This window comes from Manis pentadactyla, chromosome 6, assembly GCF_030020395.1.
Source record: "Manis pentadactyla isolate mManPen7 chromosome 6, mManPen7.hap1, whole genome shotgun sequence".
NCBI classification, from domain to species: domain Eukaryota; kingdom Metazoa; phylum Chordata; class Mammalia; order Pholidota; family Manidae; genus Manis; species Manis pentadactyla.
Genome location: NC_080024.1, coordinates 109529194 through 109639957, shown reverse-complemented (window position 1 = coordinate 109639957; position 110764 = coordinate 109529194). Strand labels below are relative to the sequence as shown.

The 110764-nt window shown below is 37.5% G+C and overlaps 1 protein-coding gene and 1 long non-coding RNA gene across 10 annotated transcripts; one reads left to right on the top strand and one right to left on the bottom strand.

The window, feature by feature from the left end:
- Positions 1-9808: 9808 nt before the first annotated feature.
- PPP4R1 (protein phosphatase 4 regulatory subunit 1) lies at positions 9809-95950 on the bottom strand. 7 transcript variants are annotated; one of them, XM_057504036.1, is made up of 21 exons: positions 95634-95950; positions 94850-94894; positions 86089-86111; positions 76125-76260; positions 75189-75295; positions 71428-71570; positions 70792-70938; positions 65789-65896; positions 65588-65653; positions 64747-64905; positions 46688-46815; positions 28543-29066; positions 23079-23251; positions 21703-21798; positions 19943-20128; positions 18024-18185; positions 15522-15622; positions 12740-12860; positions 12509-12643; positions 11931-12072; positions 9809-10973 (listed from the first exon to the last, which is right to left on the bottom strand). In XM_057504036.1, the coding sequence occupies exons 1-21, from the start codon at positions 95933-95935 to the stop codon at positions 10810-10812; spliced, it is 3168 nt and encodes a 1055-aa protein (XP_057360019.1). In that variant the 5' UTR covers positions 95936-95950; the 3' UTR covers positions 9809-10809. The 7 variants fall into 7 exon arrangements, with proteins under 7 accessions (XP_057360019.1, XP_057360020.1, XP_036736584.2 ...); XM_057504037.1 differs by lacking the exon at positions 70792-70938; XM_036880689.2 differs by lacking the exon at positions 86089-86111 and having other exon boundaries at positions 76125-76209; positions 95634-95698.
- LOC118909913 (uncharacterized) lies at positions 86119-102513 on the top strand. Of its 3 annotated transcripts, XR_005023770.2 has the most exons (5): positions 95834-95943; positions 96719-96878; positions 98019-98035; positions 98400-98569; positions 98773-102513. It is a non-coding gene; the product is annotated as an uncharacterized LOC118909913 (long non-coding RNA). The 3 variants fall into 3 exon arrangements; XR_008998299.1 differs by lacking the exon at positions 95834-95943 and adding an exon at positions 86119-94923 and having other exon boundaries at positions 98400-102513; XR_008998298.1 differs by having other exon boundaries at positions 98400-102513.
- Positions 102514-110764: the final 8251 nt, after the last annotated feature.

Sequence of the window (110764 nt, the reverse complement as noted above, 5' to 3'; positions counted from 1 at the left end):
TTCTCCCTATTAGTTGTATGAAATATCTTTTTCCATCCCTTCACTTTTAGTCTGTGTATGTCTTTGGGTTTGAAGTGATTCTCTTGTAGGTAGCATATAGATGTGTCTTGTTTTTTTAATCTATTCAGTAACTCATGTCTTTTGATAGGTGCATCCAGACCATTTACATTTAGGGTGATTATCAATAGGTATGTACTTATTGCTGTTGCAGGCTTTTGATTCGTGGTTACGAAACGTTCAAGGGCAAGTTCCCTTAGTATCTAACAGTCTAATTTAACTCACTTTGTATGCTGTTACAAACACAACCTGAAGGTTATTTTTTTCTTCCTTTTTCTTCTTCCTCCATTCTTTATATGTTAGTTAGGTATATTCTGTACTTTGTCTATGCCTGGATTGACTTTGGGAGTAGTTTATTTAATTTTGCTTCTGCTTAGTAATTAATTGTTCTACTTTGCTGTGGTTTTATTTCCCCTGGTGACATCTATTTAGCCTTAGGAATACTTCCATCTATAGCAGTCCCTCCAAAATGCACTGTATAGGTGGTTTGTGGGGTGTAAATTCTCTCAGCTTTGGCTTACTGAAAATTGTTTAATCCCTCCTTCAAATTTAAATGATAACCATGCCAGGTAGAGTATTCTTGGTTCAAGGCCCTTCTGCTTCATTGCATTGAATGTATCATGCCACTCCCTTCTGGCCTGTAAGGTTTGTGTTGAGAAATCTGATGATAGCTTGATGGGTTTTCCTTTGTATGTGATCTTTTTTCTCTCTCTAGCTGCTTTTAAAAGTCTGTCTTCATGCTTGATCTTTGCCATTTTAATAATTATATGTCTTGATGTTGTCTTCCTTGGGTCCCTTGTCTTGGGAGATCTGTGCATCTCCATGGCTTGAGACTATCTCCTTCCGCAGATTGGATAAATATTCAGCAATTACTTCCTCAATGCCACTTTCTGTCCCTTTTTCTCTCTCCTTCTTCTGGTACCCTTATAATGTGGATATTGTTCTGTTTGGATTGGTCACACAGTTCTCTCAATATTCTTTCATTCTCAGAGATCCTTTTTTCTCTCTGTGCCTCAGCTTCTTTTTATTCCTCTTCTCTAATTTCAATCCCATTTACTGTCTCTTCTACTACATCTAATTTGCTTTTAAATCCCTCCATTGTATGTTTCATTTCAGATATGGAATTTCTTAATGATTGAATCTCCATTTTAAATTTGTCCCTGAGTTCTTGAATATTTTTCTGTACCTCCATGAGCATGTTTATGATTTTTATTTTAAACTCTCTTTGAGGAAGATTGGTAAGTTCAGTTTCATTTGGCACTTTTTCTGAGGTTTGTGAGATTTTGGTCTGAACCAGGTTCCTTTGACATTTCATAATTCTATGTGGTGCCCTATAGTGCCCAGAAACTCTAGTCTCTAGAGCTGCACAGCCCCCAGAGTGAGGTTGGGGTCATAGGGGAGCGGCGCTGGTGCCTGGGGTGAAGAAAGAGCTGTTTCCTGATTCCTGGCTGCAGCGCCTGTCTGCAGTATCAGAGCCAGTGGGCTGAGCACAAAGGTGTAAGCCTCTGTGCTTGGCGTCTCTAGCTTTTGTAGGCAGGGACCCCCTCTGGCTGGCCTGATGCCAGCGCAGTGACTGCTGGTTTGCGAGCAGGTGCCTGCCGGCCAAGAGGAAGGTGCAGCAGGCTGCATGTCACAGTGGGGGGCCTCGGAGCTGAGTAGGCAGCCAGGGATTGGAGTGCCTGAAGCTCCTTGAAGTTCCCAACCTGCTGGGCAGAGTGTGCCCAGACAACCTTGCCCACCTATCCCTTCTCCCGTGTAGGAAGCTCTGTGCAAACCCTGCCCATTTAGCAGCCCTCTCGCTGCTAGGAAGCCTCTTTGATTGCCGCCTTTCCTTTGTCCCAGAGTGGCTGGATGTGGATCCCCGTCCTCCACAAACGGCCAGAATCTGTGTTTCAAGCACTCTGCCTGTCCCAGCTCCCCAACCCCAGCAACCTCCTCAGCCCCCAGAGAATGTAGGTCTGTAGTGCAAAGCAGACCTCCAGGGCTCAGTGTTTAGCAGTTCTAGGCCTCCACTCCCTCCCTGCTCCGTTTCTCTTCCTCCAGCCGGTGAGCTGGGGTGAGGGAAGGGCTCAGGTCCTGTCGGACCAAGGCTTTGGTACGTTACCCTGTTTCATGAGGTCTGCTCTGTTTGTGAAGTCTGCATGCAGTCCAGTGTAGCCTTCTTTCCTGTTGCTGTTTTCGGGCTAGTTGTATTAACTATATTTTCACACTAAATGTGGGTTGGGGAGGAATTCTCTGTCTCACCTCTCATACCACCATCTTGTGGAGTCAGGATGGTCATTTTGACAATATTAATTCTTCCTATCCATGAGCATGGGATAGATTTCCATTTATTTGTATCTTTACCTTCTCTCACAAGTGTCTTATAGTTTTCAGGGTACAGGTCTTTCACTTCCTTGGGTGGGTTTATTCCTCAGTATTTTATTCTTTCTGATGCAATTATAAATGGAGTTGTTTTCCTGATTTCTCTTTGTTAGTTCATTGTTAGCATACAGGAATGCAACTATATTTTTTGTCCTGCAACTTTGCTGAATTCAGTTATTCAAATAGTTTTTTGGTGGATTCTTTAGGGTTTTCTATATATAATACCATGTCATCTGCAAATAGTGACAGTTTAACTTCTTCCTTACCAATTTGGATGCCTTTTATCTCTTTGTGTTATCTGACTGCCCTGTCTAGGACCTGCAGTACTAAGTTGAATAAAAGTCTTGAGAATGGATGTTCTTGTCTTGTTCCTGATCTTAAAGGAAAAGCTTTCAGCTTTTTCCTATTAAGTACATTTGTTTTTAATTCCCTAAAGAATTGGATTGTAACATGAATGATATCAAGGTACTGACTCACCCATCCAACTAAATTATCTTCAATTTGCTTCTTTATTTTGAGAGTGAAGATCTTCAACTAAGATAGAGACCAAAAGATTCATATGTTCTAGGGCCTTGTGTCAATGTGTGTTTTAGTCTTTCCACAAAGGCTTCAGAATGTTTTTCTTTTCTTCTGGGTAAAGTTTCATTTTAACTGATTTCATTGAAGAGAAGGCCTAAAAAAAAGTTCCTATAAGGCTGTGATATCAATTTCCAATCTGGCCAACTTCTGACAATAGAGCTACTTAAAAAAAGAAGTCCTTGGAAATATCTTGTCAGGTTTCATTCAGGACAAACAGTAAATATTACTGGAAGTATTTCAACAACCCCTTGAGGGTGCAAAAGCTATTACCATCCCAAGATCCAGAACCACTCCTACAGATAACCAAAAGAAAGATTCTGACAAGTACAAGTGCTGGAAACAATTTTTGGGGCCTTAGCTGCAACTGGCGAATGCAACCTGTATTTCTATGCAGCCATATCTTTGGGGCTCTCCACCTGACAGTTCCAAGCCAAGTTTTCAGGACACAAAACAAGGTAAACTCAAGGCAACATAGCTGTCCCTGGGAGAGAGGATATACAATGAACAGGGACTTGAAAGCAAATTCATGAGTTACAATTCAAAGATCCAATTCTTACAAATACTTTTTGATAATCTAAATTTGTATGGGGGGAGGAAATGTAAAATTTTACCTTCTTATCTCAACCAGGCCTCACACTGATCTGGGAGGGTTGACAACGTTAAGAATTCTTACTGTTTGACAGCTTCTGCCAGCTTTCCCAGGAACCTGACTGCAGGCTGTGGAGCAAGTAGGGTATCCCAGTGGGCCTTATCCTGACCTTGAGATACAGATTGTAGAGGAGGAAAAATAATTTTCCCTCTACTCCTTATGCCCAGTGCTTGGTTGAGATTCCTTTCTCTCTAGCGCACCTCATAAATGGATAAGCTTATCTAGGTTAAAATTTCTCCTCTCTGGCCACCATAATTAAAGATTATCCTTGGTCAGATTAACATGCTTGTTCAGCCTTTAGTAAAATTCTCTTTTCCTGAGGCCTCACATTCGACCAAGCCCAGGCTAAGTGGGCCTAGTACAACTTTGGATCTAGTCTGGTTTCCAAGTCAGATCTGAGTACAGCCAGAAAAGAAACGCTCAAATAATGTCTGAATCCTCATGATGCAAAATATGCAGAGCTAGAATCAAGAGGGACTTACCCACAACCTCCAGAGGTAGCAAGCAAGCAGTGAGCTCCAGCTACAGGTACCTATACCTAGTTGCTTGTTGCTCCTGGGGGCTATTGGGTTTCTCCTTCACATCCCATTTCTGATATCAGAACTGCTAAAATATAAACTCAGGCATATCCAAAATTTTAAGAGTTTGAGTTAAAAATTGAATTGGGAAGCAACTGATTGAGCAGATAGGAGTTCCAACCTGCTATACAAAATGAAAGACCTTTGTAAGTTGAGGGAACAGAAACAAGGAAGTCAGACTAGACAAAATGGATTGATTATAGAAAGGGGGATGGCAGGGGTCCATCAGGCAGATTTCCTTACTAGTGCTAATTAGATGATTCCTGATTGGTTTAAGATTCCATTTCTGGGAGACAAAACAGTTATAAGTCTTGGTTTGGTGACATGGAGCTTAGCAGAAGTGACTCCATTTTGAGCCTCTAGTACTGTTTCTAACGACAAACAGAAGACTGAGTCTCAAAGCAATGGGGTGCCCTGCAGTTGGTTATTGCTGCATATGCTGTCACTGCACAGCCCTGAAACAGTGAATGGAGTAGTGTCTGCAGGCACCTTAGTCCCAGAACTTCTAATGGGGTCAAAATAGATGGGAAATAGGGAGGGGGAAGCAAGTGTGATTTTTCTGTGAACTTGAGTACTCCAGCTCCAACAAAAGGCAAGAAACTGCCAAAAATTCCAGCTACAATTAGAGAAAGCAAGAGCCAGAGGTGGGGGGAGGGTATCTGTAGCCTCCTGAGAAAGGTGACACCAAGTTTTTGAGATAGGGATAAAAAAAAAAAAATCATTTACTGCTATTGATTGTCCCAGGGACATCTGTTCCATAAGCAGGGAGCAGTAATATAGAAGGAATAATAATTTTTCTGAAGTAAAACATTAACTCAGTCCCAGCAGGTATGGCTATCCATGCACACCCCTGAGGAGGGCTGTCATACAGCTCCCTGGACTTCGATCTGTTGACAGGTTGACATTACTGTGGGATTGCCATGTAAAATACAGACACTTGAATTTTAATTTTGGATCAAGTGACATTTGAGTATAAGGATGTCCCTTGTTACCCATGTTTAACTGATTCTGCATTTTTAACAATTTTAAGCCTTTTTGCCTAAAGTTGTGACCTCAATTAACAAACCCTTTCCTGTTTTTTTAAGAAGTCTGACTACCCTACCTTAGTGTCTCAACTACTGATGGGGCTGATAATACCTACTACAAAGATTAGTGATCCTACTTGCTGTATAAACCAGAGCTAGTAGTTGAGGGAAACAGAAGAGGACACAGTGTAATAAAATGTAGGACAAAATGCACAGAGTGCTGATATATCAAGGTGGAAATGGGGGCAGGAAAGGATGGATTTGGAATTGACCAGGTTTGGCTCTTTGCTTTAAATGCCAGATTGTAGGGAACACCCACTGCTACATGGGCTGATACTGCTAACCATGGGCTGCATGGAATTGGGGCAACTGGGGTGGCAGCCACACTCATCTCCCATGACTCTGCACTTGGCTGGTCCTTGCTGCTTCAGGTCACCTGCAGGAAAGCTGGCCATGGCTACTCCCGGGCTTCGGGATCACAGACAAGCTCAGCAGCTGCAGTGGTCATGACCACGTGTCGTGATGGCCACTGTGTGGGTACTGACACTGAATGAATGCATCTTAAAGCACTGATCTGCAACTGAGGAAATTAAATACAAATTTTACATACCTAAAAATATTTCTCATTACTGTGCTGCTAAGAGTTCTCAAAATTAGGGCAAGAGTGATAAGCTAGAAGAGGTAAGATCCCACACCAGGAGGTTCTTTGGGGCCTTGTTATTTAAAAATATCACCTTGATTCTTATTAGGAGTGCTGGGTCTTAAGCCCCACCCTGAACCTGTGGATCAGGATCCATGTTTTGACAAGATCCCAGGTGACTGAGATGCACATTAGCATTTGAGAGGCGCCGTTCTAAATTACCAACATTACTAAAGATATTTAAAAGCCAAAACAAGAAAAAATCTCAGAATAAATACCATCCAAGTTAGGTGGCAGCCTTACAACACACACGTGTGCACACACAGACACCCACTACATTTTCCTGTCCTTATTCTGCCTGCGCCACAGAGGACTCACTGGTGGACTGGGACTGGCCACTGTGGGGCAAATCCCTGCTCTGGTGGAATTAGTAGTTAAAAAGAGCTGTGTGGCTTTAGGAAACAGAAGCAGCAGCCAAGTGAGACTGTTGTTGCCTCTCCCTTCTGTATTGCTCCCACCTCAATGTTGGTCTAAGGAATGTTCTCTACACAATTTTCTTTCCTCTAGTATTTTCATTCCCAAACCTGTACTTCCTGGAGCATCAGATGGCATGCTGTCCTGTGAAATCCAGGGGTTGGAGGGGCAAAAACTCACACCACCTCACCACAGCTTGGCTCAGGGATCTTCAAGAGCTGCTCTATTTTCTCATGGACTGCCTAAAAATGTTCTATATCCAATAAATAACAGCTATTGGTGTGTACACTAAATGCAGCTAGCAGGGTGAGAGACTCATACGGTAAAATCACTGACCAAAAACTCCAAGTGTCATATTTTGCCAAATGTAAATCAGAAAAATCTGACCTAAACAAGACTGGTAGAAATAAACCTACAACAGTACCACAGAGGGCTGCATGGACTAAGGTGTGATCACTGATTGCAATACTCATATTCCAGGAAAAGTTTTCTTAAGGAGAAGAATTTCTGAAGAGAAAACGAATTTACTAATTCCTTGTAGAAATGGACAATGCAAGAATTAAATTGGCTTTATTTCAGTTCACCACAGAAAATGCCTCTGGCAAAAATGTATCACTGTTGGGATTTTTGTGATTACAGTCAAAATGTTCTCATGGTCAAAACACTTCCAAAACATTCATATTCAAGGGATCACAAAATTATATCATTTTTGGTTTCTGGTGGAGGGATTTGAGAGTTGGGCCTCCTTCCCTACACTCACCTAAAATACTGCCTGGTTTCTAGTGGGAAAGATACAAGAACTCTGTAGGCTCTGACTCAGGTCACTTAGATGATACAAACAAACTGGGAGGGCCTGGCCACCCTCCCACCACTGGCAGGAGTGTAGCTGGGCGCACTGGCCCGACCAGGCTCCTTCCTTCACTGGCATCTTCCTGCAGGAACTGACTTTTCTAGGTGGTCCTGCTCTTGACGTTCTACATCTAGCATGAGTTTACAAAGGCTTAAGGCAAGTATTTAAAAATATAACAGAAACCACAAAGTCTTGTTTACTCACATTTATTTCCAGACTCAAACTTCTCTGGTTTGAATCAGACGATGATTAATTTTAAAGAGGGCATTAGCTTGGTTTTGAGTTGCTGGGAGTTTTCTTCTTTCCTCCCTTTCGCTTACTGTTCTGTCTCCTGGGATCTTGCACAGAAACATCACCAGACAAGGGCATAATAGTGTGTCCCAGAGCCTGAGGGCAGCACTTTTCCCTAGAGTTGGTCACTTTAAACCTTGCTGCTACCTCCTTTGAGCTGCATCTGTGAGTATGACTCCCTAATGCTTCCCAAGTACACTAAGCATGCCTGGTGTTTCAGGCATTCCATGTTGCCCTGGAAAGCTGATGCTGCAGGGCATGTGATTTTGGACATGCTCCCTTTGGCATATTCAGCTTCCGGTGTGCCAGGATAGATTCATCCCGATATCAAGTGGGACCTGGACCAAACAGGTATGATGAGAAGCACTGGTAACATGCAGTGCACTCTGAGTGCCTGCCCAGCAGACTAAGAATTGCCTGGGACAGGCTGCCAGCAGCTTGGGCAGCTCTTAGGGCATTAGCACGATTTCTCAAGAACCCAGCACTTACCAATTCAGAATTAGAGGGTTCTAGAAAAACTACAGTGGTCTGGCATCACAAAAAGTCTCCAAGACTTAAGGACAAAGATCACAGGTAAAAAGGTGACCCCCAAGTGACCCAGCTAAGCAGTCAAAAATAGGTCTGCTGGCTTGGGGGTTGGGTTAATTCAGGGAGGGGCACCCTGAAAACCCACAAAAGCTCAAAAACATACTTCTCCCAGACAAGGGGAGGGGCAGCCAAGATCAGAGAGAGCAAGAGAGGGCTGGAGGAGATAGGGAACCCTGGTGCTAACCAAGAACAATGGCTGAGCACAGGCTCTACATTTTGAAACATACAGTTTCTTCTTCATCTTGGTCACTAAAGGTCCTAGGACATCACAGAGTATCTTCTAAGTTTAGGTACCCAATATTAAATACCTATGAGGACACAATTTTGTCATTTTTCTGATGTGAAATTACTAGTTTAAGTACTAATTGGTTTGCAGTTTTTGTTTCTGCCTCTTGAGGGATTTCAAAGAACTGCTGAATCATCAATCTTCTACATCTGCTTGGTTTCACAGTGCCTTTGGAAGCCCAATTTTCTCCTTTTGAAGACCTTGGGGAACAAGAGGCTGCACGTTGGACAGGACCCAGCCCTCCTGACATCCTCAGGCAGCCTTTTCTGGCCAACACAGTCACTACTAAAAGAGCTGAAATGAAGAGGTGACACCTGAGTCTTTTTCCTATTTTGAATTTCATTAAGAGATTATTCAACCTGGGACCTCCTCAGTTTATTCAAACTGTGAACTCCTTGGTTGTATTAGTCATTAAACGCGAAGGTGCCTTCTGTACCCACTGCCAAGGAGACCCGCCACACCAGGGCAGCACGGGCAGAACTGTGAGCCCCAGAGAGCATCTGACACCGGCCCTGAGCTCGGCCCCAAGTAGCAGCGTGAAAGCCAGTACCTAAGCTAGAGTTCTTCATCCCAAAACATACAGTTATCATTGCCATTGCATTAAAAAAAGTGCAGCCATTAGTGTATGATTCTAATGTAACTTAGTTCTGAAGTTCTAGGGAACAAAGTATATTATTATAACTTAATAGCAGAGAATATTTATCTCAAAAATTAGGCTGGGTTAAATCAAAAGAGGTCACACCTTCTTTCAATCTGTTCTGATGCTGCTTCACAGACACCTTCCCTCAACCCATCCCCACCCACCACTGACCCACAACTTGCCCTGGTCACCCACTGCCCAATGTTACACCTACATGTTTAGTCATTCATTTGTCCCAGTGGAACTGTTCACACTTACATTTTATTTCCAGTGCAAACATATCTGAGCTATAATACAATAAGAAACCAAAGGCTTATTTGTAGTAGTTTTTATAGGAAGCAGCCCAAACTGTCCCAAATCCACACATCAAGGTTCAAGGGGGCCTCTTCTGCTTACTGAGACCCCAAGGAGCCCCTACTGAGTAAGTGAAACCAAAACTCACAGAAGCACCCAGGAACTCAGGCCAAGGGTCTTTCAGCTTGGGCTTATGAGGGCAACCAACATTTATAACACTTAGAAAGCAACTTCACACAGTATCTCACTGGACCACCAAACAAGCCTGTGAAGAAAGGTGGGCAGGTTTGCTCACTCCCATTTTATAGGTGGTCCAGCCTCCAGGTGCTCTCCTGTAGATGAAGAGCTTTAGGACAAGTGCTAAGCTCGCACTCAGCCTCTGGGGCTGCAGAGAGAAGCTTGAGGAGCCTGGAGCTTGGCTGCCCCTGTAGTGGGCCAACGTGGGACCCAGCCCAGGGGGCATATATAGATTTTAAAGAAATTACTGAACTAGTTAAAAGACAAATATTTTAATCTAGTTTTTCCATTTTATACTAAATCATTAATACAGGTCACAAACTGCATTTTTTTTTACAGACATCTAGAAAACAAACAAAAGTGTGTATCTCTCTCTATATAGATCTTATTAATAAACTTTATTTGGACAAGAGAACTTGTGCCACAACAGTTTTAAACAGCATGATTAAAGACTGCAACACTCCCAAGAGTGCTTACAGATACGTACAGTATGTGAAGAGAAAAGCTGCACCTCAAAGCCGATCATGATCAAGTTAAAAACACCTGACACACAGTATACGTGCTAATAAATTTCCTTCAGGTCATGACCAGCATGAAAAAAAATCAGGACATACTCAGTGAACATTCTGTAAATGTGTACAGCAATATGCTGCATTTAAGAGTTAAAATCAGATTCTACTTTAGTGTTAGCATCAAGCCCTTAGGAGAAACCAAAAAAAATCTCCTTTCGCATTTACATGTCAAAAGCTATTCACACTTAGCAAGCCAGTGGGCAGTGGGCCACAGAACCCATCAGGTCCTTGCCTGTGTGGAAATAGTGAGGGCTAATACTGAAGGTCTCTCTCACATCCTGGCTCAGAGCCACCTTCTGGCTATAATTCCATCTATCTGTCATTAAATAAAACCAGGAGAAAGCAATGCAGGTCTCTGGGAATCTTGTCCCTTCCATAAGAAAATGCTCTGCCAATTCAAGTTTCAATCAGTCAGGAAGACAGAAGGATTTAAGGCTTCGGTGACAATTATAATCCTCTGAGAAATTATTTTCCCTTAAAGTCAAGATAAGATAATATTGTTTACTGTACTTTCTCGACTCTTAAAATCCCTGGTATCAGCATAGGCAATTGCTCCTGCAATTCAGTCTGCAAGGAAGGAAGGTTTCTCCCCCTCCCAAAGACTGTCCCAGACACATACACGTGGGGAGCACTTGCCAAACCTTGGCTCCGTACGCAGCAGGAAAGACACCAAGGTTCAAGCTTTCTAGTAGGTTGAGGAAGCTGTGCTCATGGCATCTTCAGAGATTTTGGTACTGGCAGGGTGGATGCTTGCAAAATACTTGACATCACTGTCACGATCCATCTGAAGAGCCATGATGGTTTGTTCTACAGCTTCCTGATGACAGCTGGCAGAGGTTAAGAAATAGTCTGGAAGTGAGAAGTGCAGATAACAAATGAAATTAGTCTAACCTTTCATAGTTTTATCAAGTGCAAGTATACAAAGTTCTTAGTCATTATAAAACATGATTTCTAAGTATATACACAAGCTATGCTGAATTATAAATGGTCTTCTAAACTGATCAGTTATATGAAAAAAAATCTCCAAATGTAAGAAAATTACTAGGTTTATCTTGACTATTTTTCTAACAGACTAAATCTCATAATATTCAATGACAGCAAAGATAACATATTAAAACTTGTAGCTATTAATTAGCTCAGTAGAAAGGAAAAAAATTTCATATACTAACTACATACACACTGAAAACCAGTCTTCTCTAGCCAATTTATTATAGTTGCCATCGAAAAATGTACATGAATTCCAAAGGAGAAAAAAAGAAGCAATATTCATTTGCCCATATTCTTTGAAGTCTATTCCAAACTTCCTGTGTCTCATCCCTGAGTTCATGCAAAGTGGTATTTGTTATGCATTTGGGGAGAATTAAAAAGGACAACCAATCTGAATCTTGAGAAGCTTATCATTTACAGCAAAGCAAATACTATGGGACATTTGCCTTTTGCCTAATGAATGAAGAGGAGAAAGAAATGCCCACGTGCCTCATAGCCCCAGCCAGCAGTAACGGTGTCAAGTGGGCTGCACCAAAGGCAGGAGGTGGCCACACAGTCAGGTCAGTGTCCAAGTTTTCAAATTACTGTTTTAAGGTATAACATAAATTCCACTAGAAAACAAGGGCAATCATTATAAGTCCCTTTCCTCACCCTTTAATCTTGTGTCCTCTCTCAGAGGGAACAACCACTCTTAACAATCTACAGTGTATTCTTCTGTCAGAGTATTTCTAGGAACACAGGACACTTCTGCTTACATCTTTCTTTATGTGGTCTGAGCCTCCTCCCTGCCTACACTTCCCAAGAGAGCCACCTGCCTACCTTTTTCCAGTAGCGTTTGTCTTAATGTCTTTGCAAGCAACACTCGAACATTTGGAACCCTATCATTTGCTAAGGTTAGCAAGTGTGGCATCAGACGCACGGCAAACTGGTCCATAGGAAGGCAGTCATCTTCAATGACAGTCTGGGGAAAAAAAAAATAACTGCTTTAGATCTGACAGCTTAGTCTAGCATACAGTAATACTAGCCAACAAAATCTTTAAGTAATAACTTCACTGCTACAGATTTTAGTTACTGCTTTTTAAACCAATATTCCAGGTACTTGGGAATTCAAAATAGAAATGACATAATAAAGACCCTGCAGAAACCCATGCAGTTTTTCAACTGCTTCACAGAGGCCTGGCATGCTCAGTCACATTCATTTTCACACCTGTGCTATGCCCCACAGACCCCAAATCCCATGCTATTAGATTGAGGGAACAGGTGATCCTACAGAGGGCCAGGTGACAAAGTTCTGTTCCATAAGAATGAAAAAGAGGGTGTGGGGGGAGGCAAGGAGTGAAGGAAGAAACCCAGTTCTAGATAGAAAAATGTGTCACCAATGTTAAGTCTTTGCTTACCTGGCAGACAAAGACAAAGGCCTGCCGACCAGACCACTTAGGACATCTACCAAAATTTTCTACCAGCTCATTGACGAGGTCGACTCCAAATGTTGGTGGTGTCGCCATATGCAGCTTCTTCACCATCTCACTGACCTAGGAGAGTGAACATGGAGAAGTGAGGAATTACCTTGTTTCATGATCTTATTTAATAGTTTACTAATGTAAAATTGTAAAAATTTTAACACATACCAGCTTGTAGGAAATCCAACGGACAGAAGAAACTTTATCTGCACACAGATTCAGAGCAATGGGACGTAAATAGTCATAAACATCTCTGGGACTATATAATTCTAGAAGTAAAATCAGCTGTCTACAAAAACAAATTATAAAAAAAAAAATCAAGATTTTAAAAGAAATGAAAATAGCTTAATCATCTGAATTATTTGCAATACTGGACACTATTTGTAAGATGAACACATGCAAATACTAGTGATTAACTTGGTTTCTCATGCATAAAATTATCTCCAGTATCTGGAAATGCATTTAAACCCTACACAAGTTCAAGAAGTCCCTCTTTCCCTTAGAATGCAAGGAAAACAAATGCTGTGGGACTCAGTATCCACAGTGACTGAGCGCAAAGCATTTCCTAGTATGTTCAAGTGGAACATGGAACACATTTTTTCCGTAAGTGACTATTTAGAATGTGCCAAGAAACTTCCATCTACAAATCAGTTATCTAAATAAGAATGTTCCAGCAGTTTTAGGGAGCCTGATACATATTTGTCAAGCCCCTGAAAAGCTTCTCAGGAATGACACATTTACTCAGGAGAACACAAGTTAAGAGGTCCTCTGGCAACTGTTCCTGCTACCTCTGAAGGGGCCTGAAGACTAACAGCACCCACCAGGCTAATCTGAGCAGAGGCAACAATGCCCTTGAAGAAATACCTGGGATATGAACGAGACTTTCAGATTTTATATTTAAGATTATTTACATTTGTAATCAGCAGGAAGTGTACTTTAAACATGAATATAGATAATACAGCAATGACAAATACACCAGCACATATACATAAATACAAATCCTCTCAGAGAGGCACACTTATCTACTCTATTTCTGACACCGTGGACTTTCTCACTGGGCTCCCCTGGGTGCGCATGGCTAGTCTGGGGTCAGGAAAGCAGGAAGGGAGTGCCTGACAGATAAGGGAGTTGGGTGTGAAACTCCATGCACTCCCCTGGGCCCTTCTCTCATACAAAGCAAAAGCCTTAATCCACTGGTGGAAGGGCAGCAGAGCCAGTCCACCTATGCACACTCTGCAGCTGGGGGCAGAGGAGAAGAAAAACTCCCTATTCTCAGGGAAAGGGCAGCAAGCTTTCCTGAGCTAAATCCCACACTGATACCAAGCAGACATCTCCTCCTGCTGAGGGGCAGGAAACCACTGCCCAAAACCAACCACATATACAAGGCAGAGACTGGGTGGGAGCGGGCAGTGGTTTTGAGAAAGCCCAGGCTACAAGGCCTCCCAAAGACTGAGGCTGAACCAAAATAACAGATTCTCCCCTTTCCCAGTGGCCTACCACATAGTAACAGCAGTCTACAACTGGTCTGGGGCAAAAACCCACCTGTTTTCCAGGACTGCAGGAGCTGCTGAGGGCAAAACACTAACACATGAAAAGGCCCTCCTGAAGCCCCGCTGCCAACCTCTGAAAAAAGGCGAAGGCAGCCCACAGCTAGCAGAATGAAAGCTTACAACATACTGAATGTAACCAAAGCAACAAAACCCAAACCCAGCTTGCTCCCAACTACAGGAACTCAACCCTCTATGTTGATGGTAGAAGAGGCATTTCCATTTCCAGTAGAAGCCAGGTGGGCTAAAACTCAATGGAGTGGCATCTTTAATATACTGAAAACTGAAAAACTGTCAGCCCCAAATTCTATACCCATCAAAGATACCTTTTAAAAATGCAGGTGATGTCTAGAATCTAGAATATATAAAGAACTCTTCAACTCAACAACCCAATTTAAGACAACAACCTAATTAAGCAACAGGCAATGGACTTAATAGACATTTCTTTGGATAACATATATACACATAGTCAAAAAAACACATAAAAAGGTGCTAAGCATCACTAGTCATTAAGGAAAGGCAAATCAACCACAGTAAGAGGGTACTTCACACCCACCAATAATAATGGCTATAATTTTTTTAAAAAGGAAAATAGCAAGTGCTGGGGAGGACATGGAGAAATTAGAAACCTTGTACATTCCTAGTGGGAATGTAAAATAGTATGGTTGCTGTGCAAAAATTTGTTGTTCCTCAACAAATTAAACACTGAATTACCAAATAACCAACAAATCCTTCTGAAAAAAATTGAAAACAGGTATTAACATAAAAACTGTATACTATTATTCATAACATCACCACTCACATCAGCCAAAATGTAGAAACAATTCAAATGTCCATTGATGAGTGGATGCATGGATAAAAAGAAAAAGTGGTATATTCATACAATGAAGTATTGTTCAATAATAAAAGGAAAGAAGGTTCTGATACATGCTACAGCATGAATGAATTTGAAAACATTATGCTAAGTGAAGAAGTCAGACACAAAAGGCCACATGTCATATAATTCCATTTATATGGAATGTTCAGAATACGTAATTCCACAGAGACAGAAAGAAGATTGATGGCTGCAGACACCAGGGGCAGGAAGAGATGAGGAGTGACTGTTTAAGGGGCATGGCTTTCCTTCTGGAATGGAAGGTTCTAAATGTCACCAATGGTGAATTTTATTATGTGTATTCTAACACATACACACACACACAGGGTGGGTAAAAGAGACCAAAAAAAAAAAAAAAAAAAAAGCTGAGAAAATTCCCTGCCAGTAAGACCTGAATACAAGAATATTAAAGGAAAAGGATACCAGATAGGAACCTGGATCTACACAAAGTAACAAATCCAAAAACAGTAGATGAAATAAACAATATCCCTCCCAAATATAGTCTAATGACCCCGTTGTTAGAACTTACTCAGCCAGTTCGGCTCGAAAGCGCCAATTTCTACTATTATCTGTCACCAAAAACTCTTGAAGTTGATAAAGATATTCTCTTCTTTTGTCAATATGAAGAAGCTGAAGTAACAAAATAGAAATACTCACTAGAAGAAGGTATAAACATTATTTCTTTTAGTAGACTGCTTAAAAACAACTATAAATAATATAGTTAATTCTTCTGAAGAACAGATGTAGTAGGTACCTTTAATTGTTTTAAAAACTGGTATAAAGTTCATTTTTCCCTGATAATCCCAACTTGTCTTCAAGAGTCATTACCCTGTTTTGAAATATTTGTTTCTTGAGCCAGTGAGTGACCCCTACTGGACTGCCCAGTACCTGGGGGCTAGCTTTACAATGGCACTCATTCTTGTTACCAGCAATACTCTGCAGACAGTGACTATGCTCTTATTCATGTATGTGAGCCTAGTGCCATGGCACCATGACTGCACATAGCAGGTACTAATAAACAATTGTTTAGTGAAAAAAAAAATTTATCCCAATAATTTCTCTAAATATATTTAAAAGTAGGTTTATATAGTCAACAAGGGGGAAAACCCTAAAACTTGATATAAACAGAAGCAAATAAACTAAACTACACATCAAATAGATAAGAATCACACAGAAAAACAAAGTCTAAATTTGAACTTAGTACTCTCACCATATATTTTCACAGAATATGTTCTAAGGAGAGAAAGTGCTGAGGAAAATACTGAACAATAATAGCTGATTTTATGTTGATATTGTCAGTGGAGTAATTCTGAAACTACTTCACGTATGTTGTAGAACTGAACAAATAATTATGTTAACATTGGTAAGAACAAGAGTTTTTACCATGAGAGAAAATATAGAGAGAAGAAGAAATAGTACTGGATTGGAAGTAGATGTCAATCCCTAATCCCTCCCAGCTCCTGTCTCCTGAATAAGCTTAAAAGAAATGATACCCCAGGAGCAATAGGCACATCCAGTACCTGGATCTTGGTTTCTAAATACCACTCCCCATGAAAAAGCTCAGGGCTTCTTGGAAAAATAGCTGACTCTAGGCTGGGGCAGACAAAGAAGGTGGGCCTCAAAGTAAGGATGGGCTTAAAAGTGAGAGAACAAATTTAAAGGACATATGAGGCAGCTTTAAGGGGTCCCTGACCAAATTGGATCAAATTTAGACCAATTAGCCAAAAATGATGCTCAAAACAAATGACAAAAATGTCACCACACCAAATAAAATTAGATTACACCAAATAAAAAGCTGGAGTCCACACTGATAGTAACAACTTCCAAAAAGGAGGAAGGAGGAAAGGGAAAGATTATCTTTACATGAGAATGCCAATTAATAAATACAGAGGAATTATAAAAATAGAAAATCAGTATTTTACAACCACCACAAATAACAACAGATTCAGGCAAGAATGGAGCATAGATCCACAGATGCAAAAGCATGGGGGAAAGACGTTCACAGAGTTAGAAAGCATCGTTCCACCAAGTAGTGATCAATCACAAAGGTAAAATGTCATTTTACAATGGAGAACATGGGTTGACACTACTATGACCAAGGGGATGGACTCGATATCACCAGTGACTGGAAGAGCCAAATATTATTATGCTTGATGTGATGCCTTCAGAGAAAACACCTGGCAACCTATACAGATAGGTAATACTCCTTTAAAGAAAACCTGTTTAACCCGAATCTAATTGTGTAATAACATTCAATTTTAAACTGAGAGGCATTCTGCACAACTGGCTTGGCCTTTTCAAAAATGCCAATGATATTAAAGACAAAAGGTCAGGGGACTTCCAGATTTAAGAGGACTACAGAGACATGATATTTAAAGTCAGTATGCAATTCTTGATTGGACTCTGAATAAAGGGGAAAAAAGCTATAAGGGACATTACTGGGACAATTACAGAAATTTCAGTATGATCTGTATAAAATATAACAACATGGTATCAATTTTTAAAAGGTAGGATTATAATACACCTATACCTCAAACCTTAGAACTACAGGAAAGCCCAGTTCAAGGCTAAAGTCTAAGAAACAACAGTATTCCAGGATCAAACAACTTGTAAAGTCAGGGAGGGTGTTCACCTCAGAGACCAGCGATCCCCACATCAACAGAGTGAGGACTCAAGGTAAATTCTGACTTCTGAGATACCAGATAAAGCCTCTGAACTTAATGTTCGTGAGATTTTTTTTACATATATTTAATTGAGCAACTTTGAAAAAAAGGCACTAATGTTGCTAACATGATGTAACATCATTTAAAAATGAAATTGAGTGTAACTATTTTTAAATTAAAAATTAAAATGACACCAGCAAAACTGCTTAGAATTGTATTACCTTTTTAAGTCACACCTCACTATCAACTCATGGTTACATTTTCTTAAACAGAACATACAGAAACTTATCTTGGTAGTAGCAGAAAATCAAATTTTAGATCTACAGTAGAATTTTATCATGTTTTACACAAAAGAATTTAAAAGTTACCTTCAGAAAATCATGCAAGTGCTTAAGGACACCTATCCTGACTTCATCGAGGTCTTTTAAAAATCCATTAAAAATTGGAACCAGATCTGCAGCTGTCAGCTGATCTCCAAGAATAACTGCAAGCTCGTGGATGGAGAAGGCTAAAGTTCTCCGAACTTTCCACTGCATAAGTAAAAATAACTGCATTAGTAAGCTAAACACGAAGTATTTAGTTCTCTAACTTTTAGACAATAAATGAAGGCTACTTATATCTGAATGTTATTACTCTCAAAATAATTAAAGCAGAATAAAAGTAATAGTAATGAGACTAAAGTTTTAAGTGCCAACTATGTATCAAAAACTAGCAGAAAAATTTTAAATCCCTGCACAGTATGTATCATTTCCCTTTCATTTATGAAGAAAAAAATGCTTGGAAATCACTAATGGCATAGTTTTTGTAGTTTTCTGAACACAGGATGCCCAATTTACTGATGTCCCCACATTGATCAAAGGCTGGCTGGCATCATTCTCACTTTACTGTTCCCCTTCTGACGTCTGTACAGCCTGTCTTGGATTAGTAAACGAGAACAAAACTTGTTTTTGAGGAATTGGCAACCAAAAAACACAAGAACAGGAAAATATTTTGCAGACAGGCCTAGAAAAGAACCACTAAACAAATGCCTTGCATTTACAGAAAATCTTAAATTGAAAACATCTTTTTCTTCATGTTGCCTTAAAGTGTTTTACTCTGTTACTTAGCTTAAGACTTTACCTTTTAAGAAGTCATTTAGAACAAAGATTTTATCCCCAAACGCTAGATAAACTTGAGATAAACTTTTATACCATGTTCAAAATATCAAACAGACGAGATGATCTGATGGAGGGGAGAGGACACGGGAATCTGCCCATCCAGAGCCTTCCCAGTCACCAGGAGCCCTGAGGTTCCGTCCCTGCCCCACAGGAATAAGGATGGGAAACTACTAACAGAGAGAATAAAGCACTCTGGAAAGCAGGCTTTTTGTGGTCCCATACTCAGTTTTACTACTAAAGACACTGTGAAGATAGGATCAATTCACTTTGCTCAGACCCTGGTCTCGTAACCTCCTGGGTCAGATAAGGAACTTAAATTATGCTCTCTCAGGATTACTTCCAACTTCTAACTTGCTTAGTCAACACTACCAATTCCTTGAAAAACGCAGTATGACTAAGACATTTAAAGGAAAATCATTCATATCTCAGTATAATCTAACCAGACTGCCTTCTTAATAACTGAGAGATTAATTTCACTGAAGGAAGAATAGGTTTTGTGGAAGAGGGGCAAAATTTTAGTATATGGAAACCAGACATCAGCAGGGAGTTAAGTTGACAAGGCCAAAGAAAAGAACCCAGAAAGCCCACAGATAGCCAGACAAAATGACCTAGGGTTAAAGCCTCACATTCCACCTTCTTTCAAAGCACAGGGGGGTGGGGGCTAGGGACAGAGAAGAGCCGCACATGCACAAGCACCTGGTTAATCTCCTAGCTGTACTGAGATGATCACTGCATTGAGGGCCATTAGTGCTGCTCACACTACAAGTGCCATGAAGTTTTTAAAAAATCAAAGAAGCATTTCTAGATTTCTAGGGGAAAAACTATATCCTATATTCCCAATAATTAATCTATACACAAACTTTAGATAGCAACACATCTGAAGTTGGGAATTTAGGCCTATCAAATGTGGTAATAATCTCTAATACTTTAGATAAAAAAGAAGCCACCAAGCTCTGGAACTTGGACTGTGCAAAAAGAAAGCTTTGGTATCATTTTTAACCTCTTCGGCATATGAACTCCTGTAATACAAAGTACTTGCTAGAACATTAGCAGAAATTCTAGTAGGTTTTGGAAGGCACAACCCTATACCTTCCCTGCACACATTCTGTGAACTCAGCTTCCCTACTCACCTGCATGTCTGATGCCAGCGTCTCGTAAGTCTCCCGCAGGCAGTGCCAGTTCTGCCTGCCTAGGGTCAGGGCCACGCCTGGAAGGCTATAGGCACAGTGCTTAGCAATTTCAGTGTCAACCGTCTGTGCACGAGAGGGGTCAGTCATAGATAAATACTGATCTAACAGAGCCTGAGGCACAACGTCCTTGTGGAGAGAGATGAGACAGTGATGTATTTTGAGCAGTTTGGATGTAAATCAGGTAAACTTTTAAAAATATATGGATTTAACATAGTATCTCAAATAGAGAAAAAACAATCTCAAATTTTCAGGTATATAATAACTGAAAAGAAAAATATGCTAGGGGAAATACATTTGTAAATAAATATAAGCAATTCTAGGAGAAAAACAATGAATAAGATCTTAAAACAGAAAACTGCCTAAAGGAGAACTAGAATTGATTATTAAATTTAAAAGATACATTAAAAATAAGGTCATCACCTTTCAATGTTGGCATAGATTGTAAAATCTGATGCAACCTGTGTGTGGTAAAACAGGCACTCTGGTACACTATTAACATGCATTTAAAAAAAGAGCAATACCCACCTTCAGATGGTAATCGGGTAATTATAAAAATTCAAATCTAAAAATTTTAAATTTAAAGTGTATGTACATCTATTTGTATAAATGTGAGGAAAATAAAGTATATACAATCTTGCCTATGTATAAATAGCTTTGGAAGGATATACAAAGGAAAGATAAAATTGGTTGCTTTGGATGCTAGAGGAAAAAAACTGAGAAGGAAACATCCCTGATTGCCTTTGTACTTTTGAATTTTGAACTATGTAAACATTTATTTTAAAATTAAAACTGAAATAAATTCATTAAAAGAATGAGATAATCTGTATGTACTGACTTGAAAATATGTTTACAAGCAGTGAGAAGGATATTTCAAAACACTATGAATACTGACTCCATTTTTAATAAACAGAACAAGCAAAAATAAGGAACAGATGCCATCTGACCCAGGAAATCTAGTAACATACAATCCTAGAAGCAAGTAACATGCACAATCATGGTGAAGGAAGGAAGCACTGCCTGTTGCATTAACAACAAAACTAAACCTGGAAGCACATAGTGAACTAGCAAGGTCAGAGCCCCTTCGTCATGCAGTGTGACTCCGTGTGTATGAAGGCTGTTCTGAGGGTGGGTGGCAGGTGGGGGAGTCCTTATGTGCTCATATGGAAAGATCTCCAAGACACAATAAATTTAAAAAAAGGAAAGAAAGGCAAGGTACAAACTATCATATTCCAATGATTTCCCATCCTTAAAAATCTTTGGAGTGCAACTTGTCACTGATGGTAGTTTATAATGGCTTTGAGTCATTTTCCATGTTTTCATCTCCGAAATCAAGGTGTATCATTAGGCATGATGAAAAACCCTAGTGGTGTGATTCTATGTCTTTGAAAGACAAAAAGGGGCACAGATGTATGTTTATGCATTATCCACAAAAAAAATTTATGAAGAAATACAGAAGGAACTGACCAGTTACTCTGGTATTCAGTGGTTACTCTGAATGAAAAATGTAATCACAAGGGTGAAAAGAGGGAGATTTTTGTTTAGATTTTACTCTACTATTTGGATTTTCTTATTTAGAGTATGATATACTAGTCCTAATTTTTAAAAACTCAATTATAAGCAGGACCAAATATGGTGAGAAATGTGTTTAAAAGAGGAATTAACAACACCCACACAAAATAAAGCACTTTTTTGTCACTTACTTGTACTTTCGATCTCCTTTCCTCATCAGGGCTAAAGCTACTATTGGTGCTCAAGTCTGAATCATTATGAATATAGCGAAGGGTGGAGTCCATATTCTGTTAGGAAAAAACACTTACTTACAGAACTGTTCTATCTGTAAGTTTCCTTCATTTGAACTATCCTAAGTTGCTTACCTTTCAAGACTGCCGAAAGACACAAATGCATAGAAATTCTTCATGCTTTTAATAAAAACATACCCAAGACCTCATAAGAACTTCCCCTGCCTTAAATCAAACTTGAATAGGTTGCCAAATGTATGAAAATGAATTTCAGAATGAAAGTAATGAAAAAGTAAATCTTTAAGTAATTCTGAAATGGCCCAAACATCTGAAATTAGCTTACTATGATATCAGTGAACTGTTTTAGAGGCTATGGGATGTCACATATACTTTTTCTTCTACTGTTTCTATTCTTAGCTATTGCTAATTTCACAAATATGTATTTTTAACAGCCTCCCCAAACCCGAAAGTAACAAAACACCTAAAGTACAGAGATGTCACAGTATTCATCTCTCCAGTGGTGACACACGATCAGGGTTTCATTCTGAAGCACTGGTATTATACAAGACTTCTAACTACATCAGACATCTAACAAAAACAAAACAGAAATCCACTGAAGCTCTAAGGACCCCTTGCCATCCCGCAATGGACATGTAGGCACTCTTTCCTGAGCTTATCATTCAAGCGCTCTGATCTGTGGCCATCTGATTCTGGCAGTCAGTGGTGTTTTCCTTCTCCCTTTTTATATAAACAAGGAGTAAGAAATAATGACACCAAATGAGGCTGGCTTGATGGGGTGCAGCAGGCTATAGAGAAGGAACATACAGAACAGCTCCAAGTACACAGTGAAGACAATGCTAGTAACAGTACCCACCCTCACACTCCAGAGTCCAGATAAGGCCACTGGCCCTCCGCAACATGGCCTCAAGTCCCGATCTTCTGCTCGGAATACTGTGTTGCTTGCTGCAGTGAAATGGTCCGATCAGAAACAAAGCACCTCTCCAAAAAGAAAAGGGAAGAGTTAATTATTCTTGATAAAGGGCTTTGTTTCCAGTAAGACTATTTCACTGCAGTGAGCTACATTAACATTGAGGCTACTTAGATGGTCATGTAGACAGGATTGGGATTTACATTTCCAAGCATTGAACATGACAGTAATGTCAAAAAGTTGGGATGTGGCAACAATTATTTGTACTTTATGCAAAAGGAAGAGCTGGAAAAAATCAGCAACAAACAGAATGTACTAAGAAGTATAAAGGGATTAGCTACAACTATTCCCCAACAGAAGACTTCTGATTCAAACTGCTCTCCCTCGATAACTTTACTGAGTTTGTTACCTCAACAGCATTGTTGATTAAAGGCACAGAGGCATCGTGATTTATTTTACAGTTTGGTAGCTCATTTGCACCCAGCTCATCTTGCACATCACTCCTCTTTTCTGCACTGCAGGCCTCTTCACGGGCGTCCAGACTGGAAGCACGCAGTGCGGCAGAGAGCACGTCCACTTGCGCTATTGGTAGAGCAGGAAAATGGCAGGTGAGTAGCAGAATTATTTCCTCTGTTTGTGTTCTGTTATCAATGAAATGTATACTTTTTGACACTGCCATCAAAAAGCTGGGAAAAAAAAAAAACTCTACTGTGGTAAATCATTAGTCCTCCAAGAGAGAAGTAGGAAACTAATATGCTTGCATGAGATTAAAAATGTTTATCCACTACTGTACATTATTCTGCGTTAGTATGAAGAAAAGTGCTATCTAATTTTGGAGGTACCTCCAGTTTATTAAAAGGAGTCAATTTCAGTATAAGTTAACTATGTTTTGGTAGTGCATGAATCAAACTGACAAGGCTTACTTACTAAGCTATTTTAGCAGAAGAGCAGTCACACAAGCCCTGCCAATATAAAACAATGGTAATTACAAAGATTTTTGGTGCAGTTACATTTAAACATCTCATATTTTATTCCAGTTTATTTCATTTTTCTCTAATTCTTTTTGAAAAGTAGTGACTTATTCCAAACACAGGGATCCCAAATGAGCACTGTCTTGCTTACAGCAAACCCAAATGACAACTTACCAAGCAGTGGTTCCTACATCTGACAAACTGAGTTATACCTTCTTTATAAAATTGATTCAAAACTAAAATCGAGCATTCTTCCTTCTCCCCACATAAATGACAGACAAATTTAGCAAAAAATATTGCTTAGCATTACTTTGAATAACAATCCACCTGGTATCTTAAAATATAAAATTCATAAATTTTAACTCCATATTTAGTACAAAGATTAGAAAGTATGTCCCCGTTCCACTTTAGGATTTTCTAAAAAACAATCAGAGTAACTAATTTATTAAGATAGCCTATTACTATACTGCAGCATTTATAAAATCCTAGTCTAAGTACACTAGGTATCTGGCAATAAAAGAAATATACAGGTTGAGACTCTATTCTATTAGGTCATTATTTGCTAAATTAAGTAAGCAAACTGAAGGTGTTTAATCATGAAAAATTACTCATGAAAAATGTGCTCATTCTTTTGAGAATTTCAGCTGCAACTTGTATTAATCCTTTAAATCATTTTAGCTCTCCCTTTTGAAATCTTTAGTTTCCTAAACGAAATCAAAATAGTATTAGAATGTACAATACATAAATGTTAAAATGTTCTGTCCCATATAAAATGCACACTGTGTGTGTGATATCTTTAGTGCATCTTAATTCTGTTCCCTGGGAAGTACGAGTAAATCAGAGCCTTTGACAGAAAATGCCTTACATAGGTCATTTATCTCTAAATGGACTATATATACTCCTCTTTGTCTAAGTTAACCTTTAGGTTTGTAAAAACTTAAATGAGTTAAACTATGAAGTCATCTTCTTCAAAAAATTGGTATAAAAGGTCATGAAGATAGAGCCTCATGCTGATTTCTGAGGAAACCTGAGGCTTAAATTCTCCAGCTAGGAAATGAGGTAGAATCTAATGCTTAGGTAAATGATGAAATTTTAACAGGATATATGCCACTGCGACGAATTATAAAAAACTGAACACAAAGGTCTTTATCAAAATCTGCATTTTACTTACAACATAAATAAGAAATCCCAGGATTTAACCAGAGATTTGTGAAGAAACACAATCCTATGACTCATGCTCAGACATAGGGACTACTTGGAAACTTCAAATTTTACTCCTTCCCTGAAGAAGTTGGTACAGCTGAGGTAAATCTTTATAGTAACTAACTTTTCCACAAACTACATGGCACTTAGTCACAAGTTCCTAACAATGTACTGATTTCACTCAATGAACAATATGAATTTTTCCACTGTGCCTAAATTGTAAAGGAATCTGAATCTGTCAACTTGGGCAGTCTTCCCTTTTGTAGTCTATGAACCTAGCTGTGGTAACTCAAGCTGACATCAATAATTCTACTCAGTCATTGCTCAAATTCAGTCCTGAGTCAGCTTGGCAATCTCAAATGCTAGGGATTCTGAAAATTCCCTGGGCAAAAACAGAAAAACCTTAAATTCCTAAGGTGTTTGGAAAAGAGGATCTCTTTACACCCTTTTCACATTTTACTACTTCCCTTTCTGGCCTTCCAGGTAGACCTATTTCTGTGCTGTAACTGGAAAAGGGCTTTCTTTTTCTGTCATGAATATATCATCTCATTCTAGTCCCTGAAAACATTTAAATTTTTGTTCAAAGAAAAAAAAAACACCATCAATGCTTCAAGAAAGCTAAGAGTTAAATCAGCAAGACTGAAGCGAATTCTTCCTTTAAAGAAACCTAAGTCTTGCTATTGCTTCCCTGACACTTCCCACCAAATAGCCAACACCAGAGACAAGGCGAGTGACACACAGGCTCTCAAAAGCTGAAACCTGACTCTGAAGGGTGTGCCTGGAAGTGGTTTCTCTGGGGAGTGCTCCCCATCTTACTGCCCAACTGTCAAAAAAATTTACATATGCAACATAACTGGTTTAGACCCTGGTTAGAACTTAGTTACCAAGTTTGGATTAAAGTTCTGCCTTTCAAAAAAGTAAACGCTTTCTGACAGTTGAAGGAAATGATTGCCCACAGTGGCAGAATAAGTAACGAAGAAGCATCCAAAACTAAGGTATCCCCCTCTTTAAACTCAAAAAACCTTCTAATACCATGGGAAATTAAGGCAGAGTTACTGAAATGAACACAGGTTAAACATGCCCTCAGACTGCAATAAAATCAAATGCTGAAGAATTCTGTAGCCTAAGCAGAAAGTCTCCAGTGTTGCCCATCTGCTTTACTATAGAACATCTGGCACACAGGTCAGGCTGTTTATGTGCTAAGTGATTCACCCTCTGCTCTCTGAGGCCAGGATTTTTTGTCTGGTTTGTGGCTGCCATCATATATTTAGGAGAGTACCCAGCACACAGTAGGTGCTCAATCAGTAGTGTTGAATAAATGCATCAATCAATGGATATGTTATGAAAGCATCATTATGAACAGAAAGAGCAACACCACAAATTTAAATTGCAGCAGGTTTAAGAGTTGAATTAGAGAATTGACTAAAATCATAATACAATATTTGTACTGAAACTCAACTGCAGTCTAAATTTAACAGGACAATTTAAGTCAAACAGTACTGGTCATCTTCTGAAGCACAGAGTCGTATCTTGAAACTTGTATTCACATTTAAGTCTTTTTAAAAAGCACACTATGCATATTACTTTTAGCTTATTTCTTTAAAAAAGAAATAAAGTAGCTTAATTTCTAGTATCTTAATATTTCAGTTAACATCTATTAAGTGCCTACTATGAGCTCAAGAAACTAGCAGAGCTTTCTGAGCAGCCTTGGAGCCTAACCAGCATTCTTTTTTTTTTTTTTTTCATAAATATAGAGTATAAGACAAATATGAATTATTGAAGTTTGGTCAACTAAGCTGATAGATGACTAAATTTATTTAAACAAAAAGCTGAAAGCTATAAAGATATTTATCAAGAGCTGAGCTGTCTATCCTCAGATGTGAATGTCTTTAATTTTAGGTATAATTCTCTGTTTCAATTCCCCTCTGGAGGAGGAAGAGAATGGAAGGATGGGGGAAACTACAAAGGCCCAATTTTGATCAAGAGTCTAACATAAAAACCTCAGTACTTGCAACATCATCAAGTTGTCATAAAGGGCAAAATACTGGTTCAGAGGTGGAATCAATGACAGGAGCCACAATGAGGACTGAGCAAAGAAAGTAAAGCTGTAAAGTTTTCATAAAAAATAATCTACCATGAAATAGAAAAAACAGATATTCTACTGAAAATAGTTTCACAATTTAATGAAAAGGAATTAACTACTGATATGCAGAACAACAAGGACAGTTCTCAAATACATTATGTTTAGGACAGAAGTCAGGCTCAAAAAAGGCTTTTATCACTTGATTCTTTTTATGTGGCATTCTGGAAAAGGCAAAATCAGGCTGAAAACAGATCAGTGGTTGGTAGAAGCTGGGATGGAAGGGAAGACTGACTAGACAGGTACATGAAGGGATGGTATGTTAATGGAACTGTTCTGTATCTTGGCTACAAGATACAATTGGTTACACACAATTGTATATGTTTGTCAAATCTCACAGAACTGTCTGTTCAAAAGGCTGAATTTTAATGATATAAACTATATCCCAATAAATCTAAAAAACAATCTGTCAGTTAAAGTAAGTTTCAACAATCAAGGGTATGAATTTGCCTTTAATCAAATTACCTCATTTTTCTCCTAGTGTAAAATTTTAATAGGAAATCTTAAAAAATCACAATAAATAAAAGCCAAATGAATAGAACTGCTAACTTAACCACCACTGATGAATTTTCAAAGTTTAAACACAACAACATTTTTGTACGCTTTAGGATACTGAATGTATCACTTTATCTGCTTTAAAAATGGGTATTTCCTAACATTGAGCAAAAAAAGAAACCCACAAAGTGATTTAAAATCTGAAAACTTGTAGTTATGGGAGTTTTCAAAATTTGTTTTTGTTTTGGATAACATTTCAGATTTCATGGCAGAGTTAGAGAGTCATTAGTAAGGGCCTTCTCTTCAAAGGAGCAGAAAGGTAACATTGGCATCACATTCTAGTCCAGGGACCTTAGGCCACTTCCTGAGCCCCACAGCCAGTAGAACCGGGATGCTTCAGGACGTCTCAGTCCCAACTAGCTTAGAATACACATTCCCCTTAATAAGAGGCAAGTTTTTAACTTTAACACAGAACAACCTTTAAGGCTGTCATTCACAATGAAAGAATTTAGGTGATACATGTGTAGTCAACAGAAAAAGTCAAAACAGAAACAAAGAAATCTAAATGACTCTTGTAAACATCTACAGCTCTGAAAACATCATATTCCATAGGAAAATGGAAATCTTTTGTCTTTTATTATTGGACTATAGTCTTTCCATAAAAAAAAGTAACACTGCATCCATCTGCTACTATTTTATAAAAAAGGCTAATGAGACCCACAGTAAGATAGTTAGGGTAGGGCTCAAACTATTTAAAATTGTAAATGTAACACACTGAACGATTGTGAGAATTTCAGAGTGATCTGTGAATCAACAAATCTGTATATGCTACAGTGAGGAACATAGTGAGGAGCTTATCTAAATGAAATTTCCTAAAAAATCAGATTAATCTTATCTGTCAAGACAAGAACAGACTATTGTTATTTCTCAAGACAAGAATACATGACAATGCCCAAAATAAATTTTTTTAAAGATAATTTTTCTGGAAAAGAAAGTCAGAAAATAACATTTTATATCAGCTTTAAAATTAAGAACTTTAGGATAAAGGACCAACACTTCCATACCTTTAACATCTGGATCATCAATATGGGGCTCCAGATTTTCTATCATTTCTTCAAGTTCCTTTCTAGTGGCCATAGTGATATTTGAAGAAGCTGGTACACTGACTTCAGGTGTTTCTTCTTGTCTCTCTGGACTGAGTTTATTCCCAGAACCCTGCTCAAGCTCAATGTCTAGATCTATTTCAGGAAGAGGAGTCCTCCAGAAATGGAAGGAGTTGTACAGTTCCTGATCTAAGAGAGCTGAATCTTGTGAACTGGTGCCAACCTCTGGCCATACTGTAGATTTGTAGTTACCAGGTTTTTTATCATTCTCATTACTAGCTGTTTCTTGATGAGATTCTGAGGACAAAGTACAAAGTAAAGAACTATCCATTGGAACACTTATTTCACTTGGAGATTTCCTATATGTTTCAGCACGATCTTCCATCATGTTTTCCAGTTTGACACTGGAATTGCTAATAATGGGATCTGAAGGAACATCTTCTGGCCTGATTTGCACATCCTCTGGGACTTCTTGATCTCTGATCCTTTTATGTTTCATTTGGGGAAAAAAAATGAAAGTATAAAAATAATTACTGAAAAAGAAAACCAATAAAAGATACTACATAAAGCATTCAGACAAGTTAAATATTAAGAACTATAGATTATCTGTACAAATTAAGTAGTTTATGTACTGATAATGCTTCTTTTTCCATCAGTTGTTCTGTGTTCAGAGATGTAGAATCTGGTAAGCGTAAGTCTAGATATTAAGTCATTATCTATTGGTTGGAGAAGATAATATTTAGGAATCCTGGGATTCTACAATACCACACTTACTTTAGTAATAAAAACTAATGAAAAACAGTAGGAAGATAAATTCCTACAAAGAATTTTAAGACAGATAAATTATCTGATTTTTAGGATTATTGCTACTCTGCTCCAGTAACATACTGAAAAACTGAGAATTGAAACCTATTTGCTTACATAAAAAAGAAAAAAGCCTCTACACAGCATTAGAAAAGATGCCTATTTACTATCTCACAAGATACATTAAAACCCGCTTAAGTGTAAATAGTTATTTTTCCAACTCTACTTGCAAAGGTTTTACCAAAAGGGAATCATGATTTAATTGCTTGGGATAGATGGTACAAGTTCCTAAATTAAAGTCCACTAGTTACCACTATCCATTACCTACAACTAAAGCACTATAAGAGGTTTTAATGCTTACCCCTTATATTTTATTTCATTCAAATTTAACAAACATGTATTGAGCACCCACTATGAGCCAGGAAATGAAACCAGTATTGAATATATGTGAATGAGATGTAGATCTTGCTTGTGAGATGAGGCAAACGGGAAAAATAAACATAAGCAATTATTGCCAGAGTGGTAGTACAGAAGTATGCACACTGAACATGGGAGGCAGAGATGGGACCTGATATTAAAAGGCTTTAGGAGAAGATATGAATTGTGTTTAGAAGAACCAAAAATTGTTTATGAAGCTAAAGGGAAGAAAATTTTTCATAGAAGAATAGCATATGGAATGGCAACAGTAGCAGAAGAGGTGTAACAGAAAAACAACAGAAACGTGTTGATTATGGCAGAGGGAAGGCAATGATGGGTAGCAAGATGAAAAACTTTGCAGGAAACACTATTTCAGCTAAAGCCTTCTGGAATTTATCCCATAGGACATAGGAGATAATGTAACATATAGATAAACTACATTTTTAGAAGACCATTCTGGAAGTAGTGTAGAAAATGGGCTAGAAGTGACAGAAGGAAAGAGCAGGTGATAAACACTGATGAGTTCTAAATGAAGGTGGTGTGCTTGGGGCTACAGAAGAAGCAAACACATTCAAATGATGACAGAGCCAATAGGATTTGTTCACTGATTACATACTGGAGATGAGAAACAATGGGTGGAATGCAGCAAGATTTCCAGGTTTCCAGCTAGAGCAACTGAACAGATGCTGGTAGCACCAACTAAAAGTAAAAAATGCAAGAAGAGTTTAATGAGAAAGCTAATGAGTTCCAGCTCAGACAGACTGAGTTTGGCATCTAGGTGGTGATGTCCCTGAATCCAACTGGTCAGACACTGGAGACAGATTTGGAGGTCCTCAACTCACAAGGATGTGTGCAGGGCTTAGATGCATGTGAGGCAAAAACATGAATGGAAGAAACCATGACAGTTGCATAGAATAACAAAGACTGAAGGCATTTTTCTTCTATGAAAGGACGGTAAAGATAAGCTATGTTTGTAGGCTTAGAGAAAGAGGTCAGAAGAGAGGAAGGAATCAGAGACATGGGAGACTGATGAAAAGCAATGCTTTTCTGAGAAGAACGAATATGGGCTCAAGAACACAGGCAGACAAATTAAATGGGTGAAGAGACACCTCTTTTTAAGAAGTACGACAGGGGAGTAGTAAGGATGGATATGTAGGAAAATATGTAAAGTGAGCAAGGAAAAAATTAAACATGCTCCCTTAAAACATTATGTGTCTTTAAATACACACAAGCAGAGACAGTAATAGAAGGACTGCCAGGACTGCGCAGTGATGTTAATGCTTTATGTAATAGCCCAGTTATATAGCCACCATACTTGTTCTCATGAAATTATGAACTTCTCTCTGATTAGGCTTTATCTCACAGTAATGTTCACATTTTTTTTTCAGAAGCATATTTTTAAAAACATGATTATTTTAAAAAAATTTTAAATGCAGATGAAAATACTTAGTAAGTCATCTGAAAACATACCACATAGTCAAATAAAACATTTAAATTCTACTATTTCCCTTCCGTTCTTGTAACTATAAGATATATACTATGCACATACAGTAAAATTTTGATGTAACTGTGAAATAATGGACTGCAAGTTGTTAGATATTATCCCAGCACTGGCTCTACATTAATATAAAACTGTGAGTCATTTAGGGACTCAGATTCCATATTTACTCCTTAACCATAAACATGAGGGACTGGCCTAGATGACCTATATGATCCTTTCCCTCTCCAAATAGTTCTTGAAGCTGGTGCTAATGCAAAATAAATATCTTTTACATGTATATGAATTACATAATATTTTCCAATCATGTCCTTAATAAATCTTTTTCTTTTAAGTATTAGTACGATACTTGGTAAATTTGAATAAAGTCTCTAGACTGGATGACAGTATTGCACCTATGCTAATTTCTTAATTTTTATAATTGGACTGTGATGTGTTAATGTGTTTTAAGGGTGTACACAGTGAAATACTTTTAAAAAGTATAAAAGTAGCATGTTTAAAATTTGTTCTCAAGGAATTCATAAAAAAGAAAAAAGCAAGTAAAGTAAAATGTTAACACTGGAGGACCTGCATGAAGGGTATATGGGATTCTTTGTGCTAATTTTAGTTTTTCTGATAGGCAAACTAAATTTTTAAAATTATAGTAACAAAATAGTTTGGTGGGGGTAGGGAGTAAGTAGGATAAAATCTGTAGCACTTCATCTATTATCTGACAAATTTAAGAAACTTCCATTTAAAATGCACAAAAAGAATCTAATTAAAAAGCACTCAGTATACAAAATGATCCCAAGAACCTGCAGTTCCTCATTATTCTCACCTGAGCAGTAAGATTAGATTTTAATATTTTTAGCAGCAAAAATAATGATTGACCATGTCATTCTATTCATCTAATGTACGTTTATTAGTTTGTCCAAACTTAAAACTTAGCATGATTTTAAAGACATAAGAAAAATTTCCCTAGTGTTAAATTCTGGGAAGAATTACTACATATATGGATAACAGTTATTTCAATTTGTCAAAAATATAAATTCCCTAAATAAAATTTTCCTGGAGTTGGATAATAGTCAATGCAAGGTCAAGTTGCTAAATACCAAAATTCTGATTCTTTACTGTCAGACTTCCAAATGCTATCATACAAGCAATCATTGTTCAGAAAACTGTTACGATTCTGCACAATGAGAGAATTATCCTATCTTCTAAGAGACTGTAGGTAACAAGCACACCAAAAGGTAAGCCAGAAATTTCTGTCAAAAAGAACCTAAAGTTTCCTTTAATGTTTACATAAATTTACAATTAGTATCCTCAGAGTTCTTGAGTAGAGAACATGGGGCTGGAAATATAAGTACATATATTTCAAGGAGAAATGACCTGTGGAACACATGCCTAAGAACCACTGATCCTGAGATGAAAGCAAAGAACACTCTCCAAGATACATCCTCCAAGTACTGTGAATGGACTAAATGAAGTTTCAACATCAAATACTTCCAACATGTGTATAATAACAATCAATTTTACTTTCACATGGTTGGCACTAAGCTAAACTGACAAAAATTTGTGTGGTTCAGTTACTTACGGCTTTTGAGATTAAATCTAATATTTACTTACAATAATCATTCAAGATATATTATATGACAACTATGTGCCAGGCCCAAAGAAGCTGCTAGTACATATGAAGATAAAAAAACTAGATTGCGGCCCTGGATGAACTTACTCACGGATGTTGTCTACTGGATGATAGATACAAAAACACAACTGAGGAGAGGGGCGGAAGATGGCGGCGTGAGGAGAGGAGCGGAAATCTCCTCCCAAAACCACATATATCTATGAAAATATAACAAAGACAACCCTTCCTAGAATAAAGACCAGAGGACACAGGACAATATCCAGACCACATCTGCACCTGAGAGAACCCAGCACCTCGCGAAGGGGGTAAGATACAAGCCCCGGCCCGGCGGGACCCGAGCGCCCATCCCCACAACTCCCGGCGGGAGAAGAACAGGCAGAGCGGGAGGGAGACGGAGCCCAGGACTGCCGAACACCCAGCCCCAGCCATCTGGGCCAGAGTGCAGACACAGTACGTGCCCAAGGGGCCCTGGATACTAGGAAAACAGGGCAGCAAGAATAGTGAACGGGCACCGGAGGCCGGAGGACACCAGAAAAGCGAGTGACCACTTTATTTTTTTATTTTTTTTTTTTTCTGTCTTGTTTTGGTGAGCGCTTTTTTGAAGTCTTAAAGGGATAGGGACCCCAATACTACGGAAACAGGGCAGCAAGAACAGTGAGCGGGCACCGGATGCCTGGCGCCAGGGGACACCAGAAAAGTGAGTGACCACATTTTTTTTTTTTTTTTTGCTGTTTTGTTTTGGCGAGTGCTTTTTGGAAGTCTTAAAGGGATAGGGACCCCAATACTAGGGAAACAGAGCAGCAAGACCGGTGAGCAGATGCCTGAGGCTGGCGCCAGAGAATAAAGAAAAACGAGCGGCCACCTTTTTTTTTTTTTAATTAATTTAAAAAAAATTTTTTTTTTTTTTTGGCGGTGGTTGTTTTGTTTTGGCAGGTGCTTTTTGGAAGTCTTAAAGGGGCAGGGCGGGACACTTAATCCAGAGGTAGGGAATCCGGGATCTCTGGGAACCCTAACCCCTGGGCTGCAGGGAGCAGGCAGGCCCCTTACGGAGATAAATAGCCTCCCAGCCGCTCCCCCTCCAACGCGACTCCACCACTTTGGAGTAGCTGCCCGAGCCAGGCCACGCCCACAGCAACAGCGGAGATTAACTCCATAGCAGCCGGACAGGAAGCAGAAACCCTGTCTGCGCGCAGCTGCGCAGCACAAGCCACTAGAGGCCGCTGTTCTCCCAGGAGAGGAGGGCCACAAACCAACAAGAAAGGAAGTCCTTCCAGCCGTCACTCGTCCCAGCTCTGCAAACTATTCCTATCACCATGAAAAGGCAAAGCTACAGGCAGACAAAGATAACAGAGACAACACCAGAGAAGGAGACAGACCTAACCAGTCTTCCTGAAAAAGAATTCAAAATAAGAATCATAAACATGCTGACAGAGATGCAGAGAAATACGCAAGAGAAATGGGATGAAGTCCGAAGGGAGATCACAGATGCCAGAAAGGACATTACAGAAATGAAACAAACTCTGGAAGGGTTTATAAGCAGAATGGATAGGATGCAAGAGGCCATTGATGGAATTGAAACCAGAGAACAGGAACGCATAGAAGCTGACATAGAGAGAGACAAAAGGATCTCCAGAAATGAAAAAATATTAAGAGAACTGTGTGACCAATCCAAAAGGAACAATATCCATATTACAGGGGTTCCAGAAGAAGAAGAGAGAGTAAAAGAGATGGAAAGTATCTTAGAAGAAATAATTGCTGAAAACTTCCCCAAACTGGGGGAGGAAATAATCAAACAGACCACGGAAATACACAGAACCCCCAACAGAAAGGATCCAAGGAGGACAACACCAAGACACATAATAATTAAAATGTCAAAGATCAAGGACAAGGAAAGAGTTTTAAAGGCAGCTAGAGAGAAAAAGGTCACCTATAAAGGAAAACCCATCAGGCTAACATCAGACTTCTCGACAGAAACCCTACAGGCCAGAAGAGAATGGCATGATATATTTAATACAATGAAACAGAAGGGCCTTGAACCAAGGATACTGTATTCAGCACGACTATCATTCAAATATGAAGGTGGAATTAAACAATTCCCAGACAAACAAAAGCTGAGGGAATTTGCTTTCCACAAACCACCTCTACAGAACATCTTACAGGGACTGCTCTAGATGGAAGCACTCCTAGAAAGAGCACAGCACAAAACACCCAACATATGAAGAATCGAGGAGGAGGAATAAGAAGGGAGAGAAGAAAAGAATCTGCAGACAGTGTATATAACAGCTCAATAAGCGAGCTAAGTTAGGCAGTAAGATACTAAAGAGGCTAACCTTGAACCTTTGGTAACCACGAATTTAAAGCCTGCAATGGCAATAAGTACATATCTTTCAATAGTCACCCTAAATGTTAATGGGTTGAATGCACCAATCAAAAGATACAGAGTAATAGAATGGATAAAAAAGCAAGACCCATCTATATGCTGCTTAAAAGAAACTCACCTCAAACCCAAAGACATGTACAGACTAAAAGTCAAGGGATGGAAAAACATATTTCAAGCAAACAACAGTGAGAAGAAAGCAGGGGTTGCAGTACTAATATCAGACAAAATAGACTTCAAAACAAAGAAAGTAACAAGAGATAAAGAAGGACACTACATAATGATAAAGGGCTCAGTCCAACAAGAGGATATAACCATTCTAAATATGTATGCAGGCGGAGCCAACATGGCGGCGTGAGTAGGACAGTGGGAATCTCCTCCCAAAAACATATATACTTTTGAAAATACAACAAACACAACTAGCCCTAAAAGAGAGACCAGAAGACGCAGGACAGTGGCCAGACTGCAGCTACACCAGCGAGAACCCAGCGACTGGTGAAAGGGGTAAGATACAAGCCCCGGCCCGGCGGGACCCGAGCGCCCCTCCCCCCAGGTCCCGGCGGGAGAACAATAGGCAGAGCGGGAGGGAGACGGAGCCCAGGACTGCCGAACAACCAGCCCCAGCCATCCGGGCCAGAGCGCAGACACAGTACGTGCCCAGGGGGCCATGGATACTGTGGGAACAGGGAGTAAGACCTCTGAGCGGGTGCCGAAGCTGATGCCCCTGTGACAAAGAAAAGCGGAGGCTTTTTGAAAGTCTTAAAGGGACAGGGACTTAACAGCTAGACGGAAACAACCCAGGTCACAGTACAGCAGCTGGAAATTACAGGGAAAACCGGGTGCACTAACCCCCTGGGCAACAGCTCTGAGACCCCTCACGGAGGCAAACAGTCAAGCAGCCCCCACATCCATTACCCCACCGGGCGCTGCGAAAGCAGAGAAGCAGCCTGAGACAAATTCCGCCCACAGAAAGGGAAATTTCTCCCTTCCGGCCAGGCAAGACACAAAGACCCACTCTACACGCAATTACCCAACACAAGCCACTAGGGGTCGCAGTTGTCCCAGTAAAGAAAGGCCAGTAGCAAGTGAAAATTTTGGCCCTCCCAGCTGACAGTCAATAGCACCTGTCAACATGAAAAGGCAAAAAAATATGATCCAGACAAGACTAACCCAGACAGCTTCGGCATCTGCTACATCTTCCCCTGAGAAGGAATCTGGGGAGATAGATTTAGCCAGTCTTCCTGAAAAAGAATTCAAAACAAAAGTCATAACCATGCTGGTGGACTTGCAGAGAAATATGCAAGAACTAAGGAAGGAGAATTCAGAAATAAAACAAGCTCTGGAAGGACTTCAAAACAGAATGGACGAGATGCAAGAGACCATTAATGGACTAGAAAACAGAGAACAGAAACGCAGAGAAGCTGATGCAGAGAGATATAGAAGGATCTCCAGGAATGAAAGAATTTTAAGAGAGCTGAGTGACCAATTGAAAAGGAACAATATAAGAATCATAGGTATTCCAGAAGAAGTAGAGAGAGAAAAGGGGATAGAACATGTCTTTGAAGAAATAATTGCTGAAATTTTCCCCAAACTAGGGGAAGAAATGGCCTCTCAGACCACAGAGGTACACAGAACTCCCATGACAAGGGATCCAAGGAGGGCAACACCAAGACACATAATAATTAAAATGGCAAAGATCAAAGACAAGGACAAAGTATTACAGGCAGCCAGAGAGAAAAAAAAGGTTACCTACAAAGGAAAACCCATCAGGCTATCATCAGACTTCTCAACAGAAACCCTACAGGCCAGAAGAGAATGGCATGATATACTTAATGCAATGAAACAGAAGGGCCTCGAACCAAGACTACTGTATCCAGCACGAATATCATTTAAATATGAAGGAGGGATTAAACAATTCCCAGACAAGCAAAAGTTGAGGGAATTTGCCTCCCACAAACCACCTCTACAGGGCATCCTACAGGGACTGCTCTAGATGGGAGCACTCCTAAAAAGAGCACACAACACAACACCCAACATATGAAGAAGGGAGGAGGAGGAATAAGAAGGGAGAGAAATAAAGAATCATCAGACTGTGTTTATAATAGCTCAACAAGCGAGTTAAGTTAGACAGTAAAATAGTAAAGAAGCTAACCCTAAACCTTTGGTAACCACAAACTTAAAGCCTGCAATGGCAATAAATTCATACCTTTCAATAATCACCCTAAATGTAAATGGACTGAATGCACCAATCAAAAGACACAGAGTAATAGAATGGATAAAAAAGCAAGATCCATCCATATGCTGCTTACAAGAGACTCACCTCAAACCCAAAGACGCGCACAGACTTAAAGTCAAGGGATGGAAAAAGATATTTCAAGCAAACAACAGAGAGAAGAAAGCAGGTGTTGCAATTCTGGTATCAGACAAAACAGACTTCAAAATAAACAAAGTAACAAAAGACAAAGAAGGACATTACATAACGATAAAGGGCTCAGTCAATCAAGAGGATATAACCATTATAAATATATATGCACCCAATACAGGAGAACCAACATACCTGAAACAAATTTTAATAGAACTAAAGGAGGAAATAGAATGCAATGCATTCAATCTAGGAGACTTCAACACACCACTCACTCCAAAGGACATATCCACCAGACAGAAAATAAGTAAGGACACAGAGGCACTGAACAACACACTAGAACAGATGGACCTAATAGACATCTACAGAACTCTACATCCAAAAGCAACAGGATATACATTCTTCTCAAGGGCACATGGAACATTCTCCAGAATAGACCATATACTAGGCCACAAAAAGAGCCTCAGAAAATTCCAAAAGATTGAAATCCTACCAACCAACTTTTCAGACCACAAAGGCATAAAACTAGAAATAAACTGTACAAAGAAAGCAGAGAGGCTCACAAACACATGGAGGCTTAACAACATGCTCCTAAATAATCAATAGATCAATGACCAAATCAAAATGGAGATCCAGCAATATATGGAAACAAATGACAACAACAACACTAAGCCCCAACTTCTGTGGGACACAGAAAAAGCAGTCTTAAAGAGGAAAGTATATGGCAATCCAAGCATATTTAAAAAAGGAAGAGCAATCCTAAATGAATGGTCTAATGTCACAATTATCGAAATTGGAAAAAGAAGAACAGATGAGGCCTAAGGTCAGCAGAAGGAGGGACATAATAAAGATCAGAGAAGAAATAAATAAAATTGAGAAGAATAAAACAATAGCAAAAATCAATGAAACCAAGAGCTGGTTCTTTGAGAAAATAAACAAAATATATAAGCCTCTAGCCAGACTTATTAAGAAGAAAAGAGAGTCAACACAAATCAACAGTATCAGAAACGAGAAAGGAATAATCACGACGGACCCCACAGAAATACAAAGAATTATTAGAGAATACTATGAAAACCTATAGGCTAACAAGCTGGGAAAACTAGGAGAAATGGACAACTTCCTAGAAAAATACAACCTTCCAAGATTGACCCAGAAAGAAACAGAAAATCTAAATAGACCAATTACCAGCAACGAAATTGAAGCGGTAATCAAAAATCTACCAAGAACAAAATCCCCAGGCCAGATTGATTTACTTCAGAATTTTATCAGACATACAGGGAAGACATAATACCCATTCTCCTTAAAGTTTTCCAAAAAATAGAGGAGGAGGGGATACTCCCAAACTCATTCTATGAAGCTAACATCACCCTAATACCAAAACCAGGCAAAGACACCACCAAAAAAGAAAACTACAGACCAATATCCCTGATGAACGTAGATGCAAAAATACTCAACAAAATATTAGCAAACCGAATTCAAAAATACATCAAAAGGATCATACACCATGACCAAGTGGGATTCATCCCAGGGATGCAAGGATGGTACAACATTCGAAAGTCCATCAACATCATCCACCACATCAACAAAAAGAAAGACAAAAACCACATGATCATCTCCATAGATGCTGAAAAAGCATTTGACAAAGTTCAACATCCATTCATGATAAAAACTCTCAGCAAAATGGGAATAGAGGGCAAGTACCTCAACATAATAAAGGCCATCTATGATAAACCCACAGCCAACATTATATTGAACAGCGAGAAGCTGAAAGCATTTCCTCTGAGATCGGGAACTAGACAGGGATGCCCACTCTCCCCACTGTTATTTAACATAGTACTAGAGGTCCTAGCCACGGCAATCGGACAAAACAAAGAAATACAAGGAATCCAGATTGGTAAAGAAGAAGTTAAACTGTCACTATTTGCAGATGACATGATACTGTACATAAAAAACCCTAAAGACTCCACCCCAGAACTACTAGAACTGATATTAGAATACAGCAAAGTTGCAGGATACAAAATCAACACACAAAGAACTTGTTTGTTATGCCTCAGAAGATTGGAGACTGACGAAAATTAGGCTTGGGGTGGATTAATGATTGCGCATTGAGCATTGACTCCCCTATATAGAATTTTATTGTCGTTAACAATCATTTGATCAATAAATATGAGAGATGCCCTCACAAAAAAAAAAAAAAAAAAAAAAAAAGGACAGACTTCCAATGGTAAAATAAATAAGTAACCGGGATGTAATGTATAGCATAAGGAATATAGTCAAGATAATGTAACAGCTTGGTAGGGTGATAACTGGAACCTAGAATTATGTATATAAATGTTTTATCACTGTGTTGTACACTTGAAACTAATGTAATGTAATACTGTGCGTCAACTACCCTTCAATAAAAAAATAATTATTAAAAAAGAAAAAAAAAAATCAACACACAGAAATCTGTGGCTTTCCTATACACTAACAATGAACCAACAGAAAGAGAAATCAGGAAAACAACTCCATTCACAATTGCATCAAAAAAAAAAAAAACCTAGGTATAAACCTAACCAAAGAAGTGAAAGACTTATACTCTGAAAACTACAAGTCACTCTTAAGAGAAATTAAGGGGGACACTAACAGATGGAAACTCATCCCATGCTCTTGGCTAGGAAGAATTAATATCGTCAAAATGGCCATCCTGCCCAAAGCAATATACAGATTTGATGCAATCCCTACGAAACTAACAGCAACATTCTTCAATGAACTGGAACAAATAATTCAAAAATTCATATGGAAACACCAAACACCCCGAATAGCCAAAGCAATCCTGAGAAAAAAGAATAAAGTAGGGGGGATCTCACTCCCCAACTTCAAGCTCTACTATAAAGCCATAGTAATCAAGAAAATTTGGTACTGGCACAAGAGCAGAGCCACAGACCAATGGAACAGACCAGAGAATTCAGACATTAACCCAGACATATATGGCCAATTAATATTTGATAAAGGAGCCATGGACATACAATGGCAAAATGACAGTCTCTTCAACAGATGGTGCTGGCAAAACTGGACAGCTACATGTAGGAGAATGAAACTGGACCATTGTCTAACCCCATACACAAAAGTAAACTCAAAATGGATCAAAGACCTGAATGTAAGTCACGAAACCATTAAACTCTTGGAAGAAAACATAGGCACAAACCTCTTAGACATAAATATGAGTGACCTCTTCTTGAACATATCTCCCCGGGCAAGGAAAACAACAGCAAAAATGAATAAGTTGGACTATATTAAGTTGAAAAGCTTCTGTACAGCAAAAGACACCATCAATAGAACAAAAAGGAACCCTACAGTATGGGAGAATATCTTTGAAAATGACACATCCGATAAAGGCTTGATGTCCAGAATATATAAAGAGCTCACACGCCTCAACAAACAAAAAGCAAATAACCCAATTAAAAAATGGGAAGAGGAACTGAACAGACAGTTCTCCAAAAAAGAAATACAGATGGCCAACAGACACATGAAAAGATGCTCCACATCGCTAATTATCAGAGAAATGCAAATTAAAACTACAATGAGGTATCACCTCACACCAGTAAGGATGGCTGCCATCCAAAAGACAAACAACAACAAATGTTGGCGAGGCTGTGGAGAAAGGGGAACCCTCCTACACTGCTGGTGGGAATGTAAGTTAGTTCAACCATTGTGGAAAGCAGTATGGAGGTACATCAAAATGCTCAAAACAGACTTACCATTTGACCCAGGAATTGCACTCCTAGGAATTTACCCTAAGAATGCAGCAATCAAGTATGAGAAAGATCAGTGCACCCCTATGTTTATCGCAGCACTATTTACAATAGCCAAGAATTGGAAGCAACCTAAATGTCCATCGATAGATGAATGGATAAAGAAGATGTGGTACATATACACAATGGAATACTACTCAGCCATAAGAACAGGGCAAATCCAACCATTTGCAGCAACATGGATGGAGCTGGAGGTTATTATGCTCAGTGAAACAAGCCAAGCGGAGAAAGAGAAATACCAAATGATTTCACTTACCTGTGGAATATAAGAACAAAGGAAAAACTGAAGGAACAAAACAGCACCAGAATCACAGAACTCAAGAATGGACTAACAGGTACCAAAGGGAAAGGGACTGGGGAGGATGGGTGGGTAGGGAGGGATAAGGGGGGGACAAGTAGGGGGGTATTAAGATTAACATGCATGGGGGGGGTAGGAGAAAAGGGAGGGCTGTACAACACAGAGAAGGCAAGTAGTGATTCTACAGCATTTTGCTATGCTGATGGACAATGACTGTAAAGGGGTTTATAGGGGAGACCTGGTATAGAGGAGAGCCTAGTAAGCATAATATTCGTCATGTAAGTGTAGATTAGTGATACCAAAAACAAAGCAAAAAAAAAAAAAAAAAAAAAAAAAGGGCAGTTCCTGTGTGGTAACCTCCAACGAGTTCTACACAAGGGTATAAAGGGCATATAAAAGTGTAGGCAAAGGGTCTGTTTGTGTTTATACAGAGGATCAAAGCCTAATTGGGCTACCCCGAAAATGAACTAAGATACGATATGAAAAAGAACTTCCAACATCAGCACTCTCTGGAAGGCTCATGCCAGAAGATGATCATCAAAAAACCCCAACAAAAATCCACGCACTGCTACAGCTGTAGATGCACTCATCCCACCCGTTCCTGGACTTGCCATGGGAATGAGGAAGGAGATATCTAAGCTGGCCTGTGCATACAGTAAAACAACAAATTTGACTGGATCTATACTGTTGGAACTCAACCAAGAATTTGGAGAAGTGCAAATTGTAGCGCTCCAAAGTCTTACAACTACAGACTATTTACTGTTAAAAGAACATATGGCATGTGAACAGTCCCCAGGAATGGGTTGTTTTAATTTGTCTGATTTCTCTCAGACTGTTCAAGTTCAGTTGGACAATATCCACCATATCACAGATAAGTTTTCACAAATGCCTAAGGTGCCTAACTGGTTTTCTTGGTTTCACTGGAGATGGCTGGTAATTACAGATATGTTTTGGTTATGTAACTATACTCCTATTATGTTAATGTGTGTGCGCAATTTAAGTAGTAGCTTAAAACCTATACATGCTGAAGTTACTCTACAAGAAGATATGTCAAAGAAATAATCAATCTTCCCATGTTTTCTTCAGCCTGCTACTTCTATAGCTTTTCTTCTTCCTTTGTAATTACAACCCTTAAATAGAATTTGTGCCTCATATCAAATTTACCGAGTATCATAATTCTTCCAAGTGGTAAAGATACCTCAAGACAAATGCTGGGCATAGAAGCTACAGGGCATAGATATGCAAAGAAATAAAAAGCTAACCATTTCAAACAATAAGGCTTCTCTCTCACTTACCAACTTTACATTCCCCTGTATGGCCCCAGAAGATGACTGGTTAGCCAGAGACGGGTAAGATTCCTCAAGGGAGGAACAACCTAAGACAGGCACAGTCGCAGGGGGGTCATCAGGTGAGAAATTGTGGATCAACAGAGGTGAGGCTTAGAACCTCACCCCCCCTGCTCTGAGAGAAATCTGCATCCGTGGATGTTTTATTGCCCTTGTCTATCTTGGATTAACACATAGTCTACAGGCACACACCTGATCATCTACATTTGCTCCCTTACAACACTAAACTATGTTTTCTACCTTTATCTTGTATCTACCTACCACTTCAGCATTTTATTAAAAATAATAACAATAAAGAGAGAAATGTGGTATCCACATATAAATCAAGTATAAAAATCAAATGAGTATTCATATTTGAACTGACTGTTTATAGTTCATAATGCATGAGCAAAACCGAAAGTTTCTGTGATGACTGCCCTTGTACTGTTCACCATGTAACTTATTCACTATGTAAGAATTTGTTCTCCATGTAAGAACTTGTTTGTTATGCCTCAGAATATTGGAGACTGACGAAAATTAGGCTTGGGGTGGATTAGTGATTGTGCATTGAGCATTGACTCCCCTATACAGAATTTTATTGTTGTTAACAACCATTTGATCAATAAATATGAGAGATGCCCTCACAAAAACAAAAAACAAAACAAAACAAAACAAAAAAGTACACACTTCCAATGGTAAAATAAATAAGTAACCGGGATGTAATGTATAGCATAAGGAATATAGTCAAGATATTGTAACAGCTTGGTATGGTGATAGCTGGTACCTAGAATTGTCATGTATATAAATGTTGAATCACTATGTTGTACACCTGAAACTAATGTAATGTAATACTGTGTGTCAACTACCCTTCGATAAAAAATAATTATCTACAAAAAAAAAAACAAAAAAAAAAACCACAACTGAAAGAGACACGATTAAAAATTAGTGCTTTACACATGGTGTCGGGGGGATCAGGGGGAAAACAGTGTAGCATAGAGAAGGCAAATAGTGACTCTGTGGCATCTTACTATATTGATGGGCAGTGACTACACTGGGGTATGGGAGGGACACAATAACAGGGGTGAATGTAGTAACCACATTGTTTTTTCATGAGAAACCTTTGTAAGAGTGTATATCAATAAAACCTTAATTAAAAAAAAATTCCAGCTTAAAAAAAAAAATCAGTGTTTTAGTGCTTTCATTCCAGTGCTATTGACAGCCAAGATGCAAAAGCACTGAACTGCCTGAACTCAAGAAAAGATTCTGGGAGGTAGGCTAGACAGCAAACACACTGATGTTCTGTTTGCTAAATGAGGTATGAATGGAATCAGACAGCTTCCCAAACAGAAAGCAGGGAGAACTAAAAGAACCATAGTGTATTTGGAAAACAGTATAAGACTTGGTCTGACTAAACAGAAAAGAGAATGCTTATTTTACGTAATTTAAAAATGTAAATTTAAATGTATAACCCTGCTTCTGAAAGTTGCTCTTATTAACACCTTCAAATAAGCATTAATAGCCTGAGACACAGAGAAAATGAAGAAAGATAAATCGGGTATATAAAGCCAGAGGTTTATAATCAGTAAATGCTTCGAACCATATTAAATGCTATTAAGTGTTTCCAGGATCAGATGAAACATTATCTAATAAATAAACAGTAGTGGAAATTATTGCCAAAATCTTGCTTACTTAGTAAGATATTTGTTAGAAATCTGAAACCTAGGCAAATGAGAGGACTTTGAGAACAGGAACCAAGTTCTATATTTCTGTCTACAATAGCTGGTTCATAGTAGGTGCTCAATTAATTTTTGCATAATCAAGCAACCAATCAATCTTAATAACAAACAACAGTTTTAAGATAGCTTAACACAAAGCCAATGCAGTACTTAAGAGAGAGCAAACAAATGGTTCTGAAATTAAAAATATGTAAGACCATTCTTTCTGAAGCTAGGAATTAAAACTATACAAAAGCTTTTATAATATTTAACACAATTCCTTCCTTAACCAAGAATTTTCCCTTCCCTCCCCTACACCATTAATACAATTCAATAAAATCTAATAATATAATAAAAACCCAATGCTACAAATAGAACTGACTTGACACTGAGACCTCATTATAACAGAAGAGGAATTAAGGTTTGTAGCTATAAGGGAACTACCTTTAAACAGCTCTTCCAGTAATATTCTATACCAGCAGTCAGCATAACTACTTGCCATGATAGCTACCGCAAATGCTTTTGTCAATAAAATTTTATTTGAACAGAACCAAGACTATCATTTAGAACTGCCTATGGGTACTTTCACACTGCAAAGGCAGAGTTGAGTAGCTGTGGCAGATGAAAATATTTATTATCTGGCCTTTTAGAGAAAGTTTGCTGACCTCTGCCCTACACGATTCTCTCTAAATTTAGGAGTTTCACTTACTCTTTCTCCAGATTTAAAAAATAAAGTGAAAAGGTACACTGACTTTAAAAATGACAAACAGGTAACATTGCCCCCCAACACCATTTTTGTCACACTTGTTGCAGCAGCTCTTTTCAAAAGAACTGACAGACTTTGCTTGCTGGGAAGACAGGTTTAGAGTGATTTTTCTTCTTTACAAAAAACAGTACCTCGGGTTTGTTTGGCTATTCAGCAGGACAGTAGGAGAACGGGCAAAAAGGTAAAACAAGGCAGCAGAGAAGAAAGGAAGAACTGCCAAATCAAAACACCAAGAAAGCAAATATCACAGTATCAAGACCTATAGAAGAAAATGTCCATTAGCATCATGACAAGGGAGGGACAAGACACTATGGTAACTCAAGCATTATAGCAGGGGCTGTTTCAAAAACAGGTACTAAATTATGCAAGTGCACGCCTGTAAAAGTTTGTGCATACTTCCCATGCACTAAATTAGATTTGAATTGTTTTCCCTAAATATATATTATGATAAATTTTAAAAGCAAAAACTCAGTAAAATTTTTAATGCAAAAAGTTTCAAAATAAAAATCAAAGTTGTCCTTCCTAAGCTTTCTTTAAAATTTCATTGCCCTATTAGATTAATACACTTAAAATTGACATTCTAGTTAATAAGTACACTAATTTGGTGCTAACCATTAAAATACTTTCCCCACATTTGAGAGATTACAATCATCATTCTGCAGACAAAGAATCCAAGATTCAGTTAAATCAATTGACTGAAAAGAAAAATAATAGTAAGAAATGGATTATATACTAAACCATATTCCTAAATTAGGTTTTTACTCCTTAAAAAACCAAAACCTTTACATTTTATAACCATGACTTCATATATTCCAAATGTCAACAGATGGCTTATAAGCTAAATAAGGAATTTATTAAATAAACTTATTCAGAAATTATTATTAAACCTATCATTTGTGGATTTCTATATGCTTGGCAGGCATCAAGCTAAGTGTGCTACATGCATTTTCATTTTCTCATTTAACATGTAACTAATGAAAGGGGTATTTAACAAATGTATTTAAAAGTCTGTAAGAATGTTTAACAATTTTTCTTTCCAAAAAGAGCATTTATTATAAAATAGTGGAAATGAAAACAAATATTCATAAGCAGTAAAAGTAAAAAGCAAAGTTTTAAAAATTTATACCTATTTTTATCTTCTATTGATGTATCTTCTGAACTTTTGTTTTCCTCTTTAAAATATTGGCCTGAGCTAGATGGATTAGCAAAAGTAGATATGAAAGGTCCCAGAGACTGAAAAGCTGCTTGGCGAACCTAGGAAGAAAAAAATAATAATAAAACATAAAAATATGAGATTATTCATACTCTACTTTCCATAAACTGAAGTGTGTTTAAGATAAAGTTTTTCTAAAAGAAACCCAGATTCAGAAGTATATATAAATCATTCTTCAACTGGGGTTTAAGATTTTTTAATAAAATATTTTCTTTGTTACTTTCAGTTTTTTTATGATTATGGCTTGAATATTTAAACCATGAGAATATGAATATGAGATCTTATGTAACATTTGATGGATCAAAATTAAGACAGTCCTCTGTTGTATTCTCAAGAACAAAAGGATAAAGAAAATGAAGATTGACAAAAAGATAATAAAAAGCAATAGTCAACAAAAATATGATAAATCCATTTAATATTTTCAGGTAGGAAAAGCTAATTTATTCACTATAAGAATGCAATACAGATGTACCAGAACTTGCATTACCTTCCCAAGTTTTAAAGATTACATGAAATGTGTAAATTTACCAAGAAAAATACATGTGAAGTATGCCCACTATTACTATTTACCTGCTTGGAGAAGCAGACATAGTATATGTGGAAATGTACAAATTTTTTCCCCTTTGTAGTTTAATAAAGATTATTTTTGTAAAAGCATAAAAGGTAACTTTTAAAAGTATATGCATGCATTTAGTCTACTCTGGATATTGTTACAAGAGTGAGCTTGTCTCAAATACATATAGGATTTATACAGACCATAAATGACTTGAGATTTAAGGAGTTCTTCATTTTAATATAAACATATTCCCAAATTAATAGGGGATACTGCATGTGACTAAGCCAAGAATGACAAAAGTTTCAAAATTTAAACATCAAATAAGCTCACTGACTAACAATTCTATATTATAAAAACATGAAAATAGTACTAAGGCTTAAGTCTTTCCTCCTATGTAGATTTTGTTTGAAAATTTATGTGTTGAGGTCCTGAGATCAACTTTGGCAAGGACAGTGTAAGGAGCTCCATGACCCACTCCTTAGTGATAGAGGTAAAAAAGAAAAAAAAGGTTGCCACTCAACACCTCAGTGAATGGTCCTAAGGGCAAACAACAAAGAATATCTGTTCAAAAAAATCTACAAAAATTCGGTTAAAAAGCTGAGAGTCTGTGGTATCTGAACCAAGACCACCTCAGAGAGGTAAAGCTTCTACTCCACACTGTTGCAACCAAGAACTGTGGACTCCATTCTTCCAGCTCCCAGCAGGAGGGCTGTCAATGTTTCCCATCCTGCCCTGGCTCCCTATTGCTGAGGCCAGGTCCTGGTCAAGTACAGTGGAGAGGCTCAGGCTCCCTTATCTGCCCAATGCCCATTAGTGGAATGAAGGCTTTATCTTGGATGTGGTTCAGAATACTGGGGCCCCAACAGCTCCTGTCAAGAGAGACAGCCAAGAGAACCTCAGTCTGCTGTGCCTCTCATTCCCACCAAATTACTGTCATCCCAAGGGTGACTGTGGGCATACTCAAAGCTGCACCTCCTAAAGGGAGGAGTAAGAGTCCAGTGAAGTATTCCAGCTAGTCACTAAACAAGCAAATAACAGAAGCCCCAGAGAAGGGTACCAGTATACAAATATGCTATAATATATTATCTAAACTGTCCAATTTCCAACAAAAAACTACAAGGCATACAGAAGAACAGAAAAGTATGATCTATATACTTGGGAAAAATTAGGTAACAGAAACAGCATGTGAAAGCAGTAAGATGTTGGACTTTACAAGAAAAATACTTCATATTAGCTATTATAAATTGCTCACAAAACTAGAAGAAAGCATAATCCAAGAACTAAAGGCAGGAATGAGGACAATGTCTTATCAAGTGAGGAATATTAATAGAGAGAGAAGTCATAGTTATAGAAATGGAAGTTCTGGAGTTAAAAAGAGTTAGAAAGTACAATTAACTGAAATAAAAAACTCACTATGTGAACTCAACAAGTAGTTCTGATGTCAGTAAAAAGGGTAAGTGAACTCAAGATTTTTCAATATAGAATATGTAATTTTAAGAACAGAGAGAAAAAAATGAGGACAAATGAACAGGGCTTTAGAAAAATGGGATAACATTAAATGCACCAACATATGTGTAATGGGAACACCACAGGGAGAGAAGAAAGGGAAAAAAAACAAAATATTTTAAGAAATGATGGCTCAAAACTTCCCAAATTTGTTAAAAAATAACAACACATCCAGGAAAAGATGTAAGACAACCTAAAAAAAGATCTACAAATTCATTGCACTAAGAATAATTAAAGCAAAAACAAGGAGAAAATCTTGAAAGCGGCAAAAGGTAAGTGACAAATCACTTATAAGGGAAACCACTTAAGATTTAACACCTGACTTCTCAGAGGAAACAGTGGAGGCCAGAAGGCACTAGGGATAACATATTCAAAGTGCTCAAAGAAAAAAACCCATTAACCAAGAATTGTATACCCAACAAAGCAATCTTTCAAAAATAAAGGCAAAATAAAGACATTAAAAGATAAAGAAAAACTGAGAATTTATTGCCACCAGACTCACATAACAAGAAATAAAAAAGGAAGCTCTTCAAAGAAGGAGTAGCAGTACTCATACCAAACAAAATAGACTTCTAAACAAGGTAACAACAGACAGAGAAAGGATGTTATATAATGATAAAGGGATCAGTCCAACAAGAAGATACAACCATTATAAATATCTATGCATCTAAGATAGGAGCACCTAAATATGTAAAACAAATACTAACAAAATTAAAGCAGGAAACAGACTGCAACTCATTCACATTAGGAGACTTTAACACACCATGTACTTCAACAGACATATCAACCATACAGAAAATAAATATGGGAAGAGAGGCACTGAACAACACACTGGATCAAGATGGACTTAAGAGATATCTACAGAACACTCCATCCAAATGCAGCAGGATATACATTTTTCTCAAGTGTACATGGAACATTCTCCAGAACAGATCACATACTAGGCCACAAAGAGCCTCAATAAATTAAAAAAGATTGAAATTGTATCAAGCAACTTCTCAGACCACAATGGTACGAAACTAGAAATAAAATATACAAAGAAAACAAAAAAGCCCACAAACACATAGAAATTAAACAACATGCTTCTAAATAATCAATTGCTCAATGAACCAATCAAAATAAAAACCAAGCAATACATGTAGATGAATGAAAACAACAAAAAAACAGCCCAAAATTTACGGGATGCTGCAAAAGCAGTTCTAAGAGGGAGGAACATAGCAATACAGGCCTACTTCAAGAAAGAACGATCCCAAATAAACAGTCTAAACTCACAACTAAAGGAACTAGAAAAAGAACAAATGAAATTCAAAGTTAGCAGAAGGTGGGATAATAATAAAAGATCAGAGCAGAAATAAATAAAATAGAAAAGATAAAACCAAGAGCTGGTTCTTTGAGGAGATAAACAAAATAGACAAACCCCTGGCCAGACTTATCAAGAAAATGAGAGACAAAACAAAATCACACATGAAAAAGGAATAATCACAATAGGTATCTGTGATGTAATGAGTTATAAGAAATACATATTTGGTCATATGGTATATTTCCCAGGTATATTTGGTCTTCATCCAGTTCCTGAAAACACTGCAGACTCTTAAAGGAGAAACAGGTGTTTTGTCATGTTAATGAGAGACTTTTGGCCCCCGCAACCAAGGGCAGGGGCTGGAGGCTGAATCAGCCACTGGCCAATAATTTAGTCAATTATGACTAAATTATTGGCAATGAAGCTCTCACAAAACCCATGAGAAGAGCTTGCTCTGCTCTCTCTCTCTGCTGTGCTTCTGCCTGCTCTGCTCAGTTAGACCCTGCTTCTTGGTTGGAGAGAGCTATGCTTGGGGAACCAGAACGCCTCCATGTGCCACCAACCCAGGCCCCAAGCTCCATGAGGATAGAAGCTCCTTTACTTGGGACCTTGCCCTATGTTCCTCTTCATCTGACTGTTAATTTGTATCCTTTATTAAACTGGTAAACTAAGTGTTTTCTTGTGTTCTGTGAGCTGCTCAAGCAAATTAATTGAACCTAAGGGGGAGGTCGTGGGAATCTCCAATCTGTAGCTGGTAGGTCAGAAGCACAGGAAACTGCCTAGGATTGGTGACCACCAGCATCTGAAGTAGTGGGTGGAGGGAAGTCTTGTAGGATGGAGCTTTTAACCTGGGAATCTGGTGTTGTCTCCAAGCAGATAGTATCAGTATTGAGTTGAGTTCTCCAACACTCTCTTGTGTTCAAGAATTGCTTGGTTGGTATAAGTATGTGTGGGAAGACCCCCTCCCACATATTTACACACATTGGAATCGGGTCTGGGGACCTGAATGAAATTACACTACTATTACTGCTGTGAATAATACTGTTACCATTATATATATATGTAGGGAAAAAATGCACCATTTTTTTTGGTGTCAGAGACATAGCAATACCACAGAAATACAAGCAAGTATTATAAAATTCTATGAAAAATTATATGCCAATAAATTGGACTATCTAGAAGAAATGGACAACTTCCTAGAAAAATACAACCATCCAAGACTGACCCAGGAAGAAACAAAAAATCTGAACAGATCAATCAAAAACATTCCATTGTTTGTGTTTATACAGAGGATCAAAGCCTAATTTGGCTACCCAGAAAACGAATTACGATACGATATGAAGAACTTCCAACATAAACATCCTCTGGAAGAGTTATTCCAGAAGACGATCATCAAAAAACTTCAACAAAGATCCTGGCGCTGTTGCAGTTGTAGCTGCATTCATCCCACCGGTTCCTAGACTTGCCAGTGGAATGAAGAAGGAGATATCTAAGCTGGCCTGGGCATACAGTAAAACAACAAATTTGACTGGATCTATATTGTCGGAACTCAACCAAGAATTAGGAGAAGTGCAAGTTGCAGTGCTCCAAAATCGTGTGACTGTAGACTATCTATTGTTAAAAGAACATGTGGGATGTGAACAGTTTCCAGGAATGTGTTGTTTTAATTTGTCTGATTTTTCTCAAACTATTCAAATTCAGTTAGACAATATCCACCATATTATTGATGTTTTCACAAATGCCTAGCGTACCTAACTGGTTTTCTTGGTTTCACTGGATATGGCTGGTAATTGTAGGTCTGCTTTTGTTATGTATCCGTATTCCTATTCTGTTAATGTGTGTACGCAATTTACTTAGTAGTTTGTTAAAACCTATACATGAGGAGGGCGGAGCCAACATGGCGGCGTGAGTAGGACAGTGGGAATCTCCTCCCAAAAACATGTATACTTTTGAAAATACAACAAACACAACTAGCCCTAAAAGAGAGACCAGAAGACGCAGGACAGTGGCCAGACTGCAGCTACACCAGCGAGAACCCAGCGACTGGTGAAAGGGGTAAGATACAAGCCCCGGCCCTGCGGGACCCGAGCGCCCCTCCCCCCAGCTCCCGGTGGGAGAACAATAGGCAGAGCGGGAGGGAGACGGAGCCCAGGACTGCCGAACACCCAGCCCCAGCCATCCGGGCCAGAGCGCAGACACACTATATGCCCAGGGGGCCCTGGATACTGGGAGAACAGGGGGTAAGACCTCAGAGCGGGTGCTGAAGCTGATGCCCCTGTGACAAAGAAAAGCGGGGGCTTTTTGAAAGTCTTAAAGGGACAGGGACTTAACAGCTTGACGGAAACAACCCAGGTCACAGTACAGCAGCTGGAAATTACAGGGAAAACCGGGTGCACTAACCCCCTGGGCAACAGCTCTGAGACCCCTCACGGAGGCAAACAGTCAAGCAGCCCCCCCATCCATCACCCCACCGGGCGCTGCGAAAGCAGAGAAGCAGCCTGAGACAAATTCCGCCCACAGAAAGGGAAATTTCTCCCTTCCGGCCAGGCAAGACACAAAGACCCACTCTACACGCAATTACCCAACACAAGCCACTAGGGGTCGCAGTTGCCCCAGTAAAGAAAGGCCAGTAGTAAGTGAAAATTTTGGCCCTCCCAGCTGACAGTCAATAGCACCTGTCAACATGAAAAGGCAAAAAAATATGATTCAGACAAGACTAACCCAGACAGCTTCGGCATCTGCTACATCTTCCCCTGAGAAGGAATCTGGGGAGATAGATTTAGCCAGTCTACCTGAAAAAGAATTCAAAACAAAAGTCATAACCATGCTGATGGACTTGCAGAGAAATATGCAAGAACTAAGGAAGGAGAATTCAGAAATAAAACAAGCTCTGGAAGGACTTCAAAACAGAATGGACGAGATGCAAGAGACCATTAATGGACTAGAAAACAGAGAACAGGAACGCAGAGAAGCTGATGCAGAGAGAGATAAAAGGATCTCCAGGAATGAAAGAATTTTAAGAGAGCTGAGTGATCAAAATAAAAGAAATAATATAAGAATCATAGGCATTCCAGAAGAAGTAGAGAGAGAAAAGGGGATAGAAAATGTCTTTGAAGAAATAATTGCTGAAAATTTCCCCAAACTAGGGGAAGAAATGGCCTCTCAGACCACAGAGGTACACAGAACTCCCATGACAAGGGATCCAAGGAGGGCAACACCAAGACACATAATAATTAAAATGGCAAAGATCAAAGACAAGGACAAAGTATTACAAGCAGCCAGAGAGAAAAAAAGGTTACCTACAAAGGAAAACCCATCAGGCTATCATCAGACTTCTCAACAGAAACCCTACAGGCCAGAAGAGAATGGCATGATATACTTAATGCAATGAAACAGAAGGGCCTCGAACCAAGACTACTGTATCCAGCACGAATATCATTTAAATATGAAGGAGGGATTAAACAATTCCCAGACAAGCAAAAGTTGAGGGAATTTGCCTCCCACAAACCACCTCTACAGGGCATCCTACAGGGACTGCTCTAGATGGGAGCACTCCTAAAAAGAGCACACAACAAAACACCCAACATATGAAGAAGGGAGGAGGAGGAATAAGAAGGGAGAGAAATAAAGAATCATCAGATTGTGTTTATAATAGCTCAACAAGCGAGTTAAGTTAGACAGTAAGACAGTAAAGAAGCTAACCCTAAACCTTTGGTAACCACAAACTTAAAGCCTGCAATGGCAATAAATTCATACCTTTCAATAATCACCCTAAATGTAAATGGACTGAATGCACCAATCAAAAGACACAGAGTAATAGAATGGATAAAAAAGCAAGATCCATCCATATGCTGCTTACAAGAGACTCACCTCAAACCCAAAGACGCGCACAGACTTAAAGTCAAGGGATGGAAAAAGATATTTCAAGCAAACAACAGAGAGAAGAAAGCAGGTGTTGCAATTCTGGTATCAGACAAAACAGACTTCAAAACAAACAAAGTAACAAAAGACAAAGAAGGACATTACATAATGATAAAGGGCTCAGTCCATCAAGAGGATATAACCATTATAAATATATATGCACCCAATACAGGAGCACCAACATACCTGAAACAAATATTAACAGAACTAAAGGAGGAAATAGAATGCAATGCATTCATTCTAGGAGACTTCAACACACCACTCACTCCAAAGGACAGATCCACCAGACAGAAAATAAGTAAGGACACAGAGGCACTGAACAACACACTAGAACAGATGGACCTAATAGACATCTACAGAACTCTACATCCAAAAGCAACAGGATACACGTTCTTCTCAAGTGCACATGGAACATTCTCCAGAATAGACCACATACTAGGACACAAAAAGAGCCTCAGTAAATTCCAAAAGATTGAAATCCTACCAACCAACTTTTCAGACCACAAAGGCATTAAACTAGAAATAAACTGTTCAAAGAAAGCAAAAAGGCTCACAAACACATGGAGGCTAAACAACACGCTCCTAAATAATCAATGGATCAATGACCAAATCAAAATGGAGATCCAGCAATATATGGAAACAAATGACAACAACAACACTAAGCCCCAACTTCTGTGGGACGCAGCAAAAGCAGTCTTAAGAGGAAAGTATATAGCACTCCAAGCATATTTAAAAAAGGAAGAGCAATCCCAAATGAACGGTCTAATGTCACAACTATCAAAATTGGAAAAAGAAGAACAAATGAGGCCTAAGGTCAGCAGAAGGAGGGACATAATAAAGATCAGAGAAGAAATAAATAAAATTGAGAAGAATAAAACAATAGCAAAAATCAATGAAACCAAGAGCTGGTTCTTCGAGAAAATAAACAAAATAGATAAGCCTCTAGCCAGACTTATTAAGAGGAAAAGAGAGTCAACACAAATCAACAGTATCAGAAATGAGAAAGGAAAAATCACGACAGATCCCGCAGAAATACAAAGAATTATTAGAGACTACTATGAAAACCTATATGCTAACAAGCTGGGAAACCTAGGAGAAATGGACAACTTCCTAGAAAAATACAACCTTCCAAGACTGACCCAAAAAGAAACAGAAAATCTAAACAGACCAATTACCAGCAACGAAATTGAAGCAGTAATCAAAAAACTACCAAAGAACAAAACCCCCGGGCCAGATGGATTTACCTCGGAATTTTATCAGACATACAGGGAAGACATAATACCCATTCTCCTTAAAGTTTTCCAAGAAATAGAAGAGGAGGGGCTACTCCCAAACTCATTCTATGAAGCTAACATCACCCTAATACCAAAACCAGGCAAAGACACCACCAAAAAAGAAAACTATAGACCAATATCCCTGATGAACGTAGACGCAAAAATACTCAACAAAATTTTAGCAAACCGAATTCAAAAATACATCAAAACCATCGCACACCATGACCAAGTGGGATTCATCCCAGGGATGCAAGGATGGCACAACATTCGAAAGTCCATCAATATCATCCACCACATCAACAAAAAGAAAGACAAAAACCACATGATCATCTCCATAGATGCTGAAAAAGCATTTGACAAAGTTCAACATCCATTCATGATAAAAACTCTCAGCAAAATGGGAATAGAGGGCAAGTACCTCAACATAATAAAGGCCATCTATGAAAAACCCACAGCCAACATTATATTGAATAGCGAGAAGCTGAAAGCATTTCCGCTGAGATCGGGAACTAGACAGGGATGCCCACTCTCCCCACTGTTATTTAACATTGTACTAGAGGTCCTAGCCACGGCAATCAGACAAAACAAAAAAATACAAGGAATCCAGATTGGCAAAGAAGAAGTCAAACTGTCACTATTTGCAGATGACATGATACTGTACATAAAAAACCCTAAAGACTCCACCCCAGAACTACTAGAACTGATATCGGAATACAGCAAAGTTGCAGGATACAAAATCAACACACAGAAATCTGTGGCTTTCCTATATACCAACAATGAACCAACAGAAAGAGAAATCAGGAAAACAACTCCATTCACAATTGCATCAAAAAAAATAAAATACCTAGGAATAAACCTAACCAAAGAAGTGAAAGACTTATATTCTGAAAACTACAAGTCACTCTTAAAAGAAATTAAAGGGGACACTAACAGATGGAAACGCATCCCATGCTCATGGCTAGGAAGAATTAATATCGTCAAAATGGCCATCCTGCCCAAAGCAATATACAGATTTGATGCAATCCCTATGAAACTACCAGCAACATTCTTCAATGAACTGGAACAAATAATTCAAAAATTCATATGGAAACACCAAAGACCCCGAATAGCCAAAGCAATCCTGAGAAAGAAGAATAAAGTAGGGGGGATCTCACTCCCCAACTTCAAGCTCTATTATAAAGCCATAGTAATCAAGACAATTTGGTACTGGCACAAGAACAGAGCCACAGACCAATGGAACAGACTAGAGAATCCAGACATTAACTCAGACATATATGGTCAATTAATATTTGATAAAGGAGCCATGGACATACAATGGCGAAATGACAGTCTCTTCAACAGATGGTGCTGGCAAAACTGGACAGCTACATGTAGGAGAATGAAACTGGACCATCGTCTAACCCCATATACAAAAGTAAACTCAAAATGGATCAAAGACCTGAATGTAAGTCATGAAACCATTAAACTCTTGGAAGAAAACATAGGCACAAACCTCTTAGACATAAACATGAGTGACCTCTTCTTGAACATATCTCCCCGGGCAAGGAAAACAACAGCAAAAATGAACAAGTGGGACTATATTAAGCTGAAAAGCTTCTGTACAGCAAAAGACACCATCAATAGAACAAAAAGGAACCCTACAGTATGGGAGAATATCTTTGAAAATGACACATCTGATAAAGGCTTGACGTCCAGAATATATAAAGAGCTCACACGCCTCAACAAACAAAAAACAAATAACCCAATTAAAAAATGGGCAAAGGAACTGAACAGACAGTTCTCCAAAAAAGAAATACAGATGGCCAACAGACACATGAAAAGATGCTCCACATCGCTAATTATCAGAGAAATGCAAATTAAAACTACAATGAGGTATCACCTCACACCAGTAAGGATGGCTGCCATCCAAAAGACAAACAACAACAAATGTTGGCGAGGCTGTGGAGAAAGGGGAACCCTCCTACACTGCTGGTGGGAATGTAAGTTAGTTCAACCATTGTGGAAAGCAGTATGGAGGTACATCAAAATGCTCAAAACAGACTTACCATTTGACCCAGGAATTGCACTCCTAGGAATTTACCCTAAGAATGCAGCAATCAAGTATGAGAAAGATCAGTGCACCCCTATGTTTATCGCAGCACTATTTACAATAGCCAAGAATTGGAAGCAACCTAAATGTCCATCGATAGATGAATGGATAAAGAAGATGTGGTACATATACACAATGGAATACTACTCAGCCATAAGAAAAGGGCAAATCCAACCATTTGCAGCAACATGGATGGAGCTGGAGGGTATTTTGCTCAGTGAAACAAGCCAAGCAGAGAAAGAGAAATACCAAATGATTTCACTCATCTGTGGAATATAAGAACAAAGGAAAAACTGAAGGAACAAAACAGCAGCAGAATCCCAGAACTCAAGAATGGACTAACAGGTACCAAAGGGAAAGGGACTGGGGAGGATGGGTGGGTAGGGAGGGATAAAGGGGGGAGAAGTAGGGGGGTATTAAGATTAGCATCCATAGCGGGGTGGGAGAAAGGGGAGGGCTGTACAACACAGAGAGGACAAGTAGTGATTCTACAACAGGTTGCTACGCTGATGGACAGTGACTGTAAAGGAGTATATAGGGGGGACCTGGTATAGGGGAGAGCCTAGTAAACAAAGTATTCGTCATGTAAGTGTAGATTAATGATTAAAAAAAAAAAATGCAGTTCCTATGTGGTGACCTCTAATGAGTTCTACACAATGATATAAAGGACATATAAAAGTGTAGGCAAAGGGTCTGTTTGTGTTTATACAGAGGATCAAAGCCTAATTTGGCTACCCCGAAAATGAACTAAGAAACGATATGAAAGAGAACTTCCAACATCAGCACTCTCGGGAAGACTCATGCCAGAAGATGATCATCAAAAAACCCCAACAAAGATCCACGCACTGCTACAGCTGTAGATGCACTCATCCCACCAGCTCCTGGACTTGCCATGGGAATGAAGGAGATATCTAAGCTGGCCTGTGCATACAGTAAAACAACAAATTTGACTGGATCTATACTGTTGGAACTCAACCAAGAATTAGGAGAAGTGCAAATTGTAGCGCTCCAAAATCTTACAACTACAGACTATTTACTGTTAAAAGAACATATGGCATGTGAACAGTGCCCAGGAATGGGTTGTTTTAATTTGTCTGATTTTTCTCAAACTATTCAAATTCAGTTAGATAATAACCATCATATCATTGATAAGTTTTCACAAAGGCCTAGGGTGCCTAACTGGTTTTCTTGGTTTCACTGGAGATGGCTGGTAATTACAGGTATGCTTTGGTTATGTAACTATACTCCTATTATGTTAATGTGTGTGCGCAATTTAAGTAGTAGCTTAAAATATATACATGCTGAAGTTACTCTACAAGAAGATATGTCAAAGAAATAATCAATCTTCCCATGTTTTCTCCCGCCTGCTACTTCTATAGCTTTTCTTCTTCCTTCCTAATTACAACAAATTCTTAAATAGAATTCGTGCCTCATATCAAATTTACCGAGTATCATAACTCCTCCAAGTGGTAAAGATACCTCAAGACAAATGCTGGGCATAGAAGCCACAGGGCATAAATATGCAAAGAAGTAAAAAGCTAACCATTTCAAACAATAAGGCTTCTCTCTCACTTACCAACTTAACATTTCCCTGTATGGCCCCGGAAGATGACTGGTTAGCCAGAGACGGGTAAGATTCCTCAAGGGAGGAACAACCTAAGACAGGCACAGTCGCAGGGGGGTCATCAGGTGAGAAATTGGGGATCAACAGAGGTGAGGCTTAGAACCTCACCCCCCCTGTTCTGAGAGAAATCTTCTGCATATGTGGATGTTTTATTGCCCTTGTCTAGCTTGGATTAACACATAGTCTACAGGCACACACCTGATCATCTACATTTGCTCTCTTACAACACTAAACTATGTTTTCTACCTTTATGTTGTATCTACCTACCACTTCAGCATCTTATTAAAAATAATAAAGAGAGAAATGTGGTATCCACATATAAATCAAGTATAAAAATCAAATGTGTATTCATATTTGAACTGACTGTTTATAGTTCATAATGCATGAGCAAAACCAAAAGTTTCTGTGATGACTGCCCTTGTACTGTTCACCATGTAACTTATTCACTATGTAAGAATTTGTTCTCCATGTAAGAACTTGTTCGTTATGCTTCAGAAGATTGGAGACTGACGAAAATTAGGCTTGGGGTGGATTAATGATTGTGCATTGAGCATTGACTCCCCTATACAGAATTTTATTGTTGTTAACAACCATTTGATCAATAAATATGAGAGATGCCCTAACAACAACAACCAAGAAAAAGTACACACTTCCAATTGTAAAATAAATAAGCAACCGGGATGTAATGTATAGCATAAGGAATATAGTCAAAATATTGTAACAACTTGGTATGGTGATAGCTGGTACTTAGAATTATCATGTATATAAATGTTGAATCACTGTGTTGTACACCTGAAACTAATGTAATGTAATACTGTGTGTCAACTACCCTTCAATAAAAAATAATTATCTAAAAAAAAAAAAAAAAAAAAAAAAAAAAACCTATACATGCTTATGTTACTCTACAAGAAGTTATATCAAAGAAATAATCAATCTTCCCATGTTTTCTTCTGTTTGCTACTTCTATAGCTTTTCTTCTTCCTTCCTAATAACAACCCTTTAGCAGAATTTGTGCCTCATATCGAAAATTACTGAGTATCATAATTCTTCCAAGTGGTAAAGATACCTCAAGACAAATGCTGGGCATAGAAGCCACAGGGCATAAATATGCAAAGAAGTAAAAAGCTAACCTTTTCAAAGAATATTGTCCTCTCTCACTTACCAACTTTACATTTCCCTATATGGCCCCGGAAGATGGCTGGTTAGCCAGAGACGGGTAATATTCCTCAAGGGAGAAACAACCTAAGACAGGCACAGTCGCAGGGGGGCCATCAGGTCAGAAATTGGGGATCAACAGAGGTGAGGCTTAGAACCTCATCCCCCCTGTTTTGAGAGAAATCTTCTGCATCCGTGGATGTTTTGTTGCCCTTGTCTAGCTTGGATTAATACTTAGTCTACAGACACAGACCTGATCATCTACATTTGCCCTCTTACAGCACTAAATTATGTTTTCTACCTTTATATTGCATCCACCTACCACTTCAGCATTTTATTAAAAACATAATAATAATAATAATAAGGGAGAAATGTGGGATTCACATATAAATCAAGTATAAAAAGCAAACGAATAATCATATCTGACTTGATTGTTTATAGTTCATGATGCGTGATCAAAACTGAAAGTTTCTGTGATATGACTGCCCTTGCATTGTTCACCATGTAAGAACTTACTCACTATGTAAGAACTTGTTCGTTATGCTTCAGAAGATTGGAGACTGTTGAGAATTAGGCTTGGGGTTGAATAATGATTGTGCATTGAGTCCCCTATACAGAATTTTATTGTTGTTAACAACCATTTGATCAATAAATATGAGAGATGCCCTCTCAAAAATATAAAAATAAAAACATCCCAATAAAAAAGTGGCTATACAGCTGAATTCTACCAAACACTTAAAGAAGAGCTAATACCCATCCTTCTTAAAGTATTTCAAAAAGTAGAAGAGGCAGTATTTCCAAACTCATTCTATGAAGCCAGCATGACTCTAATACCAAAACCAGACAAAGACACTACAAAAAAAGAAAATTAGAGACCAATATCCCTGATGAACAGAGATGCAAAAATACTCAACAAAATACCAGCAAACTGAATTTAAAAATATATCAAAAGGATCCCCCATCATGACCCAGTGGAATTTATTCCAGGGATGCAAGAATGGTATGATGTTCATAAATCAATCAATGTGATACACCACATTAATAAAAAGGATAAAAACCACATGATCATCTCAAAAGATGCTGAAAAAGAATTTGATAAAATTCAACATCCATCATGATATAAACTATCAACAAAATGAGTATAGAGGGTACGTATCTCAACATAATAAAGGCCATATAAAATAACCTCACAGCTAACATACTCAATGGCAAAATACTGAAAGTTTTTCCTTTAAGATCAGGAACAAGACAAGGATGTCCACTCTCACCACATCTATTGAACATAACTGTCGGTCCTAGTCAGGGCAATCAGACAACACAAAGAGATAAAAAGTTATCCAAATTGGCAAGGAAGAAGTAAAACTGTCACTATTTGCAGATGATATGATATACATAGAAAACCCTAAAGACTGTACCAAAAAATATTAGAATAACTGGGTTCAGCAAAGTTGCAGGATACAAAATTAATACACAGAAACCTGTTGTGTTCCTATATACTAACAATGAAGTAGCAGAAAGACAAATCAGAAAAACAATTCCATTTACAATTGTATCAGAAAGTACAAAATATCTAGGAATAAACCTCCTTCCTACACTGTAGGTGGGAATGTCGAATGGTGAAACTTCTGTGGAAAGCAGTATGGAGGTTCCTCAAGAACACCTGACTCTAAAAATTGTAGGACACTCATTAAAGATATTAAAGACACAAATAAGTGGAAATCTATTCCGTGCTCATGGATAGGAAGAATTAATATTGTCAAAATGGCTACCCTGCCCAAAGCAATTTACAGCATCAAAAAAATGCAATCCCTATCAAAATACCAACAGCGGTTTTTAATGCACTAGAGCAAATAATCCTAAAATTCATATGGAACCACAAAAGACCCCAAATAGCCAAAGCCACCCTGAGAAAGAACAAAGCTGGCAGTATTATGCTCCCTGAGTTCAAGCTATATTACAAAGCTACTGTAATCAAAACAGTATTGTACTGGCACAAGAACAGACCCATAGATCAATGGAACAGAATAGAGCCCAGATATAAACCCACACATATATGGTCAGTTAATATATGATAAAAGGAACCATGAATATACAATGGAAAAAAGATAGTCTCTTCAATAACTAGTGTTGGGAAAACTGGACAGCTACATGCAAGAGAATGAAAATAGATTACTGTCTAACTCCATACACAAAAGTAAATTCAAAATGGATGAAAAACCTAAATGTTAAGACATGAAAATATAAAACTCTTAGAAGAAAACATAGACATAAATCTCTTGAACACAGGTGTAAACAATTTTTTCCTGGACACATCTCCTCAGGCAAGGGAAACAAAATAAAAAATGAACAAGTGGGACTACATCAAACTGAATAACTTCTGTACAACAAAGGACACCATCAGTAGAACAAAAAGGCATCCTGCAGTATGGGAGAATATATTAGTAAACTATTTTTATCAGTTAAAGGGTTGACATCCAAAATATATAAAGAACTCATATACCTCAACAACAAAAAAACGACCTCATTGAAAAAATGGGTGGAAGACCTCAACAGATATTTCTCCAAAAAAGAAATACAGATGGCCAACAGGCACATGAAAAGATGTTCCAAAGTCTCTAATCATCAGAGAAATGCAAACCAAAACCACAATGAGATATCACCTCACACCAGTTAGAATGGCCACTATCTAAAAGACAAGAAATAACAAGTGTTGGCAAGGATGTGGAGAAAAGGGAACCCTCCCTTCCCACACTGTAGGTGGGAATGTCGAATGGTGCAACTTCTGTGGAAAGCAGTATGGAGGTTCCTCAAAAACTAAAAATAGAAACACCATATGACCCATTAGTTCCACTTCTAGGTATTTACCCAAAGAAAACAAAATCCCTGATTTGAAAAGATATATGCACACCTATGTTTATTCTTGCATTACTTAAAATAGCCAAGATATGGAAGCAACCAAAATGTGCATCAACAGATGAATGGATAAAGACAGGTACATATACACAACAGAATATTATTCAGTCATTAAAAAAAAAAAGAAATCCTGCCATTTGCAACAACATGGATGGACATAGAGGGTGTTATGCTAAGTGAAATAAGCGAGGCAGAGAGAGACAAAAAGCATATGATTTCACTTATTTGTCAAATGTAAAAACAAAATGAACAAAATAGCAGTAGATTCATAGACACTGATAACTGACTAGTGGTTGGTTACCATGGGCTAGGTAGGTAGGGAGGGAAAGGGGGGTGAAAGGGCACAAAAATTCTCCATCATAATAAAGTTGATCATGGGGATGAAGTGCAGCATGGAGAATATAGCCAATGATTCTATAACATCTTCCCCATGTTTACAGATAGTAACTGCAGTACTGGGGTGAGGATTTAATATGGCTAACTGTGGAACCACTGTGTTGTACACTTGATAGCAATGGAAGATTGTATATCGATAAGACTCCAATAAAACAACAGCAGCAGAAACAGAGGAGGCTCCTCAGGTTAAAAGCCAGTCACCCTATCCTGCAACTCAAAGAAAGAAGAACACTTTCAGATTAATGACTGTACCTTCCACATCAAACACTGGAAAAGGAGCAAACTAAACCAAAAGCAAGCAGAAGGGAGGATTTAATAAAGATTAGAGTGGAAATTAATGAAAGAAACAATAGAAATACAGAGAAAATTAGTGAAACCAAAAGCTTTATAAAGATCAACAAAACTGACAGACTAGCCAAGAAACAAAAGAAATAAACTCAAGTTACTAGAACTGGAAAGAAGGGACATTACTGTTGACCCAACAGAAATGTAAAGATTATAAAGAAATACTATGAATAATCATACACCAACAAATTAGGTAACTTAAGATGACATGAAAAAATTCCTACACAGATACAAACTACCAAACGTGACTCTAAACAATCTGAAGAGAAACAAAACAAGAGATTAAATTAGTTATAAAAGAAACTACCCACAAAGAAAAGTACAGACCCTAAAGGCTTCACTGCTTAATTCTACTGAACATTTAAAAGGGAATTAATATCTGAACATTTAAAAGGGAATTAATACCAATTCTTCACAAATGTTTCCAAAACATAAGAGGGAATACTTCCCAACTCATTTTATGAGGCTATTATTACCTTGATATAAGATGAAGAAAAAAAGAAAAAAAGAAAAAAAGCCATAACAAAAAAACTACATACAGATCATTACCTCTTATAATACAGATATAAAAATCCTTAACAAAGCACTAACAAACTCAATCCAGCAACATATAAAGAATTATTACACTATGATCAAGTGAGACTTATCTAGGGATTGAAGGATAGTTTAACATCTGAAAATCAGTATACTACATCATCTATCAATAGAATTGAACCAGACTTATGTTTGTACAGAAGTTTTGTCCAGGTAACAAAAAGAAGTTAATACAGTAGTCTCCTGTCTAATTCTAAATAACACACCTTATATAATAAATTATTTCTTAAGATTATGAAATTAAAATCATGTTTGCTGTAAAACATATTTTACAAAAATGATAATTAAGCAGACCCTACCCAACGTGAAGGATCACTGATCAAATTAATAAAAAGTGTTGATAACTTAGTCCTTCGTATTTCTTGACATGTTGCACATGAAACTGCCATGAAGCATTCAGCACAAGCCTTCCGGACTCCCCAAACATTATCAGAGCAAAGCTGGAAAAACCTGGGCAGCTATGCAAGAAGGACAATGTTATGTTAGCCACAGAAACACAGTAGGTTTCAGTAGTTATTTTTATTCATTTTCTGTTTTCTTAGTGTTTTAAAATATTGGATTTTCTTAACAAAATTTAGAAGACCTGTTTTGTATTAATACTCACTAACTTTAAATAAATCACACCTAATTCATAACATTACCAACACGGAGAAGCAAAAATACTCCCAATAAACACAGCTTAAATGGTATTCAAGAGCTTACATTTAAACATATTTTGCATAACATTTTAGACTTTCCAAGAATGCTAACTTGTACATTAAGGATACATATCCCATGTACTAACCATTTAAAAATAACCTGCTATTGATTTAATTTGTCTCTAAAATACTTAAGGGTTGCAATAAAATTAAAGATTCATTTAAATAAGTAAGAATTGATTTATTTAATAGAAATGGGAAGGGTAAAAATGGATCAGTGGTTCTTACACACATCTACATTTTTAACAAACTGTCTTTATCGAAAACACAATTTAAGTGTCCAGATTACAGGAATTTAAATCCTACACTCAGAAGTCATATTACCTTTCTGGTTTACATTCATGGGATTGTACTAATAAAATTCAGGGTAAATGTATACATTTCCAACTTTATATACTACTTTGTAGCACATTGCTTACTCCTTTAGTTCTGCAGTACATACCAACATCTCTTCAGTAGCTTGCTGGCCGACTACACTGCAAATATCTCCAAAATTGGCAGCACAGACCTAACAACAGAAGCATTACTGACATTTCAAAATATTACAGATAGAGCCCTTTAAAGAAACCTTTTAAATTTCATATCTACATGGTAACCACTATACCAAGTGTTCTTAAACAAAAGAGAATGACTAAAAAAATACCTTCCGAACATGAAACATTCTGCAATCACAGCACATCTCACAAAACCTAGGGAGGATAAGACGCTCGGTAATGTCCTTCCCAACCATGGGAGCCATTTTGCACATTATCTAAAATAAATAAGAATGCAGTGAAAATATATTCAAACTAAGACTTTTCCAGTTAAGTCTGCTAACTTATTAATGCACAGTAAGCTCAGAGAAAATCCTTAGCAATTTCAGTTTTGCCTATAGTTTCAATCTTATTAGTCATCTTGCTGGTAACTTCAAAAGCAAAAAACCTACATTTCCCATAAAAAAAGGAAATAGTGACTGTTTAATGGAAAACATCAACCATAAGAAGGATCTGGATTAACTGTAACTGCATTGCTAAGAGAAGACTATATATATAAAAGCAGTCCTTACCTGGCAAAATACCTTTTTACTGAAACTCAAGTCTATGGCAACCACAACCCTCCTCTGCAAAACCCACAGTTCCCAGGAAGACACACAAAATTCTGATACACATGCTTCAGTTGACATATTATTGGACAAAGTGAGGATGAACTGTGTTTGAAAATCAGCAGTGTTATTTAAATAAATTCCTCCCAGCTAGTACAGAAAGAAATCTGATAGTCTGTAATCATTTATCTATTACATCTACTTCCAGCCTGTGCAAATACAAGTATAAAACATACAGACTGGAAAGAAAGCTCTATTCATGTATGATATGATTGTCTACATAGAAAATCCCAAGAAATCTACAAAGAAATCACAAGAACAAGTAAATGAGTTTAGGAAATTTGCAGGACATATGTCAGAGTAAAAAGAAAATCAAATGTATTTTTATAAATTAGCAATGAATAACTGGAAACATTTAGAAACAGTACCACTCACAATAGCGTTAAGAAAAACATCTAACAAAATACATAAATGATCAGTCTACTTAGAACTATATAATATCATTGAAAAAATAAAAGACCTAAATAAATGGAGAGATCTACCATGTTCATGGATTTTTAGGCTGGCAAATATCCCCCAACTGATCAACAGATTCAACACAATCCCTATCAAAATACCAGCATCCTCAGTACTAGAGATACACCCAAACCAGACAAAGACATTACAAAAAAAGAAAATTATAGACCAGACCAATACTCCTGCTGACTGTAGATGCAAAACATTAGCAAACTTAATTTAAAAATACATTAAAAGGACCATTCACCACAACCCAATTGAGATTTATTCCAGGGATGCAGGATGGTTTAACATCTGCAAATCAATGTGACACAGATTAACAGAAAGAAAGACAAAAACCATACGGTCAACTCAATAGACGCTGAAAAAACATTTGAACAAAATTCAACGTCCATTCATGATGAAAACTCTGAACAAAGTGGGTATAGAGAGAACAGACCTCAGCATATAAAGGCCATATGTGACAAACCCACAGCTAACACCATACTCAATGGTGAAAAGCTCAAAGTTCTTCCTCTACAATCAGGAACAAGACATGGATACCCACTCTCACCACTTTTATTCAACACAGTACTGGAAGTCCTAGCCACACCACTCAGAGAAGAAATAAAAGACATCCAAATTGGTAAAGAAGTAAAAAACTGTCACTATTTGCAGATGACATGATACTATGTATAGAAAACCCTAAAGACTCCACCAATAAACCATAATCACTAATAAATGAATTCAGTAAAGTTGCAGGAAACAAAATTAAGATGCACAAACCTGTTGTGTTTCTATATACAAATAATGAACAAAAAGAAATTAAGAAGTCAATCTCATTTATAATTGAATCAAAAAGAATTAAAATACCCAGGAATAAATTTAACCAAGGAGGTGAAGGACCTATACTCTGAAAACTGTAAGACATTGATGAATGAAATTGAAGAAGACACAAATAAATGCAAAGATATTCCACACTCATGGACAGAAATAATTAAATGTTGTGCAAATGACCATACTGTCCAAAGCAGATTTAATGCAATCCCTATCAAGACACCAATGACATTTTTCACTGCATTAGAGCAATAATCCTAAAATTTATATGGAACCACAAAAACCCCAAAAAGCCCAAGCAATCTTGAGAAAGAAGCACAAAGTTCAAGTATTATGCTCCCTGATAATCAAATTACATTATAAAACCACAGCAATCAAAACAGTAGGGTACTGGCACAAGAACACACACAGACAATGGAACAGAATACAAAGAGCCCAGAAATAAACCCACAATTATATGTGGTCAATTGATACATGAGAAAAAAGGCAAGAATATACAATGGGGAAAAGACAGGGTCTTCAATAAATGGTTTGAGAAAACTGGATAGCTACATGCAAGAGAATGAAAATGGATTACTGTCTAACTCCATACACAAAAGAAAACTTAAAATGTATTAAAGACCTAAATATAAGACCTGAAACCATAAAACTACTAGAAGAAAATAGGCAACAAGCTCTATAACATAAGCATTAATAATTTTTTTCTGAATATGCCTCCGTGGGCAAGGGAAACAAAGCAAAAATTAACAAGTGGGATTATATCAAACTAAAAAGCTCCTCCACAGCAAAGGAAAGCATCAACAAAATGAAAAAAAAGGCAACCTACTGAAAGGGAGAATATATTTGCAAATAATTTATCTGATAAGGGGATAACATCAAAAATATATAAAGAATTCAAACAGCTCAACAGCAAAAAAAACAAACAATCCAGTTAAAAAATGGAAGAATTACAGATGGCCAACAGACACATGAAAAGATAATCAACATCAATAATCATCAGGGATCCAAAACAAAACCACAAGGCATCACCTCACACCAGTCAGAGGTACTGGCTACTATTTGAAAGACAAGAAATAACAAGTGTTGGTGAGAATGAGGAGCAAAGGGAACCCTCCTACACTGCTGGTGGGATTGCAAATTGGTACAGTCACTGTGGAAGCAGTACAGGGGTTTCTCAAAAAACTAAAAGTAGAAATATCACACAACCCATAAATTCCACTTCTGGCAGTTTACCTTAAGAAAACAAAATCATGGATTCAAAAAGATATATGCAGTCCTTTGTTTATCACAACATTATTTATAATAGCTGAAATATGGAAATAACCTAAATGTCCACTGATGTATAAACAGATAAAAAAGATGTGGTAGACAGACACCATGGAATATTACTCAGCCATAAAAAAAAAAAAGAATGAAATTCTGCCATTTGTGACAACATAGATAGACCTAGGGGATACTATGCTAAGTAAAATAAGTTAGAGAAAGATGAATACCATATTTTACTTACATGTGGAATCTAAAAAACAAAACAAATTAACAGAAAAACAAAACTGAAATACACTTGTAAACAGAGAACAAACTGATGGTTACCATAAGGGAGGAAGAGTGGAGGATGGTGAAATAGTTGAGGGGAAGAAAGAAAAAGAGTGAGAAAGTTTGGTATCTTGATCACAGCAATGGTTACATTAGTGTATACACACTCTATGTACCTCAATTTTAAAAAAAGAATTCCACAGAACACCTACATCTCCCAAACATCGAAGCCAGTTTTTTTGTTTTGACTCCATATTGTTTCTAGGCATTTGCAAGCCATAGTTAAAAGATCCATTGTTATACTGTATCAACAATCTAGCATACTTAAATTTATTAGAATAAATTATTCCCAAGAGAGAGAATAGCTGAGAAGCCAGAGAAGGCAAAAAGGCAAAACATGACAAAAAAATATAAATCAATTTAAGAGAATAATGTATTTCATATTAGTGCTGGATATAGTCTTCTTGTAATTATTATGTCTAACTATTGTCAAGTCCCATCAAAAGTTATAATAGAGCAAGTTAAACTCAACTCAATATAAACCAACAATTATGACAAAATTGATTTCCTTTACTGAGGAACTTGGTGGCAGGGGAGCCTGTGTTTCAGACCTTGACAGAGGTGGGAGTTACACAACTAAATGCTACTTAAGTGTACACTTTAAAATGGTTAACTTTTTTAGTCTGTGAATTTTACTTCAATAAAAATGGTAATTTTAATAAAACTACCTAAATTTATTAACTGGTACCTGAATAATGGAATTCAGGAATTTCCAAGGCAAAGGGACTAAGAGATATTAACTCATCTTCATGATCCAGAAGCACTATAAAACTTTGGTAATTTTTTTTATATTAACAAAAAATACAATGATATTGACTTTTGGTTTAAATAGTAAACTCTCACTATCCATATAGATATGATTGTTTTCAAATAGATTTATCATTTTACTAATTTAATAGCAGAATTCTTACTATCTGAACTCAGGAACCATAGATGTGATTTGCAAGTTATTACATTCTAGCTCATGCCCCCTTTATGATGGTTCTCAAATAATCAAAATATTGACTATCCATGTCAAAAAAACCCCCAGAAAACTATTATACTTATTTGACTTTATTATGTGCCCAATTACCTAATCTGTGTATTTTTCTAATAATAATTTACATCATAATAAAATTACTTACTATCTTTCTGCTAAGGACCATACTAACAAGGGTAGGAGACAAGAATTATTTGTTTTCCTACTGTGCTTACACAGTGCCTAGAAAGGTGTTCATTAGCAATAAAAAGGGTTCAAATGTTTTTTTTTCAATACAGGATTTTTGTGTCATTTTTTTTTTCAAACTTGTGCTGATTATTTCTCCCTTATTTTTCCATTGTAACTTAATAATGAAGTTACAGTTGCTTATTATTTTCTTGCTGCATTTCTTGCTTTCTCAGGTGCTTGTTATAACATGTATATATTTTATGCTGTTAATTTATTCCCATCTATTCCCAGGTGCTTGGCACAATAGGGGGCCCACAGAAAATACACCTTTTTTGTAAGCCAATGCCCCTTTGTAGCCTGGCATTTACTTCAAATTTAATGATTTGTGGCTACTTTGATACATATAACCCCACAGCATGTAAGAACATAATATTTAATGAGCAACTTTTATTACTCAATTTTTACCTAAATTGAAAACTTATGTTCTACTTACAGCCACAGCTTCTGTTTTCACATCGTCGTTGCTATCTGGGGCAGTTAGCTCTATGAGGACAGGGCACACTTTGGTCTCCACATCAAATCGCTCTATTAACTCCTGCTCCAGCAGAGCAAGCAAAGCTGCCTGACTTGTTTTTCTTACCTAGGAAAAAAATTAACAGCATAAAATATATATACGTGATATAACAAAACTCTATTACTTGATTTTCACAATGACAGAAAGACTTCTCTTCTCAACTTAAAGGGATTTGTAACTGGCAAAACCTTGCAAAGAAAAATTTGTGGCTCTTTTCTTCATCTATTACCAAGAAAGAAGAACCTGTAGATTCTGTTATAACAGATGAAGTGCAACAGAAAGCATCCTCATAAAAGATGTCTCACAAATTAAACTTTGTAAGAAACACCCACAAGAGTACCAGGTAAGAATGCAGCTACTAGGCATTGTCTATAACAGCATTCAGGAGACCTCCTCAATTTGCCAGACACTCACATATCTTGTCTAAGACAAAGATCATTTTGAAAAACAGAGTAACAAAGCCAAAAAGGAAAATAACATCCAAATGAGACAACCTAGGGTAAGCCATTCTACATGCATTATACCACAACAAATTTCCGTTAAGTGGCATCTTACCTGATTATTCTGATCTGCGAGATATCTAACCACAATAGGTAGTAAGTATTTGGAAAAAGCATATGGGATTGAAGGCCGGTTTTCTTGACAAAACAATGCAATATGAGGCACCTGTTCCATCAGCTCTGCTCTCACAGTTGGTTCTATTGAAATAATAGAAATGTGAGCAAACAAATTCTATCATAACAAAATATTTATCTGGACTTAAGACTATTTAGGAAAGCTTTGGACTTTCATTGCAGCATAAAAAGGGCTTACAAAATGTTCTCTGTAACTCTGTGATACTTCTCACAACTGTACACATCAGTCCCATGAGTAAAAGGAGGATCTTACCCCAACCCAAGCTTTGATCAAAACAGCACGCACTGAGGATGCAATCACTTCCTTCAATGACTGAAATATTCACCACCTACAGGGGCCACACTGTGCTAGGGGTTAAATAACCAATATTCCTATCAACTAGAATATGGTATTACTATAAACTCTATGTAAGAACCTTCTAGGACAAGTCAGAAAGACTGGCTCCTAATATAAGTATAGTCAATGAATGCAGAATCTACAGTTAGGTTTAATGTCTTAAGACTAAAAGGTTGAGTATTTAAAGGAGACCAACAGATTAAAAAAAAAAAAGCCTGAAAAAATACAAGAATATATGTTAAATTTAAGTGTGATAAATATGGCATTTCAAATCTCTGGGTTTCAAAAGGTTGAACTATCCAATAAGTAATGGTGGGAAAACTAGCTAGCTATGTGAGGAAAAAAAGATTCTATGTTGCATACCATGTATAAATTCAAGGTGATGTAAAGCTCCAAATGTTTTTTTTAAAGATCAAAAGCAGTTTTAAAAAAAAAAAACAAAAAGACAACATTTAAAAATTATTTAATCTCAAGGTAGGAAGCCCCTTCAAGGCAAAGAAAACCCAAAAAACAACTGGAAATCCAGCTGAATTTCATTTTATTAAGACTTTGTTAACAGACATCAAGTACCATTAAAGGGCAGAACAGCCTGAAAGAAACTAGAACAAAGTATTAATAACTAAATATACAAAGAACCCATTGTTCAAATAAATACAAGAAAGAAAATAAGATTTTAAACAAATAGAAACTAATGAAATCATCAGTTAAAAATGTACTAGCATTTTACAAAGCTAAGAATCTTATCAGCAAACCAATATTTGGAATTTCTATTACATGGCTGTATCATTTGAAGTCAGACAGTATCTGAACAAGAGTGCTTCTGTTGTCAAAAAATTAAATATTAAAAAAAATAGCCTTCTCTACTTTTCATCACTCACCCTGAAGTTGCTAACATTGACCTAATATTTATGTATATTTTGAAGCAAAAGGAGAACATAAGTTCCATTTCTGGATAAGAACAAAATCAGTAATTTGTTTTTTCAAAGCCTTGCTTAGAAAAATGACCAATGGAACACAACGGAGTCCAGAAATAGACCCATATACAATATACACAGTTGATTATATAAAGGTGAAAACTGACTTAGAAAGGTGAAAAGAGAGGTCTTTTTCAACAGATGATGAAATAAGGTCTTTTCAATAAATAGTGCTGAGTCAACTGGATACCCACATTAAAAAGAACAACAAAAATAAAACTTGTCCCCTACATCATATCAAACACAAGAATAAATTCCAGGTAGAATGTAGATGTACATGTCAAAGGCAAAACAATAAAGCCTCTCAATTAGATAATACAGGAGAAAATATTCACGACTTTGAAGTAAGGAAAATTTTCTTAAACAAGAGACAAAAAGTTATTACTTATAAAAGAAAGTCTCTTAACTGGCACCATTAAGAGAGAAAAAAGCCAAGTTAGAGTGACAAAGATACCTATAGTACACATAATGACTTGGGCATTTCAATCCAGAATAAAGATTTCCTGCAAATCGGTAATAAAAAGACTGCCAATTTAAAAAAGGGGAAGAGGCCTGAACAGGTAATTCAAAAAAGAAGATGCCCAAACAGCTAGTAAGCATAGAACCAGGTGCTCAGCTTTAGTGGTCACTGAGGAAATATAAATTAAAACTACATTTAAACTACTACCTCTTTGGCAAAATTTAAACATGTTGGTGAAGATATAAAACTACAGGAACTTTCATACACTTGGGGTTGGGACTACAAATTGTTATGTGACTGGAAAACTCTATGGCATCTCAAAGATGAATATATGCAACCTTTTGACCAATTTTATGCATATACCCACAGAAATGAGTGCACATGTGCTCCATATGACTCCTTTGCTTACAAGCAGCATTAGCAGCCCAAAGCAAGAAGCAATCCTATGTCCACTAACAGAACAATGGGTAAATATGGTGTAGTATATTTATAGAGCACTGCAGTATATTCAGATAGTAATCATGGTTGACAATTTTTAAAAATCCATAAATACAGTTACATGCAACATGATGGGCTTCAAAAGTATAAAGTTAGACCAAAAGAATACATTCAATATGATACCATATAAAGTTCAGACAAACTATATGTTTAATGGTGAAAACATTGATTACCTTTAAGGAAGAAGAATGGGACAGAATTAGGTGGTGCACTGAGATGGTTTTGGGGATGCTGATTCTATTGCTTGGTCTGAGTACTAATTACATGGGCCTTCTTTTTGTGATACTTCAACGAGTTACACATTTATTACAGTTCATGTACTTTTTATAGTATGTTATATTCAATGTTAGAAGAACAGAGAAAAACCTGCTGCCACTCTGTTATTACTGAAACCCTGGGAAAATACTTGTAACTGGTTTGGGTTAAAATTTATACATCCAGGGAGAACTGCCTCCCCTCTCTTATTCCCCCTCAGAACAATTACAAATAGATACACACACAAGAAACTAAAATTACTCCCAGTTGGCAACAACCCTGAGCCTGGTAGAACAACTCAAAAAGACCCAAGGGTCACTCCCACACACTAGGACCCAAACACCAAATACCTAAGAAGATCCACTGAAGATGAGCTCACAATACAAAACTATAAAAAAAAAAAAAAGACAAGAAAATGATCCTTCAGTAGCAAGACTAAGACACATACTATTCTAACACCAAAAATCTCAGCTACTACAATCCCTAGAGGTTATAATCATTTTAAACATTCTATTTTAAAGATAAAATAACAGGAAATATATTGACAAGGAACATGACAATAGATTAAAAAAACAAGAGGATCTGAAAACAAAGCATTTAAGAAAATGAAAAAATAGAGTTAATAGCAGTGGAACATTCAATGGTCAGGTGGCAGATTAGAATTTGGTAGCAAGTACTTGTTGAGAGAAATTACTAAAATGTAGATGAGGGATAAAGGACTGTAAAGTAAGAACAGATAAGAGCGATGGAAAAAAATACATTTATCTAAAAAGAGTTCCATAACCATGTACAAAATATCTACTCACAAAATTAACCCTATCATGTACCAAGTATTTACTCACAAAATTAACTTAAAAAAAGTTTGAGAAACAGGAGAAGCAATATTCAAAATGTTAAAGGTTGTATTAATCCTAAAATATTAATATACCTGATGCAAAACAATGTTTTTAGATTTTTATGATGTGAAATTTCCAAAACTGAAGTAAATGGGCCTAGTATAAAATGTGTGGACCTTAATAACACGTTTTTATTTTGTAACTGATGGTTCGATAATTTACTTAGGAAATCTTTTAAAGAAATCTCCTATCCCACTGAATTTTTCATTAGATTTTAGAAACACAGACTTGGAAAAGGAACCTTTCTCTTCATAAGCATACCTGAATCATCAGCTAATCTGCTAATTCTTTCCAAAACAGCAATACAATCTCTTTCATCATCGCAGACTTCTCTCAATGTATCCAGCAAACTCCGGGCCACCATTTGTCTGCACAGAAAAATAAAATTACATTGTGTACAGAGGCACTTATTTAGAATTTCAAGAGGCAGAATCCATGTAGTTTTAAAGAAAATTTTTTCTTAATATATTTTATAACATATATTAAGTTCATAATTTCTTAAGTGAAAAATGCCAATATAGATTTTAACAAGATGAGAATGAACACTTACCACCAAAATATTTTCATCTTTATCTAACTAATTTGACAAATTTCTAAAGTCACTGAAAACTCATTTCAGTTATCTTCAATTATAATAATGGGAACATATACTCATTTTTCATTATATAAGACTTTATTTACCTTCACATATTTTTTAAACTAAGTGAGTTTTATACATCTATATTTAAAGAATTTAAGCAAAGACTTTTAGATTTCTCAGAAAAGTCTGATATAGGTGGTTGGGGGACCATAGTTGAAAAATACATCAGGAAGAGTGTTAGCTCTTGGTCACTGCTGTGTCCCAATCCCCTAGAACCTGGCACACAGTAGGTATACAACAACAATCTGTTGACAAGACTAATACACTCAATAATCACTGTACATGAATATAAAAACTAGGCTGTTAGCAAGATAGTAATTGTTTTTATTTAAATAATTATTTTGCCCAAAAGCAAAAAAAGAATGCTTGGTTTCACTAGGATCAAGAAGTAAACAACTAGAAAAGAGGCCATGGCTGTGATTCCAATAAAACATGGTGACTCAGACTGCACATGTTAATACCTACTTTAAACTGGATAATTTTACTTTCTCTACTGAACTTACTGTAATAAAAACCATCATTCTATTTCTACTTGAATGGAAAGAATATGCACCTACCTGTTAAATACGTTCTCACTTGCAGCATACTTGTCCAGTCTCCCCAGTGGCGTCAACATTTCATCTTGTGAGACAAAGTCCAGGGCTGAAGGTATAATAATCACATCAGACTCTGAGCTGTAGTCATCCACACCAACTATCAGAGACATCAGAAATACTCCTTATAACACTCTGAAACTAAAAGGAACTCCTTGATTGTCTGAAGCAGCACAAGTAAAACTGCCCTTAATGTTTCCGAAGTGGTACAAAGAATCACAAGAGAATCTCCAAATCAATTCAGAAGCCACAAATATCCAAAAGATGCTTCCTCTCCTTTTTCTACAGGTATATTCTAATTGCCTTACAAGCATTTGGTTCAGAGGCTTTAGAAACTCAGTATGGGGGTGATCACAGAACAGAGTGATTAGAAAAGAGTGATCACAGAAACCAAAGAATTTACACAGTGAGTCAAAACACTAACAACTTGTAAATAAATAAAATGTCAAACACTGAAATAGTCAATTCTGCAATGAAGTCAGAGAGAAACTCACATTATATACAAAAGAACAAAAATAAGAATTACAAGTTTCTCATCAGAAACAATACAAGCCAGAAAAGAGTGGAGCACTATCTTTAAAATACTGAAAGAAACAATGTCAACCTGTAATTCTACAAGCAATAAATAAAAATCTTTTAAATGTCTTTGAAATTTATATCTTTCAATTACAAAGGTAAAATAAAGACCATTTTCAGATATACAAAAGCTGACAGTCATCATCACCAGCAGACTGATGCACTACAGGAAGTACTAAAGGAAGTCCTTCAAGCAAAAAGAAAATTATACCAAATTGAAATCTGGAGCTACACAAAGGAAACAAAAAGCATCAGAAATGGTAAAGATAAAAGTCTTATTTAAAAAATCTCTTCAGAATATAATTGTTAAGGCAAAAATATGTACTATAAAATAAAGAGATAAAAAATACACTGAGGTGTTTATTAAGTAAAATATATGACTACGATTAGCGCAAAGGCAGGAAGAAGTAAAGTATACTGCCCTAAAGTTCTTACACTATATGTGAAGAGACACACGTATTACCTGAAGATAAGAGTGTAATAAGTTAAAGATGTCCTAATTATACTCTACAGCAACTGTTTTAAAGATCAAAAGGCCCTTCAGAGACATACAGCTAGTAAGCCAAGAAAGGTCATAAAATGGAATTGAAAAAAAATAACCTGAAAGACACAAAAAGAGGATAAAAGGATGAAGTAAAAGGCAGGACAAATAGATGGGAAATAACAAGATGAGAAACTTAAACCCAAACACATCAATAATCACATTAAGTGCAAATGGTCTAAAAATAATCACGTGGCAGAAATTGTCCAATTGGGGTAAAAATAACACCTAACACAAAAATATTACTTACATAGTACAGAAAAGTTTTATATAGGTTATGCTGACCTACCTACCACTGATAGCAAAGTACCTTATTCATTATGAACCAAAGAGTTGTAAAAACCACTCAGAGGCTCTCATTTGGCCTCAGTTTTTTCCTCTGTAATATAAGGAGAACTCATGCTCTACTGGGAGAGCATGACCTCAAAGGTACCTTTATGCTGGCCCTAGAATTCTACTACTATGACCAAACTATTTCATCAATCTCATACTTGTTAATCTTAAAGATAAACATTAGTACATTAATACTGATACTGGCCCACAGCAAGCCAGGGGCAGCGGAGAAGACTCTTAGAGCAGTGACTGTCAAATATCACTGTGTCTAAGATAAGCCTGGAGCACTTACCTCCAAAATGCAGATTCCCAAATCTCATATTCAGATACTGATTATGCAGGTTTAGAGTAAAGCCCAGAAACAGTCATTTTTAGTAAGTACCCCCACTAATTTGAATGCAGATTACTGAACAATCGTATTTGATAAACTTACTGCTAGTGGGTAACAAAATCATATTTTGCTTCAACTTCTGTCACCACTTTATCAATCATGGTTGCCAGTTTCCATGGAGCTGTTCAACTCTGGCATAGGCACTGGTGACAAAGGTTCGTTTCTATTTCCCAGTACTACTGCCTCCTGCTGCTACCTGCCTGAATCATCTTCTCTAAGTTCAAGGCTCCTCATCAGTTCTTGACCGAACTAACAAGGTTCTGAATTTCTTCTTTATGGAAAACACAAGGATTAGATTACCATGGTTAAGAACTCCACACTAACTTATCCTGCAAATAACTGCCACAGGTTACAAGAAGAAAAAACACAAAAAATAATCAGTAAAAAACTATTACCACTAATAAAAAAATCCTACAGCACATACCCTAAGTGATGACATAGCCAATAACATCCTCCAATAAAATAGACAGCATAGAGGCGGGAAATTCAGCTACACTGCTACAAACATCCTATGGTTATGCAAAGTAGTACACTTCAAGTAGATTATAATAAACAGCAGGTGCAAATTACAATCCTTAGGAGTAATCTCTAAAACATGCAAGAAAGGATAGCTAGAAAGCCAACAGAATAATTAAAATGAAATACCAAAATACATTTTTTAAAAGTCAAGAAAGGAGCAAGAGAGGAAGAGACAAACAGAAAAAAGAAGACTTAAATCCAACCAGATCAATAATTATATTATGTATAAATGGACTAAACATTTAAGCTAAAAGGTAGGGATCCCCAACAAATAAAAAACACCCAACTAAGGTTTATCTACCAGAGACTTGTTTTTAAAGCCAAAACTTCGACCAGTAGGTTGAAAAGGGTTAAAAAAAACAAACAAACCATGAAAACAGTTAAGTATAAGCAAGTTCAGTGGTGACATTATCAGACAAAATAGACAAAGACAAGGAATGTTACTAGAGATGTACAGAGACATTTCATAATTATAAAGGAGTTCTAGCTCAATACCCCCAAGTTCTTTCTTTTGGAGTTCGTTCTTTCTGAAGAACTACCTGAAGTTTATGGATTTTTGGACACTATAGCAGCAATAACCCTTTAGTGTTTCACAGCTTTAAAAATCCAGCCTGCTCCACTGATGAGGTAAAAAAAGTCATCTTTTAATGTTATTTGAAATTTTAAAATGACCAAAAAGCATATAAAATAATGACCACTCTGAAATGCTTTTTTGAATTATATCTGTCCTCCCCAAATTGTGATATTCCTTCTTCCCCTATGAATTTATTCTTAGATAGCTGAAAGGAAACCAGGGTGAAAGGAAAAAGAAGGATGACTTATGAGCTCAACATAAGAGACAAGAGTTCCAATAAATACTTAATTAGGCGATCTTCTTTTCAAAACCTAATATTTAATTATAAAATAAAAGCTGCAAGGAAGAAGCTATGTGATACGTCCTTTAATGAAAACTTGTGGCTTTTAGTGGATTCTAATACAAAAGACTAGAACAGAATCTAATAGAACAGAATTCCTACTAGGAACAGAAACCTAGGATACAAACTAAAGCCCTCTACCTTAAGGCTTAGTCCATCCTACCTTAGGCATAAATTGGACTGAATAGATTTGAATTTCAAATTACGAGAAGAATCAAATGTGTTACATTGCAAATAAAGAGAACATCAAAAAAAATTACAAAGAAAAAAACAGAACAATGACATTTACCTTTGTCTCTTATAAAACCAAGTATTTATTTCCCTTTGTATAAAAAAGCTAAGAGCTCATACAGAAGAGACAAAATCATCCTCATAATTCAAGAAGTGTACTCTATCTACTCTCAGCTTCCTGGACCAGCACTAGCAGAAATCCAAAGGAGCAGAAAATAATGACCCAATTTTCAGCTGTTTTAAATTTAAGGAAAACTGCCTAAAATGTGAAAGTTTAAAAGTTGGACCCACTTTGGAATTTCAAAGATGATTAACCCCTACATAGTCATAACAAAAGTAGTGTGAAAAAGAGCAGGCTCTTAGGCTTTTTAAATACAGAGCAGCATTTAATAATATACATAATGGTCAAACCACTATATTGTACACTTAAAGCCAATATAATACTGTTTACCAACTATATTTCAAAAGATCATAAAAAAAATTATCTCTGTATGTTAAAATACGATCTGGGTTCAAACCTCATATTTTGCTACTTATGCACTAGCTCTGTGAAATTGCACAAGTTAGTTTGGGTCCATTTCCTCCTCTATAAAATACTTGTTTGTTGTCAAGACTGCTAAGACACACATACAAAAATAATGTCTATAAACTATCTTATATGGTGTCAGGCAAATAAGTAAATGTTTTCCTCCTGCATTTTGGTTTGTTTCTAGATACAGAGAATCTTAAATGTTTCCATGTGTTTTGTAATGTTTTCATTCATTTCATTCAACCAGTAAGTGGGACAGCAAATATACTGTAAACACGAAGCACTCAACAAAGTTCACGGACAGAAAAGCTAGACAAGAAGTGTACACATATAAGTATACATGTATATGTATATTGTGTGTATATGTGTGCATAGAGACATTTATATATACTAAGAAAAAATACATAGTGTAAGAGTATATATGTACAAAATATGCTAACTATGATATGTTCTTAACTATTATACTTCTAAAGTCCACCCTGGTGAGAAAAAGCTGGCTTCAAAGCCAAGCCAATTCTTAGAAGATACACTGAAGTTTGCCAAACAGGACAGAAGGCAGAAGAGGGCATTTTAAGCACAGAAATCCAAAGACAGGGAGTAAGAAAAACCATGTCGTGTTTAGAAAATTACAAGTAATTTAGTAAAGGTGGGATACAGGATTCACATATAAGGGAGGAAGATAACAGAAGGGGCTGTTATCAACTAAGGTCACTTCAGCCTTCTAATTTTTAAAAAGCAACACTGTTACACTTTGAAATATCCTCTTACCTAGCCATTATCATCTTGTGATGAGGAATGACATTTGAGATTTTCTAAGCAAAAAGTTAAATTCTAGTTATCTCCATTGAACAATAGACAATTCTTAGTAGTATAGGTATACATTTATTCAACTTTTATAATTTGATAAAAATTAACATTATTAATTAAAACACTTACTTTTTTAAAAAGTAAGAAAGAAGCAAAGATAATGATGTCTTTTGCAAGCTGAATGACCTGTCTTGATAAGCTTTTTAAGAGAACCCCAGGCTCATTCTACTCCTCTTCCAATTATACTACATTCTTAGTTATCAAAGAGCAGAGGAGAAGGGTAGGAATCCATGAGAAGCCTGAATCTCCTCAAGAGTACAACATTCTAGTTCAATGGAGACAATTCTAGTTCTACCTGCATCAATACTATAAGTAAGCCTCTTTCCTATTCTTCCTTGATACTCACATATATTACAAACCCATGCTAATTTCATGCTAAGAATTTTTAATCTACTATTCTTAAATCTTACAATTCTCTCAAAAAATAATCCAAGTCTCTATTCTAAATTCCCAGAACTACCCTCACAGAATGAAAGAAATAGGACAGATCATATATCTGTTTTGAGGAGGAGGTAGAGACTTCAAAAAGACATACATCTTTAAGAAGTCTGAGGAAAAAATCATTTTAGAGAATAGCAAGCTTAAAGATGTATGTCTTTTTGAAGTCTCTACCTCCTCCTCAAAACAGATATATGATCTGTCCTATTTCTCTCTTCTCAAACAGCAATACTTTGCCAAAAGCAGGAGCCTTAGACCCACTGTCTAACTTCCACACATCATCTGACAAGGATGACTCCCCCTATCCCAACACCCTCTTCTTAAACCCTCTTTTCTTGGTTCTCTGGTAGTACACAATCCTGAGTATTCTTCTACCTTTCTGGACTATTCTTGCTTACCTCTTTCTGATTCTTTTATGGAAGTAAGTAGTTTCCCTCTACTTTTTCTTCATATACATCTCTCTCTCTCTCTCTCTCTCTCTCTCTCTCTCTCTCACACACACACACACACACACACACACATACCTCCTCTCAATAATCTATAGGTTCAATGATCACTTACAATGCAAATGACTCCCAAAGATCTTCTGCACTTATCCCCAAACCCATTTTTGCAGGTGCTTAGAATCTCTACCTCAATGTCACATTTGTTCCACAAATTAAACTATTCAAAGTAATCTTTTAAAAATCAGCTCTTCCTCATGACTTTCCAATTACCAGTTCCCATGAACAATTTCTATCCTCTTTCCCCAATAACCCTAAGTTCTCCAATGTGAGGTCTTCAATTACTTTAATGGTACCTTTTTTGCCCCTATATTTAATCAGTTGTTAAGAACTATAAATTCTACTTTTATAAAACATTCTGTACTTCCACCTCAGTTCCCAACACTCTAATTCAGAAGTTCTGGTATCTTCTGCTTAGAGCAAGCTAGGGTATCTGAACCCCATGAGGTACACACAAAGATTTTCCTGGAAATAAATCAAATGATACTTAAGGGGTATTCCGGACCCCGAATTCCAGGAATAACTCTATCACAAAATTGGCCCAGGCGTTTGGAGCTAAGTCTTTCCCTTTCACAACCCCTTGCCTTCCAGGAGACAAAGGCATATCTTTAAACTATCTTAAGGCTACAGTGATGCACTGCACCAAGGCAGAAAAAACCTCTATTGTAAACAAAGGGATGCTTTGAAGTACAGATGAAAGTGTTACAAAGTGTTACTCTCTAGAGACCAACTCTCTAAAGACTCTACTTTTACAAGTCAGGTGTTTTTCTATCCTTTGCTTTCAAGAAATTTGAAAGACTGATAGCTCATTAAAAATAATTTTTGTAATTTTTGGCACATAAGTTGGAAGAAGTTCAATGAATTTAGTAACACTGCTAACAAAATCCTTTCCACCAACTTATGTCAATGAAATTTGTCTGTGCTTATACCTCTTAAAAAGCAAAAGTTGATGCTAAATATCTCCTTCTAGCAACCAATTATATTCATCCATGAATACATAAGTTAATCTTTTAAAAGCACCATCCATTTCATTGAGATGCCTATTCATTATATTTTATCATAATTGTGATATACTCTGGTCAACCAAGTATTACGAGTAATAATGGAAACCAAAATTTGTTTTAAAATTTTATGGCCACAACAAGAACAGAGCCACAGACCAGTGGAACAGAATAGAGACTCCAGACATTAACCCAAACATACGTGGCCATTTAACATACAATAGAGGAGCCATGGACATACAATGGGGAAATGACAGTCTCTTCAACAGATGGTGCTGGCAAAACTGGACAGCTACATGTAAGAGAATGAAACTGGATCACTGTCTAACCCCATACACAAAACTAAATTCGAAATGGATCAAAGACCTGAATGTAAGTCATGAAACCATAAAACTCTTAGAAAAAAACATAGGCAAAAATCTCATGGACATAAACATGAGTGACTTCTTCATGAACATATCTCCCCAGGCAAGGGAAACAAAAGCAAAAATGAACAAGTAGGACTATGTCAACCTAAAAAGCTTCTGTACAGCAAAGGACACCATCAATAGAACAAAAAGGTACCCTACAGTATGGGAGAATATATTCATAAATGACAGATCCGATAAAGGCTTGACGTCCAAAATATATAAAGAGCTCACACACATCAACAAACAAAAAGCAAATAATCCAATTAAAAAATGGGCAGAGGAGCTGAATAGACAGTGCTCTAAAGAAGAAATCCAGATGGCCAACAGACACATGAAAAGATGCTCCACATCGCTAATCATCAGAGAAATGCAAATTAAAACCACAATGAGATATCACCTCACACCAGTAAGGATCGCCATCATTGAAAAGGCAAACAACAACAAATGTTGGCGAGGTTGTGGAGAAAGGGGAACCCTCCTACACTGCTGGTGAGAATGTAAATTAGTTTAACCATTGTGGAAAGCAGTATGGAGGTTCCTCAAAATGCTCAAAATAGAAATACCATTTGACCCAGGAATTCCACTTCTAGGAATTTACCCTAAGAATGCAGCACTCCAGTTTGAAAAAGACAGATGCACCCCTATGTTTATTGCTGCACTATTTACAATAGCCAAGATATGGAAGCAACCTAAATGTCCATCAGTAGATGAATGGACAAAGAAGATGTGGTACATATACACAATGGAATATTACTCAGCCATAAGAAAAAAACAGATCCTACCATTCGCAACAACATGGATGGAGCTAGAGGGTATTATGCTCAGTGAAATAAGCCAAGCAGAGAAAGACAAGTACCAAATGATTTCACTCATCTGTGGAGTATAAGAACAAAGGAAAACTGAAGGAACAAAACAGCAGCAGAATCACAGAACCCAAGAATGGACTAACAGTTATCAAAGGTAAAGGGACTGGGGAGGATGGGTGGGAAGGGAGGAATAAGGGTGGGGAAAAAAAAATTTTTTATGGCCACAGGAAATTGAGATTTTCAATTCCTCTATATACAAAATTCTGGTGCCAAGAAATGTGATAATCAATACATTTTTCAAGCATAAAAATATATTAGGGTAAAATTCTTTGTAGGAAATGGAAGGGGATCAAAAAGAGAAAAGAACAATGTAATTCCCAATGTAGAGTTTATTCTTGAATTTTTGAAAACGGATAATAGTGGGTATCAAAGTGCTATGGTATTCTGATTCCATTTTTAAAAGTGATATAATAGTTTTATTTAAAAAATAACTTTCAACTTTAAAATGTATGAGACAAAGAGTTCTTGGACATATACAGTAATTAAATTGGAAGACCACTGCCCTAGATTTTACAGTGCCTCAATCTACTACTTACAGGCTCTGCATTCTAATCCAGTTTACTATTAGCACCACTTCCATCTTTCCAGAGCACTGCTTTGTTCAGTATACTCCCTGCCCTTCCTCCCTTCCCTCCCCACAAAGTCCCCAAGCAGTCCAAACTAAGGTACAACTTCTTTAGCTGTAATTCAAGGGCTTCCGAGATCTGGCCCCAACCTATTTTCCTCCCAGGCCCATAGCCCATGTGGGAGTCTATTTTGTACCACATGCCTACTACTTTCTTGTTTTACGTGATTCCATCTGCCCCATTTCTGCCCTCTCTATCCTCAAATACCATCCAGGAAGTATTTCCTATTCTAATTAAGATCTCCTCCTCCTTTGAATTCCCTGAAGTTGGGGCCCTTGCTTTTACTCAGCCAGAAATTGCAGTGTTTACATTATTTCTTTTTCATTTTCTTCTACCTTTCCTCCCCAACACAAATTCCCTGAAGACAAAGACTGTCTTGCTCATCTTTTTGTTACCTAAAAACCAGAGTATAAAGTTTCTACTGAAGAATGCACATTTATCAATATTTGCTAATGAAAAGGTCATCATAGAGATAAAACTTGAGGGGACAGGGTCTTTTAACTATACTTTATCCACCCCCAAGGTATCATGAGATTAATTAGCAGATTGATGCCTTTGAGAAGTACTACACCAAAGAGAACTGATTAATTTGTACAACTTTTCACCAAGCTTGATCCAAACATCCTCCTATTCTTCACACAGCCTCTAAGATCCTCTACAACAGAAAGAAAGCGACTGTCTGCCCCCCACCAATTCAACTATGATACTTTTAGGCCACAATAAATTTGCTAAATTTTCTTTTGTTTCCTAAGTTTTATATCTTAGAAAATGAAAGATAATGAGATATATATATATATAGATCAGAGAGATTTAATCATTTTTATGTTACCACAAAATTGGGGTTTTAAAATGGTATTTTACCAAATAAGTAAGTCAACAAATAAATAAGGAAGAAGGGCAAGCTATTCTGTGAAACTGAATGCCAGCTGCTAAATGTAACTGATTTATGTAAGAATCAACACAGTCTACACTTGGTAAAAGTTTGTTTGGGAATGGGATATTTCCCCAGTGTCAAATTATTTCCCTTACTAATTACAAAAGGAAAAAACAGAATCTTCAAGTGGAGAAATGTAGCAGACATCACCTTAACCAAGTGGTTAAAATTACCACCACCTATAATGAATGGACAAGTAAGATCAGATGCCCTTGATATAAGCATTGAGAAAATCACAATGTTACTTACATAGTTTGCCCGTCCACCTCCACCTGCCCACAAAAAAAAAAAAAGGCATAATCTGAATCAAATCATAAAGGAACTGATAAAACCGAATTGACTCTTCAAAAATACCCCTATCATGAAAAATAAAAACTTTTAGGGGGACATAAAGACTAAATGCAATGTAGTAGCCTGGGTTGGCAAGGCAGTTGCTACGAAGGGCACTACTGGACAACTGGTAAAATTTGGAAATAGACTATATGTTATATGAATCAGATCAATGTTACATTTTCTGAATTTGATTGTTGATTATGAGAGAATGGAATGGCCTTGTTCTTAGTAGATACAGGCTAAAGGTCATGATTTCTACTACTTATTCTCAGAAGGTGTGAAGCAGTTAAGATAAAGAATAATGTATACATTACATTGTATATGTGTGTGTATAGCTGCAGAAGAAAAACAGAACAAATTGGCAAGATGTTAATAATAGTTCAATGTAGGTGAAGAGTTCTGGGAATTAGCTGTAACACCTGTGCAACTTTTCTGTAGGTCAAAAAGTTTTCTAATGAACAAGTTTAATTTTAAAATTTCATTATTTGACTGCAAGTTAGGCCTTATTTACTTAGCTTGGCCAGAAAAATCAATATTCCTCTCAGCAAGTATGTATTGAAGGTCTACTGAGTGCTGGGCACTCTGCTGTGGGTAAAGAAAAATAATGTCGTAGACTTTGAATTACGGTGTAACGCAGGGTCAGCAAACTAAGTTCAGCAGGTTGAACTGGCCTACTGTTTTTGTAAATAAAGTTTTATTGGTCGAGAGCTATGTTCATTCACTTATGTACTGTCTTATGGCTGCTTTTGTCCTCCAACGGCAGATCTGAGTAATTGCAAGAGATACCATGTGACATACAAAATATAAAATATGTACTATCAGCTCTTTATGGAAAATTTTCTACCCTTGGTCTAATGATGTAGCAGAAACACAATTAGTCATTGCTTGGAGAAAAAAAATTAATGGAAAAAGATAAGCAACAATTTGAAGGATCATATAATTTAGTCTTATAAATATACCTCAAGGAACAGGTATGTCATTTCAATTTGTACTTTGTGACAATACAGTGTTAATCAGAAATCTTCCTTTCAAATATAGTTTACTAAATCTTTAGAAATCCTTAAATGTTCTTTACTAAGTATAAAATTGTTCTACAGCCATGTTTAATCTCACAACTGAATTTAAAGCAAGAATAATTTACTAATGTTCATTCTATGACTACTACCAAAAACATTTTCCTAAAGTACACATGTAAATAAAAGAGGGAGCAGTGTGTTCTATCTTGCAAATCAGTTACCTAAATCATGTTTTCTAAAGTGTATCTGCCAGTCAGGAGATCCATAGTTACCAAAGCTCTTGCAGGTGTGGCTCTCCCATGTGTCATAGCTGTGTTGTTTGTTCCCTTCAGTGAGTAAACATTTTCCTTATAGTCTTATTAACTGAACTACTTTACTTAGTAATCTTTTTTCCTATGGATAATCCAAATATAAAATTTGAGCTAATCCAGGTCCAAATTACCACCAAACCCCAATAAATGAAGTCTTGAATTTATCTGGTCTTGAAGTTAACTTCTTCCAAAAACTACTGATAGATTTAAATGTAAAAATTACAATCAACTTTGTGAATATAAACTCAAAGCAATATATAAATTTAAATATAAATATAAATTCATCAGTAAGATTTTGGAATGACCATTTTAGGTAATTAGCTAGTGACAGGATTAAACACATTAGAGGTCACATGGATGTTCTTACCCATTGTTCCATCAACTGCCTCCTCATACCTGGTGCTTTAAAACACGAAGTAAAGGGGTACATTTTGCTTCTGACATTCCCTTGAGAGTCAGGAACTAGTAGGACAAAAATTAGTTTACCCACCAAATACTTAAGAGCATGCTACGACCTTTAAATCTTCCAGAGCCTTTAGGAAGTTAAATCATCTAAATAAGTGATGTTAAAGGAAGCCAAAAGTGGAAGGCAATGAGAGCACAGTAATAAAGTAATGAATAAAGATTTTATCAGACTGTTTAAATTTAATCTAACACTTTCAAGTTAGGTGACTGAACAAATCACTTAACTGTTAGACAAGCCTCATCGGGCACCCTTTTGCGGAACTGCATACCTCAAAGGAATATTTATGTAAAGTTATATAGCAAAATGCCCAACACACAGTATGACAATAAATGGTAATTTAAAAAATAAGCAAAATCCAGAAATTTCTCCCATCTCCCTTTTGCAGCAAGTTAAAGAGCTTTGTTAGATGACATCTAGGAAAAGAATATTAAAGTCTACAAGGCCTGAATTGTAATCTAGCCTCTGCCACCATACTATCTTTATTTTCTCATGCTTAAAATGAAAAGGATGAATATATAATTTATTCTCCAGCTCTTGATTTCTGTAATTCTGGGATCACTAGCTCAGTAAAGGCACAGCATAACTCAAATTTTTAAGTTTATGTGATCCTCTAGATGATACAGCAAACCAATTAAAAATATTATTCTTTTGTTACTATAAGACTGACTTAAAAGGGTGAAATGTGCTTAGCGTGATTTTTTTAAAAAGCAAGATGTTGCTTCTCTTATCCTGGTGGTCAATATGATTAAGATGAAGTGAATTTAGTAATTATACAGATGTGCTTTATTGTACTAGAACCAGCAAGGCAAATGTCTAAAGAATTTAATCATTTAAACTTTCATAAATTGCCACACCTTACCATAATTTTAGATATCCTATTTGCAGATTAGAACATTACACTTCAAGTATATGCCTTGTGAAATATTTATAGCTAAATTAAACACACCTGGAATGTCTCTGAGGTACTCTGACTGCTGCCTCCCTTCCCCCAAAAAACTTCAAATGTTAGAGAAGGATAAAGGAAATTTGAAGCTAAATGGTGGGCGTATATGATGGCTCATTTGCTTTTGTGTATGTTAGAAATTTCCCACTTAGAAAATTAACAGTATACACTTTTTAAAAATGTCAATGTAATTCCTCACATTAAAAAGTAAAAAAGTAAAAATCATAGATGCAGAAAAAGCATTTGATGAAAACTGACCTCCATTCCTAATTTTAAAAAAGTTCTCAGAAAACTCAGGAAACTTTCTCAACCTAATAAAAGGCATTGTGAAAAAGTAATAAACTGAATATCAAAATTCAAAATTTCTGCTCCTCAAATTACACTGGTAAGACACTGAAAAGATAAGTCAAAACTAGAAAACAGTATTTGCAAATCACACATCTAAAAAAGGACTTGTATCTGAACTATATATAAGAAAACAAATTACCCTCCCCACACCAAAATGCACAAAACATAGGAACAGACACTATACCAAAAAAGATATATAGATGGCAAGTGATCGCATGAAAAGATGAGCATCATTAGTCATTAAGAAAATACAAACTTAAAACTACAAACCATCACACACTTAACAGGATAGCTAAAATGAAAACTACCCATCCAAGCATTGCCAAGGATGTGGAACACCTCTAATTCTCACACACTGCTGGTGGCAATGTACAATGGTACAACCACTTTGGAAAACAGACTAGCAGTTCCTCAAAAAGTCAAATAGCTATTCCACTCCTAGGTATATACACAAGAGAAAATATTTACATCCACAACAAAACTTGTATATGAATGCCCACAGCAGCCTTATTTGTAGTAGCCCAAAACAGCTATCTTTTCTTTAAAGATAGAAAACAGCTGAGAAAAGTTACATAGCCTTCTAGAGATTTTATAGTGAATAAATGGCAGGGGTCAGAATTTAAGATGTAAAGGTTTATGAGGCCCAGTGCTCAAATGCCAACCAAACTGGTATCAAATAGGCCAGAAAACTCTAAAAATAAGGAGCTAAGAAGGCTTGACTTAAAAATTAGAGGGGGTCAGCGGATAGATTTGGAAAGGGAAAACCTCACATGATCTGCTGGCTGAAAGATCTGTGAAGTACCCTCTTATTAGTTGTAGGGAATACGGGCCTTTTTAACCACCTTAGCTAAAACTCCACGGACGTGCTATGCCTTCTTCTTCCCAATACATTAAATGAGGTTTATTTTCAGATCCAAATTCAAAGCAAAACAACACCCAAATTCAAGTCTCAGGGACTGGCCGCCCTATCATGTAGCTGATATCAAAAATCCTTTGTCATCACCAGAGGAAAATCCACAACTCCAAAATATAAGGCAAACACAGGAGTGAAGTAACAACAGTTTAATGAAAATATAAATTCTTTGTTTTGAATGAAAGGAGGAACTGAGGCAAAAGGGCCAGAAATAACAAACTAGTGATCAAATGCAGCAGACTGATGAACTTTACCTAGCGCAGCCTGTGTGTCTTTCACAGATATTCAGGTCTCTTTACATTTGGGGTTTTTGTATGGTACTACAAGCCCAGGCAGCTCACATGCATATTTACAAAGGGTTTTCCCTCTTTTTCCTTTTTAAAAAAATTCCACACAGGAACTATTACCCAAGGCATCATTTTCTGATTCTATACACAAAGGAGTACCACAAAAACCATTTTAAAGCACTTTTTCCTACAATATGAATTCTATTACCTCTAAATAAAGACTTCTCCTGTCCAGTCTTGTTGATAGCAATCAAAACATGCTACCAAGTCTCATGACTCACTCTTCCAAATCCCTATTTAACAACACTTCTAAATATCATGACTTTCAAGGGCACCTTCTCCGGGTTTTTGACTGATTCCCTGGGCACTACTGGACACAACCCCCGTTTTTTATTTCTTAGTTCCCTAGGTGGCAAGGACTCTGAGCTTATCAAAACTAGTTTTCAAACTTAGTCTGAGGGCCCAGAGACTCTCTGAAAGGCACATAGTTTAGGTAGTTACATACAATTAGTTTTAGACCCCTCATTAATTCACTGCATTTCAATACTGCCCTCAAACCTGAAAAACAATATAATATAAAAGGATTCCAAAGCTTCAACAAATAGGACAAATTCCGTGGATATGGTATATTCCATAATACAGCTCCAAAAGCTCTTCACCATCATGCTAGTTAAAGCTGAAAGAAAAGTTAACATAAAGACTGTAAGCTCTATTACACCCAAGCTTCATTCTAATGATCTCTCTCTCTAGGTTAATTAAAACATATGCAGCATGCTAGATTAATCTCCAAGGGCATTTTAAGCATGTTTTCAAACAAGTTGCCTATATGACAACCTAGGGATGTTCAATGTTGTAAACTGGACAATTTAAGAAAAGACAGTATTTAAATACAGTATTTAGAATCAGGAAGTCTCACTTGAAATCCTGGCTGGTACTTAGTAGGAGTTTTTGTTTCTTGGGAAAATAATTTAGTCCCTTTGCCCATCACTAAATTTATTTATTAAAATCAGAATACCATGGCCTACACATTACAGGACTTCTGTGAAGAATAAACTGTGTATGAAAGGTACTGTAAACTGTTAAGTGTTATGTAATCATTCTTTTAAAATAATATTCTTCAAAGTATTACTACACTGATAAAAATTTAAATTTTAATCAAATTCCAACAAAATTATTTTTATAAGCATTAATTCATCACATATTACTGTATCTTAAGTCCTATCTCATCTATTTTAGAAATCTAGCAACTTAAATGTAAGTCAGAATTGCATCTTTGGAAAACTGACAGAATTTAAAATATCTTTCTCTGAAAGCCTATCTGTACTTTTGCACTGCCTTCCATTATTGAAGGAAGAGAGGGTTTACCCAAATTGGCAGTCACTCTGCTGAAGCATCTATTCAAACTGAGGATTGCTTTCACTTTGAAATTCAAAATATATTTCATAGTACAATATTTAAAGAATCACTTTTAAACTAAAACAAACTTATTCATTGTATTATTCTCCTAAACTTAGTAGTACCTGATGATTTTATTTGCTTACCTTTATGACCTTTTGATATGTACATACATTGTACCACTTTTCACATTAGAATTTTGTTTCTTTTCCTCCAAAATCAAGTTCAGTCTTTGACCAATCCTTTTCACCATTCTACCCACTTTTCTACTGACTTTATACAGAGACTCTGCCGTTTAAACAAAAGACCTGAGACTCTAAGTAAGGTCTAACAGAGGCCTCCTTCAAGATCTAGGCCCTGCCCAGGTCCATTTTGGGTATACAACAGTATTTACACTCTCCTGTCTTTGTCTTGGTTCTACATTTAGGTAAGGCAACAAGGATTCTAAAATTTGAGCATAAAATAATTCCTTCCCATCTCAAAGGACAACTTAGACCTAGCCTGGCTGGAGTGGCAGGATCTGGTGCACAACTACCCCACTGACAGGCCTCCACATCAGTGCCTGAGACAGAAAATCAAGCTCATAAGATAGTGTGGTTGTAGGGGCAGCCCAAACACCATTCTCTAACATCTCCGGTCCTTTACCTTTCCAGTTACTCCAGGATTTGACAAGCTTTTTCATTCCCTAACCAACCATCTCACCCTCCACCTAGGGCACAATAGCCAGATTTCCCCCTCATTCCTCCCCTTCACAACATACAGCAAGTGGTCCTTCAACTGAGCATATCTAAAGGTCTTTTGTTCCTGAATATTCTGGGTCAAGGTATCACCTGTAAAAACTTTACCAACTGAGAAAAATAAGAAATTATTCTAATAAGGCTTTAACTAAATTATAAATATACAAGTAACTATTTGTGCCTTCAAATGTCTAACATTTTATCCTAAATTAAAATACACTGAGAACAGAACCCTAAAAAAATTAATTGCAAGCATTAGCAGCGGCTATGAATATATAATTCTGCAGCATAATGTCCAACAGTATTTCCTTCTCTGCTCCTCCTTTTGAACTTCCTCTTTACTAGTAACACCAAAGACGTAATAGTCACTATTTACCAAATACTTTTCTAAGTGCTTTACATGCATTCATTTATGTACAGCTCTAAACAACTCTGTAAGGCAGGTAATATTTATCATGCCTGTTAACAAATGACAAAACTTAGGCATGAAGAAGTTAAGTGAGTTGCAGGAGTCTGTCCAAAGTGACGATGCAAAGGCTGGGACAAAGCGGTCTGGCTCTAGAGTCTTGTTTACTCAAACTGGCCTTGATATCTTCACTATCACACTTACATTAAAATTGTCTGTAAACCACTAGAGGGCATGGATTGTGATCATCCTTTGCACAGCTATCTGCCCAATACTGAGCAGAAGTCTTAAGGCTCATGAATAAATCATTGTTGAGTTCTTCACCAGCATGCTTTCCCCGCTAGACTATGCTCCTTAAGGGTTAACCAGGAAACTGACACTAGAGCTCATCCTTTAGGAGTGCGTGGCACTTAAGTGAAAATAAATGAATACACGGTTTTTGCTTTGGACAGTTCCAGACACCTGCTGAATGAATATACTTTCTATTTACAACGTCTTAACGCTAAATACAAGAATGAGAAGCCCAGTCTGAGATAACAATCAGAGCCACCTCTCCAGTCCTAACTTTGCAAGAAATCAATAGCTGCCTTAACATTTAAAACTTACTAGTAGGCAGGTACGTGGTCTAAGGTAGAACATTAAAGGAAATGTAAAAGTTGTTTCGCTCCCTTAGAGAGCTTTTTACTTAAAAGACGAAAACAAACCCAGACTTAGCGAAAATTTATGTACTTTTTTTTTACTTTTAAAATATTTACTCTGTTTAGAGTATCCTTCTAAACAGCAAAATCCCCTTACTTCACTCATAACACCCAGGAATTTATGAATTAAGCTTAATTTGGGCAAGGGAAACCACATCGGACAATGCTAAGGATAAACTATACAATATTCAAAAGAGCAGTTTCAAACTGCAACCATCTCCGAATTACTTACATAGGTATTGGCCACAGTAAATCTCAGCATCAGGCAGGCTTTCCCCTAAATACAAATTCTACCATGGTTATCACCCTCTGATGCTTAGAAAAGCACATAGGAAATACACAATTCCTTTCTAAATAGCAATTCCTTCCTGAAACTATTCTGGAAACAATGTCAAAGTTGTTTTTAACAAAAGAATTGACTCTCTTAAAACTTCGATTTCTCAAAGATGTAATTTAATTATTTAAGGCGATCTGGATGATTTGTGAACATTTGCCTTAAAGAATCAGACCTCTAACTCCGCCCAAGGCCACACCTTCGGGCCTTCCAGTAATTCACAAATCAAATGGGTATGGGGTGATCTTAAAACAGTCCAGAGCTAAAGTGAAATTACAGGTATGCAATCGCTATAGAACCAGAAAGGGGGCAACCGAACTGAGAGGGCTGAACAGGGACCAGGCTTTCTCTCTACAGCCGGCTGCTGTGTAATACTTGCGAGCAACTCTAAGAAAAACACACCTTCCTTCCTAACAACCTCTTCCTTTCCCGGGGAAGGGGTAGGGGTGTCCGCGGAAGGCACGCAAAGGAAACAAACACACCCAAAATCCCGTTTCAAAATTCTGCCCCACCAGTTTTTTCTTCCAGAACTGCCGGCCCGGCAGTCCCCGAGCCCTCAGGAGATTTGGGGGTGACAAGGGGTGGGCGATGGGGCAGACGAGCCTGGGCACTCAGCGGGGCATCTCTCCACCAGCGGGACACCGTTTCCTCAGCCAAGCGCAATTCTCCCTCAAAATCGCGACCGCGGCCGACCCAGGGCCACGCCTCGCCGGTCTCGTCCACCCCGCCGGGCCGGGCCCAGGCCGCCGCCGCCGCCCTCCCTTCCTTCCCGGCCGCTCCCGCGGGCCGCCGGCGACGGCAACAGCGAGGCAGGCTCACTCACATCCGTCCGCGTCCTCCTGCAGGTCCTCCTGGAGCAGCGACAGGTCTGCGCCGAGAGGAGAGAAGAAAGGCCCGGTCAGCGCCCCCCAGGACCCGGCGCGCCACCCCCGTCGCCCGCCCTCCGACCCCGCGGAGCCTCCCCGCGCCGGCCCCGGCCCGGCCTCTACTCGGGGCGGCGGAGGGCGCGGGGAAGCGCCGCCGCCGCCGCCCGGAGAACAGGGGGCCACGTACCCGCCATCTTGCGGTCGCCCCCTCCTCCTCGGTCTCCCGGGGATCCGGGGCTACATGGAGCGGAGCGAGCCGGGGAGTCGGTGGACGCGCGCGGGAGGGGCGGCGAGGAGGAGGGACGGGCGGGCGGGGACGCGCGCGCAGGGCGGGCTGAGGGCCCGAGCCTGGGCCGCGGGCGGAGCGGCTCCCGGACGCCGGGGGCGGGCGGGCGCGTAGGCCGTCGCCCGCGCCCCGCCTCGCCTGGCCGCTCCGCGCGGCTCCGGGGCGGCCGGCGTAACCTCCCTCCTCCCCCGCTCCCAGCCTGGTCCGGCCCGGCGGCGCGCTCACACCCTCGGGCGGAGACGCCCTCACGCCGAGCTCTGCGGACCGGGGCGAGCAAGCTGCCGCCAGCCCGGGACCGTGCGGCGTGTGTCCAGAGCCGGGGCAGGGCGGGACCTCGGGCGGCCCGGCTCGCTTTATTGGGTCACCGGTCTCGCCCACCGCCTCAATCAGACACGGCTCTTCTCCGAAGGCGCGCCGTTCGCCGCCCCGCGCTCCCTCCCCAGGGCTGCACGTACGTCGTCGCCGATCCGCGGCCTGGCCGAGGCCGAGGGTCCCACCCTCCGGGGGAAGGAAGCGCCGCCTCCCCGCGCGCCGGGGGCCTCCGCGAAGTGGCTGGTAGTAACAAAGCCCAGGGCCTGGCTGCCCGCTCTTTGAATGACAAAATCATCCTTGTTCCACCGGCTTTTTTACACACAGCACGTTTACATCTCAGACACAGGTTAATTATCCCCGTGTCTTGCTGATCCCGAGCTGACAAAGCGGAAGCTCCTCCAGCTAGAGCTGTGGCAGGCCTGGGTTCAAATCTTGATCCTGCCATTTACTTAGGTGTGTAACCCAATTGTGAACAGAAGGATGATATCTGCCTCTTGGGATTACTGGAATTAGCGATGAATGTAAGGAATTTAGAATGGTCCTGTATACCTAGGAGATGCTGGATGAAGAAGTCCTAGGGTTAGCGCTTTAAAAAAAAAAAAAATCAGTTATAAAATATTGGTAGCCCTTGAGGTGCTCAACTAAAATCGTTATTACAGATTTTATTATTCCCGCATTCTTTAACGTGTTATGTGACTACCTCAAGATCCCTGGTGCAAAGTGGGAACAGAACCCTGGTTTTCTGACTCCATTTCACACTGTCCTAGCTCCACGATTCTAAATCGATCTCCAACTTCCCCAGAGGCCTCCAAAATCGAAGTCTCCTGAAGTGCAGAACAAAGCACAGATGCTTAATTGATGCCACTTGGAGGTTCTGTCTCTTGGAGAAGAGAGCGGATTCTTAATAGTTACAGCTTGTTCCTTTCTAAAGTGTAGTCTCAACCAAGGGCACGATATTGGCATATAATGCCATTAAGCGATCAGACTAAGGAACCAGTTCTTCTGAAATGCATGATTCTGTGAAATAAAGTGGGTTCTACAGAGATATTCTCAAAACTTCCCTCTTAAATCTTACAAAGTGGGACACATTATATAGTGTGTATTAAATTTCTGAGAGGAATAAAAGTTGGAATAGAATCCCTAACTCTAGCGATGTGTCTCATTTTCTCAAGTATAGAATAATTCAAACTAAAGGCCAAATTGTCGTTTTTTTCTACTTCCTTTGCAGAATGTCCTTATGTGAATTCAGCTGACACTTTCAAAACGGCAAGGAGTTAGAAATTCACAAACTATCGACAGAAATCAGTCCCAACTGACTCAACCCATGAGAGTTGTGCCCCACTGCTACTACACGTCTTGCAGACACCTAACCACTTTAGCAATTACGGGTAGGTGGAGGAAAGAGGGTTTGGATCTACACTAACTAGTGATCTCCTTGCAACCAAACAAATTCTGCAGAATGCCAATTATACTTCAGCCACAGGACACCTAAAGACGAAGAAAGCTATTGTCATGATCTACCCAGTAAAGTCAGACTTAAAATTCTCAGTGATCGTGATTAAAGAGATGTTATGTACCAAATGCTTGCCTGGAATACAGAATGACTAGCTCTGCCTTTTGTAGGTAGGCCTCAGGAAGTTTTACCTCTCTATTCTCAAAGGAGGGTTTGTATTATTCTGTCCATATTGTTTAAGAGCTGTGTATTTGTTTATCATCTTACCTGCATTACATGTTACAACAGGTCCCTTTAGGCAATATGGTTTCAGACTTTTCAGTGACAGTATCCTTATTCAGCACAAATAGAACACATTCTTTACATTTGATTTTCTCTATCTCTTCCTTTCTCAAAAATAAGATAAAGTGTTTTTAAACCAGTAGTACTCTATAAAATGCATTTTATATAAATTCATAAAAAACAATTTTTAAACAAAGAGTAGCAACCATTGTTCTGTGTACCTTTACCCCAAGTTCTCTTAAAATGTAGCCTGTAGATGCCAGAAGCTGTCTGTTGTCTAGTGATCAGAGCATAACACAAGGTATAAATTGTTAACCTGCTTTGCCACTGAAGTCTGTAAAACAGAGGGAATTGTGCATGTAATTTTTGAGAAAGTGTTTCCAACCATGTGGCTACAAAGGCCTGAAGTTTTCAGAATAAGTCCTCTTCCAAAGGATAGTGAAAACTTTTATTAGTAACCAAGGAGCCTTGGAAATTGATGCAGTTGGCTCTTGAAACACAAACAAACATAACAAATATCATGGGGAAAATATTGTTGATGAACAAACAAAAAACCGACCTGGCTTGCTTGATGCTATCCCATTTATTACTTTTGTATTGGTAATTGAACCATTTACATTTTTCTTTAGAATAATTCTTGAAGCAGAACTGGTATAAAAAGCAGACCTACTAGTTGTTGCTTGGAATAATAAAAAATGAATCATATGAAAAATGGAAAAATACCTATATGATAAAATGCTTTTAAAACAAGTTTTTAACATTCATTTTTATTCGTCTTTGTGTTTTTCTCCAGGTTGACACAATTCTCAGGTAAAAAGAACAAATATTTTCCTTTTTTTAAAATTAATTGCCAATCTCTTAACTAAAGTCTCCTATACATATTTTGGTAAATCATATAAAGGTAAATATTTGTGTGAAATTTTTATCTTCCCTTTCTGTGCCTCTTCTAGTCCCTGTTAAAGTTCCATGTCAAGGTGACATTCCAAAATGTGAAATCTTAGCCTTTCCAAGAGCTCCCAGTTTGGTTTTGGTTTTCAAAGACATAGGATCTCTTTTTATTCACATCAGCTAAAGATCCATTTTCTCACACCATCCTAAAAATGAAAGAAGGGAAATAGAGGGAAAATAGCCACAGAACTGAGCCCCATTCAGGCTGTTCTTTCTCCATTTACAGGAGTTGAAGGCTGCCTGTGGAAAGCAACAGAACACAACTTCTGTCCCCAGATCAGCCACCGCCGCGGTTTCTTGACATAGGCTGGTTTTGAACTGAATAGTGTCCTGTTATAACCACTACTGTAAGCTGAGTATAAAGGAAAATAAATCCTCTGTTTCTTATCCACCATAGTAAGTACTCCAGTGCTTTTTCAGTGCTCCAGGTTTGTATAGCCAAAAAGATTCTCCTCTGAGAATTCTGTAGTTATTCCAGCCGATGTATGGCATCCTATATAATTCATTTCATTGGAAAAAGTAAGATATGAAAACAGCGAGCATTAAGTGGATCAAAATAGCAGTGTTAATTTTCCTTATGCCTTTTTCTTAAAATGCAGAAAGCGTTAGTTGCAGTCACATTCAAAGTAATGTGGAGAGCCTACCCGAGAGTGTGTGTGCTGAAGAAATGCTTATAATTCTGAATCTGGATGGATGACTCAAGTTGAACCAGGAAAAAGCTATAAGCAAACCACGTATTGAAATCCAGATAAGTTCAGTGATTAAACTATGCCTTGATTATAAGGTCCCTCCACAGCAAGGCTGTCCTGTGGTTCTATGTTTCAGAAGTTGCTCCTATTCTAATTTCACTTCTGTGTAACTCTGTAACCAAACTGCTTGTGTTCCTGGTTCTTGATTCCTTTGGTAAGAAAAGCATTAGCACAAATGATGCAATACAATTCATACACAAGATAGCTAATACATTTGTTAACTTTTTATTTTGAAATAATTGCAGATTTACAGGAAGTTGCAAGAAAAAAATGTACAGGGAGGTTCTGTGTACCCTTCACCCAGTTTCCCCCACTGGCAATATAAGTACATTTTGAGACATTTTTGAAATGCATGTGCCAGGCATTTATGCTAAGTGCCTTTATGTACTTCCTGATATAACCCTTAAAACTACCCTGTGAAGTAGGTATTGATCTTTCAATACCTGCATTTTAAAAATACAGGAAACTGAAGCTCAAAGAGGTTAAGTACTTTGACAAAAGTCAGATAGCAAATAGAACAGTTGAATTCAAAGATTGGAATCCTGATTGAAAATAATGGTAACAGCACTTGTTTATCATCACGTGAACGACTTTTCCATCAGAACTGTCCCTCAGCCATTTTCTCTGGCATCAGGAGAGCCCTTGTCCTTTCACATGTATGGTTTTGGTATCCCCTTTAATTCCAACTAGGCCATCACAATTCCCTGCCAATTTTGCCATGCAGACATTTTAAGTTACCCTGTCACTTTTTCCTCATCTAACATTCTGATCAAAGTGTTAACTACTTCAAAATCATACTACCAACTTTCTCACTAGCCTTTTTCAATTTATTCTGGCCAGGGATGCAAAATTTATCTATCTTGTGTAACATTTTGTTCATATCAGTTATGGGAAAATCTTAAACATGTGACTTAATATTGTTTTCCTAGTAACTAGACTTATTGTGGCAATCATTCCACAATGTACACTATATGTGTGTACTATACCAATGTTAAATTACACTATATTGTACATCTGAAACCAATATATACAACAGTTATACCCAAAAAAGGTGAAAAGCAAAATGTTTCCTACTAAATGACCTTTGCTTCCTTAGCTACCATGTACCACCATTTAACTCTTGTTTTAAGTTATCCTGGGTTAAGACAGTCTTGAACTCAGGTGCCAACTCATTTCTCCTTCAAACCATGTTATTGGGGTGGTTTTTTTTGGGTGTTTTTGCTATTGCTATTGTTGCTGTTGGGCAGGGGAAGAGGAGGAAAGATTCTACATTTTTATAACATTCTTTTTATATTTTTCTAATTTTGAAAGTACATGTTCTTGGAAAATCTGGAAAAAGGATAAAGAAAAAGTTGGGATTGCCAAAAATCCCCCAATTTGGTGATTATATCAAAGAACATTAGTGTACCTTTACCTCTTTAAGCTTTCACATTCCTACGTAAAAATTTTAAACATCTTTACTGAGATATAAATCACATACTGTAAAATTCACCCATTTAAAGTGCACAGATGAGTGGTTTTAGAATATTCAGTTATACCATTATCACCCCGTCTAATTTGAGAATATTTCATCACTCCCATCCCAAAAATGTACCCATTAGCCATCCCTCCCCATTCACAACATAGTCCTAAGCAACCAGTCATGTTTCCTGTTTGTATGGATTTGCCTGTTTTAGACGTTCTGTATAAAGGGATTCATGCAATATGTGGTCTTTTGTGATTGACTTCTTTCACTTAGCATAGTTTTTTCAAGTTTCACATATGTTGTAGTATGTATCAGTATTTCATTCCTTTCTGTTTATGAATAATACTTCATTGTACAGATATGCAACATTTTATTTGCCCCTTCACTGTTGGTGGACACTTGGGTTGTTTCTACTTCTTAGCTATTGTGAATAATGCTGCTATAAACATTCATGTATAAGTTTTGGGGTAGATTTTTGCTTTCAGTTCATTTGGGTATATACCCAGAAGTGGAATTGGTGGATCATATAGCAATATAGCAACTACTTTCAATATCTTGAGGAACTACCAACTGTTGGCCAAAGTAGCCACATCATTTTCTATTCCCTTCAGTAATGTATGAAGGTTCCAATCCCTCCACATCCTCCTTCATAAAATGTGCCTCTTCCAAAGTAAAGCTGTCATTAATCACAAATGAGGAGAATGTATATGTGGAAAATACAAGACTCTACAAATAAGGTATTAAGAAATAAATTTAGCACAGTCACTGGACAGAAGGTCAATCCTAAGTATTTCAGTACCCAGTAATTATACATAGAATTTTTAAATTTAATACCTCTTAACAATAACATTTAAAAAGTCAAATCCTAGAAATGAATCTAATGAAAGATCGGCAGGACCATTACATAGACAACTAGAAAACATTAGTGGGAGAAATTTATTTTTTAAATCTTAAGTAAAATGTAAGGTTACATCAAGGCTATGATTAGAAAACTCTATTTTGTTAAGATGTCAATTGTCTTGGATTCAATTAATTTCCAACTGATTAGAGATCCAATTCATTCCCAAAGTGGGAGTGGTTTTTGCATGTGTGTAGATGTTGATAATCTGATTCTAAACGTCTGTATGGATGTGCAAAGGGCAAAGTCTAGAATAACAGATAATTTTGAAGAACAACAAAATTAAAGGAACTTCCTCTTGGATATCCAAGCTTACATTAAAGCTACAAAAATTAGGGAGTATGGTGTTGGAGTGAACATAAGCAAATAGACTAATAATATGAATAGTCCAGTAATAGACCCCCACCTGGATGAATGCCTGGGTTATGACGACAGTGTCAATGTAGAGTGGTGAGAGGAAGACAAAAGTAGCCCTGTAGAGCTGTAACAGAAAGCAGATGCTGAGTCCACCGGAGTGAAATAGGAGGAATAAAAACTTGATCCCTACCTCACTCCATACACAAAAATCAATTCTAGACTGATTAAGATACAAATATGAAAGTAAAACAATAAAGCTTCAAAAGATGACAGGAGAATAGCTTCTTGGCCTTGGGATAGGGAATGGTTTTTTAAACAGACACACTAACACTGACCCATGAGGGAAAAAGATAAATTGGACTGTATTAGAACTTCTCCAAATACACTATTAAGTGATTGTCAATAGTCATCCAAATACACTATTAAGAGACTGATAATAAAAGCTATCAAGTGGAAGAAAATTGCAACACACATAACTGAAAAGGTTTATAGTCAGAATATACAAAGAATTATTCATCTATAAGAAAAGGGCAGACAATTCAATAGGAAAATGGATGAGAGGTATTGACAGGTTGTTCTTAAAAGAGCATAGCCACATGGCTAATACATACATACATGAAAAAGATGCTTAATCTCATTTTTTCTTATTAAGGTATCATTGATATACACTCTTATGAAGGTTTCACATGAAAAACATTGTGGTTACTACATTCACACATATTATCAAGTACCCCCCCACACCCCATTGCAGTCACTGGCCATCAGTAGAGTAAGATGCCACAGAATCACTACTTGTCTTCTCTGTGCTTTTCTGTCTTCCGCATGATGCCTCCCAAACACCATGTGTGCCAATCATAATACCCCTTATTCCCCTTCTTCCTCCCTCTCCTCCCACTCCTCCCCTTTAGTAACCACTAGTCCCTTCTTAGAGTCTGTGTGTCTGCTCCTGTTTGTTTTGTTCCTTCAGTTTTGCTTTGTTGTTATACTCCACAAATGAGGGAAATCATTTGGTACTTGTCTTTCTCCACCTGGTTTATTTCACTGAGCATAATACCTTCTAGCTCCATTCATGTTGAAAAAGGTAGCATCGTGTATATGTGCCACCTCCTCTTTATCCATTCATCTACTTATGGCCACTTAGGTTGCTTCCATATCTTGGCTATTGTAAATAGTGCTGTGATGAACATAGGGGTGCATATGTCTTTTTTAATCTGGGATCTTGTTTTCTTTGGATAAATTCCTAGGAGTGGAATTCCTGGGTCAAATGGTATTTCTATTTTTAGATTTTTGAGGAATCTGCATATTGCTTTCCACAATGGTTGAAGTAATTTACATTCCCACCAACTGTGTAAGAGGGTTCCCCTTTCTCTACATCTTCACCAGCATTTGTTGTTCCTTGTCTTTTGGATGTTGACCATCCTACTGGTGTGAGGTGATATCCCATTGTGGTTTTAATTTGCATTTCCCTGATAATTAGCGATGTGGAACATCTTTTCATTTGTCTGTTGGCCATCTGAATTTCCTCTTTGGAGAACTGTCTGTTCATATCCTCCACTCATTTTTTAATCAGGTTATTTACCTTTTGGTTGTTGAGGAGCATGAGTTCTTCATATATTTTCTATGTTAACCCCTTGTCAGGTATGTCATTTACAAATATATTCTCCCATACTGTAGGATGCCTTTTTGTTCTTCTGATGGTGTCCTTTGCTGTACAGAAGCTTTTTAGTTTGATGTAGTCCCATTTGTTCCTTTTTGCTTTTGCTTCCCTTCCTGAGGAGATGTGTTCGGGAAAAAGTTGCCCATGTTTATAGTCAAGAGATTTTTGCCTCTATTTTCTTCTAAGACTTTTATGGTTTCGTGACTTACATTCAGGTCTTTGATCCATTTAGAGTTTACTTTTGTGTATAGAGTTAGACAATAATACAGTTTCATTCTCTTACATGTAGCTGTCCACTTTTGCCAACGCAAGCTGTTTCTTGATAAATCTGACTAGGGGTTTATCTATTTTGTTAATTTTCTTGAAGAACCAACTCCTCGTTTCATTGATTCTTTCTATTGTTTTATTCTTCTTGATTTTATTTATTCTGCTTTAATCTTTATTATGTCCCTCCTTCTACTGACTTTGGGCCTCATTTGTTCTTCTTTTTCTAGTTTCTTTAATTGTGAGTTTAGACTATTCATTAGGGATTGTTCTTCTTTCTTGAGGTGTTCCTGTATTGCAATATACTTCCCTCTTAGCACGGCCTTCACTGTGTCCCACAGATTTTGTTGTGTTGAATTATTGTTGTCATTAGTCTCTATATATTGCTCGATCTCTGTTTTTATTTGGTCATTGATTCATTGATTATACCTAGGAGCATGTTGTTATGCCTCCATGTGTTTGTGAGCCTTTTTGTTTTCTTTGTGTAATTTATTTCTAGTTTCATACCCTTGTGGTCTAAGAAGCTCATTGGTACAATTTCAGTTCTTCTGTATTTACTGAGGCTCTTTTTGTGAACTAGTATATGATCTATTCTGGAAAATGTTACATGTACACTGAGAAGAATGTGTATCCTGCTGCTTTTGGGTGGAGCATTCTGTAGATGTGTGTTAGGTCCATCTGTTCTAATGTGTTGTTCAGTGCGTCTGTGTCCTTACTTCTTTTCTGTCTGGTTGATCTGTCCTTTGGAGTGAGTGGTGTGTTGAAGTCTCCTAGAATGAATGCATTGCATTCTATTTCTCCCTTTAATTCTGTTAGTATTTGTTTCACCTATGTAGGTGCTCCTGTGCTGGGTGCATAGATATTTATAATGGTTATATCCTCTTGTTGAACTGACCCCTTTATCATTATGTAATGTCAGTCTTTGTCTCTTCTTACTTTCTTTGTTTTGAAGTCTATTTTGTCTGATACAAGTACTGCAACTCCTGCATTTTTCTCCCTGTTATTTACATGAAATGTCTTTTTCCATTCCTTCACATTTAGTCTGTGTATATCTTTGGGTTTGAAATAAGTCTCTTATAGACAGCATATGGTTTTATTTTCTCTGGTAACAGCTATTTAGCCTTAGGAACACTTCCATCTATAGCAGTCCTCAAAAATACACTGAAGAGACATTTTGTGGGAAGTAAATTCTCTCAACTTTTGCTTATCTGGAAATTTTTGAATCCCTCTTTCAAATTTAAATGATAATCTTGCTGGGTAGAGTATGCTTGGTTTGAGGCCCTTCTGCTTCATTGCATTAAATATATCATGCCATTCCCTTCTGGCCTGTAAGGTTTCTGTTGTGAAGTCAATTGATAGCCTGATGGGTTTTCCTTTATATGTGATCTTTATACTCTCTCTGGCTGCTTTTAATGCTCTGTCCTTGTCCTTGATCTTTGCCATTTTAATTATTATATGTCTTGGTGGTGTCTTCCTTGGGTTCCTTGTGTTGGGAGATCTTATCACTTTCCATGGCCTGGGAGACTGTTTTGTTCCCCAGACTGGGGACATTTTCAGCAATTACCTCCTCAAAGACACTGTCTATCCCTTTTTCTTTCTCTTATTTTTCTGGTACCCATATGATGTGATATTGTTCCATTTGGATTGATCACACAGTTCTCTTAATATTCTTTTATTTCTAGAGAACCTTTTTGCCCTCTGTGCCTCTGTTTCTTTGTATTCCTGAGCACCATGTCATGTAGTTTTGTGTCTCCAGAGCAGATCTTCAGGGCTTGGTGTTCAGCAGTCCTAGGCCTCCACCCACTTCCCTCTCCATTTCTCTTCCTCCTGTTGGTGAGCTGGGGTGGGGGAAGGGCTTGGTTCCCTCCAGATCGCAGCTTCAGTACTTTACACTTTTCTATGAGGTCTGCTCTTTTCCCCAGATATAGGCAGTCTTTTTCTTGTTGCTCTTTCAGGATTAATTTTATTTCCTATGTTTTCATATAACATGTGGTTTTGGGATGAGGTTTCTGTCTTACCTCTCACACTGCTGCCTTTAAGCCAATCTCTTAATTTCATTTCTCATCAGGGAAATATAAATTAAAACCATGATGAGTTCCCATAACAAACACCCCCAGAAGAGCAAAAATTTAAAGGACAGTACAAAGTATTGTTAAGATACAGAGTCTATTACTTTTCTATTGATGTTGCAACAGATATAGTGACTTAAAGCAGTTCAACTTGATTGTCTTACAGTCTTGTGGGTCAGAAGTTTAACATAGGTCTTACTGGGAAAATATCAAGGTTTTAGCAGAGCTGTATTCCTTTCTGGAGGTTGAAAGGGAGAAGCCATTTTCTAGCTCTTAGAGAATGTTCCTTGATGTTCCTTGGTTCTTGTCCTCCTTCATCTTCATACTCAGGGCATTGCATGTCTATGACCATCCCTCCTTAGTCACACCTTCCTCTGCTTCTCTTCTTCCTCTGCATTAAGGATGCTTGTGATGACACCTGTATAATCTAGTATAATCTCTCTATGTCAAGATCCTTAATTTAATTACAGATGTCAAGTCCCTTTTGCCATATGAGGTAACATAGTCATAGTTTTCAGGAATTAATGCATGTGTATCTTTTTGGGGGGAGGTGGCATTATTCTGCCTACCACATAGAGCAGCACTCTTTTTATACAATGCTTTTGGGAATGTAAATTGGTACAACCACTTTAGAAAATATTTGGCAGCATTTACTAAAGCCAAGCACAAGCAGAACCTATGATCTAGCAATTCCACTTCAAAAGATATGTACGTATCACCATTATTGGTAATCCCAAAACTAGAAAAAAAGTCCAAGTTCCATTAACATTAGAATGGATAAATAAAACTGTGGTATGTTCATACTATGGAATATTCTATAGTAACAAAAATGAATGGACTACCACCACACACAGTAAAATGAATGACTCTCACAGACATAATATTAATTGCAAGAAGCCAGACACTGAGGAATACACTGTGTATGATTCCATCTGTTCAGATTTAAAAATAGGCAAAACTAATTTGGTGTTAGAAGCCAGCGTAAGGTTACCTTTTCAGGGGCTAGGTAATGACTGGAAGAAGGCTTGAGCAGAACTTCTGGGTGTTACAGACATTTCCATTCCTTAACCTGAGCGGAGGGTGCATATGTGTGAACCTCTGTCATTTTTCATGCTGTATCTTATTATTTGGGAATTGTTTTTCTGTATGCATGTTTAACCTTATAAAGATTTATTAAGCATGCAAACAACAAATATAATTAATACTATTGAACTGTATGCTTAAAATTGACTAGGATGTTAAATTTAATGTTATGTATCTTTTTTACCACAATTTTAAAAAATTATTAAGGAAAAAAAAAGTATTTGCCTCTTCCTGAAGAACTTGTGTGACAAAATCTAGCCCAGCACTAGACTTCTAGAATTTCAAACACTGCATTTTTCTTTGTATCTTTAGGTAGAAGTGTAGGGGGCAGAGGGGAAAAGAAAAGAAGAAGAACAAGAAAAAAGGCTGAGGAGGAGGAAAGGAAAAGGAAATGTTTACTGACTTAATTCATATTATTATTTAATACTTATTTTGCCTTTGAAACAATGTGTGCCTCCATGAGCAAGGTAAACATTGCCTTTCCCCAGGCAAATGAGAGAAACCAGTGTGCACCCTTTCATGTACTTTCTTTTCCTCTTACCCTTCATTTTTTCCCTCCCCTCTAAGTCTCCAGCTGTCCTTCCTTCAGCTGCAAGTTGAGGATTCCCAGTCTCTCCCTGCACTTCCAAGCTCCTTGGGTAGAAACCACTGGTGGAAGTCCCCAGGCCTGAAACTTGAGAGGAAAGGAAATCCTGAAGCCAATCACAAGGTACTCCCAGTATCCCCTCGGGACTGGCTCACACCCAGGCTCTACCATGGAGTCCGCAGGGCCTGGTCTCCGGGTCCTGGACTTGCCAGTCCATGTCTGGATTTTGAGCAATTGCCTCACCTCTTTCTCTGTGTTTGTGAAATAGAAATAATAGAGTGAGAATCGGAGCTAATACCTGGAAAGTGCTGAAACAGGGTTTGTCACATGGGGAGAACTCAGTAAGTTAACTCAACAGAGAACTTGCTAAATCATCATCCATTCTGGGCATCCACAATTACAGATATAGTAATAACATTACTGGCTGAGTTCCAATTAACTTTGCCTCTGATTGCTTTCTAATTTTAACTGTCACTCTTCTTCAGTAAATGGAAATCACAGTCCCCCCCCCCATAATTTCCTGGTGCTTTGGGTAGACCTCCATGCTCTCAGAGCTCTGATTTCTATCTTTCTGCGGTTTTAGAAATAAATAATGCATACATTAGGGATATAATGGCATTTGACTTCAGCCTTGGTTCTTAGCTTAAATTGGCTACTTAATTTCAGCATTTGGAAGGCCAAAGAGCCCAGCACTTGCTTCAGCATCATTTCTAGCATCCTAGGGATTATGCTGATTAATGATCATGTGTGAGCACAGGTTCACATCACAATCAGTGTGACAGTGTCAATAATAGGAGTGACAATGGCATGGATTTGTTATTATCTGGAGATACTTTTTCAAATATAACTAAGCATTATATTTGCATTATATTACTGCATTATATTAAGCATTCTAAATACAACTTGGAGGAAAATCTCCTTATGTGCTTCCTATGTTGAAATTATGTCAGTTAAAGTTGTACATAAATTTATAATTGCCATAGTAAATACTGCAGTACTAATGAATTTGTGAAAGCAGTTAAATAACTGCTTTTAAATAAAAGAGTATTTTAGATAGTTGATTTTAGAAAGAGCATTATATACTTTTGGAGTTAATACATTTTTATAAAAGTTTAATTACTAAGGCAATAGAATAGTGATTATATCATGATTCTAATCTTTTCAAAATTGTTTGCTGTATTTGCAATGCTATCATTAAACAAAATAATATGAAAGAACTGCATCTGATTTTAAGTTTTTAAAAATTCCTTATAAGTCAAGAATCTTTAAAAAAAGAAAGTCCTATTTGAAAACTCTTTACATCTCATGAGAGTGACATTAAAATCATAATGCTAACTTGACCATCTCAATTTTACAGGAAGGAAAAGTCCAAAACAACATGTAGTAAATCCATAATGAACTATGTTTAATCCAAATAGATACACTAAAGTGTATAAACAGTAGGAAGAAAAGAAATATTAGAGAAAAACTAGGGATCACAAATACATTTTGTTTCTTTAATAAACTTAAAAATAGATGCCAGAAGAATACTTACAAAGAATTCCTTATAGATGTGAGCCCATAGAAACTAACATTAAATAGTTTGTCAAAATGTTGGCCTTGGTCTGCCATTTTTTGGGATTTGAAGATATAAGGCATTTTTTAGATTTTCCTAGGTATACAGTTCCTCTGAGAAAACATGGTACTGAAGACCATTTTCCTGAATTATATTATGTTACATACAAAAAGTTAGTGCCCTTGTCCAGCGTGCTGGTGACAATTTAGTTGTGCAATAGAGTGACTACAAAAGTGATTTCACAGATGACAACATTGACAAATTCGTTCCTACACTATAATTGTCAAACTGGAAAATATTGGTTACTAAAATTATAATCCTAATTAAATTTTTGATAACATGAAGTTGTAATGGTGGTATTTGGCTTCTGCTTCAGCTTTGAGGAATTTGGAGCTCTCCCAGCTTTGGTCAAATATTGTTTTTAAGATTTGGTCATTTGGCATTTGGTCATGATACATATTCTAGTTATTGCTCAAACGTACATAATGAATAAATATGGCATGTATATGCATATTTACATGCATGTCATATGACACCTACAGTTTCTTTATATTTTTCTTCAATATCTCTCAAATCAATGTGGGTTGATAAGAGACACTATGCTGTGACAAGAAGAAAAAATTTTTAATATACTGAAGAACTATATGAAATTAATTCCCTTGAATGACAGTGAAATTATGGTATATATTTAATGGGCAAAGAATTTAAGTAGACATTTCTCCAAAGATACACAAAAGACCAATAAGCACATGAAAAGCACAATATCACTAATTATTAGGGAAATGCAAATCAAAATATACCCATTGATTGCTATGGCTATTACTAAAGGGAAATAAAGAAAGGACAGAAGAAGTGAAGTAGGAGAGAGAAAAGAAAGGGAAAAAAGAAAAAAAGGAAAGACCTAAGGAAGGAAAGAAGGAAAGGAGGAAAAAAGAAAATAAGAAGTATTGGCAAAGATGTGGAGAAATTGGAACCTTCATGCTTTGCTGGTAAGAATGTAAAATGGTGCAGCTGCTGTGGAAAACAATATGGTGGTTCCTCAAAAAAGTTAAAACATAGAATTACTATGTGATCCAGCAATTCCACTCCTGGGTATATACTCAAAAGAAATGAAAGCAGGGACTCAAAAAGATATTTGCACACCTGTGTTTATAGCAGCATTTTTCACAAGAGCAGAAAGGTAGAAGCAACCCAAGTGTCCACTGATGGATAAGTGGATAAACAAACTACAGTGTGTATATATGCAATGGAATATTATTCAGCCATAAAAAGGAAGGAATTTCTGACACATGCGGTGGTTGCCAGGGGCTGAGGGGAGGGAGAATGGGGAGTCAGTGTTTAATGTGGAAAGAGTTTCAATTCAAGAAGATGAAAAAGTCTGGACACCGAAGGTTGCACAACAATGTGAATGTATCTAACAGCTACTGAACTGTATACTTAAAAATGGTGAATTTTATGTTATGTATGTATTACCATAGTAAAACATTTATTTTATATTTAAAAAATTTGTGTGTAGTATATGTTTATTTGACTACAATGAGCAGGGTGAGGATGGCCTTCTCCTGAAGAAGTAAAGGGAAAAAGAACATTGATCAAGGTATTTTGACTCAAGAGGTAAAGCATTTTTCTAGTGCACCAGAAAGAAACAGTGGAAAGAGGAGTTTCTTTGAAAGATCTTAGTGCCCGCAATGGCCTAGCACTAGCCAGGGCCCAGGGTTAGGACCCAAACAGGGATAAGCAAACTATTTTAGGTGTGTGGGAGGTCTTGGAAGGGGGGGTCCACACCAGAGCATTCAGAGGGTGTCCCAAGGTGGAAAATGAGGCCACATGCAAATACTGAGGCCAAATCAGCCTTGACTGAATCAAGGATTAGACAGAGTTAAATCAAGAACTGAATGGGAAATGGTA

What these genes read in the sequence shown, in the direction of transcription:
- PPP4R1 (XM_057504036.1), bottom strand. Translation starts at nt 95,935, where the DNA reads ATGGCAGGATCAAGATTTGAACCCAGGCCTGCCACAGCTCTAGCTGGA. An exon ending in GCAGGAGGACGCGGACGGAT is followed by an intron (nt 86,112 to 94,849) that starts GTGAGTGAGCCT and finishes TTTTGTGGGCAG; the next exon opens with GTGGAGGTGGACGGGCAAAC. An exon ending in GAGGTGGACGGGCAAACTAT is followed by an intron (nt 76,261 to 86,088) that starts GTAAGTAACATT and finishes TGTCTCTGATAG; the next exon opens with TTGGTGTGGATGACTACAGC.